The sequence below is a fragment of the Mus musculus genome, chromosome X (assembly GCF_000001635.26).
Source record: "Mus musculus strain C57BL/6J chromosome X, GRCm38.p6 C57BL/6J".
Lineage (NCBI taxonomy): Eukaryota > Metazoa > Chordata > Mammalia > Rodentia > Muridae > Mus > Mus musculus.
In genome coordinates, this window is record NC_000086.7 from 98,979,769 (window position 1) to 99,123,947 (window position 144,179).

Below are 144,179 nucleotides of genomic sequence, written 5' to 3' on the forward strand. Positions count from 1 at the left end.
TGACTATTGTGAAGCGTGTCATTTCCCTAATTTCTTTCTCAGCCTGTTATTCCTTTAAGTAGAGGACTTGTTTGAGTTAATGTTTTATCCAGCCACTTTGCTGAAGTTGTTTATCAGCTATAGGAGTTCTCTGATGGAATTTTTGGGGTCACTTAATTATACTATCCTATCATCTGTAAATAGTGGTATTTGCCTTCTTCTTTCCAATTTGTATCCCTTTGACCTTCTTTTGTATTGCTCTAGCTAGAACTTTAAGTACTACATTGAATAGATAGAGAGAGAGTGGGCAGCCTTGTCTAGTCCCTGATTTTAGTGGGGTTGCTTCAAGTTTCTTTGCATTTAGTTTGATGTTGGCTACTGGTTTGCTTTTTACTTTTACTTATTTTTTTAACATAAAATAGATTAAGTACATACATACTCCGATTTTAAATACATATTTTGATTTTGGTCACCCCCCCCCCAACTTCTTCTAGATCCTACCTACCTCTCCACCCACCCAAATAAACTCCCTTTTCTTTTCTCATTTGAATACACACACACACACACACACACACACACACACACACACATGGAATCTTCTGTATTAGGTTCCTGTATCACCCCTCAAATGACCCTTTTCTCTATTCCTTCCCATATTCCCTCCCTCACCTCCTCCTCCTCCCTGTTTGATCCTCTCATTCCAGCTCCACCCCCATCTATCCAGAACAATCCATTCTATTTCCCCTTCCCAGGATGATCTAATCCACCTGACTAGTCCCTTGCTAAATACCTAACCTCTGTGGTTATATGGATTGTAGCCTGCTTATCAAAGGATGAACAGCTACCATCCACTATTCAAGTACTGGTAACAAATTTTCTCATATCTATTTTGTGTGATATTATTATAGTCACTGCAGCTCTTTTGACTAGTGCTCACATTGTGTACATATTTATATTGCTTTACCCTCAACCCATTTGTGTCTTTGAGTCTAAATGGTCTGCTGTAGCACAGAGCTGCATTATGTTTCTCATCATGGAGACCTGGAGAATGGGATCTGTGAAGAGCTCTGATGAGTCTTTGAGAAGCTAGAAGGTTCTGCTTATGCATACACTGGAAGCATGATGAAGACTTACATCAGAAAGACCTGACGCTAGACCTATCTTCCTGCCATTTATTTCTAAAATCTGTGTAGTTCAACAGTTGCCTCTGAGTCTTTAAAAAAAGCAATGACAAAATAACACCCGTGGATAAGAAAGAAGAAGTGAGACTTTTTTCTCAGACAGGGTCTCTCTATGTAGCCCAGGTTGGCCTTGAACTCAATGTCGTCCTTCCTCTACCTCATAAGTGCTGGGATCGCAGGCATATGCCATCATATGCAACTAGGAGAGAATTGTTTGTTTCTTTATACCTTCTCCTCTATATGAACAATTATTTGAATTATTTTTATTAGCAATCCTGGTAATAGCTGGGAAGGAAACAATGAACATCTTATTTTGCTGAATTTTATTAGTAGTTATAGTGATCTGACAGCTTTTTCCAATGTACTTTATGATTAACTGTAGGAGTTAGAAACACAAACTGTGTCTAGAGTGGCCTCAGACCCTTCTGATCTATGCCGTTGAAGCAGCCCATTGAAGGCTGACTAGCAAAATTGAATTCTTCAAAGTGACTTCCATGTACAACACCGTGTTCATTATGAAAGGATAACTAACAAACACATGGTAATCTGAACCAGGAGAAGGGACCTACACTTTAATTATTCTTGAGATTCAGCCCAGCCTAACCAACAAGTGGGAGCCCCTTTTCAGGAAAAACAAATCCTGCTAATTTGATACTTGTGTGTGCATTAATAAAACACAGCAACGGCTGCAACAATTGTTGTGACTAAGGCTTTACATCTTAGAATAATAGAAGCTTTTATTGCTTAAGGAGTGTTTTTTTTTCATTTAGAATTATCACCATGGGGTAGGCAATATTAAAACTGAGACAGGTTTGTTTGCCAGTGGAGTTTGCACACGGGACACTGGGGATGTAGGCCTACCCGAGACCTAATTATTCTCTTTAAAATTTGCACAGACAAGACACACGGTACTGTTTTCATCCAGGCAAGACAATGCTTACACCTGGGCCCTTGATATACTGTAAAAGAAGCATGAGATGTGCTGAGGAAGTGTTTTCAGGCAAAAGTGAAGGACAGAAAACGGAGAAAGCAGAAGAAAGTTGAGACAAACTTCAGCTGGATCCCTTCAGCCACTCTGGAGCAGAAATTACATTGCAGAGCCAGGGAAAGGGAGAACATAAGCTCTAAGGCCCTCACCTTCACCTAATAGCAGTCCTCTAGAGGTCAGATTCATTCATTCATTCATTCATTCATTCATTCATTCATAGACAGGATTTCATGTAGCCCAATTGGACCCCCAAATTCCTAAGTTACCAAGCACGACCTTGGACACCTGATCCCCCTGCCTCTGCTGGAGAGTTGGGGCCATAGGTGTGTGCTGCCACACTGGCTTTAGGTGATGCTGAGGCTTGAGTCCAGCACTTTGTGCATGTTAGAGAAGCCCTTTATCAACTATACCACATTGCCAGCTCTGAAGGTGAGGTTTTGCAATACTCACAGTGCCAAACGATGAGAATAGCTGGTTAAGGGAAATAGAGGTAGAGGGTAGATATCAGTGAATGAAATCATAGCAGGAAGTAAATGGATGGTGTTTAAATGTATACACACACACACACACACACACACACACACACACACACACACATATACAGAAAAGATGTGACTTAAAGAAATGGAAAAACTATAAATTTGGGAAGTCAGAATGTCATAATGAGGGCTTTGGAAGGCAGAGTTTATAATTTATTAAAGTTCATATGAACTATATCTTTAATATTATATATTATATTATTATTTACTATATGTCCTTTACATTAAAAATTCTTTGAAATATTTGATAATGCCAAGTATTATATAGTGAGATAGAAGTCCCCATACTTCTATTAGTCTTGATATAGCTAGTGGAAACATTTTGAAGAGTACTTTGAAAACATTTGGTGTGTGGCTGACTTTTCCTGGGAAGATGTGACTTAATGTCTATTCACTTTGGGTAGGACACTGGTAATGGAGCAGAAACACAATTCTCTCCATGTGTGCTTATAGGAGTGTGGGTGAGAGGTTAGTCATAGGAGCATGGGTGACTCAAAGGCAGCTGCAGTTCCCAAAGCCCACCCTAACATGGGTAATGGCAATGCACAAAGCCACATCTCTGGAGCACCCTGCAAGGTCACTACTCTACTCTGTTCCGGAAACTGCTTGTTGCTCTATGACCTGTGGCCATGCAGAGAGAGAGACCTTGTCAATCTTGCAAGCTTCTGGGCTTCTTAGGTTCGCCAAGGTTAGCAGGATATCCCCATACAATTACACCGGCTTTGTTCATTTCATATTTGTCAAAAGTATTAGATTAGATTGCCATATGTAAATGTTTGCTGTGCATGCAAAAGACCAGTTCTTGAACCTGGAGGCTTTGCAGACAAAGTGGTCAGAAGCATTCCCTAACCAGCCCAGCACAGCCCTCTCTGGAAGAGAAACTCTGGGGAATTTCCTAAGGCACAACTCTCCCTCTCCCTCTCCCTCTCCCTCTCCCTCTCCCTCTCCCTCTCCCTCTCCCTCTCCCTCTCCCTCTCCCTCTCCCTCTCCCTCTCCCTCTCCCTCTCCCTCCTGAAGGGAGTGTTTCAATTCAAAGGAGATGGATATAAGGCATCCAGTGAAGTTGAAAATACCTATAACTCTAAGACCTAGTGCATCCAATCTTAGGTATATCTCAGAAAATAAATCTGTGTATAAAATTTTTATATGGGAAAATTTTTCATTGTCACAGCATTATTTTTAAGTGAAAATAATAAATAATCCAATTATCTACCAGTATAGGAAATAAGTTGCAATATAATTATACAATGGAGTTTTGATGCCACATTTTTAATTGTGAAACTGGATTTCTCTTCATGGAAGGGAGAAACCAGGAGAAAATGTTTGCTATAATCATGGAGACCATAATTTAGCCATAGTGCAAGCCTAGCTGGCCATAACCATATAATCAAAGTGAAGTCATGACTTCCCCAAAAAGTTAGTTTTAGTCATAATCAAAATGGCAAAATGTAAGTATTGCATTCCTGCCTGAAATGAAACCAATCAGCTGCAATGATAGTGCCGTGTCCTACTTGCCCTGAGGAATGTTACTGTATAATAAGAGGAATATAGGTTAAAAATATATCCTCTTTTATGCCTTATAAAGCGTGCTGGGCTGGTTAGGGAATGCTTCTGACCACTTGTCTGCAAAGCCTCCAGGTTCAGGAACTGGTCTTTTGTATGCCCAGTTAACATTTACATATGGTAATCTAATCTAATACTTTTGACAAATACAAAATGAACAAAGCCAGTGTAATTGTGTGGGGGATATCCTGCTAATATTTATGCAAACATGATCAGACCTCCTAAATGCTATTACTTGATATAGAGATAGAAAAATGTTCCTAGTTCATCTGCCAAGAAAATGATATTTACTAAAGAGCTATCAAGGTGAAGGGGAGAAAATGGGAATAATGCAAAAAATAGCTAAGGAAAATATGGGAAATATTTGTTAACTGTGGGTAACTGGACCTAGACAGTACATTAGTCCCTATCACTGTGTTAAAACATTTCTCAGTTTAACAGCTATTGTTCATATGCGACATGTTACTGCCAATTCCAAAGGCTCTGCATTTCACAGTGGCACTTATAATGTGTACGTTTTTACTCATTTCATGGACAAGGTAATGCTCAGAGAGGTTTCCATGTGTCTGTAGGATGCTCATGATCACTGAGTGATGCTGTGGTTGGTTCTTGTGCTTCCATTTGCAGTGAGAAAGAAATCAGTCCAGAAGCCACTGACATGGCCAAAAGGCATCATATCACAAGGGCATGTGAGGAAAGGACTTCCCAATGCCCAAGTCCTTTCAGGTGACAAGATCCAGGAAGGACTCAGGAAGTTTTCTTTGCATTCTGAAAGGACAAGCCTTTTAAAAGTAGAACAGGGATAGAATGCCCCCTTGCCCTCTAGAAGATACCTCTGCATATGTGCATGCATGCATGCATGCATGCATGCATACATACATACATACACACAAAGCGAAAGTAAAGGTCCATCTCCAGGAAGCCTTTCCACTTACCCTTTTCTGTGGAAGCAAATAGTTACAGGGACATCAACAGGACAATACAAAGTAGAGAAAGAAATTCTTGAGGGATAAATGACCAGAGATGTTCTAATACACAAGCTACCATGCTCCCACATTCCCTCAGGGATCGTTCAAATCCATGGAAAGAAAACCTGATCCTTGGTGGCTTGAGCCTCCCCCCCTCATAAAAGTGGGTTACTGCTTAGACTTGTATGGCATGAAGTAGTCATCGTTCATACAGCAAAGTATTGTTGAGGTGAAGGGTAGGCCGTCCCAGCAGGGTGGATAGAAGGGATGAGAAAGGTATGGGTCCACCCGTGCCTCAGTTGGTGTGCTGTCAAGAGGAGGTAAGGAACAGAAAACACAAAGGCGCCTGTACCCTCACAGCCTAGGGCACCAACATTCATCATCAGTTTGCCCTAGCAGTGGCTCTAAGCCTTCCTAATGCTGCAGTCCTTCAATACAGTTCCTTATGTTGTGGTAACCCTCGACCATAAACTTATTTTCATTGATAATGTCATAACTGAAATTTTGCTTCTGTTACAAATCGTAATGCAAACATCTGATATGCAGGATATCTGATATGGAACCCCGAAGTGGTTGTGCCCCATAGGCTGAGAACCACTGCTCTAGCGTAACAGAACTGATAGAATGAATATGCATTTAAAAATGAGGAAGATGGTCTGAAGCTGCATTACTCCTTAGCTGTTGTGATTGTAAGGAAGCTGTGTGTTGTTTCAGAGCTTTACTTATAAGATGTGAAAGTGGAGTGGGTGAAAGGGACTTGCTTAGGTAAGTATTCAGTGCTCTATGGATACCCTTCTAGTTGGCGTTCTCAGGCCATTCATTTCCTCATTTGTTCACGAATTCATTGGACCATCCATATACTCAGGCTCAGCTTTGTGACAAACCTTGCAAAGAGCACATTCATTTAGAAAAGAATCCTATTTTCTCTCAGCGCTCATGGGGCTCACAGACCCACATATAACTTCCAGTTCAGTACGATTCATTTTATGATAAGTTATTCACAAGATGAAATAGATTCATGAAGTATGTTCACTGTTTCCAGGGTTCAAAACAAAGGCTTCATGGGGGGAAAATTGATACTTCAGATGCGACTTCATGGAAGTGTACTTGTCATGCAGTTCTAAGAGAGGATGTGTCCAGGCAGAAGCAAAAATATGCACAAAGACATTTGCTGGTCTGTTAGGCAAGTGAAGATGCTAGCATAGTGTCTATATTAATTAGTTAGGATGCATTCAACAGCAAGTAAGTGCATGTCCCACTAAAGGAGTTTTGAATAATAATCCGCTCATTGTATCACACAGCAAAAGAAGTCCAAAGGAAAGTGGTCCTCAGACAGTTCCAGTGGCTCAGTAATGGCACGAAATGCCTGAGGCCTTCTTGTTTGTTTCTCAGCTTTATACTATTGTGATGACGTAGCTGTACCTGAGAAAATCAACTTACAGGAGGAGAGATTTATTGTGGATCACAGTTTCAGTTCATGTTTGACTGGAGAGCTCTAACGGAGCCAAGTGGCACAGTGCATGGTAGTCTGGAAGTGGGGAGGGAGGAAGAGAAGTAAGAGGAGGTGGAGAGGGAGGGGGTAGGGAAGCAGAAAGCATATTCTTTAAAGTTCAAAGGCTGGGCTAGATAGCAAGTTCCAGGCCAGGCTAATTTATGTAGTAAGACTCTAAAGCAAAACAAAAGACAACACAAAACAAAAACACAGGGCCGGAGCCATGGCTCAGCAGTTAAGAGCACTGACTGCTCTTCCAGAGGTCCTGAGTTCAAATCCCAGCAAGCACATGGTGGCTCACAACCATCTGTAATGGGATCTGGCGCCCTCTGCTGGCGCACAGGTGTACATGCAGACTGAGGTCCCTTATATGCAAAATAAATAACTTATCTTTTAAAAACCCAACGCCTAGGAATCTCATAAATTCATTCTTTTTAATAGCTGAGTAGTACTCCATCGTGTAAATCTACCACATTTTCTGTATCCATTCCTCTGTTGAGGGGCATCTGGGTTCTTTCCAGCTTCTGGCTATTATAAATAAGGCTGCTATGAACATAGTGGAGCATGTGTCCTTCTTACTGGTTGGAACATCTTCTGGATATATGCCCAGGAGAGGTATTGCAGGATCCTCAAGTAGTACTATGTCCAATTTTCTGAGGAACCACCAGACTGATTTCCAGAGTGGTTGTACAACCTTGCAATCCCACCAACAATGGAGGAGTGTTCTTCTTTCTCCACATCCTCACCAGCATCTGCTGTCACCTGAATTTTTGATCTTAGCCATTCTGACTGGAGTGAGGTGGAATCTCAGGGTTGTTTTGATGTGCATTTTCCTGATGATTAAGGATGCTGAACAGTTTTTCAGTTGCTTCTCAGCCATTCGGTATTCCTCAGGTGAGAATTCTTTGTTCAGCTCTGAGCCCCATTTTTAATGGGGTTATTTGATTTTCTGGGGTCCACCTTCTTGAGTTCTTTATATATATTGGATATTAGTCCCTTATCTGATTTAGGATAGGTAAAGATCCTTTCCCAATCTGTTGGTGGCCTTTTTGTCTTATTGACGGTGTCTTTTGTGAAATTCCTAGGCAAATGGATGGACCTGGAGGGCATCATCCTGAGTGAGGTAACCTAATCACAAAAGAACTCACATGATATGTACTCACTGATAAGTGGATATTAGCCAAGAAACTTAGAATACCCAAGATATAGGATACAATTTGCGAAGCACATGAGACTCAGGAGGAACGACGACCAGGGTGTGGACACTTTGCCCCTTCTTAGAATTGGGAGCGGAACGCCCATGGAGGGAGTTGCAGAGACGAAGTTCGGAACTGAGACAAATGGGTGGACTGTCTAGAGACTGCCAATTCCGGGGATCCATCCCATAATCAGCCTCCAAACGCTGACACCATTGCATACACTAGCAGGATTTTGCTGAAAGGACCCTGATATAGCTGTCTCTTGTGAGACTATGCTGGGGCCTGGCAAACACAGAAGTGGATGCTCACAGTCAGCTATTGGATGGATCACAGGGCCCCCAGTGGAGGAGTTAGAGAAAGTACCCAAAGAGCTGAGGGGATCTGCAATCCTATGGGTGGAACAACAATATGAAATAACCAGTGCCCCCTAGAGCTCGTGTCTCTAGCTGCATATGTATCAGAGGATGGCCTGGTCGGCCATCAGTGGAGAGGCCCATTGTTCGTGCAGACTTTATATGCCTCAGTGCAGGGGAACGCCAGGGCCAAGAAGTGGGAGTGGGTGGGTGGGGGAGTGGGGGGGAGGGTGTGGGGGACTTTTGGGATAGCACTGGAGATGTGAATCAAGGAAGTACCTAATTAAAAAAAAACCAACGCAAACAAACTAAAAACAAACCCCAAATATCTCATTGAAGGGCATATTCCTCAGGACCTACATCCTCCAACTGGGCCCCACTTCCTAAAGTTTTCTATGGCACCATGAGCTGTGAAGTCATAGATGGATTAACCCATTCATGTGACAGAATCCTGCATGAGCCAATCAGCTCCCTGCTGGCCAATGTCTGAATTCTGCTGCCTTGAGAACCAAATGTTCAACACGTAGCTATGAGAACAGTTTAGATCCGAACCTTGTCTTTCTGCTCTGTTAACCATGATCTGTCAATAGTATCTCTCCTCTTGATTGCTACCTAGTTACTGAATCACATGAGGTACAACTACCATGTGGGAATAAGAGGAAGAACACTCTAGTCTATAGTAGGGAGGCAGGCTAGTTGGCCTGTGACCTTCAAGGGGATTCTGTCTCTGTCTTCCATTTCCATATTGCGTTGCATTTTACATAGTTTCTGGGATTTGGAACTCAGGTCCTTTCTTCCATGGCAACACTCTACCTACTGAGCCATCTCTTTAGCCCTGGTTTATTTTGTTTATGCTTCTACATTAAGTCTTTGTCCTCCTGGGGGTGTGGGAAAGCTAAGAGCCCACTTCCCACCTTAGCCCATCATAGTGCAGCTTGGCATCCTCTGTGGACCTCAAGAAAACCCAACGAACTCATTTGCCCTATGTCAATATATGCTCATCTTTGATGCCAAAAGCCTTTATCTTCCAGATAGTCCAGGCTCACTGAAGAATCCCAAATTAGGGATTACAGTAGGATCTACATTGGATAATAATAGCACATTTTCATTGGTGTTTCCCCAATTTACAGAAACCATTTCATTTCCTATTAACTTGTTTTTTTCCTCATTACTAAGAACAGCTGAAGGTCATCAAGACCTGTGTTGCATCGAACGTGGGTGTTTGTATATTTTACCATCATGTGTGACTTTGCATTTAATTTAAACATCTCCCTTGGCAAATGGTTATGTGCAAGCTGAGCTGAATTTTTAGAGTTTTCTTATGACAGAGGTGGGAATGAGTTGACAAGCACAACATTCTCCTTGTCTCAGTTAACTCTCCACGTCCCACACCCAACACCCTGCTCCTCAGACTATGATACAGAGCCTGCTTTTTTCACATCCTTTTTTTTAATCATTTGCTTTTATAAATAACTCTAGGGCAGTGGGTCTCCACCTTCTGTTGTGGTGACCCCAACCATAAAATTATTTCTGTTGCTGCTTCATAACTTTTATTTTGCTACCGTTGTGAATTGTAATGTAAATCTCTTTTCCGATGGTCTTAGATGACCCCCCGTGAAAGGGTCTTTTCTTTTTGCGGGGCAGGGGTGGAATCTGAGGCACAGTGGGTCCTAAAACTCGGTGTAAACTAGCCTCTCTGTCCATTGCCTAGTCTTGCCACTAGGGGTCAGCACAAGAGTGGGATTCGGGGAGAGGAAGTACTGTTCCTAATAGCCATTAAGAAGAGGATGTTGCCTATGGTGGAAACTACTGGGCACATACTCTGTACCCTGGGTTTGCTATGAGATACTGAGACACAGGGATTCTAGTGGAGCTGCTGAAAAATGGGATGGAGGTGAAAGATAAGGTTGGATGCCATGAAAGGAAGCCTGAGCTTGTTGGGTCTCTAGTTCTAGCCCTGGGGCCTTGATGTCTATGTCATCAGACAGACATTTGTTGCCTTCTCAGTATCCCTTCCTGCTACACGGGCCTTGTTAATTCAGAGCAGTGGCTTATAGCCAGTACCGCTTATTAAGATTCGATGAGAAGCTTCCTTCCAAGCACTGGGTGTGCAGACCCCACTCCCAGTCTAAGAAGGCAGAACTTCGGGAGGCAGAATCACAGTTGTGTCTTTGCATATAGCTCCTAGGGCTTTCTGCTGAACTCTGGGGGTTTTATAAAAAGCTAGGCTGGGCCATCACTGGAGCCCTTCCCTGCTTCTCCATGGACAATACCAAGAAGGAAGCTGACGAGCAACCCTAGTTGCCTCTAAGAATCTCTCCTACTCTCTTCCCAGGAGTGGCTTGAGGCTATCTAGGGACCCTCTCAGAGCCCACTCTCTGGCTTTCCTGATTGGAAGGCATGGGGCTCCAGAAGTGGCCACTCCTGCACACTCAGGCCGCTGGCATCTGCTCTGCTTCTTCCTCAGGAAGTGTCGTTTGTGTAAAGGGGAGCTACCAAGCAGAGCTAGCAGGGAAAGCCAAGTCTCCTTGAGGCAGGGGCTGGAAGAAGAGGGGTCTCTGTAGAGACAAATCCACAAAAGGCAGGGCTGGAGGGACTGCTCAGCCGTAAAGAGCACACACTGCTCTTCCAGAGGACCAAGAGTTCGATTCCTAGCACCCACATGGGTCAGTTCACATCAGGTGTTAACTCCGGCATCAGAGACAGCCTACTCCTCTAATTTCTCTGAAAACTCGCTCTCATGCGCACAGCTCCCCCAACCCCCGTGCACAACCCTCCACAATTAAAAAGACATTTTTTTTAAAACAAGCTAAAGGCAAAGGAGGACTTTTGGGCACTAGAGCTAGAAATAAGACTCACCCCTCCCAACTTTCTGTCTCCAGCACTTGATATTCCAGTTTCAACTACAGCAAAGAGAAGCAGGGACCTCAGAGCTAGACTCTGCTTTCCTAAAGTCACCATCCCTGGAACAGGCTACTGGTCTGATATTTTGTTTTGTTTTGTTTTGTTTTAAACGAATTTTTAGATTATTTATTTGTTTTATGCATATTAGTGCTCTATTTGCATGTATGCCTGAATGCTAGAAGAGGGCATCAGATCCCCTTATATAGATGGTTGTGAGCCACCATGTGGTTGCTGGGATTTGAACTCAGGACCTGTGGAAGAGCAGCCAGTGCTTATAACTGCTGAGCCATCTCTCCAGCCCCCTACTAGTCTGGTCATTGTCATAGTCTTCTACAGTGATATCTTGTCTGGACTCTATCATCTGAATTTTTGTTTTTTACTGTATATTTAGTTACTTCTTGTTTATCTTCCCCACTAGAATATAAGCTCTAGGAGGGCAGGACCTGTCCCCCACACCATTTACTGTTGTGTCACTAGTAATTAGAAACGTGATTGAAGTGTGATGATAAATGTTGGCTCCTTGCTTAAATGAAATACACAAATGGGGAACTCAGTAGATGCAAAGAAGAGATTGGTTCTGAATTCTATGCCCAGAGTCCAATGTTTTAGATCACAGGTAGATAGCACTTAGTAGGCCATGGCAGTAGGATCTCAAATTCAGAGCCAACCTGGGCTACATTGTGACATTTTGTAAGAGAGAAAAAGAAGAGGGTTGTGGGAAGAGATATTTGTATTTACTGCTCTAAACAACACTGGGCCCCAAGTGGCTCTTTGCCCTCTCTTATGACAGTAATCTCTGCTCCTCTGGAATCAAGGTTTAACATTATATCACTGAGTGTACACTAGATATCCAGGACACTAGAAGGGACATGTGATATAGTGAACAGGCTCTATACCAACAAGCCAATTGCAATTTCCATAGTCTTAAACTGTCTCCAGAGGAATGTCCTTAGCCACAGACTGTGTCCTCAGGCCTGGCTAAGGCCATTCAGTGGTCTACGGGACTGAAGAAAGTGTGGATTACTATTGGAGATACTCCACTTAACTGAAAATGAGATAGCAGGGGTAGCTGAGGGCTTGAAAAATGACGAATGTTAATTGTATATATTAATATTCACTGTGAAGTTTACATGCATGCATGCAATGTGCACAGATTAAAGTCCTCTATCATCATAATGAGAAGTGATTTTAGATCGGAATCTTGCTTTTCTGGTGTGTTGGGGTATCCAGGACTTGCTATGGTGGGAGAATTGGGTTCTGAGGATACCAAGTAACCTTGCTTTCTGCTGCTTATTTTCTTGTACTTGCCTCCCACCATCTGATTATCTCTAGTGTAGCATGCCTTGGTATATCTGACTGGAGCCTGTCCTTCCCGTGATCCTGGTTGTGGCAGAACTCCTCAGAGTTCAGCTGTCTCTGGGATCCTGTGATCCTGAGATCCTGGGTGTGTCAGAGCTCCTGGGGTTCAAGCTGCCTGTGGAACCCTGAAATCCTGGTGTGACCAAGCTCCTGGGGTCCTGGGATCCTGGGCTTGTTAGAATGCCTGGGAGTGGAGCTTCCTCTGGGTGTTGTGAGACTGGCTGCCTTTTTTGACCCTTCTTGCCAGCAGTTTTTGAAAAGGGGGTAGATATTCTAACTGGGATGAGAGCAAAAAAAGCCAAAGAAGCTTTCAACTGAGCAAAAGGAGACAGTCTAAAGAATGTGGAAGATATTTGCTAACTCTTCGTCTGATAATATCACTGCTATCCAGCATGTATTTGGAGGGGAAACCAGGAAAGGGGATAACATTTGAAATGTAAATAAAGAAAATATCTAATAAAATTTTTAAAAAGAAAACTAAGAAAAGAAAATAAAAGAACTAAAAACCTTATAAACAACCAAATCTGTGAATCATCAAGTTTTATCAAAAGTGGCAAATGATCTGAATGAGGATCTTTCAAAAGAAGTACTACAAGGGGGGTGTTGTTTTCCATTTCTCTTTGAAAAGAACTTCCTTTGCAAAGGGTAACTGAGCATGAAGACGGCTTATGTGGACTCAGAAGCCAGTCTACCAGGATTAGAAGTAACCACATGGATTTGGTACCTTCTTGGAACTCTTGGAACCTCCTTAGGCTTCTCATCCTACATAATCCACAAGATTGGTGTGAGAAGCCCATAAAATCTGTGCAACAATGCCTGGTGTACTGGAAGTGCTCATGTATAGTAGCCACAACTGTGCTTGTTCTTATTCTTATCAGTTTTTTTGCCATCCTTATTATTACTGTTGTCGTCGTCGTTGTTGTTCTTGTTCATGTTGCTTGTTTTTATTCTTCTACAATCCCAGGTATTTTACTTCCCTAAACTCTGTGAATCCTTGGTATTTAGGGCAATAGTGGTACAGAAACCTAAAAGTGCCTTATCCTAAGTCTTATGGACTGTGTGTGAAGGACAGACACAGCTCTGTGGGGCTTGCTTTCATGAAGCTCAAGTCTCTAAGAAGTCTTATTTCTACCTTAGAAAGGATCTGCGTCATCTATGCGAGCTGATTTGTGTCAATCACTGGGAGGCAGGCATCCTGGGCTGGACTTGATTCTATGGGATGCCTAACATCTATCCCTGTAGGACACTCAGACATGCTGCCTCCTCTACCCAATCCCAGCTGAGCCTCTGCTGAGATAGTTGTGTTCCTGAGGAGCTCTCATGGTTAGGGATGGAGCTGGAGGACTCCTGAGGAGTTACAATGGGTTGGTTTAAGGTAGGGGCTCCTGACCCTGGCAAAGAAATGCAGAAAAACTTGATCTTTGTGGGTCTTCTATCTCCTGCTCTGCCTCTATCTTTCAATATATTGAGCTCTTTTACAGCTGAGAATAAAAGCCGCTGGGGCTTGGAAGTGCTGGTCAGCAGCCAACTGTGGCAGAGGGCAGGAACCCTGGAGTATGAAAAAATCTCGTCCCAAGGAAAGGGACATTTTGCAGGAAGGAAATGATTGTCTGCTTCCTAGCTGCTTGAGCTCATCATGCTGGGGACATTAAATATGGTGGCCTCTGGAATCTGGGAAAGAAATAAAAAGGAGTTCCAAAGTCATTGGTGAAAACGTTTGAGGCTTGCTAATGAGTGAACTCAGGGGTCAGAGGGGATTTACCAACTTTATTGCATAAAGGTGTAGTCTGCCTCTTATGCAGTCAAGTCTCAAGTTGGTCACAAAGGACATTTGAACTAGAAGAACTCTTAGGGTCAACTGGCTGTCTGGTTTGTAAACTCATGTATTTATCAGAATCACCAGAGTTAAGCTCTACTCCTTAAGGTTCTCATTAAATATATATGGGGAGTGACTTAGGCACCCATATTAGGAAACTGTTCTGCTCCAAGAGCATACTTAACAAAACCAACTTAAGTAAGGGGCACATGTATCATGGCTTACAGGTCTAGGAGATAAACTTCATCATGGCAGGGAAGGTGCGATGGTAGGAAAGATGACCAGATGGCATCCAGTTAGTGAGCAAAGGGGATGAATAATGTGTACACCATGCTTGCTTTCTTAATTTTATTCAATTTATGACCACATCCCATGGAATGGTGCTGGCCACATTTACAGTGGGGTTCCCCCCCTCAACCTAATTCAGAAATGCCCTCACAGACATGTCCAGAGGCATATCTATTCTGTAGCTCTGGATTCTGTCAAGCTGACAATATTAACTATCACAGCTTGACACCCAAGCATATCATTATTTATAATTCATAACTTTTCACCCCCGTTCCACACATAGGCCCTTTTCCATCTCATAATAAAAAAAATATAATCAGTCTGACTTCAGGAGTCCCTATAGTCTTTAACAGTTCTTAAATGTCCATACTATTAAAAGTCTAAGTCTCACCTGAGACTCAAGACCATTTCTTAACTGTGAGAAACTCTAAAATACAAAATAAGCTACATAGTTCCAATATACAATGGCACAGAATAAACATCCCCAGTTCAAAAGAGAGGAAAGGGGGGCAGCAAGGAAAATTTGGACCAAAGCAAGACCAAAATCTAGCAGGGTAACACCAAATCCTGCATTTCTAGGTCCAGAGTCAGAACTTGTGATGAAATCATCTGGGTTTCAAAGGGTTTGAGTAGCCCCACCCTTCCATCTCTCCTGCCTTAATTGTTGCAATCTCTGTGTGCTGAGCCTAGAGAAACACTTTCCTTGTTTATTTTTTGTTTTCAGGAAAGGTTTCACTATGTAGCTCTGGTTGTCCTAGAACTCACTATGAGGACTAAGCTGCCCTCAAACTCACACAGATCCACCTGCCTCTGCATCCTGAGTGCTGGGATTTGCTGATACCATTGCATACACTAGCAAGATTTCGCTGAAAGGACCCAGTTATAGCTCTCTCTTGTGAGACTATGCCGGGGCCTAGCAAACACAGAAGTGGATGATCACAGTCAGCTATTGGATGGGTCACACGGCCCCTAATGGAGGAGCTAGAGAAATTACCCAAGGAGCTAAAGGGAACTGCAACCCTATAGGTGGAACAACAATATGAACTAACCAGTACCCGGGAGCTCTTGTCTTTAGCTGCATATGTATCAAAAGATGGCCTAGTCGGCCATCACTGCAAAGAGAGGCCCATTGGACTTGCAAACTTTATATGCCCCAGTACAGGGGAACACCAGGGCCAAAAAGGGGGAGTGGGTGGGTAGGGGATTGGGGGGGTGGGTATGGGGGACCTTTGGGATAGCATTGAAAATGTAAATGAGGAAAATACCTAATTAAAAAAAAAGTATGTGCCACTATGCTCAGCTTTAAAAAAAAAAAAAGCAGGAATTCTCAATTTAGACTCTCATTTCAAGTGAATTTGAATTTCCACAAGACAAAGGGCACCTTTCCTATTGTCTCAGTGCCCAGTCCAAGTTTCTCTCTTCTCTTCTCTTCTCTTCTCTTCTCTTCTCTTCTCTTCTCTTCTCTTCTCTTCTCTTCTCTTCTCTTCTCTTCTCTTCTCTTCTCTTCTCTTCTCTTTTCTTCCTTTCTTTCTCCCCTTCTTTCTTTCTAATAGTTATTTACTATTGTGTGGGTTTGTGTATTTGTGTATTCGGGTGTACGTGTCCCAGTGTATACATAGAGATCAGATGACAACTTTGTGAAGTTGATTCTCCCCATCTACGTTTTTATAGTCTGGAGATTGAACACAGGTCTCCAGGCTTGTTTGGCACATGCCTTTATCTGTTGAGCCGCTTCTTTAAGGCATTCTTTTAATAATGCTGATCTCTTTAACAGTTACAGCTTCTTGTGGGTCAGTAAGGGCCTCAGCGGATAAAAGTGCTTGTCTTGCAAGCTTGAAGATCTGAGTTCAATCCCAGTAACTCACAGTAGAAGAAAAGAACCAATTCCCAAAAGTTGTCCTGTAACCTTCATAGACATGCTATGTCAGATATGCATGCATAACACACACACACACACACACACACACACACACACACACCCCAGATGCACAATAATAAAAAATAAAATTAAAAAAATAATTACGGCTTCTTTTGAGCCCGACTCCTTCTCTTCTGAACATCATGAGCTGGGCCTCTGCACAGTGTGAATTTTTCATCATATTCAGGTCTTCTGAATTACCTCCATAATGACCTGTTAGCCTCTGCTTACAGCATCAAGAGTTTTTGTAGCCCAGAGTCCTAAACTCTTCCACATGGCGCTCACAAGCCATTTCCAGAAGCCTAGGAGCACAGTCAAGCTAATTGTAGCAACGATCCCACTCTTCATATCCCTTTTCTCTCTAGTAGCTCTTTTTTTTTTCCATTGCTACAACACAATCCCTGGCAAAATAATTTTTAAAGGCAAAATATTTACATGTTCTGACTAGAAGCCAGGATATGAAAGTCAGGTTAAGAAAGAAAAGAACTTGTTTGGCCTTATGCTTTCCAGGAGTGTACTTCATCATGACAGAAGGGGTCTGGCAGCAGGAGGCAGCTCTCCTTGCTTTGTCTGCAGCGAGGAAGCAGAGAGTGGCGAAGGAATGCCTGTGTTCAGCAAGCTCGCTCCTTTTTTACGCAGTTTGAGACTCCAGCCCACGGAATGGTCTCTCCCACATTTAGAATGGGTTGACCTACCTCAATTAATTTAATCTATATAATCCCTTATGGATTTGCCCAGAGACTTGTCTCTTTTGTGATTCTATATTCTATCAAGTTGGCAATATTAATCATCACAACATGTATATTTTTAAAAGAAATATGCACCACATTTAGGAAGCCTGGATAGAATCTAGTGTTCTCACATTTACAGATGGGGAAAAAAACTGAAGCTCAAGGAGGCATGCATTCGAGGGCAAGCTGGTTACTACTTCACTTGACATTGGAGGCCTACTGTGATCTGTTTCTAAACTAATCTAACCTTATCACACCAGTTATGTACCCTTGGGGTTGGCATAGAAAATATAGGAAACTAGTTAAACTGAATTTCAGATACACTGAGGAAGGATATTTTGCCTTTCTAAAATTCAAATTTAATTGGCAGACCTAGAGTTTTCTTTGTTCAATACAGCTACTTTGTGCACTGTTTGCCACGGTCCATCTGAGTAAAGGTTCTCATATGCAATTCCTGAACTCCTCCTCTTAGACCTTTGAAAATACTATTTCCCCTGTCTGGAATATGTATATCACTATTTCTCCAATTCATCTTTCAACCCACCTTTTCCCATAGGTCTTTTAAATCCCTTGAACAGACCATCACCTAGGCTCTGATAACACCTTTCCCGTATCTCTACTTTTGTCTTTTTGGATTCTATTTTAGATCAAAGCTCTTTGTCTACTTGGCTTCATTCTCCTGTGCAACACGAGCTAGCCCAGTGCTAGGGTAGGGGTCATGTCTGAGCAGAGGGTCAAGTGTAAAAGCATAGGGTTTGGGTTCAGATGGCTTTTATGAGTACTCCAGCCTGTAATTTTTCTATGTGACAATGGATAAGATTTGTCACCATTTTTAATGGTAAACATATTTTTATTTCATCTATGATCCAACAATTCTCCTTTTAGGCACTTACCCATGAGTGATAAAATCATGTTCATAACAGTCTCCTATAAGAACATATGTAATACCTATTCTAGTAGTAAAAGTTGGGAAAAAAAACCTTCATATGTCTACAAGCAAGTGAATGAATTAACTGTGCTGTATTTATAACAAAAAAATATGTCACTTCTCTGAAACTCAGTTTCCTCATCTGTAAAGTGTGAATTCCAAGAATAGTTTCCATATAGATTTGCTTTTAAAACTAAATGGAATAAAGCTTTAATGGTATTTTAGGCCAGAATTAGGATACATGAAGTGCTCAAGAAATATTGAGTATTGTTACAAATTGATGTGAAATGCTGTTGTCTGGGCTTAACAGCTACTATGGATACAATGTTTGTTTGTCTGAGTCTGATTTACTGGGTTTGATATGTTAATCTCTGGTTTCATTCATATTTTTAGGAGCAAACTTTCCTGTATAGTTTTCCTCTCTCCCAATATGCATATCTGCAATTACACACTAGTGTATAAACATATATGTCCATCTATATTTCTATGCATCATATATTTACATGTATTTTTAATTACATAAATGTTTTCACAATAATTTTATTGTTAAAATGTTTTTTGTTTTTATATATAAATCATTTCTATTATTTAATTTTATCTATCTCTACTGTATTTACACCATTTTCTCCCTTCCTTCTAAAGTCCTCCCATTTCCTCTTAAATCTATGGCCTCTTTTTCTTTAATTATTGTTGATATGTATGGTATGATATATATATATATATACATATACACACAATATAAATATGGTATATATGTATATATGTATACCTACATGAGTAAATAGATAAGTACAGCAGCATGCTGCGTCCCTTTAATGTATTATTATGTATATTTTAGGTCTGACTACTCGGTACTAGATAACTAGCTAGGGGCACATCCCTGGGGAAGCCTTCTCTCAACAATCATTAATTGCTTGTAGCTCTTCATCTAGAGGCAGGGCCTTGCTAGTTTTTTTTCCAATCCATATTTGTATGCCAACTGGTGTTATCATCGCTTGTGTTTTGTTTAGGTGACTATATGGTTGGGATTTTATGAGTGCAGCTTCCCTGTAATATATAAGAGGGACACATACCGCAGCAAATGTCTAGCTCATGGTGGTTCTGTCATGGCAACAGAAAAGGAGCTAAACTATTCCCCCATTGCATTCATGTTTCTGTAAGAAAGTCCAGTATACTCATTGGTTCTCCAAGCTAAATTTGGATGGAATGGTTAAGTCTGGGCTGTTGCTGGTATACATCTTTCCAGGAATAGTTCAGGCAACACAAATCCTCATCTCCGTATCTTCAAGGTAAAGATATTACTGACCGTAAAATTCTACCAGATGGATTAACACGTGAATGCATGACTGAAAGCATAAGGGTCGGCATGTAAAATGATGTCTTCTGTTGGTAGAAGGTGCTGGATGCCAGTCTGAGTAGCTTTTCATTGAAGTGCATGTACACTGGAAAGCTGTTCTCTCAGGGGACATTTCTGCCATTGAACACCTGTCTATAATAGCATAGCTATTATATAGCTTCTCTCCAGAGAGGCAAACTGATGTTTGGAGACTATAGCACAAACGTTTCTCTCTTAGGGACATTTGTGTACTTCTATTCTTCCAGCGTTGGTCAGAAGAGAAAGTCAAACTTTTCAAAGTGTCTTCTTTCATATATACCTTGCCTAATACACAGTAGATGTCAAATAAATATTTAGGGCATGAATTACTAGTCAATAAAAGGTAGGGTGTAAATAGATGAATATGCAAATGCTTTGAATGCAATGTGGATTTTGCGTTTCCTTTAGGAAATTTAATCCCACTTATTGATTTGCATGTGTAGTGACTGGAGTGTGCTCAGTGGCACAGCACTGTCACTGGTCACAGGAATTGGTTCTCTCTCCTTCCACCATGTGGAATCTAGATGTAAGATACTAAATCCAGAAATGTAAAACAATGACACTTGGTGGCTTTCTCTTTGTTTTGTAAATATTACTTACATATTTTATAAAATATGCTCTAAGTCGGGCCTGGTGGCGCACACCTTTAATCCCAGCACTTGGGAGGCAGAGGCAGGCGGATTTCTGAGTTCGAGGCCAGCCAGGTCTACAGAGTGAGTTCTAGGACACTGAGGGCTACACAGAGAAACGCTGTCTCGTCTCACCCCCCCCCCCCACACACACAAATATATATATATGCTCTAAAATTTAGCACTTTAAAATTTTCAGTATGTTTTAAAAGTCAGTCAATATTCTTTAAGTATTTCCATCTTGACTCATAATACGATAATACTGCTAGGTGTAAGCCAAATAAATGAAATTCCATGGAGCCCTTCATTTTTAATAGTGCAAAGCAGTCTTGTTTTAGCATTTCTGTTGTATTCTATTCAGCTCATTCCCTGTTACCAGAACTCTATTTGATCAATAGCCTGCACATAGTTACCTTGGAAACAAGACCACTCTACACCTTTGGCCATACTGGGCTTTCCTTCTCTTTTACTTGGGTTTCTTGACATAAAATGTTCATTTGGTCTCTAGACAGGATAGCCCATTGTGGGCAGTGCCGGTGGATGGATGAGAAAATACAGCAGCTGGAAAGGTGAGCGTTGATGAAGCAGCCTCCCTGACTGCCTGTGCACAGCTGTCCAGCCACTACCATTCTACCTTCCTTAATTGTTAACATTCTGCAAATCCCCCACCCTAAGAAAGAACACTAACTGCCCACACTGCTGACCTACACCATGGCAGGCTTTGGTCAGGTCAGAGAAGCCCACTTGGGCTTAGAGACTCTCATGTGTGTGGAGAAAGGAAAGAGAACTGAGATCTTGTGTGTATAGAAGCTCTCACTTCACATCAGGCCCCCTTGTTCCTTCGTTCATAATGACAACACCCCCCCCCCAGGAGATGGTTAATTTCCATGCTCCCAATATAACCAGGAAACCTTAGAGTTCACAACCTATAGTAGCAGGAATCAGATTTGAACTCACATAAGGATGCTGCCAAATCAAGGTTGCCACTGTTCTTCTAGAGGCAAGGAACCAGGAGCATCTCAGACAGAAGAAGGAGGAAGGGACTAACATTTAAAGAGTGCTCAATGGAACCCAAGCACATTGTCTCACTATCTCCTAGCAGCAAGAGTGTGAAGCCACAGCTAGGCTTGGAGAAGGGATGGGGCTGTGATATACTGCTAGAAGATAGACTCACGATTTAAGTCTGCCAGGTTTCAAAGCATCTGCTTCTTCACTAATGGCTAATAAAATTTGTTGAGAAATTAAATTATGCTAGCCACCGTTCTAAATCCTACACCTCATTCAGTTTAACTCTCCCAGTGAAATAGGTGCCCTTATTAGCTCTTGTTGTACAGAAAGGAAAACTAAGGCATTAACAGGCTTAGGCCACCCAGTTAGAGAGTAACAGAACTGGGTTGGAATCTGGGCAGGCTATTTCAGAAGCTCATGGGATTTGACCACTTCAAGGCTACAGTCCTGTGGAAGGTCAGGGTTGAAACGGAAGTCTGTGGCTTTCTAAGGTCAGCGTGGAATGCTGTGCACTATTGCTCGATAAATGAATACATACCCAAAGCCACAGAGGATGTACTTCCTCCCAGTGTCTGAATCTAAAGACAGAGATAAAGTCCAGAAAGCAAGGGATTATGCAGTCATTGGAAGCAGCCACACTCTAGCCCATAGCTGTTGATGCATAGCAGTCCACAGTGAGGGTTCTGGCTGGAGGGACAGGGTACACATTGAAAGGAATGCTTTCTCTCTGCCATGGCTGGCCATGCTATGTAGCAGAGCTTCTTGATCAGCCCTGCACTCAACTGGAGATGGCTGAGGAGGAGCCGCTTGCCTTCCTTAGCTTTTGCTATCTTTCTGACCAGGCCCCACGTAAGGTTAACTCTCAGAATGAGAGCTAGGGGAGAAGTGGGAGGAAAGCTCTGTAGCCTCCTTGGGATGTACATGGGGAAACTGAGGGCACAGGGTAAGTTGTAAGCACATCTAGGAGCAGACTCTCTGAATGAATTGCAAGACAAAACCACTGATGAGGAAAGTCCTTAAAGGCAGACAAAGGTTTGCCCAAAGCAGGCTTGGGACCTTTCAGGATCTCAGAACTTGACCCTTTGCTGCACCAATTTGGCCTCTGAAAGGGAAGTGAGGCCTGGGGAAGTGAGTTATTCTGGGATTCATGATGACAGCCCCCCCCCCCCGCGCCAGAGACCCAAGCCTGGCTCTGTGCCATGGGGTCCCCGGGAGCCTCTGGACAGCAGCCATGGCACCCTGCCTTCTGAGGTCTAGGGAAGGGTGGGCGCCCTGTGGAAGGATCACTGTTTTCTAAATGGCTTCCTGCCCAGAAAGCCTCCAGAGCTGCCCACTGCTCTATTCCTGCTAATAGAACTGACTTCATAACATCCACGGGGTTCAAGTTTAGATTTCAAGACTTGAAGGGCTCTTGGCATAGTGCAGATAAAGGAAGGAAGCCATCAGCTCTTCAGAAGATGTTCATGAAAACATATACGCCCAACCTATGTGAGCTAGGGGAGAGCTGATCTGCCCAGAGGCAGGAGGATGGATGAAATGCCCTTTGCTGTTTGAGGGGTGTGGTCTGACTTTCTGCAGGCTCTCAGGGGCCACCCAGGAATTCTGAGAGACGTACTTGTCCACAACAAGGTTTTCCCAGACTTGCCTTGTACCTAACTCCATAACGGGATTCCGACTCATAACAGAATGAAACCACTAACTAACCCTGCTTCTCACAGGTTGGGAACATGGAGACCCAGAAGACTGTGGCCTCTGCAGGGTGCCAGACTGGGGCAAGATTGATGGCTTTAGAACTGAGCTGGAAAATGAACACCCTGATGCAGAGCTCAGAGTTCCAGTCTGAAGGATGTCCAAGGCCACAGGCTCTCCCACCCCACCCCCTTCCACCCACAGGCTTCACACCTTCCTTGTTTTTCCAGTGCAGGAACTGCTCCTCAGTCCCTTCCCGGCACTACCCACCGCTTCCATGTGGTCTTGGTTGTGCCTGGAGCCCCCAGGGACAGCTTATATGTTGCTTAGAAGGCCAGGAGGCAATCTGGCCAACGAACCAACTCACAGGTAGCAGGATGAGCCTGTGAGCCAAGTAGACAGTCTGGACAACGAGGCTGGGGAAACTAATATTCAGGGAATTTCAATCAGTGTCGCTGTTTGTCCCAGCCAACTGGCTAACGGTGCGGAGTTTGAATCAGTGACCCGCCTCCTGGTCCCTCCTCCTTAGCCAGCCTCTCTCCCTCCCTCCTTCCTTCTTTCCAGTCTTTTCCTCCCTTCACTCTCCAGGAGGGGCCTGCCCTTGAGCTGTTGAGCTGATCAGGCTGCTGCTGCTGCTGCTGTCCGCCTCTCCCCTCCCAGTGCCACTGATGGAGCACAGGGATAGGGCTGGCTCTCATAGAGCCCCGGGTCTCTTCTGGCTTTTCCCCTAGATAGAGGGTTCACGCCTAGCAGAGCCTTGCCGGAGTCCCTCCAGCTTCTCACGCCCCACTATGCCTCTGCTGGATGTCTTCTGGGCTTGCTTCAGGAAAGTGAAGGTAAGTGTCTGCCCAGCTGCAGCCCAGCTAAGGCCCCCCTGTTCACGGGGAAGCAGGCAGCTGAGCCCATTGCATGATGACTGGGAAGGCCTGGTCAGCTTCCGAAACTAGGCTTAACTCTTAGAGCCAGATAAGGCTAGATTCAACCCCTGCCCTTTGTCACTTGACTGAGTCTCCAAACTTTACAAGTAAGCTAGTTGTCTTTGGCTTCCCAAGTCTGCCACAGAGATAAAATACTTGACTTTTTTGAGCTCCAGTTTTCCAGCTTTAGAATGAAGATAGTTAAACTGACCTAGGAGGGTAAGGAGGCTGCTGCTACTGTTTACATAGTAAAATATCTGCAAATATAAAGAGCAAGGGTGTGAGGTTTCTAGCATGATGCCTGTCATGTGACATCCACATAAGTAATGGTGTGTATTATTATTATTATTAATTTTGAAATCCATTAACATGTAGCAAGCATCTACTGTGCACTAGGTACCGGGGAGCTACATAAGACAGAAAGGGTGTGGCTTGTGTCGTTCAAGAGAGAATGAGAGCCATGACAGATGTTCATCAAACCCTCATTCCATGCCAAGCACTATACTATATAGCCAGACAGCCAGGCACTAAATAGTTGTTGAAGGCCTGCTCTATCCTGGTCATGGGAAATGTGGGAACACAGCAGAATCTATGGGAATGTGGAATGAAATTTCTGTTCTCAAGAACCAAGACACTAACATGTATTTAGTATCTGCATGCACCAGACCCGGGTGACCCTTACCACTACCCAGTAATTTCTTTCTTTGATAGTTGTGGAAGAGACACTGTAAATGGCTAAGTGATACTTACAACATCACTCAGCTACGATCAGCACAGTTGGGAGTCTGGACGCTAATGTCTATGCTTTTCTTGATATGATATAGCTCCTCCAAGTACAGGCTCCTGGGAAGACTGGAGCAACTAGGCTGACTATAAGATAGGACAGAAGACTCGCTGGGGCTCTTAGGAAGGGAAGCCCCATTCCATTCACGGAGATGTTACATCTGGGTTGAGCATCAGGGTGGAAGGAAGAGAAGAGTTTGTCAGCCCACAAAGAGGGGCAGGAGATTCTAGACATGCCTGACAGAGGGAACTACATGAGCAAGAACTGGCAGAGGGTTCTGGGTCTGGAAGTTGGTGCATGGTTGATGGGCTGAGGGTAGGGCACATTTCACGGTGACACGTTGGAAGAGAGGGGCCCAGAGAGTAAGAAATGGGACTACCTCTCAGAGGGTTTGAAATTGATCTTGGGGCTAATGGTCTTCTTTTACTGGGGATTTTTTTAGTGAAAAGATTTGCTTATATATGGTAGAATTGAAGAAACGCAAAGACAATGTGCAGGTTTTGTAAATACAATGTAATTCAACTCATTGAACTAGTCTTTAGTTGGAAACTATTGAGTTTAGGGTTCAGATGCTATTTCTTTTATAAAAGAAGACTGAGAAAAGTTTCAATGTCTGTTTTCATCAAATTAAAAACATTTTTTTTAAATCAGTATCCTTACCTGTGAAATCTTGACGTCTAGGAGTCTGGGGAGTCGATTTCAAGAAGGTGGGCATAGAATTAAATGGGTGGGTTCAAGAGAGCACTCCAGCATCCAAAGCAGGTGAGGGTGATGTGGAAGGGGCCAAGTGGACTGAGGGCCCAGAACAGCGAGAGCTGCAATGGCCATGGTGCTGGGTATGGAGAGGGAGGAGTCAGGGGAGAGGTAGGTAGAATGAAGACAATGAAGGAAGGGAACTGAAAGTGACTTTGGTGTTTGATGCCTGAGATGTTTTCCATCTACTATCCCATCAATGGACTATGCTAGGTGCTTGACATGAATTTACATTACATCCCTTCGTACTCATTAGCCCAAGGTGCTCAGCAACCCCCCGGATTCATGACAGTCTCTTAGGAGCCACTGGACTAGAGAAATTAAAGGGAAGGTCAGAAATCTCCATCTCATGCACAAGAAGCATCTATGATTCCATGCGTGGATATGCCCATGAACACAAGACATATATGTGCATTTGTGCACATTTAGCCACACACACACACACACACACACACACACACACACACACACACACACACAGGCATATCATTCAAGTATGAATGCATACAAAAACATATGAATGTAGGTATATACACAGATAACACACATATACAAGTATGTAGGTCAGCAGTTCTCAACCTGTGGGTCACAACTCCTTTGGGGGTTGTCTAATGACCATTTGGGGGAGTCACCTGAGACCATTGGAAAACATAGATATTCACAGTATGATTCATAACAACAGCAAAGTTACAGTTAGGAAATAACAACAAAAATAATTTTATGGTTAGGGGGTCACCACAACATGAGGGACTGAATTAAAGGGTAGCAGTGTTACGGAGGTTGAGAACCACCGATATAGATACACACACAGATAAATGCATACCCTTCCAAGCACATGTATAAAGATATATATATCCAGACATATCCACAAAGTTATGTAGAGTATAAGGTCTCATGTGCACTTGTGTGTGCGTACACACACACACACACACACACACACACACACACACACACACAGAGGGGGTGAGGGTAGGAGAAATGCAGTAGTCCTGTGGTCATATATGATCTTTAAGAGATACAAAGTAATATACCATTAGATGCCGGGGCTAAAAGGCAACCTGTCAGACATATATTTAACTTGGACCTCTTGTCCTTGCCTTCGAACGCTGTCATTTTAAGACCCCAGTTAAAGGCTGAATGCTCTGGACCTGTCAGCCTTCTCAAAGGAAAGTGCTGCTCTGAGTTACCCTCCCTTTCTGAGCCAGGCCTCCCCATGAACAGTTACACAACTGTAGAAAAACAGCCTGAAGGTGGTTAATGGTTGTGCAGAGTCTGTTGTAGCTGAAAAAAAAAAAACAACTATTAGTTATATCATCTAGTTCTGCCTTCTTGGAGCCCTGGTAGGGACCTCATGAGTCAAAGAATGGAGGAGGAAACCAGACAAACTGGGCTTAAGTTCCACCATAAACCTTTGTGCATGCGGTTTAGCTATGCACCTTTGCACATGACCTTTGTGAGCCACAGCCTACAAGCCTATAGAAGTACATTGCCTGTGTTGGCAGCTCAAAGAAACTATGTGGACCCCATGAGCCTGTCCTGCTTAAAGCAGATTTCCAAGCAGCACACTGGGCGTGACTGACGCAAGGGCAGGATTTATTCTGTGTTTGGAGAGTGAGAATGGGAATCTCAGATCTTGTCTAATCCTTTGTCGCCATTATCTCTCGGCTCTCTAGTCTGACCCTGCCTTGGTCTAGGTACAGGAGCGACTAATTCAGTAATTGAGGCTGACAACCCAGGAGCAGAAGATACACAAAGGTGCAAAGAGGCCAGTCTTTAGTTTCTCTAGTTTAGGGATATCCTAAGCAAAGGCATTGGGGTGTGAAATGAGCCCAGTACACAGTTCCTAATGTGTCTTCCCTACAGTCAGATTGGCTGGGAAGGTAGCCATTGGCCACTTCTCTGTACAATCAAGCCTGCAGAAGACCCTCCCTCCATATGGTTATCCTAGTCATTTCCTCGATTCTTTGACATTGACTTTTGGCTCTCTCCCAGAACCTAGCTTGGTACTGTACCCATAAAAAGCATGGCTATGACTCCCCTTCCTGTTACAGTTGAGCATACCAGTTCCTAGAGGATACCCCTCTGACAGGTAGAGTTCCATCTCTGTTGTCACCTCTGGGTAACTTTTGAGAAGGTCACATTTCCTCATTGTCTCTCCTTTTTTTCCCTCTTAAATCTTAAATATATAACTGTGCCTACTCTCAGATATGAAAGGCTCTTAGAAGTCCATTGCATACACTAACAAGATTTTGCTGAAAGGACCCAGATATAGCTGTCTCTTGTGAGACTATGCCGGGGCCTAGCAAACACATAAGTGGATGCTCACAGTCAGCTATTGGATGGATCACAGGGCCCCCAATGGAGGAGCTAGAGAAAGTACTCAAGGAGCTAAAGGGATCTGCAACCCTATAGGTGGAACAACATTATGAACTAACTAGTACCCCGGAGCTCTTAACTCTAGCTGCATATGTATCAAAAGATGGCCTAGTCGGCCATCACTGCAAAGAGCGGCCCATTGGACTTGCAAACTTTATATGCCCCAGTACAGGGGAACGCCAGGGCCAAAAAGGGGGAGTGGGTGGGTAGGGGATTGGGGGGATGGGTATGGGGGGCCTTTGGGATAGCATTGAAAATGTAAACGAGGAAAATACCTAATAATTAAAAAAAGAAGAAGAAGAAAAAAGAAGTCACCCATTTCTCCCTTCCAAATTACTCATGAGGACACCAGGGCCTGGAGAGCAGGGAGGTGCCCAAGGTCATATGAGGAGTCAGGACACTGTATTCTCCCTACTGATTACATTGCAGAATTCAAATGCAGATTAAATATGGTAAAGTCTAACAGCAGTGCTAGGTGGAAGTATCAACAAGATTTCACCCACATGTACCTAGTGCACATGCGTGATGGCAACCCTCACCCACCAGGAAGGAGTCTGCAGTAGTTGAAGGAATCCTGGGTAGAGAAGTCTCTAGTACACCGGGAAGGCTCAGTGAAGTTAACCAGCCTGGCGTCTGTCACATGATGCAGCATGCTTTGCCCCAATCACTATATTCATGTACTGAAGCCGTGCACTGCACTCCTGCACTGAGCGTATGTGTAGAGGGCTCTCCCCAATTCACCTGTGCACTTAGTCTCAAGCACCCTCTCTCGTAAATGCTCTCTTCTAAGTACACATGGGACTTCTACATGGCTACTCTTTTTGTTTTCTCTTTATGTTTGCTAAAGACTGATTTTAAAGACTAGGTCTCACTCTGCAGCCCAGGCTGGCCTTGAATTCAGGACAATTGGCCTGCCTGAGACTTTTAAGTCCTGGGATAGGTTTGTACTCAGCAACCAGCTCCATGTGGCTCTTCAAACATTTGTTTCCGTGACAGTGAGATTTCCCATTCACCACACAGTCTTGCATTCATGCACATAGATACATGCACATGAGGTGAGCATGCATTCTTATATGTGCTTGCTCATATGACCCATGTTAGACTATACCTGGCTGGTTAATGTCTATGAGATTTCCGAGTGTACTAGAGACTTCTCTACCCATGATTCCTTCAACTACCACAGACTCCTTCCTGGTGGGTAAGCGAAGGTTGTCACCACATATAAACATATGCGCACTGTGTATGCATGAATGGAATGTGCATAGGGGCAGGTCTTCTCTGTCCCTATATCAACTCATAGCGTCTCATTCTGTGCAAATTGCCCTGGCAGGATATGAGATGTAAGGGTGACAATGCTTCAGGATTTCTCCTCCGAGCCTCCAGGAAACCCTTGCTTTTTCCATTCCTCTGCCCTTATCTATACAAACAAGATAGCTATCACATGCACTGTGTGTTGGTTGGGAGAGGGGCAAGGAGAATGTGAAGAATTCAAGTATACACAAATGTATACAAACTCCCAGAGCTAGGAAAGGATTTCAGACTTCTGGATCCTATCTCTACATTCCACAGGATAATTAACCAGTTTCTGGTAATGTGTGTATGTGTACATTAGAGCTACGTATATGCAGACCATATATGGAGATGTGGCTACCTCAATTATTGGATCCAAAAAAATTATGACATAGATACCCAGGTCATAAGAAAACTGTTTTAAAAGAGCAGTCTGTCTTACAAATAGAGGATTAAACTCCTGAGCTCTCTGTGCAGAATTCTTCAGCCAAGTCAACAATTACGTTAGCTGACTAGTGAGTGTTGGCTCTCAACTCTTGTGTGAACAATCCATACTGTGGGTTGTAAGTCAACTAGATGCCGACATAAGCCAATGATTTGTGAGTTAAGGGATCATGAGCTGAAGCACGAAAATAGGTGGTGGGGACCTTATTGGTCTAAATGGAGCTCAAGAGGAGCGTGGTTTAGTTTTCAGGTTCTCTGTGAAACTTTCTGGTAAAAATGTTTTAGCATAAAACAGGCCATAGCTGAGTGGGGGTAAAAGCATTGGACAACTGCTGTATTTAGGCCTGGGCCCTTCTTGAGCCAGCCACTTCCTTCATAGAGTTGCCAAGGAACCCATAAATAAGATCCTGGCACATGTATCTAAATCTCAAGTTTTGGTCTATTGATGAAAAGGGCTGAAAAAAAATCTCCAGGGAAACAGAAGAAGAATGAGGTAGAGACTCAGGGTTTTTTTCCTCTGTGTCTCGGGGTTTTGAGTGAATGGTGAGGGAAGGAGTTATTGATACATGAGAACGAGAGTCATTGATAAAGTTGTGTGGTGGTGAGTATGGAATCCAGGGCCTTTCACAGACTAGACAAGTATTCTGCCAATGAGCTAAACCTTCAGCCGGAGACCTTGGAACTTCCACGTGGAAGTTCTACATTGATGTTCCCGATGTAGTCAAAAACGAGCAGGGGTTTAGCGTGAGAAGACATGTCGTTAACGCTTTCACCTCTTTGAGCCCCAGCTTTGCCTTCAGCTTCATTGGTGCTGAAATGTGTGAAGTGTGGATGGCTGTGGAATGGAGTGTGTACCCGACATTAGGCCTGTTGAGGGGAGAAATGGAGGCTGCTATAGACTAAAAACTAAAGAAGGTTCCAACCATTGCTCATTAATATTTATAAAGTACACAGCACGGGGTGCACAGTATTCCACGTCTTTCCTGGCTATTAGCCCAATGTATCAAAGCAATTACCCTGTAAGACACTACTGTCATCTTCATTTACTGAAAGGCAGGAACGTTAGGAAACTTACCCAAGCTATTACGTGGTGACCTTGGACATTTCACTCCAAATAATCTACTTCCCAAGTCTACTGTGGTTATAAGTAATCTAGCCCTGTTTCTCTGCCTACAAAATTTGAAGGATAGGTTGGTTATTGAGTCCTTCCCACTCTGATACATGCACATACCACCATCACCACCATCACCACCACCACCAAATGAGATATAAAATACTGCTCCCAAAATGTCAGTGATTTCCACTCCAGTTCCCTAGGGAGAAAGAAAGGGAGCTAGGGCTCAGGGAAAAGATCCTACATTGGTTACCATTCCTTCCAGCAGGCCCTAGGGCCTGAGAACAGCTGGAGGTCCAGGAAGCTATGGAAGCCAGAGTTTGGCTTATGTTTTCAAATCAGTGGTAAAAATAACAGGGATCAGCGGCCCAGATGGCCTGTTTCCCAGGGGGGTAGGGAAGGGACGTTCTTCAACCCCGTCTCTCTGTCCAGCCGTTTGGTGGTCACCTGTGCTCCTGATGCCAGGATGCATACATGCCAGGCCAGTGGGTAGCTCTGAGGCTGGGGCTGCCAAGGTAAAGCAAGAAGGAAGTCATGCACTTGGAAAATGGAGTTGAGGCCATGGAAATGGTCACAGGTCAACCTTCTCTGGCCTTTCCTGTGCCCCGAGTTGGATCACTCAGAGAGCTAGAGGGGAAAAGTAGCTGTGGTGGGGCAACGAAGTAACTGAAAACAATACACCCCAGCTCCACCTCTGCCTCTTCCTCTGTGCCACAGTTTCCTTGCCTACCCTTCAGGGAAGAACATACACTTTACTTTCTGACTGCAGGAATGGTATATGTGAAAAAGCCTGCCATATAGTAGACGTTCAGTAAACATGGATCAATATGAAGATAGAAGACATACTACTCTGCATGTTCTTGAGCCCATGGCTTGGGCCCTCCTTTGTCTCTCTTGTAAAATAAAGGAAATGTATACACCTGCCATTTCTTTCTGCCCTCTGACTTTGGAAAGCCTATTGCTGAAGGTATCCTGTGGAAGCAAAAGAATAATGGCAAATACCGATGCTATCACCTTGTGTTTCAGGAAGTGAATTGTTTAAACAATCTCCTGGTCTTCTTATCCTCAACTCTCTCCTCCCACCTCTGGTCACACTAGTTCGAAGCCTGGAGATAAGGCTCGCTCTAAGCCTGCTCTGTTCTTCCTAAAAAGATTCCCAAGCTTTTGGCAGGAAGGAGCATCTGTGTTGACTGGTGGGAAAGTCAAATCTTTGGGACAGGACATTCCTGAGATTATCTAGGGAACCCCTGGGGCTTGGAGCTTCTCTTTTACTCTCTTCCCAGCTTGGCTGTTAGCCTGCTAAGGCAATACAGTAGAGGGAGTTAGGAGAACACTTGAGGGGCCTTAGGATGTAACTCAGCTGAGAAAGAAGTGCTTGTCTAGCATACATGAAGCTTTGTATTCTATCCGGAGTGTGATATCTAACCAGATATGGTGACACACACCTGTAATTTCCAGTAGCCAGGAGAGTCTGGAGTCCAATGTCATCCTAAGCTACACAGTGACTTTTAAGCTAGCTATGAAAGGCCCTGTCTTAAATAAAGGGCAGGGTTGTCTCAAAAGGAGCTCTACAAAAGCAATCTAGAAGCATTTCTTCTATTGCTCTCAACCAACTAGGGTTGTTCTTTACCTTTCTGTTATATGTAAGGATAGGAATTGCTAGGAACCTATCATTATAGAGGCAAGTGAAGTCTAGACTGACCGTGTCCTTAAATCCAGCTCTCCACTGCTCTTATATAGAACAGAGAGTTATACATTCCACCATCATCAGACATATATTAAACACTAGTGCATGTTCCCAGGACACTGGCGTAGGGTTTAAAAGTGGAACCATGACAGAAGTGTTCCAATATAGGAATAGTGACAAGCTCAGTCTAGCCCCAGTCAACATGTCATCCTCTACCTATCCAGTTGTTGTCATACTAAACTTCAAGCTTCTCTAAGGACCCAGCCTGTGTCCCAGCTTCTCACATCCACTGAGAGCCTGGACCAATCCATCACCCACTGCAGGCCTAGCAAGTTTACTGAGTATACTAAATAGCATACTCACATACACACTCACGCACACACACACACACACACACACACACACACACACACACATATAGGTTGAGAAATTCATATACCCACCTACCAGCTGAAAGACTTTGGGAACCTGAATATTCAGCTCTAGAGGGGCCAGGGGACCTTGCTTTTCATGGTAACCATGGTCTGTGTTGGCAAAATCTGGGCTGGGCCTGGGGGTGGGTGGTGAAGTCCCAGTGTGAAGAAAGGAGGGCCAGACCATGAATAGGGCTCTGTGTGGCCAAGCTGAGAGGACTGGGGGAGGCTGGAATGTGAGGAACGTGCTCTCATGACTGTGGCCTGAGGCCTGGCTCTACAGCACAGGGTTGATCAGGGGTGACGGGATAGCGGGGCAACAAAGGTGGAGCATGAAGCCAAGAAAACAGGCAAGGAAAGGAGAAATGGCTATCCAAGTCTCCCCTCAGATAGCAGAGCAAGGGCTGTGGAGAGCTTGTAGGCTGGGCAGCAGTGGACTTGGTTTCCACCCATATGAGTGAGAGTTCTGGATCCCATTGCCCCATTGTCTGGACCAAGCCTTGTACTCTGTTTCTGAGTTTTATGCCAGCATCTATCCTGGCAGGTCAGATACCTAGATGTCATCCAGAAATCTTTTTTTTTCTCATCTTCTGGCTTCTACCATGTGAATAGCCTTTTTGTTTATTGGTTCTCCGTTCCTATTCCAAAGGTCTCTGCCCAATCCTGAGCCTTACTACTTCTCTGATCTCTCAGTCTGGTTTTGCTTGATGTCCTACCCACCCCTCATGCAATATCTAGAGCAGAGGACCTCAACCTTCCCAGTGCTGCAGCCTTTTAATACAATTCCTCATGGTGTAGTGACCCCCAACCATAACATTATTTTTGTTGCCACTTCACAACTGTAATTTTGCTACTGTTATGAACCATAGTGTAAGTATCAGATATGCAGGATATCTGATATGTGACCCCTTCATATGTTGAGAAGCACGGATCTAGGATAACATTCTGAAACACAAATCTATGGGCTGGGGAGTAATTCACACTTGCCAAGCATGCATGAGGCCCTAGGGTCAATCCCCAGCATACAAACCAACGAATACAAGAGAACTCAAAACTGTGAACAGCCCATAGTTGTTCTTGTCTGTAATTTCAGCATTTAGATCATTGAAGCAAGAGGATTGGCTTATGTTTGAGGCTAACTTGAACCATATAGTGAGTTCTAGGACAGTCTGGGCCATGAAGTAACACCCCAATTAAGACTACAGAAACACCCAAGGACAAACCAAACTGACCAAACAAACAAACAGCAGCTCAACACCGCCACCACCAAAACCAGACCAAACCAACCAAATAACAACAGCAAATTACAGCTTGAATCTGTTTGTGTTCATTCTTTGTTTAGGCCCTTTTAATGGTCTTCCAGGCTGACATAGCCCTTCATAATCTGGGGCTGATCTGGTTGCTATCTGATACTCTACTCTCCAGCCAGACTACTGGCAGTTCCAGTTTCTCAAAGAACCTGATTGGACCCCTTCTTCCCCTTCTCGATGCTCTACCCTTTGATTGTCATGCTTTCTTGCCCCTTTGTCTGCCTTCAAGACTTGATCCAAGTGCTTTGAGAAGGGCCTCGTAGCAAAGTATCCTCCTACTCCCCCCAACTCCCAAATGACTTCCTCTGCTCAGTCCAGAAAGCTTTCTGCAGTGGGGTTGGTAAGAGTTGAACATATGACACCTTCCACATGTAGCTTGAATTCACAGACAGGGAATTCTGTCTGATTTGTCTCAGTTCCAGAGTTCCTAGCATAGGGCCTACTCCTGAGGGGATATCTAGGAAATGAATTAGGGAATGAATAAACATAAATAAAAATCACTACTAATCTTGGCTTTTTTTTTTTGCTTTAGGGTCTTTCTGTATACCCAGGCTGGCCTTAAGCTTGCAATTCTTATGCCTCAATCTCTAGATTGCTGGAGTTCCAGGTGTCCACCACCACTTCCAGCTCAGAGTGACTGTCTTCTTGATTTTGCCCTTATGGCTCTTGGGTTCAGAACTCCCAGATCTTGCAGCAATATGTTCAACAAGCAGGAGACAAGAAGGACCACTGTACCAGCATGCAGGTGGTCACACTCCATCTTATACTATGAGGCTTTCAGCTAGCTACCAGATAAACATCAATCAGGACTGACAGCAAAATTAAAGTGGGAGTAGATGTGGCAATTCCTTAGTGAAGGTAGAATCCTTGAGTTTGAATGAAGCCTGGATTACATGAGACCGAGTAGGGGAGATGGACAGGAGGGGGTGGGAGGGAGAACACTGGATCCCAAACCCTCCTTTGCAACTTTTTTATTTTGGGAAAGGGTCTCGCTACATAGCTCAGGTTAGCATTGAATTCACTCTGTAGCACAGGCAGACACTGGATTTGTCTTGGCCTCTTGAATATCTACTTTCATAGGCCTATACCACCAGGCTCTCCTCTACTTATCTTGTGAACAAGCTTGAATTTTATCATACTCATGATGAATTAATTGGGCCAGTAGTAGGATAGGGTATGAGGGGCTTCATGAGACTAGAAGAGGACTGCAGAGTAGCTGTCTGTCCCAACTGTTAGCCCACTTCCTAATTTCCCAGAATTGACCTCATGGGCCCCTTCTTTGTCCCTTCTTCCACCCATTTGTCCTTCTCATTCTTATCTCCCCTTTATCCACCATTGACAATTATATTGTCTTGCTCACTTATAGCTCCACCTTGTAGCTTTTTCAGAGAACTTTCATATCTGTCTCTTTCTGAGCACGCTTCTCTGATGCTTGAACTTTCTGTCTATCTCACAAACATTTTTAAGAGGTGATAAATGAACAATAAACTGAATATGCTTCCAATCCCTTCTTTTTCATGTGGTCAAATGTGTTCTTTGAGCAGAGACTTGGCTTGTAGCTCTTCTACGGTGATCTAGGTTGGAGACAAGTATTCCTAAGATTAGGTGTCATTGGGACTAAGTGCCTGTATCAGGCGTGGTCATCATTGTCCTGAGGGTAAGAGACCTGGTACCTTTTCAGCCAACCCCTTTGCTGATAACATTTTGGTTGATTTCAAGTTGTAAGCAAGCAAGAAGATGCTATCTCTGAAAAATCATCTTTCCTTCCTTCCTTCCTTCCTTCCTTCCTTCCTTCCTTCCTTCCTTCCTTCCTTCCTTTTTTACTTTTTTCTTCCTCTAACAGCTTGATCACTATCATTTCAGTAAAGCTTCTGACATTGTTTGTCTGAAAACACACACAAGCCTTCTGATAGGTATCTCTGCTTCCATTACAGCGTTGCACAGCAGCCCAAATGACCCTTGTAAGGTTGAAATCCCATCTTATTCTGGACCTCTTTGCTGAGAAGCCAAGATCCTCTTGCTGACTTCCAAAGCCCTGCAGACTTTTGGCTGTCACCCATCCCCTCTTGCTTCAGGTTTTTCCTGGAAGGTCATGCATCAGATCTTCCTATAGATCTCTCCTTCTTATCTTCGCTGAACAGGTTGCTGTTCAAAGTTCAGTTCCTGGGAGAGGCTCACCGTGTCCACTTCCTAGTCACTCTTCCCTGCCACTTTGTAACTCAAAGTGTCTCCTTGGGTCTTGTGATGCCTGACATGTTATTGTTTCTTTGTTTATTGATTGTCACTTCCCACTAAGAAGTGTCTGCCATAAGGACCTTATTTGTCTAGGGGGTTGTTATACTCTTAACATCTAGCATGGGGTTTTGTAGATATTTGCTGAACAAATTCATAAAGTATTTTTAAGATACTGAAAACCATTGTTATAGACATTTTTTTTACAAAGCCTGTGAGGTCAGGATTTTTATATTCCTACTCCTAAATATACAGAAACCAAGACTCAAGTGATTATGAGTGTTATTCAGTGTTACATATAATCAGAAAAGGAAGGCTGCCCTCAACTTGGACTTTCCAGTTTTAAATACTGTTATTTCCACTAAAGAACCTTACTTCTAGCCTGTGCAGAGCTGAACATCTGTGCCACTAGATGCTTATTAATTCTCTGACAGTCTGTATTGTCAGGCATTGAAACTGTAGTATTGTGGGCTACTTGGGGGCACTCTTTTCTGTAAGACAAAAGTGAATCAGAAGTAGCCAGTTGAATAGGGGGAAGTAGTATAAAGTAGGTAGCTAGGAGTCTTGGACTATAGGCTCCACTTTTCTCCTTATTTAATCCTCTTCTAAGGGCCTCAATATGCCCTTCCATGAAATGGGTAGATTAAACTTGCTAGCTTTAAGGATTCTTTTTAAATTTTAATATATGTTTATTTCTAGTGTGGATATAGTGTGTGCTTGCCATGGCACAGATATGAAGATCAGAGGACAATTTGCAGGAATTAGGTCTCTCCTTCTACCATGAAGGTTCTGGGAATTAAACTCAGGTTGACAGGCTTGGTAAACAAGTACCTTTACCAGCTTAGCTCTTTTACTGACCCCTTTTCAATTCTGATACGTTCTTCCTGTGGTGCCATTATTTTTTCTCTGTTTTCTTTGCAGTGCTTCCCGTTGCTGCCAGGGAGAAAGAATGTCGGTAAGTATGCAAGACGCACCTCACAAATGACTTCCAAGGAGATAAAGCCTCCCTGTGATCTGTATGGACTAGCTGATCATCTCAGGGAATGGAGGCAGTGGCCGAGTGGCAAAGCTAGTGACAGTTCCGTCTGCCACGCAGGCACATCCTGCCTCCTTCCCACCGTGCTTTTTGGCTCTCGCTTATGGGCAGTGCCTCTTCATTTCTCTGAGAGGAGGGTCTGGTTCTTGTCTGTGAGCCAGGGGAGGATTTCCCTCCAGAGCTATCAGCACGTGGCAGCCACCCATGTGCTTCCCTTGTTCCCAGCTGCCTTCTTCCCACTGGTGCGTGGACTATGGTCGGGCAAGGCATCAGGAAAGGGGTGTGGGGAAATGGAGGGAAAAGGGAGGCTTGATAGTTTGGGTTCATGTCCATGACATGCCAATCCTTGCTGTGTGTGAAGGGATTCCAAGATGAGAGATAGGCTCCAGGACTAGTTAGATTAGGGGACAGATGTAGTTAAATAAGTCCCTCTGCTCTTTGAGAAGATTCTTTGAGTCTGACCTCCTATCTTCCTTCTGTCTCCTGGTGTTGACTTGGATGTGACTCAGCCTTGGTAGTCTGCAAGCATCTTCACTGTGCTGGAGAGAGTGAAGCTGACTAGAGACGCTACTTTCAAAAAACGAGACAAAGTAGGTTGCTAGGCAGGAAAGGGTTTGCAGTCAGTACCAGAACTTAGAGCCTAGGTCAGGCTTTGCTGAGATCACAGGGTTGTAGCCATTGTCATTCACTTATCTTTTTTTGTCAGGAGGAGCCCATGACTTGAATGAGCAGCATTCCCAGGCGGTGCTTAGGGGTGGTGGTCCCTGAAAACAGGGAGTCATCAGTGAGGTGAAAGGCGTGGTGAGGCCTCCGGTGAAAGCCTTAGAAGGGACAATAGGAACCCAGCTGTCAGGGACCTCCCAAGACCGCTGGAGCTGCTTTAGGTGCAGTCTTACTGGAAGCCAGGGGGCATTTGGTGACTTCCCAGGGACCTTTTCCACTTGAGGAAGCCAAGTTCTTGGGTGGTGGCTTCTAAAAAGGAGAACTGCGGGGCGAGGTGTTTATCCGCATTGCTATGACAGCAGATGAGAGGGACCTATTTTGAAGAAGCATTGCTTTAACAAGCACACAGCATGCATCTGCTTCTCAAGAGCGCATCATCATTCCAGGACTTCTTGCTGAGCACAGTTCCTTCTCTGTCGCAGAGACCTCTGGGAGCACAAGTTCTGGGTGCTGCCCATACTAGGAGAATGACCAACTTCTCCATTTCTCAGACACCAGCTGCATGGGCTAAAAGAAACCCCTCGGGCCCTGAAATAGTGACCTCCCCCCCATTCCAGACAAATGCACTTACAGCTGCCAAGTGGTCTCATTAGGAATATCTGTGCTGGGGAGCCAGAGATAAAAGCTCGGTTGGTAGACTACTTACCAAACATGCAGGAAACTCTGGGTTCAATATGTAGGGCAGCAAAAATGAGGTGTGGTAGGGGAGACCAGATGGTAAGGGGATCAGAGGTCAAGGTCATCCGGGTGTTCATACTATGCTATAAAAAGAATATCTGTGCAAAACTGGCATGTTTGTGCTAAGCCCTGGGAGGATGGGTTCTTTGTGGCCTCCAGAGGAGAGACGAATATTTTTTTAGAGGGTGGCAGGCGAAGGCAACCTCTCCTGCCACCATCTAGGAAATGGAGATGGGACTACTTTTCTTTCTATTGGTTTGGGTTCAAGTTTGAAAAAAAAATGTCTATTGGAGAGTATGTTCTCAGGAAGACAAGTCAGCAGCAATTAGGAGTTTGAATTAATGTGGTAGTTGCAGCATCAAGGCACTAGATAAGATGTCACTCCACATCTCATCGGCTGAGTCCCAGGTAGTCTCTTCCTTTCTGGAGTGCTAGCCACATCAGTGGGATGGCACTTCTCCCTCAAGACTCACGTGGATCACAAGGAAGAGTGCACTGCCAACGTTCAAGTTGTTCTGACCAGCAGCGGATAGATATGCTAAAAGTGGAGTGAGCCAGAGCAAATGAGCACGGTCTTTGCACAAGGATTAGACACAGGAACAGTAAAATGCATGTGGCTCACACCTGCGACCCCAGCATTCAGGAAGCAGAGGCAAAGGCCCAAGGATGATGGTTTCCAGGCTGCCATAGTTACATAGTGAGAGCCTGTATTTAAAAAAAAAAAGTGTCAAAGTAGTGAACGAAGTGATTATTTCTGATATTTCACTGCTAGTATGAGCAGAAAATCTTGTTTTACTTTATAACTTTTGTCGAATAGGCAGTGTGTTTGTGTTTCAAAATTCAGGAGTTTTACAAAACCAAAATGTCTTCTCGCTCCTGCCTCTCAATTGCTGAACAGACCTCTTGGAGGTGGCCAATGTTACCAGCTTTTAGGTTCCTTGATGAGTTGAGATGGTCTGAAGACAGAGAGCTGCCTGATACAGTGGGGGGTGGGGAGAGGGGCATGCGGAAAGGGTGTCAGAGGAAGAACTGTGGGGGCAGGAAATGTGGGGTGGTAGAGTCAGCATTTGTTTGGGAGTTAGTCTGGACTCTGGCCCCTCTGCTGGAACTACCCTTAAGAAAGAATCCTTCCCTTCTAGGAATCTCAGTGCAGCCACGTGCCCATGGAATGCTAGCATTGCAGAACAGAGGGGCGCAGGAGAGGACCAGCCAGAGAACTTTTAGGGGCAAAAAACCCAAAATCAACTACAACAACAACAACAACAAAAACCCAGCCAAGATAGTTCCTAAAATCTAGCAGTTGCTTGCTTATTAAGACAAGTTAACCAAAGATTTCTGAGATAGTTTTATTTCTCTCTGTTCTGTGGACAGAGGAAAATGTGATATGAGAGTTCATGGGGTCTCTTGTTATGATCTTACCTTAGCAAAGAGCGAGAGGAATGTCCCTCTCACTTCAACTCAGGTGGACCCTCCAGAGCCCCTGCTATCAGGGTCCCTTTCTGCTCCCTTCAGGTCTTCCCACCATGCTCTTGAAGCATGTATTGTTTCCGTGATGGATAGACTTCTGGAACCTGACAGAAACCCACTTCCTCTAAATAAAACCATAATTCAAACCATTCTCTAATACTTGATTGTAGCTGGGTTAGGGTTGGGGGAGTGTTGGTGGCTAGCAGAAGATCTCTATTTTGGCTTTCTTTGCCCTTTGCCAGTTGTGTGACTTTAGACTTCTTCCTTCTCCTCTCTGGGTCTAAGTGTTCCTAGCTATGCAATGTATTCCTCTTCACTCAAGTACCAGTAAGTTATATGTTTCTCTGAAACTCAGTCACTCCACTGCAGACTCCACATTTCTATGGAAGCCATTAGCTCCCCTGTCTAGTAGCCTGCAGAGATGAGGGGGGCCCGGGCCTTTCTTCCTACCACTCCGTGCCAAATCCTCTCTGAGGCCCCTTGCTCCTGCTGCACAAAGCTTCTTTGTTGCCCAAAGCTATTCAGAGCCACTCTCCAGGCTGCTGCCGAAATGGTTGCAGCAACCTGGGGGGTAATACTTTGCCTGTAACCAGAGCTCCCACTCCCAACCTGACTGGCTCCAGTCTGGCTGCAAGCTTGTCTTCTGTACTGGACTCGGCCTATCAACTGAGTCTACCAATTCTTGGGGTGGGGCAGGGGCATAGGATGGCCAATGTAAAAGGTAGAAAATAGAAACAGATTTCTTCATTTAAATACATGAATCCAAGATACTATTGGATGTCACCTCCCAAACTCAGGAGGGCAGGAGACTAAAATATGAAGCATATGAAAACCATCATCTCCGTCAGAGCCCAGGCCACTTCCTTCATTTGAAAAGAACTAAATCATTCTTATAACTGATTCTTGATAGATTCAACCACTCCGCATTTGCTCTTTTGCAAAGAATATTTGCAGACCATGACTTGCTTATCATTCGACATATTTTCTCCAGCAACTTCAAAGATCATAAACATCTACTTAGTTGGAAGCGTATCTGGAATGGATTATCATTTAAGACAGGAAATCTTTCAGCCATAATCAAAAGTAAATACAGCTAAGGCAGCCACACTGGCTTTGAGCTGAGAAGACGGAGCATCTAGTCCCATCTCTGCCATCAACACCTTCTCCGTTGGTTGCTTTTATTGAACCTTAGTTTCATCATCTATCCAGTGAGAAGTTCGAACCAAAAAAATCATCATGGTCTCCTGCACTTTGACTCTGTATTCTCTGTCTCACCCCTATACTATCCTGCATTATGCCAGGAGTCAAACTAAGATGTAGGATTGGTGGAAAGTGCAAATTCAGGATTTTGGGGGAGGGATTTCCAGAACTGTGTAGACCCCCTAAGTACTCCCTTTGAGGTCAAAGGTGCTGTGAAGCCTAGCCTCCCAGTTCTTGTTTTCAACACGACATATCAGAGGTCATCTCAGGCTTATAGACACAAGTCAGAAGAATGCATGGAGGCACAGTGTATACTTACAAACTCTCATAGCTCAAGCCAACCCAGAAGATCAGACTATAGAATGGAGTAGGGATTGCAGGTAATGTGTCAGAGAAGAATCTGGAAGGTGCTATCGGACACTGCCACAAAAGGGCATGTGGTCCCTTCAAACTCACCACCAGAGACCACAGTTTTCAGCCTGCCTCAGGAAACCCCCTCATCCTGGACTCCCTTTCTTGGTTAATGCATCAATAGCCACTCAGCCACTCAAGCAAGAATTATGGGTGTCCCCTGGACTCTGTCATCCTTCTTATTTGCTAACATTCGGCCACTAAGTCATATACAAGAGATCTCTTTGTAATGCTTCCTCCTAAATTTGCCCCTTCTTTGCCACCCACACTATCACAGCCCTCCATCTGGACCTACAGGAGCACAGGCACGGATGGATTCTACTGTTACATAACTTCTGTCTACCACCAAGCTTTTTGTACACTTTCCCTCCTCCTTCTCCTCCTCCTCCTCCTCCTCTTCCTCTTCCTCCTCCTCTTCCTCCTCCTCTTCCTCCTTCTCCTCCTTCTTCTCCTCCTCTTCCTCCTCCTCCTTCTTCTCCTCCTCTTTCTCCTCCTTTTCCTCCTTCTCCTCTTCTTCCCCTCCTCCTTCTTGTCCTCCCCTCCTCCTCCTCCCCTCTTCCTCTTCCTCTTCCTCTTCCTCCTCCTCCTCCTCCTCCTCCTCCTTTTCCTCTCCCCCTCCTTATCTCTTTTCCTCATTTTACTTATAGTACCAAGAATCAAACCCATGGCCACATGTGTTAGGAAACTTCTCTTTCACTGAACTTCCTTTGCTTTGCCAGGTTGTCAAGCCACAATCTAGACATCATTTCCATTTTGCCTCTGTTTCTATTATAACACATTACCTGGTCCGATATTCTTTTCTCTCATCTATTTAGTAGACCATGAGCTCTGATATATTATCTACATGCCTGACCCCTGTATCCCCACAACTAAGCTGAGGACTTCACACAAACAGTGAATCTGTCATGGACTGTCTTTAATTTTCTGATGGTAGAGCCAAAGAACTTCTGGCAATAGGATTGGTGAATTATTATACTTTCTTCCCTGTCATTTCAGCTCTGAATCCATCTATTACAAATCAACAGAAAGCCTCACTGGTTTCAGATGGCAAAATGTCTCAGCTCCCCTTTTTTATACCATTCCTGCTATCTGACTAGTTTGGCTCTGTCCAAACTCTCTAGGAATTGTGAAGCCTTTGATATTTATACTCAGTTCAAAGTCTCCATCCTCCCCTTCCTCCTCCTGTGCTGCTTTGAGACAGTCTCACTATGTAGTCCAGGAGAGCTTCATGCTTGCAGCTCTCTGCAAAATTCCCATGTCTCACCTTTCTGGATGTTATGATTTCAAGTACCCACCTCTATGCCTAGTGAACATTACTAATATCAAGTCCTAATTGGGTGTAAACCAATTTCTGCTTATTGGTCCAGTGTTTGCCCCTTGGAGATTCATGAGAGTGAATTCATGAGAAAGGGAAGATTTCTTCTTCCCCGTGACTACTGGCATTTGCACTTTTCTGGTGTTTGAGGCAGAAGGAATCTTATTGCTCGTGTAGACCAATGTGTGCATTAAAGTTGGGAACTTAAAACTGAGTGCAAGGAAGTGACTACAGAAGAACATATAGATAGCTAGATGAGTGACAAACTGGAGACAAGTTCCTACTCTTCTCAAGGTTCTCGTCAGACTGTCCTTTCCCAGAGCGAATAACCTTGGCTCTAAGATCTTCTCCCCCAGCCCCAGGTAGCCTCCTGATGGCCAGGGAGATGAAGTACTGTGCTGTTGATTGCTTCATGACAGCTTCTATCTGCTGTGTAGGGCAAACTGGTGTCTGAAGCAGACTTGAGTCTTGTCCCAACCTGAATGCTGCTTCTCATTCCACCCTTCTTCTCAAAGGTCTGCATCCACTCAAACAGCCCCCTCCCCCTCGCCAGTGCAGGACAGCCTGGGGCCAGCTTTCCCAGTCCCTTTCTGAACTGTTTGCTGGAGGTTCCTGCTGTGTGACCTTCCACATCCCAAATCCAGAAACAGGAAGAGTTGATTTCATTTGCATTTTTGAGAAGAAAAATGAAAACATAGGAAATGGGGTTCCTGGGAACACAGGCTTCCAATCCTGTGTGCCATTTGTCCCTGGAACAGGATAGTTCTGGGCATACATTCCACAGAGGAAGGGAATGGCCTTCCATATTAAAAACAAAACAGGGAGCCCTTCAAGGTTTGGAAAGAGAAAAGGGCCAAAGGGAGACTTTTAAGCAGGGGAAGGGCAGTAGGTTGAAACTCTCCATCCCATTCTCACTGACAACTGTCATTCTTTGATCCCACCACTGTTATCGACACATCTGACCCCTGGCAATGTCCTGCTTCGAGTTGTGCTATGGCTAAAGGAAGAGTTGGCCTTCTCTGAGGATACCCAAAGGACACTCGCTCATAACCTTCCATTAAAGCCCAGAGGGAACAGACATTAATTGCGCGCGCGCGCGCGCACACACACACACACACACACACACACACACACACACACACACACACACAGAGAGAGAGAGAGAGAGAGAGAGAGAGAGAGAGAGAGAGAGAGAGAGAACACAGCGCCCAGGCTTTGCAGAATACAAGCTTCTTGTTTTTAGAAACCCAGTGAAGAGCAGTGCCTTGCCTTACCCCAGCTGTTTCCTGGGATAACCACTTTAGCACTACTGACAAGCTGCTGTGAGTGTGCTTGGCTTTGCTGTCTCAGCTCTCTACCACTGAGAAGTAGGGACCATCATGTGACCCTGCCTATGAAAATACTAGGAGGGTCAATGCAAAAGGGTAAGTTAGAAAAAACAGAAGAAGTGCCCAATATTCCTGGATTTCTAGATCTTTTACAGTTCTGGTTTCTGGGCTGACAAGCATGAATAGTTGGCAGCTAGCTTCCAGGGTAAAAGTGTAGTTGTGCCTTTGGGCTTCAGAGAAATATAAAATATAGCCCTGCAAGAAAATCAGCTCTGCCCACCCCTGAAGTTTCTATAGATGTACACGTCACATAGGAAATGCTGGATCCTTGATTTTGCTGCAGAAAGTAATTGCAGGACTAGGTAGTGTAGCGAGTGAGGGGATCTTCACTGGCAACAAAACGTAATGATCCTGCTTGTGTGGTTCCCAGGAAGTATCCAGAGGAGTAAGGCCGGGCTCCAGGTTATACATGCATTAAGCAAAGTGTCTTGCTAATTTTACATTTTCATTTGAGAATTATACATAATTCTGTATAAGAGAAATATTGTCTCTATGTGGTCCCTGTTCACAGCAAATGTTAATTGTGCCAGAATTCCTTGTTCTCACCTGACCAATATCAACCAGACTCCAGAGGGAGAGATTCCTTTCTCTTCCTGTGTCGTCCCAGTTTTTCTCTCCTCCCTTTCAAAGACCTATCCATCCTTGACACCAATCAAGCAAAAGAAAGGAAGGGAGGGAGGAAAGGAGGAGGGAGGGAGGGAGGGAGGGAAAAGGAAAAAAGAAAGGAACTCTAGAGCGGCAAGAGAATTCAGAGTTGAGTCTGAATTGTGACTGTCATGGCTGTAATACCTCTCCGAGACTCGGCTTTCTCTCTTTTTTTGTTCATGGTCCAGGCTGATCTGGAACTCATTATGTGGTTCAGGATGGTCTTGAACTAGTGATTTTTGTGTTTTATAGCCTTCTGAGCACCCTGATGAAGGCATGCACCACTAGCCCTGGCATTTCTCTACATTTGAAAACGGGGATCCCAATACACTGCTTTCAGACTGCAGGATCTAAGTGTGAGGACGGAATGAGAGTGTTCAGACAAGACATAGATGTTAATTACCGAATGGTGGCTCTATTACCACGGTCACTAACTCAGGCAGCAGAGTGGCTTTAAGGAGAGAGTTTTCCTTCCATCCAGAAATCTGACGTGAGATCACAAAAGCATCGGCTGAGGCTCAAGGAATAAATCCCCAGGCCTCTGGAATAGAGACTGCTTATGTTGAATCAGGATTCCAGAGCCCCCAGTCCCCCACTCCAGGGAGGTCAGAGCATGCAGGCCAGAGAGGAATTGCTGATAGATGGATGGCAGGATCAGAAATGCCTGGTGACCAGGTCTCTAAAGAGCAAGATGTGCTTTCTGTCTCAGGTCTGCCAATAAGCATCTTTGAAAAGGCTTCATTCCTGGGGACTAAAGTACAACTAGGCAGGATGTGTTGGCTTCGCTCCTAACAGACCCTCTGACCTTTGGCAATCCTTGTTCTCTCTGGGTCCTCTTTTCCTCATAATTAAGATGAGAGAATTGGAGTCTGTGGCTTTTTGTTTGGTTGTTGTTGGAGGTGGTCGTTTGTTGTTGTTGTTTTGTGCCTACATTGTTTCTATGATCCTCAGTTGGAAAGGGATTTGTCCTTGTCTTACCAAAAATGTAATCAGTTCCTGACCATCAGGTAGTATGACGCAAAATCCTGGGTTCTGGTAGAAAATGGCAAAAAGCAGTTGGAAGAACGGCCTTGCTTGGCCCCTATAATCCCTTCTGCCTGTGTCCTAACTGAACTGGTTCAGTTCGAGCTGTCCAGGGAAAACTGAGGGGCACATGGAGCAAGCAGGGGCTTCCCAAGCCTGGGGCTCTGTCCCAGGTACCACAATATAACATGCACTAGGGAAAGGGAATAGGAAATCCTACGAGTGTATGCACCTAGTCGTTCAGGAAGAATTCCTTTGTGGCAGGCCTGCTATCTCAGAAGTCAGCAACTGCCGAGGTGGGAGAATGGCAAACTCTGCAGTCTCACTTTGCAGACTCTAGTCTGTTTAGACCTTTGTCATCCTTGGAAGCCCAGTGCAAATATTGTCTCCTTCCTCTTCCAAATCCCCAGAACACTGTGTATCTGCTGTATCACATGGCTCATGTTCTGCCTGTTTGAGCTATTTCCTTTTATATATAGAATAAGTAAAATGCATGTTCCCGGTTAGAAAAAAAATTCTTTTTAACCATTGAGTCATTTCTCCAGCCCAACTCCAGGTCAAAATTTAAACCTGGATCTGCCTATCAAATCGAAGATAGTTTAAATTCCACAACCCACTACTGGAATTAGCCACTGTTAGAGTCAGTTTTCCCCCACCCCATCCATGATGTGTGTGTGTGTGTGTGTGTGTGTGTGTGTGTGTGTGTGTGATGTTTTATAGTTTGCCAGGAATTAATATCAGGGTTATTACAAATATAAAAGTTGTCCAGTGAGATTGCTCAGCAGGTAAAGAGCCCAGTAACCTAAGTTCCACCTTGAGAACTTACATAGCGGAAGGAGAGGACCAAGAACTGCAAGTCATACTCTGACCTCCACACATGCACGATAGTACTTGTTCATGCATGTAAGCATATAGGTACATGTGTGCATACACCACACATGCATACACACACACACACACACACACACACACACACACACTGGAGGCAGCAGGATTGTAAGTTTAAGGCTACCCTAAGCAATTTAATATGACCCCGACTCAAAGTGAAAACTGCCCCCCAAAAATAAATAAATAAACAAAACGAAGAAGAAAAAGGGAAAAAGAGAAAAGACTGAGCATATAGCTCTGCAGTACCTTGCTTGCCTAGCATGTATGAAACTCTTGGTTCTGTCTCCATTAGCTTAAAATAAATAAAAGCAGGGGCATGAGGGTTTTGAATGAGCGACTCCAGTGCTGGCTCTGGAGTCAAAACACTCTGGGTTAAGGTCTGGCTAGCCCCTTGCTGTCAAACCAACTTGAGTGAATTCTGTCTCCTCTTTGATCTGTAAATGGGCTAACCTTCCTATCTCGCTATCTCACAGGGTTGCTGTAAAAGCAAACCAGATGAAAGCAGCTAGGGAACTGCAAGGGGCTCTCTATTAATCTCCATGTTGTCTCTGCACCTTTGAAATAGAAACCTCAGCCCATCGGGAGCTCTGTCCCCAGTGCCCCTGGCTCCCGGTGTCTTGTGCAGAGCAGGCAGCTGGTGATGCTGGGCAGTGTGGGACGACAGCACCTCTGGGTTATGTGCTACACACCTAGAGCTGCTGATGCTTTGCTACTGCCGATTTCCAGGCTCACCGTCCCCTTGACCTTTCTTTGAAGCTAAACCTAGCTGAGGGAACCAGTTTTCTAAAATTGCTTGGCTTGTAAAATATTGTTGCTTCACCAAGTGGGCACTGGCCTGGCCTTGTCCCCGAGTACTTTCAATCTCTTTGAAATTTCTGCAAGCCTTGTTTCCGCTTTCTGCCTCTCTTAGCATCCAGTTCCTCAGATTCTGTTTTCAATGGATTCTTTCAGAGTTGCCTGCCAAAAAAAGAAATGTGTATTCATATAAAAGAAGCAGAAAGATACAGAGAAGAATAGTTAGCGTCCAAGTGAAGCAGATATAAAACTTTTGGCAATGAGAGGTGAAGAGAGCTGCAGAATGTCAGGCATTCCAAACTCCGATTGGTCCCTTTAAACAGTTGACAAACAGATGGGAAAACTGAGAGACCTGGAAAAGATAAGGGTCTTGTCAAGACAGTGGAGCAGCTTGGAAGGCTAGGTGAAGTGGGAAGGGGCAAGCCTCTGCAATGTATCTGTAAGCTGCAAGGCTAAAGTGGAGGGACCGAGCCTGGGGGAGGTAGGTGGAGCCAGAATAGAGATGAATGTGGCCACTGCAAAGAGAGTATCAATCAGGAGAAGCAGGCAGACCAGCTGCAAAATCCCCCACCCCCCAAAGTGGGAATAGCAGGAGGGTTGTGGTTTAGCAAGTTATGAATTTTACTGAGCAAGGGGAGGGAGAAGAGAGGAAGAGAAAGGTAGAGGAGCCAGAAAAAAAAAAAGAGTGGAATGAGAAGGAACTGGGAGAGTGGGGGTGATCTGGATTAACAAGGTCAGTAAAAACTGAAAATCTGTAAAGTCCTTCTGTGTGGGTATCCAACTCTCTTAGAAGACCCTACCACACCTGTTGTTGTTGCTTGGTTCCTTTTAAACTCTGAAAATGTCAACTGGTCCTTGTTTTTTGTTTTTTGGGGTTTTTTTTGTTTGTTTTTTATTTTACACAAACAGTGTTTCACTACTGCTGACTATTGCTGGCTATTTGGAGAAATGGTCCAAGACTTAGGCTTTGTCTCAGCAAATCTGACACACCATTGGGAGCGCATCAGGTAGCCTCCCTTGGCTTCCAGAACAAGCCCTAGGTTACCCGCAATCACTGTGTCTGAGTACCTTTACACTGAGTAGCCTTGGACAAACTGCCAAGGATCTCATTGCCTCAGTGGCTGAATTTACACAAAAACCAGGCTGTAAAGGATCAAAGAAGTGGGTCCTGGGTTAGCATTTGAAAAGTGCCTGGGACATTGTTAGTGCTCAGAAATGTTAAGTGGGCCAGTGGTACAGCTCTGTGGGTAAAAGCACTTGCTGCCTAGCTTGACAAGTTCAGTCCCCAGAACTCAGATAATCACATGATGGAAGGGGAGAACCTATAGTAAGTTGTCCTCTGACTGCCACTCGGGCACAGCACTCCATACATAAGTAAGTAAGTAAGTAAATAAATAAGTAGTAAATAACTGTAATTCTGGAAATGGTAAAAATCCCTGTGACATGCCGGCTTCAATAGGAAGTCAGTAGACAGCTGAGGCTCAAGCGCAGGAACAATACGCCTAAGCTAGGCATGGGGATGCAGGGCTATAATTCCAGCAGCCCAGAGTCTGGGGCAGGAGGATGCCGAGTCTGAGGCCACTCTAAGCTACGTAGTGAGACCCTATTTTAAAAATGAACCAGGGCTGGTGAGATGGCTCAGTGGGTAAGAGCACCCGACTGCTCTTCCGAAGGTCTGGAGTTCAAATCCCAGCAACCACATGGTGGCTCACAACCATCCGTAACGAGATCTGACTCCCTCTTCTAGAGTGTCTGAAGACAGCTACAATGTACTTACATATAATAAATAAATAAGTCTTTTTAAAAAATGAACCAATGTTCTTCTTGGTACAAGGAATAATGCCAGCTAAATGCCAGTGAACGTCCTTCTCTCTTTTTCTATGAAATGTACAAACCTCTGGGTCTGATGGGGGCAGTGGTGTCTCTTGTCACCTTCTATAAAGACGTGAACACTTTCATCAATACTGTCATCATCTGTTAATGATTGCAGGATATTTTCTCAGTCTGCTTAGTTAAAATTATATGGAATGACATGACTAATAAACCATAAAGTCTGAACTGCAAGAAGATGAAAAAAAAACTTCAAACAGAGAGAGACACACACACACACAAAGAGAGAGAGAGTGCTTTAAACCACTCAGCCATCTTTCCAGCACCCTGCCCCCTTCAAGACAGGGTTTCACCATGTAGTTCTACCTAAACTGGAACTCACTATTGCAGACCAGGCTGGTCTTCAAGTCACAGAGCTCCTCCCGCCTCTTTCTCCATAGTGGTGGAATTAAAAGCATACATCACCATGTCTGTTGACGTTAACGTTTCCTTTGATGCTGACTCTCCCTGCCCTTGTCTGACTGAGTACTAAATAACTCCATCTATCTAGTTTTTATGGAAACAAGGTGGAATAGCACGGGGTTCAGCTTTCCCTAGTTCTCCCCTCATCCATTTCCTCCATGGCCATCCTTATGCAGAGATGAAGCTATTATAATCCAGGGAAGGCAAGCCACGAGACCAGAGTCTATAGCAAGTGGTGGGCAGAGTGGGATCTAGGGGCTTGGAGGACAATAAATCAGACAAGGAGAAGTGCATCCTTGGGTAAGCTAAAATATAGAAGAGCCACCCCGAGGCATGGGTGGAGTAAAGGCAGGGGAAAGGGCGAGCAGGACAGGAGGTGAGTGCCTGAGTGTCATCCTTTCTGGGTAGGTTTATCTTTCTGGGCCACCTCAAACTTGAAGACAACAAGTCAAGGACCTCTCCTTGTTCCCATTATGTTGCGACAAGGGCTGTAGTCTCCTTACCCTTGGCTTTGCTGTCTGAGGGACACAGGCAAGCTGAGTCCGAGTCCTACCTCCAGATCTTCTAATTAGGCTCTTGGCCCAAGCTGACCTTCTCACAAGGCTCCTCCTCCAGGTTCTAGAAGTTTGAAAGGCTGGCTTCCAACCCATACTTGTAGAGGGAGTTCAGGGGTTGAGGGAGAGCCTGGTGTTCATTCCACCCTTTCTGCGGCTGGGCCTCTAGCTGGCCAGGGTGCTCTACCGCCCATGCTGTTTATCTAAGAACCTGGGAGCTTCGGATTTTTTTATTTCCAGGACTTGAACATGAGGTACCTGGAGACACCGCCCTGAAGATAAATTGTGGAGTAAAGTTTCCCGGTAAACTTTAGAGTTTCTGTGGAATTAGTTCTTCCTGGCAGATCTCTGGAGCCACTGAGGTGTGGTGAGAAACCCAGAACACAGAATTGGGTGGAGGGGGTGGGGGTGGGGATAGGGGGATAGGGGGTGGGGTGGGGGGAGGGGGTGGGGAGTTGGGGGGAGAGAAGGCAGACAAGGCAAAGGCACATCCTGGCTACAAGGCAGTGAATGGCTTGTTTCTCTACCCATGGGCCTCAGAACTTCCCTGTGGACCAGGAGACATGGATCTGCTGCTCACTAATGATTCCAACTCTAGGGTAGCCTGCTGTGCAGGCCCTGAACCCCCACTGGCCACTGACGCATTGGCTTTGAAGCCCAGAAGAGCATATGACAGGATTAGCTTCCAAGAAGGTCCTCATGGTTAAAGAAGGGTGGAAGGTAGATTTTTGAGTCTCAGGCTGAAAAAAAAAAATCAAGAGATTTTGTTCATGGCCAGGCTTCTTGCTCAGGATAGACAGGGCCTAGAAACCTGAGCCAGATTTCATGGCGTGTTTTACTTGTATATTGGTGCTACACCCTGTCAAGCGAGGCGCTGAAGACAAGGGGCTTCTCCAAGTTTTGACTGAGGTACTTAGTATGCGGTACTAAGTACGTGGTACCTAGGCCAGGGAGTGTAGCTAGGGATCAGAGTCCCCTGTGAGTACATGATGGCACTACGTCCTAGATGAATGCAGAAAGAATTAGTGGGCACCGTGCTCAGTGTAGATCCAAGAAGAAAGCAACGAGGTGGGGCTAGGGCTGTGCTTCCTGTTGACATCCACATCTGACCGATGCTCTCGGGTTAGATGTACTTGGCAGATCAGGAAGGTAGGTGTTCATTAGCCCCACCGTCCCACCCACTTCTTCTTCTCTTGCAGCTGTACAGCTGGACTCAGGCCTCAGTGCTTGCTAGTTGATCTGTAGGCTACCACTGACTACTAAGCTACAGCCCGGGTTATATTTCCCGTATTGAACAAGGAAGGCTCCGAGGAGTGACATGACATAGTATCTGTTGAAACTAGTGTCTGCCTCCCAGGCTTCTTGAGAGTTTCAGTCCTTAGCACTTTCTCCAGCACTGGGGGAGTTGCGGGGAGTGGGGTGGGGAAGCAGTATACCCACATGCCCAGTGGCTGCCTAGCCAATAACCACCTCAGACAGTAGTTCTCAGTCTTCCTCATGCCTTGACCCTTTATTACATCTTCTCATGTCGTGGTGACCCCCCAACCCTAAAAGTACCTCATTGCTACTTCATAACTGTAATGTTGCTACTGTCATGAATTTTAATGTAAAGATCTGATATACACAATATCTGATATGCAACACACACACACACATCCCAGGGGTTTCAACACACAACCCACAGGTTGAGAATCGTATCGGAGGTTTGACTGCAGAGACTTTCTTTTTACTTCAGGCCAGCCAAGTTACTGAATGTCTAGGATTGGGTCATAGATATTCTGGGCAAGTGTGTGGAAGGCCTGAGACTCACCTTTGGGAGGGTACAGCACACCACTGGTAGGGTTACCAAGCCTGCGAGTTTATCTGCGTCAGGTCATTTTCCACTCAAAATGCTCGCCTGCCCACCTGTTCTCTCAAGGCTTAAGGCCCGGAGAAAAAGAAATCCACTTTCTGGGTGAAGAATCTTAGGTTTAGTGATTTGCCAGAGGTTATATAACTACTGTGTGGCATAGCCAGGACTCAAGCCAGAGTTGTGCCCAAACTCCTGTTTCCTTTTCCACAAAGTGTGTTTGGCCAGCCAGGAGAGAACAGGGTAAGGTCACGACTGAAAGCGTAGTACTTCGGACCAAAACCAACAAACCCCGACACCCTGGGGTTTCAATCACTTCCATATGAACTGAAGTGTGGAGGCGACCATGGGGCCTTTTGAGAGGGCACTAGAGAAGCTAACAGTTTCCAGAGTAGCCCAGGACTGCCGGCCTTTGTGACCAGCTAGATACCTCCGCAGCTAGAGTGACACTGAGACTATGGCCCTGGTTTTGGTGCGATCACAGGAATGAATGTCTTCTTTACTACCACCTGCCATTGTAATCCCTGCTTGGTTATTCAGGTTTTTTTTACGCCCCCTTCATTTCAAACACTAGGGAAAGACCATCCTGAAGCTTTCTGCCATTTGTTAAGGCTGCTTTCAGGCTTGTTACTTACCTGCCCAGGCACTCCTCCAATCACCGCTCACTCAAGCCTTCAACAAATGTTCCCTAAGTACCAACTCTGTGCCAAGTACCAACTTCCTGAGCAATGGATATGCTATAAATGATAAAATGCAGTCCCTACCCTCAGACAGTTCACTCTTACTCGACAGAAAGATACATAGATAATCGAGTTCCATTTGGAACCACTGTTTATGTTGCTGAGCTGTCGAATCAAGAAAGGGAGGAGTGGGGCTAGAGAGATGGCTCAGTGGTTAAGATAGCTTACTGCTTTTACAGAAGACCGGGGTTCAGTTCCAGTCATGGCACCTGACATGGCGCTTACAACCACCTTTTACTATAATTTCAGAGAATCAGACCCTCTCTTTTGGCCTCTGTAGGCTCTTGCACACATGTGGTGCACATGTGGTACATATACTCTTGCAGGTTCACACACCTACACATAATTTTTTAAAAGAGAGGTAATAACTTATACTTTCCATATGAGATCCTTAAAAGAGTTGTGAGACTTTTCCAGATGCAGTACACAGGGCAACTACTTCAGCATCATTGCAGCTCAGTTTCTTCACCTGTAAAATGGGATGATAGCAACACTTGCAGGGGCTGGGCAATGGTAGCACATGCCTTTAGTCCCAGCACTTGGGAGGCAAAGGCAGATGGATCTCTGAGTTTGAGGCCAACCTGGTACATTCCAAGTAGGCTACGAGTACACAGAGAAATTCTGACTCAAAAAAAAAAAAAAAGTACCTGCAGGGTTTCAGACACCTTGGAATTTACCATGTAAATGTTTGTGGTATAAGAAGGAAATCAGATGAACATTCCTGAGAGAGAGATGGTCCCATGGAACACATTGGGAGAGTTAATGCAGGACAGTGTGTTCTGGGAAGGCTGTATGAGCTTAGGCAACACTTTGCATGCCAACCTTAGAACCAAGGACTTGTTCCTGTAGGTGATGGGCAGCATTTCTGAAGCTAGGGTTTTGCACGGAGACTGGCAGAGGACGTGAGTGAGTGTGTGTGTGTGTGTATGTGTGTGTGTGTGTGTGTGTGTGTGTGTGTGTGTGTGTGTGTGTGTGTGTGTGCAAAGCTAGTGCTGTAACCATCAGACAACAAATGAGGCCTGAAATAGTTGCCAAGTGTTAATGAGGAACAGCCACGTATATATCATCTAACCCTTGGGATAGGGAGAATAAACCACATTGCTACCTCTAAGGATCTGCCCACTTGAATGGGATATGTTTAATGCTTGTCAATGATCAAATCAACTGTCCGTGGAAAGAGTGGTGGAAGGGAGTACCCCTCCCCCACCTCCACAAGAAAAGCTCTTGTGTGGCCTGAGAGCCAGGATGTATAGTAGTTAATAGCCAGAGTTGACAGTCCAAATTGTGACCTTGGGCAAACTACTACAAAATTTGCTGTGCGGCACTTTTCTCATAAGTAGAACCAGGTACAGAAGCGAGCCTCTGTAAACCCAGGAGATTGTAGCAGGAGGCTTGCCATGTGTTTGAGATAAGCCTGGGTTATGCAGTAAGTTCCAGCCCAGCTTGGGCTAAAATGTGAGATCTAGTCTCAAAGACAAGCAAGCAAACAAATAAATAATCACTATATGAATTATAAAGATTATATGAAAAATAATGCCCAGAATGTTGGTTCCCTACCATAAGCGCTCCACAAATGTTAGCTATTCTGGTTGCCTGAGGGCCTATCCTACTTCCAGTGTCTGGAATTCCTAGGATACAAAGCGGTGGTATGGGAGCATCAGAATCCGTGAGACCAAAGTTAGTCATCTTCCTCTGGTGCTAAACCAATTTAAAGGCGTAAAGAAGAAAACACCAACAAGGATGTATACTGATGTCAACTGGAAAATTCTAAAGGATGTTTAAGATAAGAGCAGGGACTTCAAAGGCATTCCCTACTTCGAATAGAAGCTTCAGGTTACATCTTCAGCATTCTTCCCTTCCACCCCTAGGGTTAGATGAATGCAAAAAGTTACAGCAACTCAGAAGTGTGAGCCTCACCATTACGTAGGTGAAAATAGCAATCCGGCTTCGACTTCTGTTGTTGCTGCTTACCGACTGGATGTGAGAGTTCAGTCTCTGTCGTTTCCTCATGGGCAAGGTGAGGGTGATGTTGAGGATGATAAATACTAAAATATGTACATGAGTGTGTCTTTGTAAACATTAAATATTACTTTGAATGCACCTGAACAATGACCAGTACAGAGCTGGTGCTGGCTATACTTTAGCTTTTATTAAATCTTTTCTTGCCAAGTGTGGTAGCTCCCACCTGTAATCCTAGTACTCAGGACTCTGAAGCAGGAGAATTGCTGCTAGTTCAAGGCCAACCTAGGGTCCATATAAAGATCCTGTCTCAAAACAACAATCCTATTTCTTTGTTTGTTGTTTGTTTGTTTTTGTATAGCAATTCACAGTGACATTGTTGGCAATGTGTCCATTTTGTGGGCAGGATGCTTTGACACTGTAAGGGGCTAGATAAGATACTTTCTTGATGCAAATGCTGGCAGTCCTTTCGTAGGGAGGGAACAAATTACCTCAGTGGTCTTTCTAGCCCAAAGTTCTGGGTTTTGAAGCAAATCTTTGGAGTCCTTTCTTTTTACTGTTCTGGCCCATGGTGGCAGCAGAACTCGGGAAGTAGGGGAGGGACAGATAGGGAGGCAGATGCCTTTGCGAGATAGGAAGTGGTTGCTGCTGCCCTTCCTCCTAAGTTGCTGCCACCCAGGGGCTGTGTTACACACTCCTGCCTAAGCAGAGAGCAAAAAGGATACTCCTGGGGTTGAAGGAAGTTGACTGGGGCCTTCCTTTCCTCCAGAGGATCTTGTCCCTGTGTTAGGGTCAGGACAGGGGCTGCTGGAAACTCAGAAGTCCCAATGTCTAGTTGGCACAGAAGTGCCATCCCAATAGCTAACTGTCCTAGTCAAGAGTACATTTGATGATGGATCAGAAGGTAAGGAAAGAAGAGAACTGACTCCTCGTTGATTTATGATCATTTGGGAAAGGGACACAGACACACACACACACACACACACACACACACACACACACACAATCTGTACTGTAGAATGGCTGAATGGAAGATGACACAAAGTCAGATTTCTTAGTTGTGAAATAGGCTCAATATGTGACCTTGAGCAAATCCTCACCCCCACTTGTAGAATACACTCATTTGCTCAGTAAATAGTTTGTCAAAAAGCCTATTGCATGCTTCCATTTCCCCAGGGAGGAGAGATAAAAAACAAAAACAAACAAAAAATGTGACCCTCTCATTCCTTTTCAGTGCTGGCAGCCTCCTCACGAGATAGCACAGATCTCAGCAACCGCCAACTGCAGACTTGCTCTGGCTAGCTTATACTCACAAATAGAACTGATTCCCCTAAATTAAAGGACAAGGTGTGGAGTGTGTGTGTGTGTGTGTGTGTGTGTGTGAGAGAGAGAGAGAGAGAGAGAGAGAGAGAGAGAGAGAGAGACCTGTGTTACAATGGGAATATGGAACCTGCTTTGTAAGTAGTAAGCTACACAAACAATGTTCTGTTTACAAACTGCTTTGACTATTCCCATTGTTATTTTACAAACAAGGAAGCTGAAGCTTGGAGCTATGGCCCAGGTTATGCCACCGTTCTCAAAGAGCCAGAATGAGAATCTTGGCCCCTTGGTTGGCCATCAAGAGAACTAGAATAGAAGTGACAAAGTCTGAGAGCTGACAATTTTCTTGTCTTCATTTGAAAACCACTAAATTAGGCCCACTACCATCTCTTGAAGAAAACAAGTTTGCTTGTAGCGAGTGGAGGCTGTTATGTCTCTCAGTGAGGCCTGGAGAAGTCAATCCTTCTTTACGGAGCCTGGACTCCATCCCAGGTGCCATGTTCAAAGCTTTTCCAGATCCTCAGATTGTCCTGCAACATTAAGATATTGTCCTTTCTTTAAGGATGGCCAAGTCATTTGTATTGTTGGCCCTTAGTTTTTCATTTGTAGTATAGGTGAGTCTCTAAAGACTGCCTCAACTCCAGGAGATTCTTGGTACTAGGATTCCACCATGGCCTTGTTGATATTAATGGCTTCATTGCATCCTGAGTAGCTAGTGTGAAAACAGAGTACAGGTGGAGGATGCTGAGTCAGAGAGTTTACTCCGATGTGCAGAGCCACCACCATTACTATCTGCGTCTATCTGTTGTACAAAGTCTCCTCTCATGCCACTACTGGGATGGTGTGATGTAAGACACATAGGAAGCGGAGGGGCTGATTTGTGACTAACGAACGAGGCCCCCTCAAGCTTTGCTTAGCCAGGAGCCAGAGCCAGCGGTAGTAGTGAATTGCTTCTTAAATAGGAGGTCAGGCACAAAAGGCCAACTAGGAGAGACATTTCAGTGGTGATGGGGTGACTTGAGTGGTGGGGTAGATGTACCCAAAGAAGGCCCAGGAGTTATAGAAGATGAAATTCCTGAGCAAAGTAGGGCCGTGGAACTTTCCAGTCCTCACCAATGGCTAGTTGGGCAGAACAAACACAGTCTGGTTGTCCCTCCATTTCCAGAACTCATCCTGCACTCTTACAGGTCTCCTCGGAGCTTCTTGGTGAGACAGGGTGCCCAAGGACTTACAGCAGAGGCACAGAGCTGGCAGCCCCAGAAGGAAGCCTAGAATGTGAATGCTCTAGGGTGGGAAGGGCACCAGGTGGGACTTGTCACACTGGAAACCAGGTGGACAGAGGGGCCAACAGACCTGGACAGAGGGAGTGTCAGCACCAGGTTTCCTCCCTGAAGGCTCTGAAAGTTCTGTGCACTTTCCTCTTTTAGCTCTGGGTCCCTTTGATCTAAAACTCAATCCCTGGCTGAGAGTCCCTTTTCCAGGTCTTCCACTCTTCATTCCTGCTTCTTCTAACTCCTAACCAGCTTTTGCTTAATCTCATAGGTGTCCCATCCTCCCATCCAGACTGTCCATCAGGCCTGGTCTCTAAGGACTCCACTACCAGCATCTGCTCAATGATCTGTCCACAGACACACAGTTGACATTTGTAAAGAGTATGTCCTTTACCATCGCTTCCTTTGAGACTTTGCCTCTGGCGTCAAACAGTGCACTATCCTACCTGCCTTCCTGTCCCTCTGTATGACTAACCCTAGGTGGTGTTTTTCCTATACCATTCCCTTGTCAGTCTGTCCTTTTATCCTTCCGTTTTCTTTTCGGAATCCATATCTCTTGATCTTAACATCTAGATAGTAGTTCTGACATCCTCTGTAATTTCAAAGGTTAGCCTCTCCCTTCTCATTCAGTGTCTTAGATGCTATCTTGCCGCCCACCACCCCAAGACAGCACCTTTTTAGCTGACATTGGTCAATTGAAAACTTCATCCCAAGCTCTCTTTGGAACCCCCAGGGGTATGCTAAGGTGTCTGGCATTCGTCCCTTTAAACACTGAAAAATATTTCTGTGGGGATTTAAAATTTCCACTCAATACCTGTTTTTTCCCCCTAGAATTCCCTCCTGTTCTCCTTCAAATTATAGGGAGAAAATAGGCAGCTTTGTCAGGTTTCTTGCTGTAGCTGTATCATGGAACTTGAAGTGCTGAATCATAGGGTTCTCTGAGATCCTCAGACAGACTTCGACTGAATATATGGAGACGGTAACATCCAGAGACAGCAGGGCGGTCTGTCAGGTCTCACAGCTTCTCCACCAAAGGTCAGAGTTAAGGATTCCTGGCATCTGATCCAGATGTCTTTTGTGTGTGTGTGTGTGTGTGTGTGTGTGTGTGTGTGTGTGTTATGAACTAGTTTCCTGGGGTGATCTGTTGATTCAGAGATATAAACCATCCCTGAGCCTGTTGCCCCTTCCTCTACATTCTCTGGGACCTGGCCTTGGGCTACCCACCTGTTTGGATTAGGCATTCTTGTGTGAGGACTGGTCCCTGCCTCCCTGTAGTGATATGGTGGCTCCAGAAAGGCAAGGTTGATGATAGTCTCTGGAAAGCCTCAGCCCTGGCTGAAGGCCAGGTCAGGATGTTAATGGTGGGGAGTTGGGGGGGGGGGGCAAAGAGGGGAATGTGAGTCTGTGTCTGTCTTTCTTTCTCTGTGTGTCTCTGTGTGTTGGTTGGTTAAGGGGGTAGTGTTAGATGTAGGCCTGTCTTTGTTCATCTCCTCTCTGTAAACTGTGACCAGCAGGGCAAATGTGGACATGATAGCTAGGTAGACATCCTGTTCTAGATACCTGTGACAGGTTCACCAAGCATCGGGAACCCAGTCGAAGATAACCTACCTATTGGTTTGGGGTAGGTGGCAGTCCCTTAAGAGATGGAAGAATATGTATGCTCCATCTGTCCACAGCAGCTAGACTCTGGCTCCTTTAAAATGGGCCAGTAAGCCCAGGACAGGGGTCATGTTTGCTGGAGAATGGGGCCTGTTCTAATGCCAGGAGTCAGCCACAAGCTACTTGGCACGGGCAGTTGAGGAAATGAGGACTTTTGTGTCCTTGAGTACAGGCAAGGTTCAGAAGCCCCTGACATCCCTCCTGACCTGAGCTTGTCTTGCTGGAGCCTGAGCCTTCCTCTCCAGTATCCAAGAATTCTTGGTCAGCATGGAGTCCCTCCTTTCAGTATGCTCTAGAGTGGCAATGTGGGAATAGGTATACTGGTACCCTGGGCTGTGCATCTACAGGGGTCTTTGTGCTCTCAGGATTCAGATTTCTGTTCTATATCCCCAGTTGGCAGAACAGAAAAAAAATAATGAGGCACATGTGTACCTTCCCTTTCACATCCCTCCCACTGCTGCCTCTGCTTAGTCTACAACCATTGACATGAGCCTTCGTGATGGTTATCTATATGACCCATGACTATTTCATGTTCTGCAAACTTGAGCAATAGGCCCCTTTCATGAAGCTTGGTGGGCTCCCACCAAGTCCACTAAGAATCCGGTTTTTCTTGTGGGCTTGAATGAGGCATGCAGGGATGTGTGGAAGCCCTGTGTGAGAGGCATGTGCTGGGTGTAGCAAGTTGGAGTATAACCTATTTCCCTCTCAAGGATCCATTTCTCTCTTTGTACAATACCATGGCAAGTTCCCTGCAACCTTATGAGAGTCTGGTCCTGTGAAAAGGCACCATTTCCCCCATCCTTTCTGGGTACCATTATGGAATCTCCATCTTGCTCAGGATGGACTGAGGCTGGAAGAAGAGGCTGGCACTGTTGGAAGTGCTGTCGAACCACCTCGTCCCCTGTGAAGGGGTTAAACACTCATATCTTTCAGAAGGTCTCAAGACAAAACAGGGAGATTTATTTTTAAAAGACCCCCCCCAAATAACCATTGAACTATTTCAAAGTGACATGACTATGCATTATAAATATTAGGTCTAAAGTTTCCCTTAATTATCGTGTTCACTCATTCAGCAACATTTTGTTGGTGTTTATTAAGAAAAATATTTTATCACGTAGTTAAGTGCAGGCATTAGGAAAGAGAGAGGCACGCAAAGAAAAAGGACAGTACATACCAAAAATGTGGGTGTGGCCTTCTCAAGGCAGAGTGTGTTGCAACAACACACTATGTTTTCACTATGCTTGTCAGGCACTGCAGAACGGGGGCTGTATTTATTTACATCAGTTTCTAGATTTTGTAGTTTTTCATGCTGTTTTAGATTTTTTTGTTACTTTTTGTGCTTTGACCCTTTGCAGTTTTTTTGGTTTTATTGCATTAAAAAAAAAAGAGGGGTTGGGAAAATGATTTAGTTGGTAATAGGCAGAAGGACCAGTGTTCTATTCTAGAACCCATATAAAAACTGCTGTGCATGGTAGTGGGTTTATAATCCCAACACCGGGGAAGGGAAGATCAGTGGAGTCCCCAGGGCTTGCTGCTTAGCCTGTTTACTTTAGCCAGCCAGCCGCAGACCACTGAAAGACCCTGTCTGAAAATAAAGTGGGTGGCACCTGAGGAATGGAGTGACACCGGAAGTTATTCACTAGTCTCCACGTACCTGTGCACACTTGTATATAACCACTCACACATGTGCACCTGGAGACACACACACACACACACACACTGGTATTTCAGAACCAAAACTATCTTAATCCAATTAGAACAATCTACAAAATTACAGGTGGTGGCACAAACCTGTAACATTTAGGAGATTGAGGCTTTTGTTTTTTTTTTACTTTGATGGTAACCTGGGTTCATATAGAGATCTTGTCTAAAAAATAACATCTATTAAATGTTAAATTGGGGTTTGCATTATTCATATGCTTAAAAATTCTTCATGGTTATCCCTTAGTGACCTTTAACATTTTGTCACCCACTAGTGAACCAGCTCTGACATGGTTTTCTGTCCTTAGGAATAGATAGGGTCATGGCAGGTTTTCTACTTCTAAGTCTTTCTAACATTGTGTATAAGCAATATACATTCGGCTAAAAACTCAGCCCCTGAAGCATGCTGGCAATATTATATTCAGCCCTGCCTCAGGAAAGAGGCTTCCTACCTACTATCAAAAGTAGTACAGCCTCCTGGTGGATTTTGGCTTGTGGAGTGAGTTCAGGTGCACAGGCTGCTGCAACCACATTTAAGATTTGTGGTGAAATGGCTCACTTTGGAAAAAAAATTGTCACAGGCTATCAGTCGCTGTCCTTCTGTTGAGAAGAGCAGAGAGTTCATACTAGGAGTTGCCTCGCTTCCATGACACTCCATTGCTTCTTGTGAGGAAGGGAGGTGGGAACATTTGTTTAGCCTGGTAGAGCGGAGGCAGGATGCTTGGTTCTGTCACCACCTCTAGTGACCTTTAAGAAACTGCTGTGTTGGCTACTTTAGCAATCCAATGAGATGGATGTTGTCCCTGTAGTCTAAAGACCTTAGCTCCATGCCATTCATCTACTAGGTATGGAGAAAATAACCAGTATACAAGTCTTGGCCTGCCGTGGATTTGCTGAGTAGCCCAGAGTAAGACGCCTCTCTTCACTTTCTGTCATTGTAAGCATAGTTGCAGTGCCTTGAGAACTTACATACTCCTTCCTAGCCCTGGCTAAATACGAGTACTCAATTCAACAATGAAATGAAGATTGTCAACTTATGCTGAAAACTTCACAGGCAAGGTGAGGAAGAAACCAATTAACACCATTTCTTACTGAATTTGAACAGACTTTCTGGGGGTACTTGGTTTCGGAACTCCTGGAAGCCTTCTCCTGCTAGAATTAACTTTGGTGCCCTAAGTTCCATGTGTTTCTATATGGAAATAGAGTTTAGACTGCAGTGGACAGAGGTACTAGGGAGGTTGCAGAGTGCTGGTGCCTGATTAACGTGGGAATGACAACTTCCTGGAAATTTATGGAGTTCCTTCCGACTACTAACTATGTATCTCACAGAAGCAGTCTCCTGGACTTACTATAAATTATCCTGGACAAGTCACTTAAACCCTCTTGTGCACGTAGCATTTAGATTTGAAGCCTGCATGCAGTGCCAGACACATTCAGAACTCAATAAATACAGGTCAGCGTGGCCATCTCACTGTTTCAAGCTCTGCTCTTTCAAAGCTCTGCCCTGGGCCCTGGGTTTTTGCCTCCAGCTGAGTGACCTGAGGGAAAGGCAGAGGCTCAGGGCATTGGAGGAGCTGGCTGGCAGAGCCCCGCCCACCCCATTTGGACCGCTTTTGGGGAGGAGGCGGGTTGGGGAGGGACGGGACTATGCCCTCATTGGTCTGGGGACCTGTAGGTGGGCGGAGCACCACTACGGCTTACTCGCGAATGCTCCCTCTCTCCGAACCTGCGCGGCGAGCATAGTCTAGTTGACAACGGCTAAGCAGCTACTATAGCTGCAATTCTGGCTCGCACCTTTACCCCTGGCTCCACGCGTGTCTTCTTCGAGCAGCCCTGCCCGCGCTTGCCTCCTATCCCTTTGCCGCTGTGTGGACGCGGCTGCCAAGTAAGAGTTGGGGCGACGTCAGGGGGACACCCAGGCAGACTGGGGCCCTGACCTCCAGTATCCCGCTTAGCCGCTGTGGCGCTCCAGCCCTTCTGCTCTCCTGGCAGTTCCGCTGGGCTGAGGACGCGAGAGACAGGAAGGAAAGTAGCCCGGGCTGCCTCTGCTTATGGGCGGGGTTCAGAGTTATAGAAACTTAGAGACCCCTGATTGTGCCGGCTGCACACTCCCATAGGAGCCCCGCAAACGGCTGGTCTGGTGGCCTGAGGACCCCTGGCGTAACTGGCGCGGCGGCCTTCCCAGGGACTCAGTGGGCGGCGGGCGCTGGGCGGGGGTGCCCAGTCTGCCCTCCTTCTACTTCGGGGGACATTTCCAGGAAGGCTTCAGCCCCATGGACTTTTCCGTCGGCCCCTGCCTCACTGCCTTCCCACCTGGACAACTCCGGAGAGTGAGCTGTTCTCAGGGTAGCTGTGCAGAGCGAGTTAATCAATACTTCTGAATAAGTCGCTGGGACTCAGTTTGCCAGGAGGTCTCACAGAAGTTTAGATTAGAAAAGCTCAGACGAAAGGCTATTAGATGGAAGTTTGGGGGAGCTCTAACTTGGGTAGTCTCAATGTCTCTTCCAACACTTGCTCAAGTTCAGCACTGAATTACCACTCAGGAAACCGGGGTTCCGCCAGTCCTTATGACCTCAGGCGGGTCATGCTTTCCTGAGTGACAAGTGTTTTCAATGGCATCTCAATTGGCAGCTAGATTTCTGTATCAGAAGGACCCCGGTTTCTTCAGCTCTGATACTGGCTAACTTGGTGCCTGGGCCCAGTCTTTTAAACCAGTAAGTAAAGAAAGATGGTCTCTGAGACACTTGGGTGACTGGAGGTAGGCAGTCAGCGGCTCCTATGATGGTTATGCAGCTAGATTAGCTGGAAAACTACTGTGGGGTAGATGGCAAACTGAATGTGAGGAGGGGCAGGACTTTTTTTTCCCCAGACACCAGGTTTCTCACTTTGGGGACCCCAGAGATTGCACTTAGACATGGTATTCAGGCAAAGGACTGACTGGTGTCCTAGTTTGCTTGGGTCTCACTCAGCGCACCCAGTAATCCTGGGAGAAGAGGGTAATGAATCACCCAGGGCTATTTTCAAACCTTGACTCCTGCTGCAGTTCTAGCGCCCACGCCCACTCGGAGGGTTTCAGTCCCTGCCTGTGCCATCAGTATTCTTGCTGTCTGGGTTTCCTCTAGCCTTCCCTTCTTGGAATGAAAGGGAGACATTTCTTTCTTGGGGGACTGGAGGTGAGCAGCCCAAGGCACAAGTGGTGTCTAGGTGAGTGGTCGAGTGGGAGAGGTGGAGATAAAGTTTTTATCCTGAAGTTGTAGCTGCCATTTCGCTGGGTAGCTGGTGTTGGTCCTTACTTCAGAGTGTTGGTCTTTCTTTTCGCCCAGGTTCCCGACTTGGAATTTCTGTTCCTTGAACCTCTATAGTTATTGCTGAGAGATGCCATACTGAACAGAGGCTGTTTGCCCCTGGTCGCTTACCCTCATTCCACAGTGCTAAGGGATCTTTGAAGAATGCCAGGCCTCTGTGTACGTCTGAGCTTCTGCCTTCAGGAGAGGCTGCCAGGAGATGATATCTGAAGATGTAAAGATGGCACAGTGGCTATGCACCTTGTGTGGATGCAAAGGAAGGGACAACGAGTCTTGTAAAGATGATGGCCTTAATATGTTCAAGGCTGGAGCAGAGGAGCAAAAGAAAGGGGGTTACCAAGAGGGCCAAACTGGCCTTCAGTCTTATCTTTATTAATTTTTAGTTAATGAGCAAAATAATGAATGCCACTATAGTATTTCCATACATGCATGCTGTTGTACTTTGCTCATAATCACTCCTCTGCCACCTCTTGCTCCCCCCATATGTATTGACATTTTAAAAAAAAATCCATTTTGGAGACTACAGATTGGAATGGGAGCACAGGACATCTGCAGCCAGGTATAAGCATAGCAGCAGGATACACCGGCAAGACAGTCACAGGGGAAGGAGGGGCAGTCTCGGGTTGGGATGCCGCTTTGCCTTTTGTTAGCTAACTTCTGCAGCATCCTTGTTCCAGCCCTGGATAATGTGTGTTCCGTGAATGGCAAGTTCTTGGGGAAGGATGGAAAAGAGGGTCCTCATCTGAAAGAAGGGGTTACTTTATTCTTGAGTTAAAAAGATAACTTTTTTCTTTTCTCTTTCCTCCCCCCCCCCTTTTCCCCAATTTGGGTAGGATCAAACCTTAGGCCACTTGGCTGCCCAGTGTGGAGTTGTCAGAGATTTCAGGGCTTGGAATAGGAGACCTATCTATGTGCATCAATGTGTTAAAGTCTTCGAGGACCTGGGGCTGGGGGGTTGTTTTCTTTTGTTGTTGGGATGTGGGGATGGAACCCTTGGTCTGATGCATTCTAAGCTAGTACTGAGATCCACCCCTAACCATTGGTAAGTTTTATAGTCCCTCTCACCCCACAACCCCAGGTGAGATGTTTGAGCACTGTGCTGGTCATGCAGTTGTTGGTGACAAAGGTTTATTAATGCTTTCCTAATTTGTGACTCGGGGGCTTGGAGTGTGCATGTGCGTGTGCTTTTATGTACATGGGTCCTTGTCGGAATGAGTCAGTGCAGTAGAGGTCTCCAGTCTGCGCCATAGTCACAAGTCTGAAATGCTGAGTTTGTGTATTGAGTTTCCTCTGGTGTGGTCCTCCATAGTGGGGACTTGCACGCTGAGCACTTGCTGTTCCGGTTTATCCCAGCCACAAGCAGGGATTTCAGAATCCACTGTTAAGTGCCTTAGCAGTCCAGGGTGTCCCAGAACAAAGAACAAGGGATTGGAGGTCTAAATCCAGTCTCTGTTGTTCTCTCCACACTGTCACCCCTCGGGTGGCTTTCTTCTTTGTACTTCACCGGATTAAACAAGGGGATCAATAGCTAAGTGCTTTGTAAGCTACAAAAGGCTAGGGCTAGCTAGTTCTCAGGAAGGACCCATGGTTCTGACACCCACTATTGGGAAATCCGCCATCCAGTTGAGGGGTTTAGTGGCCTGAGACACTCCTCATTGAGGACTTAAAAATATTATTAAAAAATTAAGCATATTTTTAAAAGGGAAGCAATCAGTGTAATTAGGGCTCAAGAACCATATAGTCCCACCTACTGCTTTTCTTGTTACTTTGAAACAAATCTCAGACTTGTGTGTTATCAAATTGAACTAAAAATAGACCAGTGTATCTTTCTAAAAGAGAAAGGACTTGCAGCAAAATAACCACAGTGTCAGCTATCACACCAAACCTAGTCCCCTAGTGTCACCCGAAGTGTGGTTAGTAGTCACATTTCCAGTTGTTTTGCCCTGGAGTTCAGACCAGGGGGAATTGCTGAGGAGGAGGTGACTGACAAGTAGGAGACATTTGATCTGGGCTGCAGAACACAGGCTAGAGGGATTATAGAGCTCGGGCCTCTTCATTTTCCAGATGCCACATTGCCAGTAGCAGATGTGAGCTGCTCTGGGGCTCCTGATCCCGCGGCTGACTTGTAGAAGCTTCTTGCAGAAACTTCAGAAACTCCTGGCCTTCATTCCTGAAGTAGCAAAAGAGAGATTGAATTCCCACTTGACTCCTGTGCTAGGGGCCACCCAAGAGTTTGAGGTCAACAGGCCTGGGAGAATTCCTAGGAGGTTGCTCTCTTTCTCCAGGCCCCTCCCCGGCTCCAGGACCCCGAGGCCAATTTGAAGCAAAACAGGATGCATCCAGGATGAGCGCCTTTTCCAGCTTGTCATCTAATCACCAAGGCCCAGCTTGGAGCTTCCTCTTTCATTTATGATAAAAAAAACAAAACAAAACAAAAAACCCTTTGCTGTCTCTCTCTTTTCCCTCCTTCCTCATTGAGGGTAGCTGACTTCCTTCATTTCCGGGGCCAGCCCTCCTCTAGCCCCATGTGGGCAGGGTGGCCTGCCTCTGCCTCACCTACCCCACTGTTGCTTTGTCAAGGAGATAAAGACCCCAGGAATGTCCTGTCTGAAGACAGCTTCTTGCTCTTGGGCTGTCCTTGGGAGAGGAGTGGCCCCTTTCCAACAAGCCTGGGGTCCTGCCACTGCTTGGTTAATGATTGAGCCACATACTAACCACCTTGCAAAGTCACCTCTACAGAATGGCCATTAACTAACTCCCTGGCTACTCCAAGCCTTAAAGGGACCCCATCCTAAACCTTTCCCTCCTCCCAGAGGGATACCGACTAATACCAAATCATGAGAACTTCTGGAGCCAATTAAAATTCTGCTCCTCTAGTCTATGTTTAAGCAAACAGAAGCAGTTATTCCCGTTGTTTGAAGTATGTATACTTATACTTGGAATAGATGTCAATGGGGTTTTTGTTGCTGTTGGTGGTGGTGGTGTTTTTGGTTGGTTTTGGTTTTGGTTTTGGTTTTCTGTTGGTTTGTTTGGCATTAGAGTAAGAAAGAGGTTTGGGTATCTCTAGCAGCTTAAAAGAACAAGAACTAAGCCTGGTAGTACAAGCTTGTAACCCTAGCTACTCAGAAAGCTGCATCAGAAGGGTCCTAAGTTCAATACATGTCTTACTACAGAGTAAATTTAAAGGACATCCAGACAACCTAGCAAGACCCTGCCTCAAAATGAGAGGGGGGGAGACGGAGAGGTGGAGGGAGACGGAGACAGAGAGGGAGGGAGGGAGGGAGAGAGAGAGAGAGAGAGAGAGAGAGAGAGAGAGAGAGAGAGAGGTCTCAGCTCCCATCCCAGGTCTCAGTGTCCCATCCCAGGCGCTGCTGCTATGGGGAGCTGGGAGCCAGTGAGCCAAGAGGGAAGAGCTTCGGGCGTGAAAGAAAAGAGTCTTTTTAACCAAGAACCTGTATCTAGACAGGTAGTGAGAAGAGTCCAACTGGAACCCAGAAACAATTTAGAAAGTTCTAGGCCACATGCACTTCTCTATAGTCCCAGAAGGAACAGAGGAATCAACATTTCACGAACTCTGTGTGTCTACCGGAGCCAGGAACTTGGCCTCCGTTTCTGTTTCTGAGTGACTTCAGGAAAAGGCATGTGTACCTGAGGGGTCTTGGGGCCTCAATTTCTCCATCTGTAAATTGGGTGGGGCAGGTACACTGACTCAGAATTTCCTAGCTCCCTTTCCAGCTATGCGAGCCTGTGTTCCCACGTAATACCTTTTGCTTATCCACAGTGTGATACAGGTTCAGGGTGATACAGATTCAACCAGGTCCAGGCACTAATCTCCACAGCCTGTGTCTGGTTGAGCTGTCTGAGTCCTGGAGTTTCCTCAAAGGCATGTGTAATCTGGTCCCTAGCCCCTCTCCATGTAGGTATCTGCCTTAGGAGGTCTCCTTCTGATCCATTCAGACTCAAGTTAATGAGTGACTTTTTCCTCGGGGGGGGGGGGGGAATATAAGCCCAAGGTGTCCCTGGGATCTCAGGACTCTGGGGATCAGGGAGGGCTTGGCCTGTTTCTCTTTTTCTCCCCACTCACCATCTCCCCTAGTGGTAGGTATGCAAACGGAGTCAGGGGGAGAAGGACATGTAGAGGACACGAGGGCCCCACCCCTTCTGAAGCTAGACTCTCTCCCCTGTCATTGCACAGTCACTATTTACCTGGCTTCAGCATCCTGGAACAATAGAAGTTACAAGACGTTGTTTCCCATCAATGGGATTACTGCAAGTTAGTGTCCTGTTACACACAGAATAGTATCTCCTTGAGGCATCGAAGCCTGACACCCAGTTCTGCCCCTTGGAGCTACCTAGAATCGCCTTTTTGCCTCTGACTTTCTGACGTCTGAAGACTGAGCACAGATCCCTCCGTTTTCTCCAGCCTACACAGCTCAGCTCCTGCAAAGATTCCTTCTAGACATGGGTCGACCCCTGCCCTCCTCAGCCTCATCATTGTCCCCTGGATGTGCTATTGCGTGTGGCCCTTTTAACAGTGCGGTATGCCCCATTCTCTGAACTTTTCAGGATGACCATCTCAGTCATCCCTCTCTAATGATCACAACAGGCAGGCGCTAAGCCCCAGGATCTTGAGCCGAGACATTTTATACAACCCTATCCCGGTCCAACCAGATCTCTGACTTGGGGAACCTTTGTTGCGAGGCCTTTCTGGTATCCTCTTCCTTGACAGATAACGAGACTGTTGAGGGTAGGTATTCAGCTGATTATAATGTCGCCTGGGTAGGGGGGCTTGAACACTGTGCTTTTCTGCCGTGTGTTTTCAGCAACTGGTATGGTGGGAGGAAGGGGGTATTTTAGGGACTACTGAAGCCAGAAATGAGGATGAGCTAGGCCCACAGTGGGGACTATGAGAGTGAATCAGACCAGAGAGAAATACCAACTCAGTCACTCCTTCCTGTGGCAAGTGATGAGGAGAGCAACCAGGCCCATTTCTTTCGTTTCCAGGACCCTGTGTGCTCTCAGAGTAGTCTGACCAAGTAGCTCCCCCAGCCCCATCCCTCTGCTGTGATCCTCAGGAGAGGAAGGGAACGGTTTGCAACGAGGCAAGATTTGGGACCCAGGTCTCCTGACACTCAGCTCTGCCTGTTTTCCACAAACCACACCCAGCAGCCAGGGCAGCTGGGGCTGACGAGGCAGCTTCCTCACCACAGAGGAAGCTCTGCCTGAGCGGCAGCTCTGTTCCTGCAGTAGATGGAGCAACCTCCAGGGGAGCTGGCCTGGGATTTCCTGTCCTTTATCTAGGCTGGCCAAAGACTGGCTTGTCTGAGGTATGGACTTGTATCCCACCATTTTGCTCCAGGCTGAGGTCAAATCAGGCCGGGCAGGGTCAGAGACTTTTTGTAGGAAGGGCTTGGCTCTAAACAACTGGCTCACATAGCCTGTACCCCAGCACGACCTTCTCAATGGGCAAAAAACAGAGAGGCTAAGGATGAAGCACCTTTGATAATATACTTGCCTAGCATTGCAAGAAGTCCTGGGTTTTAGGGATTACTGAAAGAACTACGGGGTACTGAATTCCCTATGCCCCATAAACGGGATGTGGTGGTCATGAACACCTGATCCTAGCACTTAGGAGGTAGAGCGGATGAATCAGAAAGTGAAGGTCTGTCCTCAGCTACCTAGCAATTGTGATACCAGCTTGAGACATATAGGACCCTGGCAAAAAGAAAGAAAGATAAGGAGAGAGCGCGGCGTGGGGAAAAGGGCAAGAGTCGAGCCTATGTCAAAAGCAAGAGTGTGCTGTGAAGAATAGGATCTCTGCTTTGATAGTCTCCTACAAAGCCTTGGGTGGCTTCACCTCTCTGAACGGGGCATCTGCCAACAACGAGGAGACATGTACCTACCTCTCAGGGTTGCTAAGCATTCATTCTGACTATATAAACAAAATCCTTGTGTGAGTGTCACTAAGTAGTACTTGGGGGAGCCTGGTTCTTTTGCTGCTTTCACTGACCTGGGGTTCTACAGGGCTTCAGCGCACCACCTCCATGCATTGAGTCTGGACTTTCCTGTGACTTCAGGTTCTGTTCCATCTAGGAAATTTCTCTTGTTGTCCTTATAGGGCTCCTTCCTCTGGTCATCTTTGGTGACATTTGTAACACTGCAACAGGCTGTGCTAATGATGTCAATAGCAATAATGGTGCCCTATTCTAAATTCTTGACAATTTTTTTTTTACCATACTTAGACCCCGTGACAATTCCTTAAGGCAGTTAGAGCTATTATCTTCCCTGCCTTACGTATAATGAAGATGAGTAAGGAGAGATTTTTTTAAAATGCCCAAGGTCAGGCGATTGAGGAGCGATAAAAAGACCACCCAGGTAGTCTGACTATACCTCCTATAAGCTGCATAGCTGACTCTCTTTCTTGACCCTTGACCTGGAGGAAAAGGCACAGGTTTGGACCTCTCTTTTCCCTCCAAGTGCACATCAAATCCAGAAGCAATTAATCTTTCTGGCCAGTCAGTCTCCCAGATCGCTTGCCTCCTTGCACCCCCACCCCACCCCACCCCCAAGGTAAGAGGAGGAAAAACATGAAGTAGTGGGATAAAGACTCCAAAATAGAGTCTCAGCAGGGTTGAGGAGGGCCTGAAGGAGGGACCGGGGGTGGTTCTGGCATGGGCACGGAGAGTCGGGAGCAGGGTGCTGGGTGTCACTGGGGAAGAAGAGACATTTTAATGTGCTGTCTTGACAACGGGTTGCATTATTTAGAACGTGTGGGTGGGTAGGGGTGGGCAGAAGATGGGGTAGATTAGCGCTTAGGAGATCCCGTCAGCTCCTGTAGCCCATGCTTGTATTGGGATTATGTGGGTGGGGAAGTTGACCAGAAAGAACATCTAGCCTCCCTCACCCCCTTCAAGTTTACCCATTTCAGACTCTTTGGGGGCTGCAAGCTTCCTTCCTTAGACTGTGCTAGCTGCCAGCTCCCCTGCTTTGGAGCTTGTTCCCTGTTATCTTGTCCTCAAAGGATAGTTTGTCCCAGTCTCTGCCCTTCCTGAGTAGGATGGGCCAGATAACACCTCTGGCCAAAACACTGGGAGAGCTTTTGTTGTGTTTTCGGACCTTGGTGTCCACCCAGCACAGGGCCTGCTACTAAGTAAATGCTGGAGTACTGTGACTTGAGGCCACTCACAGTTCACAAGGAATGGTTTTGGAGGGGAAATTCAAGAGAGGCTGACATGGGAACTCACGAATAGGAGGGGTTCTGGCACTTGGCAGGTTTCTGGCCCCATCTGTACTCCAGCAGAAGAGACCTGATCTCTCACAACATTCCGTTCTATGTTTGTGCAATGGGCGTTACTTGCTTTGCACTGGGTTGCTGTGACCACCAGGTGGACTGTGAGGTGATCCAGTGCTTCTCCCATGGATGGGAGTTACTTCACGCTAAGCCTTCAAACTGTGCTCCCAAGGACTCGCATGCAGGCCTGGGGGTTGAGAGGGTGGGCAGGTTGGGGACAGTGAGATCAGTGGAGGGCCAGTGGTTAGCCCTGTTTTGAGATCTTCAAATAGCCATGCGCACACCATCCACCACACACACAGGATAACTGGGCTGCTATCTCATTTGATCTTTACAAACAACACGTTGGTTCTGAGATTACAACCCCATTTTAGAGATAAGGACACTGAGGCCCAGGGAAATTATTAAGCTTAAGGAACACCATCTGTGCAGTCCTTGGAAACACACTAACTCTTTAGTAACTGTACTGCCTGTGATAGTATACTATCTGTATTCGTTGTTGTTCAATTTGGTATCATACATTTTGCCACTAATGAGCAGAGCCCATCAACAAGCAGCAAGCCCAGGACTGTCTTGAGGCTCGTAGCCTCTCTTTTCCCACCTTATCCCACGATGCTGTTCCTGTAGGTCTTACACATCTGGCAGGTCACCATTGGAACTCTCCATCTGATGGTCCTATCATGACCAAAGCACTCGAACTGTCAGTCCATGTGCACACCACAGCCCTCTCTCTGGCTGGTGGCAGGGCTCAGGGGAGGGGTTGTGTCAGCTCGCTTCTTGAAGAGGCCACTTCTTTCAGACCCATTTCCTTTCTGTCAGAGACAGTTTTTTTTTTTCTGGATCCCAGGGTGGGGCCAGGCTACTTTAAGGCATTTCCTGCCCAGAGTTTATATTTGGCTTCAGCAAAAGGAAAGGGAAATAGGCAAAGGGAGTAGGACTAAAAGGTGGTGGCGCGGGGTCAAAATAAGTGAACACCGAAGCTTGGCAGGCCGAGAGGGAAGTGGGAGGTAATGAGTGCTCCTGAACAGCTCAGGTGAACTTCCTTGCCCATACTTAAGCTCAAGTGCAAGAGCTAATAGCTCCCCCAGGGCGGAATGCCTCCACCCTTAGGCAGAGTTCATTCTCAGTTCTCATACCTGGATAGTCCCGACCCTTTGCTTTCTGCCCCAGGGCATGATGTTCTGCTGAGCAGTGCTGCCTGAAGTACAGCAGCTGCGAGCCTCAGGTAGGATGCTTGCTTCAGAAGAGGAGCTAGAGCCAGATGTGCATACACTGTTAAGTTGGGAAGCAGAGCTTCCTGTCCAGGCATTGCCAGAACATTCAGTATCCCTTAGCACACTGCATTGAGAGCACCAAGACAACAGGACCCAGTGCAATGGAGCAATCAGTCAAACTGGGAAGACAGCTTCGCATGCCGGTGAATGGTGAGAGGCCAGGAGGGAGGCTTCATGGGTTGGAATGCTCGATCTAGTCTGTAGCTTGGGTGTCTGTTTAGAAGTAGGCCAATTTCTGCCCTAGGCTTTGGGCAAGGTTGGGTTTTTGGGGGCCAGTTAGGTTTCAGAACCGGAAGCGTAACCAGATTAGGGCTGGGGTCTTTGGGAGAAGAAGGCTGGTAGGGTAGCCTGTTGAGAGGAGAGACTGGAGACTAGAAAAAGAGAGGGCTGAGGTGCTCTAGGCATGAGAACCTAGAACATAATTGTATGGAAAAGCTGACCATTTAGTGGGAGAAGTTGTTAGAAGCTGAGATGACTCAATGTGTAGGAGGAGACAGGAGGACAAGGTGGTGGATGGTTTTTGAGGCAAGAACATCAGCAGAATTCTTCCCTCCCATTTCCTCCTTGAGGACCTAAGCCCAAATGCATCTTCCTCCACAATCAAGGACAACTCCTTTGCCGAACCACCAACTGCCCTTGCCAGCTCAGACTCCAGGGCTTGGGGAATAGCCACTAGAAGATGAGAAACTCGGTTCATACAGAAATAGTGGCTTCCCAAAGGTTACACACGAGTTAGTAAGGGAGCTGAAGCTATAAGGTGGCTTGCCTGACCTTCAGCCCAAAAGTTTGAACCCATATTGCAGTGGAGAGAGCGGTTACTCCTGGTCTAGCATCTGCCTTAGACTAGTTTCGTTGGCATCTCATTCCTCTAGGCTGGAGACTGGAAGGAGTGAAATAGCACATGGCTTATTAAAACAAATATCTTTCCTTGTCACTGGTCACCTTGTCAGAGCACCTAGGACTGAGTTGGAGACAGTAACCCCTAGGGGCAAGAAAGCTAAGAGAGCAACTTCAGCAGAGCAGGTGGCAGCTTTGACCTTCACTGTCACAGGGAAGCTCTGGACTGGGTAAGAATGTCAGCTGTCTGCTTTGGCCCCACTGTGTCAGTTACTAGCCTTGGAGACCACAGGCCTGGCTGTGTCTGGACCCAGATTCTCAAACAGCCCGAGTGAACCAGGATTTACCTCAGAGCTCATGTGAATCTTATTATTTACAGCCACCAGTACTTTGGGGAGTTGGAGAGGAGACACTGTTCTAGTGTCTTTTGGGGGGTCTTGAATAATTTCCATATATGTAGAACTTCATACCAGAGCTGCCACCTCTCTAGCTCACCCGTAAAGTCTAGGGACCACCACTGACAAACGTATGTATTCTTTACTTCATCACCAGGACATCTCCCAAAATAGATATGGCTGCCTTAAGGCATCTGAGGCCCCCTTGGCAAGATTGAAGTTAACACTTCAGAGACCCCCCTCCCCCCAACCCTGCATCTAGGTAGGATGGCCAAAAATGTCTCCAGACATTGTCAAATGGCAAGGGAATTTGTCCCTGGATGGGAATCCATTCATTAGAGACTCCAAGTTTTACCCTGTGAGCAGGTACAGACATGAAGTGTCAGAGGAGAGGCACATTACAGGGTCTGCACAAGTAGCCAAAAACTTCAGTTGTTTGATGGCTCGCTACCGCCCGCTCCCAGACAGCCTCCCTGTATGTAGGCTGTTTGCTTTGTGGGTACTTCATTTGTGACAGGAAGACTCCAAAAGTATTGCTCACATGGGCCCAGGAGCTTGGCATCCAGCTGCAGTTCCGGCAGAGACTCGGGCTGGCATCTGAACAGGTGCAGCCGGGCCCCTAGTCCTGCCCTACGACCTAGCAAGCAGGAGGCCAGCCAGTGTCTTGTACTGCCAAAGTAGGCTGGCTGAAATACAGCGGCCCTTGCTGTGGTGCCCCTCCAGTGGGGTTCGGAATGTGGGATGGGAGCTATTTTGGTCTTGTCTCCCTTCCTCCCTGTGCCTCCCTCCCCTGCCAGAATTGAATTAGAGTGGCAATTCCAGCTAGGAGCAGCAATAGCAGAAAGTGCCTGTGGATGTGCCGGGCCTTCTAGTAGGCAGGAAATCATCTACTCTCTTCCACTTCATGGTCAAGAAGGGACGTTTCAGTGGCCCCAGAATACCTGCTAGTTGAGTAAAGACCCTTTCTCTTTGTCCTGGAGAGGTAGGGAAATCAACTAGTTACCTGTTACAGCGTCTCTCACCCAGGACTGCTGTCAACATGCACAAACTGCAGTGAGGCTATACCTGTAAGAGTCCCATTCCTGTGCCAGACTCAAAGGCTATGTGGACAAGGTGTGTCCATATGCTAGACATGAAAGGAACTGGTCATAAGCAAGGATGGTAGCTTCTAAGATAGAAAGTTCCCTCCCAAGGCCATTCTGTCTTGAAAAGGCTCCTTTCCAGGGGTTCGGAGGGAAAACAGGAAATGGACCTTAGATCAGCCAAGAAGAATGAACTAAGAAACTTTTTGGCAGAGCTAGTTGCAGTGGCAGGGTCGGTACTGGTATGTAGCTCCACTGTCTGCCTCCCTCTCCTAGCCCAACAACACAGGGGCTCACCTTAGCTTCATAGAGCCCACCCTGAGAACTTACATTGACCCATAGACAGTGGTATCCCAGTACCCTTGGGATGCTAGCGTTTCCTCCGGTTCATGCTAAAAGTGAAAGAGAGCAGTGTTGATACCAGACCCTGCTTGTGAGGCATCCAACCTATGACAAGGGCCACAGGGAAGATGCCTTTCCAAACAGGAGGCTAATCATTAAGATAAAGGAGATCACCATGTTTGCCGAAAGATAGGAAGTCAACTAATGATTTAACTGACCTCTGCAAGTACCTGAGACTCCTTCCCCTTTCCCTACCATATGCACCCATATCAGTGTTGCTTGTATTCTCTTGTCTATACCCTCAAGGCCTGGAGCAAACTTCAGCCCGTGGCTTAGAACAGGCTTGATTCTGGGCTCTAGAGAACATCTTTTCAGGACTCTCTCTCTCTCTCTCTCTCTCTCTCTCTCTCTCTCTCTCTCTCTCTCTCTGTGTGTGTGTGTGTGTGTGTGTGTGTGTGTGTGTGTGTGTTTCATTGCCAAGACTGTTAGGGCACTAGTTATCTTTTTGTTCTTTATAATCACTTGTAGAACTCACAGAAGCAAAGAAACAAATGAAAACCAACTTTATCCCAAGAGATTCTAATTTAATTAGTCATGGGCAGAGCCAGGGCACTGGCACATTTCAAATCTCCCCAGGAGTTAATGTGCACCTAGTATAAGCTGAGGGAGAAATGGCATACCCAAGAGCAGTAATTAACAAGAGACATTTTCTTGTCAGCCCTTGTGACATCTGTTCATTCCTTCTTTTGGGCCCTTTGTCTTACCTGGTACACAAAAAAGATGGGCTTTTTTTTTTTTTTTTTTTTTTTGGTGGAGAAAAAGAACGATGAACCTGGAGCCTGGGCAGCACTTTCACAGATCACTGAGTATCTATAGACAGAAGGACCCTAATTTAAGGCCCTTAATCACATGTGAAGAGGGGTACCCATCCCTGGACTAAGGTTCAAGCGGCTGGCTGAGTGAAGCCTTACTTACCTCCTGCAACATCGTTCTCTCTCTCTCTCTCTCTCTCTCTCTCTCTCTCTCTCTCTCTGTGTGTGTGTGTGTGTGTGTGTGTGTGTGTGTGTGTGTGTGTGTGTGTCTCCATCTCCCCCATATTAAAACAGGATCTCCATGTGTCTTAAAGTCTCACGAAGTTACAAAGTTCAGATAGCCTTAAGCAAACTAGCCCCCTGTAATGACAACTTTTGTCATATTTCAAACCGATGAAGGAAGACTGTGGGTGTACGGCTCAACTGCAGAGTGCTTGCCTAGCCTGGACAAATGGGGCCTTAGAGTCTATCTCCAGTGCAGAAATAAACAGGAAGAGGAGGGGAGGAAGAAGAGGGGGAGAAGAATGAAGAGGGGGAGAACTGGGGAGGAGGAAGAGGAGCAGTCGTACAGCTAAAGGTTACCACCTGTATGGTAACCTAGGAACTCAGAAGAGAATCTTCTTTTTTTTTTCTTCTATTGATAGTAGAATCTTTCCTTATATGTCCTGATTATAGTCCCTCCCCTACGCCTCCCAGTTCCTTCCACTTCTCCTCTACTCCGGATCCACTTAATTTCCTTCTTTCATTAGAAAAGAATAGGCCTCAAAGATATAACATCCAAAAAAAAAATGACCAAATAACATATAAGAAGAGGAAGCAAAAACTATCAGATCGAAGAAAAAAAAAAAAAGTAAGAGTCCCAAGAGCAGGCACAGGAGTCAGAGACCCACTTGTTCATTCAGGAGTCCCATAAAAGCACTGAACTGAAAGCTACAGCAAAAATGCAGGGGACCCAGTGTGGGCCCTGAGCTTGCTGCTTCAGCATCTGTGAGTTCATCTATGCCTTGCTTAGTTGATTCAGAGGGCTTTGTTCTAGCAGGAGCGTCTTTAATCCTCACTGTATAAATGTGGGAACCGTAGTTTAGAGAATGAAGTGAGGTACCCAGGGAACCTGGCTCAATTCGAATTTTTTTCTCAATTTACTTATTATTAGGCATTATCCTCTTAGACAGATACTGCTGCTTTTTTTTTTCTGAGTGTATGAAATGTTCCCATGTTCATAGAATGTGAGCTATAGGACCCCTGGTTTTCACCTTGGTCCCTCCTCTGCAAAACAAACAAACAAACAAAAATTTAAAAATATCTATGCTAAGAAGATCTATGGTATTTGACTTGTATACCTGCAGGTACGTATATTGTCATTGACTTCTGAAACCTTGTGACAGCTCTGTATACCAGTATCCTTTTTCTGACATTCTTTACAGGAGAATTGTGGGTAAAACTGTGAGGCCTAACTCCTGTCAGGAGCTTACTATTACCCTAGGCCCTGTATCAGTTAGGCACTTCCCCTGAGGAGATTGAGCTTTAATATAGATGGAATCCAGTTTGTACCAGCTAAATGCTGTTACTGACCTGTCCTGGCTTTGACCAGAGCACTAGCTGCAGAGTACAACACTTGAAACTACTGGCAGTCGTGCTCTGGAATTTGCACATCTGGACACAGAGGTTACGGCCAGGGGCTACAGACATTCCTACCCCACTCGCCTCAGCCTGCCCTGTGTCACTCTTCCTGCTGGGCACATAAGCCAGTGCTCAGTCTGGGCTGTGCTAGTTCCAGCCTCAGGTGAGTTGACTCTGAAGGAGGGGGGGGCGGGGTCACTTCTGGCCTTGCCAGACAGGCTGGGGCATGTTGGATGAATGGAACAAAGTACTTTAGCTCACCCCTTAATCACCAAGACATATGTCCCTGACTGCTCCATCTGAGAAGGAGCCTCAGGGCCTCCAGGTCTTCCTGAAATGCTGGATTGTCGAAGTCAGTGTCCCTGACATCCTGCTCTGTAATAACCCATTACATTCTCTGGATTCCTGCTATGGAGAACTGCTGAGGAATTCAGTCCTGAGACCTACCCCAAACTCCTTTGTCTTGCAGCCCTTCCAAAGTCCCTGCTTCTTAACCTCCCTTCCCTGGGCCATTTAGCTCCAATTCTGAGAGTGATGGGACTCGTTGCTCAGACACAGAGGCACATGTCAGCCAGGCCACTCTCCAGTTCCCCCCTTTTATTCAGGACTTTCAAAACCAGATCTGAGAGGGAGCACAGTTAGTGTGGGCTTGGCATAAGATGCCAATAGTTTTTCCCTTTTTATTGTTTTGCTTAATGCTCTTTTTAGTGGAGGCAATAGAGAGATTATATAGCTTGCTCACTGTCAAAGAGTTGGTGCCTGGAAATATCAGGATTTGAGCACAGGCTTGTGATTTCTCAGAACTTAGAATTGGTTCTTTGCTTGTATGGAATCTGAGGGCTGGTAGTGTAATGTCCTGGAAAAGAATACTGAACATGGAATTAAATGTTTAGGTTTAGAGCTTCAGTTATGATACTTACTTCTGGGGGATACTAGAGAGTTACTTTAAAAAATTATTTTTGGGTGTGAGTGTCCTCATGCATTATAGATTTAAAAATATTGATACAGGGCTGGAGAGATGGTGAGATCGCATGTGTGCATACATGTGTGCACACACAAACAAACAAATACATTTAAAAAAAACACATGAAATGTCCCTGGCATGCAGAGGATTAGTGAGCATACCAGTTTCGTTACCTTTTTACCTTTTAGAGGTCTCGTTGCCTTTTCACACCTCTCTGGAAAGTCTGACCAGCTCCATTCTTTAGATTTTTTTATCCTAGTAAGAGGACAGCAAAAGCGGGTTGCCGTGCTGTGGGTGCTGAGATATTAGAAATGCCTTCTGTTGGGGCTATGATGGAAACAGAGGACAAGGGAGTGACTGTGGACAGCAGCTTAGTTGTCCTTGTGGCCCAACCATATGCTTCAGATGCTCTCTCCTCGTGCAATTCCACTTTTCCCTTCTATTAACCCTGAACGACTGGCCCGGGGACATGCATCTTTCATTTAGACCTGCATTGCCCCCTGCCAGATGAGCTGAGGTACTGCTAGTAGGGCTCTGACCCTAAGAAGCCTCACAGAAGGCCCCTTCTCCTGCTCTGCTCTCTCTTGTGTACTTGAGTGTTTTAAGAGTCCTTCTTCTCATCAATCCTGGCTGCCAGGATCTCCTCCTAGACTTCCTCGTCTGGGCACTAAGATTATAGAGCTCTTTCTGTCTTTGAAGAAACCCTGCAGTCTCCCTAGAGTTCTTTGGTCAGCAGGGCCACCACACAGAGAGGAAACGTTGAGGGCAAGACTCCATGGTCAGGGGAACTCTTTGGAGACCAGCAGCTTTCCCCTGCCAAGCCCATAGTGCCACAGTCCACGGTGGCAGGATCCTCCGGGGCAGTGCCTTGGCTACACCTGCGTGGGGAACAGGTAGCTACTGCTGGATAGTTCCAGAGCACTGCTGCTAGTGTTTTTGTGTCTTTGGTGGCCAGTAGAGCCTCTTCTGTAGCTTTGGTTGTGCGCTGTGTCCAGTTCTGTGCTAGGCCCTCCCAGAACAGAAGAGATAGACCAGTCCAGCTATTCCCCCCCCCCAAAGCCAGCACTGTGACAGCCTAAAGTTCAGCACTAGAGTGTTCCACAAATAGGCTGAGCCCATAAGGACAGGTAGACCTGTCCTGGGAAGCCACCTGGGGAAGGTGGACTGCACATTAATGAGTAGGGAGAGAGGGGAAAAACTAGGGAAGCTGGTATGCTAAGGGCTGGAAGACCAGAAAAGAGTCAGACTTATCTAGGACTCTGGTCCCAGCATAGGTAAATCTCCTCTCCCGTTCTTTCCACTTCCCTCCTTTCCTCTCAGTTTCTCAAGCCCAGGCTGGCCTTGAACTCACACCTCCCACCTCCACCACCTAAGTGCTGGGATTATCGGTATGTCTTATGTCTGGCTTGAGTCATTCTCTTTCCGAGTTTGTCTCTATGGCTGTTGTCCTGAGAAGAAGAGCTTTCTCTTACAGGCAATGCGGTGTTAAATGAGACTTACCCTTTCAGTGGGTTGGATGATGGTAAGTATGTTAATGAGAAAGGAAGTAGTAAGAGTTGTTGGACATTTTGCATCCCCAAGCTGAACTAGGAGACTCTGACTAGGACCTGGAAGATTGACAATCCTAGAAGCCACTGGGGGTATTGTGTTCTGGTCTAGGTCATGGGTTGGGAGAGTGGGAAGGATTTGGGACAGGCAGGGAATGAGATTCAAGAAAGCTGAGTGATACAGTAAATGGAGCTCAGGGAGCAGAGGGTGCCCTCATTGGCCAGTCACCTTGTGCCTTCCTTGTCACCAGAACTAGACATGCTTGCCTACTGGGTGTGAGGCAGTACTCAGCCAACAATTTGCTAATCCCATTACTCTGCCTGTTTCTTTTCCTCTGTTCTCTTTTAGAAGCGGAGGCCAAAAAAGCATGTGAATGGCTCCGGGCCACAGGATTCTCTCAGTATGCTCAGCTTTTTGAAGGTAAAGTCACTCAATTGCTCTCCCTTCCCTGTTCCAAAACCTGCTTTCTCCGGCAGCTTTTCATCTGCAGAATGGGAAAAACACATGCCTACTGCAGCCACACAAAAACTCCTGTGCATCCTGATCATCTTTGTGCAGGGAATTTATTCCGGGTGCTCAGAACTCTCTACCTCTTAGTTCCAGACAAGTTTTAAAGGACTCCAACCCACCCCCGACCCCACCCCCCACCCCCGGCATCCTGCTTATCCTCCTGTTGTGTCCTTCCTGGTGGCTCAGTCTTGGACCCCACTTCGCCCATGGCAATGGCCTCACATCTGTTTTCCTTCTCTTCTCTGTATTTTTCTGGGTTCTGTTCTTAGAGTTCCAGCCCTCACCTTACTCTTCTCTCTCAATAGTATTTGGTGCGAGTAGCCACTCCCTTTTGTCTTCTGAAATACCTCTTCATCTCTGCCTGCTGCCCTCAGTCTGCTTGCTGCCTCTGCTTCTTCTAACTGGCATTCAAACATTAGGGTATCCCAGGGCTCAGCCTTTTGCTTTCCCACATTTCTTTGCTATGAGATCCTCGTTGATCTCCAGTGACAGCTCCTGGAGGGGTCTGTCCAGGCCTCATTTCAAAGCTTCTGATTTCCTCTAGTGAGCCACCAATTTAATGTCTTTACTCTGAGACCTTTAGGTGCCTTTGAGATTTTTCTAAGCCAGGAAAAAAAAAACCAACAACAACCTCCTAAAGACATAGCCATCCACCCTATTCCATATCCAGGAATTATTCTGAATTCCCTTCTTCCCCATGGCCAAACATCCTGCAAGCTTTTTCTTCTGGAATGAATTCATTTCTTAACGCCTCCGCTGCCAGGTCTGTTGTGATCCACCACCGCTCACTCAGACTAGGGTACCAGGGTCCTTCTTGACCTCCATGCTTCTATTTCACTTCCCCAGACCTGCCCTTGTCAGTGACTGACCATGCGACTCAGATACTTTGATAAGTGGAATGCGTGCCAGTACTACACTCTGGCTAGCTACTGTTCTCCTTTGCTCACTACACCCTTGCTCTTTCCTACTTGCTCTAACCCAGGCTCTCCCTCATCATAATCTTAGTCATTTTATTTCTTCTGGACAAAATACTCTTTCCAATTTCTCTGCTTAGCCACCTTTTTCTCAGTCTTCAAGTCTTGCTGTCTCTGTCTCCGTCTCTGTCTCCCTCCCCCTCCTTCTTCCCGCCCCCCTCTCTGAAACTGCCCCTAGAAAGGCCTGGGCTACCTCTATCTCATTAAGTAGTCACACTGCCACAGCCAGCCACCAGCCTCTCTTTGCCCTGTCAACCTGCTTAGGCTTTTCATGGCCTTTGTGTTGTTCATCTAGGTTTTGCACATTGTTTCTTGCCTGTTTCCTATGAGAGCGTAAGCTCCCTGAAGGCAAGGACCTGTTTCTGTGTTGTTCACCACTACTTTGTGCCGTGCTCAGTGACTGGATGTGTGATGGGTTTTTTTTCTCTCTCTCCCTTTTCTCCTGATGTCTTGGTTTTTCCTCTCCTTTCCCTGAGTCCTGAGAAGATGGCTCCCACTGCTCTGGAAAGACATTGTATGGCTACATGCGGGCCGCTCTGTCCTTGTTCCCTCCCTCCATCCCATTATTTGCCTTGGGCTGGCAGGAGGTCCCCTATCTGAAAGCTCAGAATTCGAATGAAAGAGAACACAAGATGGCTCTTGGCAGCCATGGAGAGTCTCAAGCTTGTTGTCTGGACCTAGGCCTGCTTGACTTGTTTCTTCATTTCATCTCAGGCTCCCAGGACATTCTTGAGATTCTCCCTCAACTACCAACTCCCTGGGTCTTCTCTGCCTCATTAACTTTCGTTCCCCGTGACACAATACCTGAGACAAACAACTGGAAAGGAGGGACAATTTACTTGGCCTCGGGGTTTCCATCCATGGTTGTTTGGTCATGTTGCTTTGGGCCTGTGGCCAGGCAGAGCATCACAGTGGAAAGTGGACTGGAGGAAAGTTCCATGTCTCAGGGTAGGCTAAAGAGGAAGGGTCCGTAGGAATAGAGTGGACAGGGATGCAATTCTGATACCCATTCAATGACTCAACTCTTTCTACTGGGCTCAACTTCCTAAAGGCTCCACCACCTTCTAGGCACCTGCAGTTGGGGACATAAGCTTCCATCCCATGCCTTACACTCTGCAGCATGGTTCTCAAGTTCTAAATGCTTCTCACCCTTCCTAATGTTGCAACCCTTTAATACAGTTCCTCACATTTTCCTAACCCCAACCATAAAATTATCTTGTTGCTACTTCATAACTGTAATTTGCTACTGCTATGAATTGTCATGTAAGTATCTAATATGCAGGATATCTGATAGGGAACCCCATGGGGCGAAGGTCTAAGGCTTAGAGAGACTTTAAGAACCAAACCCTACCACCTCTATTGTATTCCCAGGCTCTCTGTGTGCTATGGCCCCTGCCTTCTTGCTTCCTGTCTTCCTTGCTCCAACCCCTGCAGGTCAAGTGTAGCTGGGGCCATTTCTGATCCCCTACTAGACTCATCGTTGCTTCTTTCCACCACACAGAAGGTGTATTCCCCCTGGATATTGGCTCTGTGAAGAAGGACTACAGTTTTCTGGACCAGGACTCTCTGGGGGCCCTGTGCAGGTAGGGGGCTGAGGGCCAGACCTAGGAAGCCTTGAGCCCAATTTTGTGCTTCTTTGTAGAAAAGACAACCGCCTTGTACCTTCTATTAGAAGGGAGCATAATTTATGAATGAGGCTCATTTTCTGCAGTCACATTGCTCATTATAGTTACTGTATCTATGATCCCCAACTCTACCCCTATCACTGTAGCTAGAAGATCCAGATCTGGTCTTGATTCAAATTCCTCAGAGCATGCCTTGCACTCAGTCTCTTTCAACTGAAACCAGTTCTGCTGTTTCCTAAGGTTAAACCACTATTTCTCCTTGAGTTTATTAAAGTTGCCTCAGTGGCTAGCCCCTGTTTTCTGCTCCTCCTTCCCAACAAAGCCATCTTCTCTACAGCCACCAGAATCACCATTTTAAAACCCCAGGTAGGCACCCTCTCCTGTTTAAAAATATGCCACTGCCTCTATGCAAAAATACAAAACCATCTCAGCATGACACCTTTGGCACCCTTCTTTTGACCTCCCTCAGCTTTAAGCACACTCTCTCCTGCTAGCTTCTTTGTTGACTGACTGTGGCCTTCCTTCTTTACCTTGTCACAGGCTCCCACAGAAGTCTGGAATAGCTATTCCTGTGTCTTTTATCCTCAGTACCCCATCTCTGCTTTCCAGGAAGCCTTCTGAGACTGTACCCCATCTCTTCCTGAAAGTTCCTGGTCTCATCCTTGGTGTGTCTGCTGTCCCTCTGCATGCTCTGTTCTTGATTTCTATATCTCTCAGTACCCAGAAGACAGAGAGGCTCTAATCTTCCCAGCATCATACTTAAGACATCATGGACATTAATCTTGGAAGAGTTTTGACCACTTGACCATGGGAAATGGTGGATGGCATCTTGCAAGTGTCTTGGTAGGCTATCTCAGGCTCTGGGGAATTGAGGACCTTGGGTGAACACATCCTTTGTGTTGCAGGAGGCTGATGACCCTGAACAATTGTGCTTCGATGAAGCTTGAGGTTCATTTTCAATGCAAGCAGGTGAATCCTGGCAAGGGGTGAGGTCACGGTACCTGGCACAGTGCTGGAACACGCACTTGCGAACAAGCTCTAGCGTGGGGGTGGAGATGCAGGGACCTCCTGTACTGCAGGTCCTATGAGATCGCTTAGGCTTTTGGTGAGCATCACCTATAGGGACATGTGCGAGCAAGTACCCTGGCTCATGCCTGACTCTACTCCGTACTCAATCCACCTCTCCCATTTGTTTATGTCAATAACTTGATGTAATGATGGCCTTCCTCAGAGAAAACCATTTACCTCCACTGCTTGGTTTGTCATAGCTAAAATTCCTTGAACAGGAGAAGGGACGGGACAGTGTAGCAGAAAGGTCATTGGCTCGATGGTATTAGAAGTCAGGATCACCATAGCCTTACCTCCATAAGATCTTCCTCCCTTGGCCCCTAGCCTCATTTTTCCCATCACTAAAATGAGTCAGGCGACTGGACTGATAACTGTCTAAGGCCCTCCCGTAAGGCCTCTTTGTATACAGCCTCAAAAATGAGCCTTATGGCCTCATTGTTTCTGCAGGACAAATTTTGCTGGTTTCCTCTGGAGCTTTCCCTACCAGAGGCCTGCAGTCAGGTAGGGTAGCCAAACTGACAAAGCACTGCCTGGGGACACTTCGGTCACTGACAACTAAAAGTGCCCTTTGTCAAGCTTCAACTCCTGTCTGGATGTTTCCTCCCCTTGCCAAGGAGAAAATGAATTAGAAAACCTAAAATCCTCTCCAGCTCTTAGATGCCATAATTTTAATTTAAAGCTATGGCCAATGAACATTTAATAATCTCTTTCATTGACGTAACCATGACAACAAATGATGTTGGGCAAATGTCTCCTGATTTGAGTCACATTCCCTATCTGTGAATTGGGGACAGTAGATTAATTAGATGACGGTCACTATACATCTAGATTCCATCTACGATTACTAGTGAGAGACAGCTTTCTGTTCCTACTCCATGTCCTCTACCAGAAGGCAAAGTTCCTCACCCTGCCCTACCCCAAAGCACTTGGCAGCAGAGTAGGGCACAAGCAGGTACTTGTCTGTTGGGCTTCTGTGACCCCTTCCTATGATGCCTCCCCAGGATGACGACTCAGAAGAGGAGGAGCAATGCACCATTAGCAGCCACTGGGCCTTTGAGCAGGAAAGCAAGTGTGGGTCTCTCATGGGCTCTTCTGCCCTGCTGGCCCCACCAAGCCCTAGCCTCCTGGGGACCTCAAGCTGCGAAAGCGTCCTCACTGAGCTTAGCGCTGCCTCCCTGCCAGCCATCTCCGCGAGCCTTTCACCAGAGTCAGCAGACCAGCCCTTGTTAGGTCTTGTCCCCAGCCCAAGTAACCAACCCTTCCTTAGTCCCCCCCAAGGCCAGGAGGGTTCCCAAGACAAAGTAAAGAAGCATTATTCTCGAAGCTTCCTCAAGCACCTTGAATCTCTGAGGAGGAAAGAAAAGGGTGACAGCCGGCAGACAGAACCCGAGCAATGCCTTGCCACCTCGGAAAAGGCCACCAAAGCTTCATCTTTCCGCACTTGCCGTGGCTTCCTCTCAGCTGGATTTCACAGGGCCAAGAACAGGGTCACCACTTCAGCCAGGGTCAGAGATGGTGAGACTCAGAAAGCCTGGGAGGCTTGGCCTGTAGCCACATTCCGGCATCCTCAGCCTATACGCAGGCGTGACTATCTGGTGCATGTGCCTGGGGACCATAAGCCAGGCACGTTCCCTCGTTCTCTGTCCATTGAGAGCCTTTGTCCAGATGAAGGTCGTCACCTGGCAGATTGGCAGTCAAGTAGGTGCTGGGGCTATGAAGGGCGCCGGGGCTCCTGTGGTTCCACAGGCAGCCATGCCAGCACTTACGACAACTTGCCTGAGCTGTACCCAGCTGAGCCTATACAGGCTGAAGCTGAGGCTGAAGCTGAGGAGGGTGAAGGCAGCTATGCCCATCTAGATGACATCCTGGAGCATGTGTGGGGGCTACAGCAACGGGTAGAGCTGTGGTCTCAGACCATGTACCCAGACCTGAGGCCTGGAGATAAGGAGGAAGAGGAGGAGGAGGAGGAGGAAGAGGAGGAAGCTACTTCATCAGTGGAAGTAGCCACAGTGGAGGTGGAAGGCCAGGATGAAGATCTAGCTCAGGCAGAGTCTCAAGCCCACAGAGGGTTCCCAACCCAAGTCAAGGAGGAAGTCCCACTGATTGTTCTGGATCAGGCCCCAAATGTGGTCGAACCATTGGTACAGGCTGAGGCTGAGGCTCCAGCTCAGGCCCAGGATCTTGAGCAAGAAGCTAACTCGACTGCAGAGCCAATTTCTGCCTCCAGCCTGTCTGTGGAGGAAGGGCATTCCATTTCTGACACAGCGGTTTCCTCCAGTGAGCTTGACAGTAGTGGCAACTCCATGAATGAGGCTGATGCTGCAGACGCCCCTGCAGGACTGCAAGCATCAGTACCCCGTGAACGTCGTGACTCAGGTGTCGGGGCCTCGCTTACCAGACCATGCAGGTAGGAGTTTGGAGTAGGGATGGGGGTGGGACTCCTTCTCAGCCTGTGCCTTCTTTCTCATCTGCTTTCCTAGTTGTAAAGCCCAGGGGAAAGTTCTTGGGGGCCAGGAGATCATTTCCAGGCAGCCAGTCCCAAGAGAAAAGGAGGCCAAGTTCAAGAATCCAGAGTTCTAAGTGTTCAGTACAAGCTCTAAGCCTGGTGTGGCCTTGAGAAAGTGTTGCCTCTTCTGGACTTGGTTTCCTCATCTTAGCAGCAAGGGTGTTAGAGATGGCCACTGCTTCTCAGCTTTGATCATGACAGTTGCTTGCCATGGTAGCCTTAGAATGGGGTCGAGACTGGCACTGTCTCTTGGGACTAAATGGGTCTGAGAACTTGGTGCCACCCTCCATGGGAGCTTCTTGAACCTTGGGTGACCCAAAGGTTGAAGTCAATCATTTGCTACCCCAAAGCATCGTAGTAGCAATCATCGCGTCCCCACTTCCCCATTTCCCCATACTTCCTTTCTGGGCAGGGATAGGATGGGGCTATATATTTAAAAAAAAAAAAAAAAGGACCAGAAGGAGATGGCCTTCTCTAAGGCCTAGAAAACCGGTGTCTCAGGTACTCTCTGCCCCTCTCCCTTCAGGAAACTTCGTTGGCACAGCTTCCAGAATTCCCACCGACCTAGCCTCAACTCAGAGTCACTGGAGATCAACAGGCAGTTTGCAGGCCAGATCAACTTGCTTCACAAGGGCTCACTGCTGCGGCTCACTGGCTTCATGGAGAAGTACACTGTACCCCACAAACAGGCCTGGGTATGGTGAGTGCCTCTTGAGCCATACAGGACGGGAGCTGTGGGCTTTCTTAGATTTTATGCCCTGGGAGCACAGCCCAGAGGCAGGACAGACAGGCAGGCTGAGCCCACAGGCCAGTGGAGTGGTACTGTTCCAGGAGGCTGGGCGTTGGGGGGGAAGGGGCGGGCCGGGGGATACTGAGTTAGAATAGACATGTTCTGGAAATCCCCAGGTCCACCAGCTGTCCTTTCTCCTTCCCACCCTCCCTACTGCCACCAGTGAGATTGTCCTAAAGTACACTTCGGTTGTCGTGTATTGAGTAAATAAACAGCCTTGTGGCTTCCCGTTGTCCAGATTCCTTTCTGTCCTGATCCTCTCATGTAGCCCCATCCCTCTGGCCCTTTAGTCACCCGTTCTCAAGCAATGTCATCTGACAGCCTGTGGGACTAGTTGACCTTCTCTCTGTGCCTTTGTTCATGCTGTCCTTTCTACCTGGAGTGCCTTTGCCTTAGTCCTCCTATGGGACAAGAGTGCTCTGTCCTGCAGTGAGTGGTCTGCGGAGTTACCACCTCCACTCTGTAGGCCTCTCTAACTTAGTAGGTGGACTTCTCCTTCCTAATGGCTCTTCTTCTAAGTTCAAGACCTACTGCGGGCCACATGAATTACGATGAGGGCTCCTATGTTCCTATGGCTTTTGCCAGCTGAGGCTAAAGCAGGCGCTCACTGAATGTGCTTCCTGAGGGCATAACATGATCCCTGGCTCTCACTTCTGGACAAGAGACAGTCTTCAAGCCGAGTTCTCTTTTCCTGATTTCTTGTTAACCCCTCCACACACAGGTCAATGCCCAAGTTTATGAAAAGAAACAAGACCCCAGACTACCGGGGACACCATGTATTTGGGGTGCCACCCCTCATTCATGTGCAGCGCACAGGCCAGCCTCTGCCTCAGAGCATCCAGCAAGCTATGCGATACCTACGAAGCCAGTGCCTAGACCAGGTGAGTCCGCCTCAGGGAGCCCGCATGGAAGGTGGAAGGGATGCTGGGAAGTGAGGAAGGCCCAAGGCTGACTGCTGTCCCCTTTCTCTTGGGTTCGGCTACTCACTAGAAACCTTTCCTCTCTTTGCAAGGCTCAGCAAGATTGATGCCAAAGTTCCTTTCCTTTCTTTATAGCTGGAGCCTTCTGCCCACTTTGGGGGCAGCTTCTTTCTGTCCCAGGCTATGTAGTCTTCCTCGCCTCAGAGACTGCCTTAGCCTAAGGCCACCTGTTCACCCTCGCCTCCATGACAGCCATCTTTCTCTTTGGCACCAGGCTGTAAAGCAGCATCCCTCTGGACTTGCTGAGCCAATCAGGAAGCCTAGCAGGCTTCCCAGTCTCCCAGGGGACCTATGTTCCCTACACTCCAGTCCTGGCCTCAGAGTCTCCCTTCTCTTCTTTCCCTCAATTGGTTAGGTGGGCATCTTTCGCAAGTCTGGGGTCAAGTCCAGGATTCAGAGCCTACGCCAAATGAATGAGAACTCCCCTGACAATGTCTGCTATGAGGGCCAGTCGGCCTATGATGTGGCTGATTTACTGAAGCAGTATTTCAGAGACCTGCCTGAGCCCATTTTTACCAGCAAGCTCACCACTACTTTCCTACAAATCTATCAGCGTAAGTCACCCGGACCCCTCCTTAGTAACCTACCTGATCCTGGGGGCTTGTGGGAAATGAACCTGGCAGCTGGCCACATGGGCTCATGGGAACTTTTACTCCCTGGATTTGAAAAGGCCCTCGGAGAGGGGCCACACCCTACGACTGACTCCCTCAGACCTAGTTTTGGTAAGGTAGGCTGAGGCCCCGAGGAAAGAGCTTTCCCAAAGGCTGCCCTGAGATTAGAGCAGTGCCAGAGGTTGCCGGCAGCTACATCACAGAACCCATCTGACCCTTTCCTTTGGAGACTCTGTCAGGCCTTGTGCATTCTGGTGCTTTGGGGGAAATAAAGAAGGCCCTTGTGCCTTTCTCGCCCTACAGTCCTCCCCAAAGAACAGTGGCTGGCAGCGGCGCAAGCTGCCACCTTGCTGCTCCCTGATGAGAACCGAGAAGTGCTGCAGACCCTGCTCTACTTCCTAAGTGACATCGCCTCTGCCGAGGAAAACCAGATGACAGCTGGCAACCTGGCGGTGTGCCTGGCACCTTCCATCTTCCACCTCAATGTCTCCAAGAAGGACAGCTCCTCACCCAGGTGAAGCTGGTAGCGCATGCTAGGACCAGTCCAGGAGAATTTGGCTCCATGGGCTTTTGGGCCTTGGGGAGTTACCAGTGCTCTTCCTGCCTTCACCCGAAGGGGTTTTAGCCTTAGCCTCTGTGGAGCAGGCCTCTCCTAAAAGAGGCCAGATGATTTTATGGTCAAGACAGGCAAGCTGGCTTCCCAAGAACTAAGAGGCACCTGTCACCCATCTTGTCCTATGCCTTCTTGCCATCATCATCTGTCCCTATCTCCTTCCAGGATCAAGAGCAAACGCAGCCTGGTTGGCCGGCCAGGCCCCAGGGACCTGAGTGAGAACATGGCTGCCACCCAAGGCCTATCACACATGATCAGTGACTGCAAGAAACTTTTCCAGGTAAGCCAGGAAAGGCTGTGGTACCTTTGGACTCTGTATCCTGGGTCTCTAGAGCAGTGGTTCTCAACCTGTGGGTTGCGACCCCTCTAGCAAATTTCTATCTCCCAAAATACTGACATTACAATTCATAGCAGTAATAAGATTACAGTTATGAAGTAGCAACAAAAATGATGTTATGGCTGGGGGGGGGGGGTCACCACAACATGAGGAACTGCATTAAAGGACCATATCATAAGAAAGGTTGAAAACCAGTGCCCTAGATGAACATAATTGATAGAATGAATATATGTGTGTGTATATAGAGATTTATTCGAATGGCTTTCAAGGCTGTGAGCTGAGTAGTCCAACAATGGTTGTCTCCCAATAGAAAGGCCAAGAATCCGCTTCAGTCCATGAGGCTGGGCTTTGATCCTGAAATAGGTTGTTCTAAGGCCAGTGAAGAAGGGCCTCGGCAGCAGGAGAGAGAAACTTGCCAGCAGGAGTGAGGGAGCACAGGAGAAATGCAAAAAGCTTCTTTTTCACGTGTCTTCTCATGTGGGCTGCCATAAGAAGGGGTGGCCCAGACTTTGGGTGGGTCTTCTAACCTCAAATGGCCCAGATTTTGGGTGGGTCTTCCCACCTCAAAGGAGCCAACAAGGAAAATCCCCCAAAGTGTGCCCAGCTGCTTGGGTTTTCATTGACTACAGTTTTAGTCCAGCTGTCAACCAAGATTAGGCAGCCCAGACTCCAAGTCAGGCAAGCAGCCCAGCCCCACACATACTCCTCAGACTCTTCATTTGTGAAACTTCTCCCTCAGTTTCTGATCTGCCTCACTGTGGTGCAGTAGCCGCGTGTCTCCATTTACTCTTAACACTGACATTTGTGGGGTACCCTACTCCCCCACAGCACCCACTCAGTGTGTGTGTATGTGTGTGTGTGTGTGTGCGCGCCCTCCCAGGTGCCCCAGGACATGGTGGTGCAGCTATGTGGTTCATACAGCGCAGCTGAGCTCAGCCCTCCTGGCCCAGCCCTGGCTGAGCTGAGGCAGGCCCAGGCGGCTGGGGTGAGTCTAAGCCTTTACATGGAGGAGAGTGTGCAGGAGCTGCTTCGGGATGCTGCAGAACGCTTCAAGGGCTGGACCAATGTGCCGGGGCCCCAGCACACAGAGCTGGCTTGTAGGAAGGTGAGCATCACACTCTCCATTTTGTTGTAGGCTGTGAGAGAACACTAGGCCTGTCCCATAGACTTGCTCTGTCAGCCTACTTGGGCTCCTGCTTGGTACTTGTGGGCATAACAGTCAGCTAGCTGAGTAAGTGTCTGAAGGAGTTAGGAACCGTATGAGGCCAAGGCATCTTTCTGGGGCCACCTTCCTGAGTTCTCTTCTACAGCTCTACTTCAGACTCACTGTCACCATGATGTAGTTCACCGAAATGCCTGGGTCTTCTTTGGTCCTGGGAAGGCAAAGCTCCTTGTAACACCCCCTCTGGGTTTCTGTTTCTGTTGTCCTGCTACCTGGACTGATATGCCTCCAAGTTAGAGCCTCTCCCAGACAGCGTTTAGATGCCACATTATAGAGCTTTCTCTATCCAGTGCCTTCGGTCCCGACTAGGACTGGAGGTGACTCCTAACACTGCCCCTGTGTTAGGAAGGAGCCTTGCTACCTCTGGGATGACCGCTTTGAGTGGCATTGTAAGCCAGACATTTTCTGTTTAGAGAATGAAGATGATTAACCTTCCCATGGGGTTAAGGTAGGAAACTGGCAAAGAACCCGGCTCATGCAAAACACATTGATGGCAAATCCATTAAGGGTAATCACCCCCTTGTCTTCCCCCCTCCAGAAATACCACACGTTATGCCCACATTGTCCATAGGCCCTGTAAGCATCTGAATATGTGGGATTCGTCTTTGCTTTGTGCTCTAGAGCAGACTAAGAAGCAGGCATATAGGAAGGACAGAGAAGTATGGGTACCTGCCAGATTGTCTGGGTCCAGGTCTGGTCAGCCAAGGAGCCCAGTAGCCATAAGAAGGGAGTGCCAGGCCCTGCAGTCTGATGACTGGCATGAATTTAGAGTGCTCTCACTTTGATAGTCTTCCTATCCCTACCCATTTGGCTTGTAGGCACCAGATGGGCACCCGCTTCGAATGTGGAAGGCATCCACAGAAGTGGCTGCCCCTCCAGCCGTGGTGCTGCATCGTGTCCTTCGGGAGCGGGCCTTGTGGGATGAGGACCTCCTGCGGGCCCAGGTGCTGGAAGCCCTGATGCCAGGTGTGGAGCTGTACCACTATGTCACTGACAGCATGGCACCTCATCCTTGCCGTGATTTTGTGGTGCTCAGGTGAGGCATTCCTGTCACCTTCCTGCTGTCCGGGGCCAGAAAGGTGGGCCAAGGGTCAGCGGTAGGGACCTAAACATGGGCTCTTGCCCTTTCATGTTCCAGGATGTGGCGCTCGGACCTGCCTCGTGGTGGGTGCCTCCTTGTCTCTCAGTCCCTGGATCCTGAGCAACCCGTGCCAGAGTCTGGAGTACGCGCCCTCATGCTCACTTCCCAGTACCTCATGGAACCCTGTGGCCTGGGCCGCTCTCGCCTCACTCATATTTGCCGCGCTGACCTCAGGTACCAGGCCTGGGATGCCTGCCTCACCCCCTTGGCCCTGAGCCCATCCATTGCACTTACCCTATGTCAGTGATACCCAGTGTGGGAAAGACTTCCTTTCTCTCTTGGACGGAAACCCCATTTCTCATATCTGCCTGCCTCTTCCTCCCCAGGGGCCGTTCTCCTGACTGGTACAACAAAGTCTTTGGGCACTTGTGTGCCATGGAAGTGGCAAAGATCCGAGACTCTTTCCCAACCCTTCAGGCAGCTGGCCCGGAAACAAAGCTCTGAGTCTTAGGCTGACATTGCCAGGTGTCTGCCACCAAAGAAATGAGTGGGAATATGAACTGAGAAGCCTTTAGAGACACAGCCAGGCCTCGGTGGCCCAGCTACCTATCCTCTTGTATCCTAATGCTACTCTGCACACACACAAGAGAAGAGGGCGTAGGTATCCTACCTCCACCCACCTTCATCCCCGATACTGCATTCTGATCTCACAAGCGAAGAGAATCTTGTTAGTGGCAAGAAGATCATTGCTGTCCATCTGACCAAGAAGACGCTGCTGTATCTGGAGGCCCAGCAGGGGAAGAAGGTGGAGAGCCTTGGACAGCCTGGGCTCTCTGCCATACCAAGTAGGCAGGCCATCTTATTTGGTGCTAGGGTTCTTTTGAGTTTGAATATGAGGTCTGATCCTGCCTTTGGGGCCAACATTGATCCTGAATACAGGTCTGGAACACCAGATCGGGTAAGCACGGGGGACACAATGACCACCACAATCCATTTTATATGTGAACATGATGCTGAACTTTCTGAAGATTGACAGTGGCCCTATGGGCCCTTAGTAGGTAACATGACAAACTGGGATAACTTGGGATCTGAGGTTAGAGGACCTTTCTTCCTCAAGCCCAAGAAACCAATGAACCATCCTCCCCTACTTTGACCCACACTTTATCCATTACTCTCTAGAGTTGTGGGCAGCCTTTGGCCACTCATGGCCATAGATACAAGTGAAATAGCTCATTCCCATGACACAGGCCAGGCCAAAGCTGACAGTGGCAGCAAGAAATACAAATGTATCCTCATGCCTTTTGCCTACAGTGGTGGTCTATAAGAACAGTCCTTTTGGCTGGAGAGGTGGCATAGTGGTTAAGAGCAGTGGCTGCTCTTCCAGAGGACCTAAAAGTTCAATTCCCAGCAATCGCAGGGTGGTTCACAACCATCTGTAATGAGATCTGATGCCCTCTTCTGTAGTGTTTGAAGACAGCTACAGTGTACTGATATACATAATAAATAAATAGATAAATAAATCTTTTATAAAAAGCAAAACCAAGTGTCCTTAAAAAGAAAAAGAAAAGTCCATTCCTAGAGTAGACACCCTAGAAAAACACAAAGAAGGGCGTACCTTAGCCATCCTGGCTGATACCAGCCTGATCTATCCCATCTAGTGGTTATGTTTGTTCAGATAGAAACCGAGCAGCCATTCAGAGGCCAAGTGGTGCTTTCTTTGTCTTTGGCTGAGTAAACTGGATTGTGGTGGTTTGTAGCCATCGTTGTGATGTTAATCCTGTTTTGTCTGTGCCTATAAATACTGTACAGCCATAATATATATGTGTATGTGTATATATATACATATGTATATACCTATACATATACACACATATTTGCATGCACACACAGCTACTCCCTCTTGAGTGCGTTATAATCTCTGGATGGGAGCAGGGTCTGGACTAACACACTTCTGTTCTAACGAGAGAGGAGAGGTGAAGGGCAGGCCGCAGCAGTTCCCTCTGCAGAATAATAAAGCAGGACTGGAGATGCACACTGGCTCTGGAGAGTTTGTTTTGCTGAGACAATGGGCTGGGAGCTTGGGTTGCAACTCATATCCATAGGTCACAGATTGTGAGCTTGGACCTTACCTTCTGCAGACTCCCCAGCAAATGGTGTCAGGACTTGGGGTAACACCCTAGGGAAAAGCAAAGACCTTTGGTCTTGGGAAGGTGATTGTGAAGGCAGGCAGAGTTTGGAGAAGCCAAGCCTCAGACAAAAACTTCAACCTTCATTCCATGACTAGGCTAGGGTCCTGGATTTGAGCGTCAGTTTCCATCGTGACCTCAGGAGTCCATAACAGTTCTAAGAAGGGTTGTGCCTGCCTCAGAGCTTTCTTTCCACTCCTACACAGCCCAGGCAGAGCAAAAGTAGTAGGGGTACAGGCCTCAGGTTTGGGGGGTTCTATACCACATACACAACACTTAAAAGAAGGCTGCCTGCCTTGAGGCAGCAAAGTATTGGGATCTCTAAGCCAGGTTCTATTTGATCTCCCCCAAAGGAAAGACCTTTACCAGTTTGCTGTGGCCATAAAACTTCTAAGCTCTAGGCCATGGCCTGACTCATCGAAGCTGCTGTCATTTTGGACATTCTGTGAGAACTCTTCCCTGCTACTCTCAGTGAATGGCAGACACCCGGAGATGCCCCAGGGCTGCTGCAGAGGGCCCCTGACGTAGTAGGGTGGGCCCGGGAGATCATTCTAAGATTAAGGGGCATGGGGTTGTTTCAGGGGTGGAGCTTCAGGACTAGATCTCCTCGTACCTAATGCTGGTAGATGGAAGAGCATATTGGTTTCCTTAAGATAGGCGAGCGTTCGGTAGTTGATGATTTTTCATCTGACTCTTAGGTAGTAGAAGTTATCTCTCCAGTTTACAAGTTTGATCCTGCCCGAGTTGATATCACTTAAAAAAGAAAAAGGGAGAGAGAGAGAGAGAGAGAGAGAGAGAGAGAGAGAGAGAGAGAGAGAGAGAGAGAGAAAGACATATGAATTGCATCAAAACAATAAAAGTGGGCGTACTACCCCATCCTCTCCAAATGACATCTTCAGGTTCACCTTCTCACATTATTAGAATGGAATCACAGAACTGGACAGACAAACCCAATAGTTAGGATGATTGTTTTCCCATTATTGAAATCTGTGCTTCTGCTCAAAGTCTTCCACACAAGGGTTCCTGGCATAAGGCAGGAGATAGAATCAAGAATGAGTATGGTGAATTCCAACACGAACTGCCTGGTTCTGAGTTCATGAAAAGACTCTTCAAACATTAGGCAAGTTTAGCAGCAGCAATGACGGGAGCAGCAAAAACAAGCAAAAGTGGGGCAAGCAAAGAGGAGGTTGTCAGGATCTAAGTTGCTGTTCCAGAAACAAGGCAGCACGGTGTGGCATTCAAGTCTTGATACAACATGCTGTGAAGCCACTATGGTAAACTGAGTCATCCTGAAAGTTGATCTTATACAACTGTTGACTATATTAACTATATATAACTGTTCAACACATTTTGTACTTGGTACACAAGGAAACCCAGCTTTTATACCCTGCCTCTATGAGGTCAACACTGATGCCACTGAAAAATGACATTAGTAAATTATATGAGGTACTGGTATACATTGTGTATATTAAAAGAACTGTCAATCCAGGAAAAACAAAGCAAAGCAAAGCAAAGCAAAAGGAAACTAAAGAAAAAAACATCTAAGCTCCAGGGCAAAGGTCAAAAGAAAGTAGTCATAAAACTTAGATTTCTGAGCAATGCATGTATAGTCATTTTCGGAAGAATCACTGAGTGTGCTTAGGAAAATCAATCAGAGCTATGACATCACTCGGGGACAGAATCAGATCAGATTAATCAGTGTGCAGCTTATTTCTGGGGAGAAGGCTTAAATGGCACACCACCGAGCAGACTTTGGACTCCTGAAAGCATCTGCACTCACCAGGGAGTATTATTAGCCTAGGTGCAAAAGGCCTGCTGCCTGTCACAGCTCACCTTCATCAGAGCTCCAGTAGAGGACCTATGAATCATGCTCTGTCACATTCCTGGCTCCAGGAGCGTTCAGGTGGGAATCCTTCAACAGATATCACAACCAGCCACAGCCAAAACAGACTGGTCACCTCTATCATGACCTTCCCTAGTCTTGCTTCTACTCGCCAGGGCCTATCTTTGACTTTTCATCATCAGTGATGCTTGGGACTTTGGAAGAGAATCAGATGGGCAGAAAAACACTCAGCCTCCAGCTTTGGGGGGCAAAAAGGTAGCTTTGGGGTAGGGGGAAGCATAGCAGGGGTGGGCTTCCAGGACACATGGCTTGATTGTCAATAAGACAAATAAGATGGGGAAGATTTCTGGAAGAACAACATTCATCCAGCATTCTCTCCAGGGCCTCTGGTGCCCTGAGCTGGCTGCCAGGGTAGAGGGAGCCCCAGGCAGGCCATGTTGAATCAAAAGAACATGAGGTGGAAAAGGAGGCTGGCAGCTCAGGCTGCAGTTCCACATCAGGACCCCTCCCTCTCTGGTTTGAGGCCTTCTTCACAGGTACTCATGGTCCAAGTAACCCAGCAGGGTCTGTACAGCTGCACAGCCAGCCTGCATCATGCCTATCTGTGTGCTGCTGGTAATCCTTCCAGAGACACACCTCCCATTTCCCAAGCACCAACACTTCCTGTACGGCTTGGGACCCCCATGGAGCACCGAGCCTGAGAACTGCCATGCCAGGTGGTGCCAGGCTGCTGGTTCTCGGTCTCACTCAGTGCTCTCAGATCTATGAGCCCTGGAGGTTAAGGCGAACGACACATGTCCCCGATCAAGTGAATCCAAAGCAGATGGCTGAACTCCCTCTGAGGGTCACACACAGCCTCTGAGGTTCAGGAAGTGGGTGTTGGGAACCTCAAAATCATTCTTTCTTTCTAGCCCTGTGTCTTGCTTGCCTCACTCTCAGAGTCCTGATTCTCTCTTCTATGGATGGAGAGGACACCACCAGATGCAGAGGTCAGACCAGTCAACCACTGCTCGCTGGCACCACCCCGGGTTCTGTCTCTCGCTGCTGATTGGTCTTGCTGACACTGCCTCGATCCTCCTTTCTTAGACTGCTTAGGTTGTGAACTGATCAGTGGAGGGAAGGAGGACTCTAGAAGAGGAAGAAGGGGCTCCTGGGTGCCTCACAGCTAGCCCAGACTGTATCACTCCTTCATTCAATCACCGTGCAGGGGCCCTCCCTGCTCTGGCCTTCCTTGGTAGCCACTTTCCTAAGGCTGGCCATCCCTTCCTTTCTAGGAGAAATTAAATCTGTCAATTAAATCCAAAGTTAAATCCCTACCCGACTCTGGAGGGTAGCATGGGAGAGAGCACAGGCTGGCAAAGGACCGGGCTGCTGGGCAGTGCATTGCCACCAAGGGGGACAAAGCTTACTCCCTCCCCACCTCTCATGCCCGGGTGGGAACTCAGGTCCAGATGGAGAAAATCACAGCTCTCAGGTTTCTCTGGGAATCTAGCCTTCCACTTCCTGACGTGGGATCTACTTACTATTAAAGGGTTCAGTTAATTAGTTAAATGTAAGTTCAGCACAACAGGCTAGTCAGGCAGGCAAGCATGTTTGCAGCAGACCTGCATGCCCACCAGGCTGCACTTCCAGCCATTGTAGCTCTGTTGCCCAAGGGTGTGGCCATCCTCTAGAGTCAGGGCAAGGCACTCCCTACCTCTTGGGCCCGGGCCTGCCTGGCGTCCATAGCCACTCCGTGTTGCCCATAGTCCACAGCACTACAGGTGCTGGCATTGGCCTCTGACCTTGGATACCCACGAAGCAGATGTGCACACGCACTGTGGGAAGAGGTCTAGGGGGGTGTCACAGGCACTGCACAGACACTGATGGGAAGCCTTGGACTCAAAAAGGAGGGCACACTTTCTGGGTTGTGCTTGCTGCTGCCCCTGGTGACAGGAGCTGCTCAGCAAGCTGAACCAAGCAAGCCTGTGAGTACTGGGTGGCAGGGAAGCTGCAGCCTGGAGCCATCCCCGGTATCGGCCACCAGAGGGCAGTGGTACTCCATGGGGAATGAGGGCCACAGGAGCTAGGAAGCTACTGCCAGTAAAACCCACCCACAGCTCCTGCTTCACAGGCTGTTCAGGGTCCTCTGGTTTCTAGGCCTTTCCCTGCCCAGGGTGAACCTGACCTGGTACCTTCCCTGGCTCCTCAGTTACCCGAAATCCCTTGAAATAAGGAGGCTCTTTTCCATGGAGGGGCAGTGATTGTCCAACAAATATTTACTGTGCATTTAATACGAGGTAGCCCCTGTTGTTACACCAGGCCTAGGCCAGGACTGACGTCAGCAAAACCCCCGTCCTTGCTGAACAAGCATTCTAGATGAGGAGCAAATAGCGTCAGTCATCTAGATAGTGAGCGTGTTTGAAAGTGACCACTGCTTTGGCAAACCACAAAACTTGAGAGAGGCAGGCCGCAAAGACTATATTTTGCTTCCACTGGCTTATGTATATTTTACTTCCACTGGTTTATCCATCCATCCACACATCCATATTCCATCTGTCCATCCATCCATTCACCCACCCAAGCACTCAGTCTTCCACTCACCCCACTGTACATTCATCTAACCTGTCAATTGTCCATCTATCCACTTAGTCATCTACCTACCTGTGCTGGCTAGTCTTATGTCAACTTGACACAAGTTACAGTTATCTGAAAGGAAGGAACCTCAACTAAGAAAGTGTTTTTATAAGATGCGGTTGTTGGACCTTTTATTAATAGGTGGAGGCCCAGCCCATTCTTGGAGGTAGCATCCCTGGGCTGGCGGTCATGGATTTTATAACAAAGCATGTTGATCAAAACACAGTGAGCAGGTCAGTAAGCATCCCCTCTCCATGGCCTCTGCATCAGCTTCTGCCTCCTGGTTCCTGCCCAGTTTGAAATCCTGCCCTTACTTCCTTCTGTAATAGACAGTGATACACAGAAGTATAAACCAAACAAACTCCTCCCCACTTTGATTTTTGGTCATGGTATTTCATCACAGAAATAGAAATGCTACCTAAGACATCACCCATTCAATCATCCATTTATCCATCCATCTATCTATCCATCCACCCATCTATTCACTTTCCCACCCACCCATCCATCCACCCATCTATTCTGTAGCTCATATGCCAACCACCCATCCACTCAGCCCCTCAATCACCCACCTGTCTACCCACCTGCCCACCCACTTGACTGTCCATCTAATGACCCATCTATCCCACATGTGTACCCACCTGTCTGTACATGCATCAGGTTACCTATTGATCCCTCTTTCTTCCACAGATCAAGGGAAGCAAGGCGAAGAGCAGGTAGCAAGCTCAGTAGGGCTGCTGATGAGATGAGCCCTCAAGGGTCCAGGTTCAGTCCTGCTTCCCCCTCTTCATGGCTCCTCCTGTCTCCATCCCCTGTTCTCCATGTCAGTGGCTCCATACTTTATCCTATGTCTTCTTTCCTTCTCGATTTCGGAGACACTCCCTCTTCTGTCCATACCCACCTGTACTGTTTCCACTGAGTCTGTTTAATGCTCAGAGTTGTCTCAGGCATTTCTGCCCCCCCCTCAAACCATCATTTCCTCCACCTTCTGTCAACTGACCACTAAACAGTCAGCCAGGTCTCCATAGGGCAGCCCTTCCTGCCCAGTGTAACCAGCCTTTCCATGTTCACTCCTTACTCATTTCCCATGCAGGAGGCAAAGTCTGCACAGATGGAGGTGGGACCTGCCTTGAATTCAGAAGACACTGTATTTGACATTTTTTAATCTACAGAACAAATTATTTAAACTTTCAGATCCTCAGATTATCCAGGTAGTAAGGAAGGCTCATAAGTAAGTTGAACAATATATAGTGTTTATTGCAGAATGCTACCATGCTGTCCAATGGTAACTAATCATCTAAATATATTTTAAAGGCAATACTTACCTGTTTTAGTTATTTTTTGAGACAAGTCCAACATTTGGAATCCCTGGAAGTCCATTTAATTATGTATAGGATGACCTTTAACATCTTCATGCTACAATTACGAACATATAGTATGCCATGCTTGGTTTTATGTGGTTAGGTGGTGCAGGGGATCAAACCCTGACTCTAATGTAGATGAGGCAATCATTCTACTAACCAATCAAAACCGGAAATTCAGAAGTCACTGAATCTTAAGACCCTCCCCAAAACTCAGCCACCAGGTGACACTCAGCTCAAACGTGCCATCCTTTAAACTTCAGACGATTTGTCTGATCCATCCTTCCTCGGTATGACCGCAGTAACCTGCATCTTTATCCATGTCTCCATCTTCCTTGTGTATTTGCTCCCTCTTAGGATTCTTGAGGTATCAGTGCTCTGATCACAGGTACTCAGTCATCTGAATTTATAACATTCACTGGCATTCGACTCATTTGCACTGCATCTCTCTCTTTAGTTTCAAACATTTTCTTTCCTTTCTGTGTCAAAAGTTTTTTTTGTGGGTGCAGCAAACTTTATTGATGGTATTCAAAGAGTAGGGAGGGCTCCCTAGGCCCCTTCTGTTATTATGGGGGTCTGGGATGGAAATTATGAGGGAGATGCTCAGTGTTGGGGGCTGAGTTGGGATAGGGACTCCTCAACAACCAAGAGCCTCTCTCTTGCTCTCAGTGTCCTTGCTGGGGTGGCTGGTCTAGGGCTTCTTAATCCTTGGAGGCCATTCTGGCCATGACACTGTTGCTGTAGCCATATTCATTGTCATACCAGGAAATGAACTTCACAAAGTTGTCATTGAGAGCAATTCTGGCTCCAGCACCAAAGGTGGAAAAGTGGGATTTGCTGTTGAAGTCACAGGAGACAACCTGGTCCTCAGTGTAGCCCAGGATGCCCTTTAGTGGGCCCTTGGATGCCTGCTTCACTACCTTCTTGATGTCATCATACTTGGCAGGTTTCTCCAGGCAGCATGTCAGATCCACAATGGACACATTGGGGGTAGTAGCATGGAAGGCCATGCCAGTGAGCTTCCCCTTCAGCTCTGGGATGACCTTGCTCACAGTGGGCATACTGGCAGCACCAGTGGATGAGGGATAATGTTCTGGGAAGCCCCTTGCACATCACGCCACAGCTTTCCAGAGGGGCCATCCACAGTCTTCTGAGTGGCAGTGATGGCATGGAACATGGTCATGAGCCCTTCCACAATGCTAGAGTTGTCATGGATGACCTTGGCCAGGGGCTAAGCAGCTGGTGGTGCAGGATGCACTGCTGACAATTTTCAGTTAGTTGTCATATTTCTTGTGGTTCACACCCATCACAAACATGGGGACATCGACAGACGGGGGTGGAGATGATGACCCTTTTGGCTCCACCCTTCAATTGGGCCCCGGCCTTCTCCATGGTGGTGAAGACACTAGTAGACTCCACGACATCCTCAGCCCTGGCATCACCCCATTTGATGTTAGCGGGGTCTCGCTCCTGGAAGATGGTGATGGGCTTCCCGTTGATGACAAGCTTCCCATTCTCGGCCTTGACTGTGCCATTTAATTTGCCATGGGTGGAGTCATACTGGAACACGTAGACCATGTAGTTGATGTCAATGAAAGAGTCATTGATGGCAACAACCTACACTTTGCCATGTGGAGAGCAGATGGCAGCACAGTAACCAGGTGACCAATACGGCCAAATCTGTTCACACCAACCTTCACCATTTTGTCTATGGGACAAGGCTGGCACTGCACAAGATGTGGCTGTCTCTGGAACAGGGAGGAGCAGAGAGCCAAAAGTTTTTTTTTTTTAATAACAAACAAATATAACAGTGAAAAACATACCCACGTCCATTAAACAGTCAGTAATCCAGACCCTATTCAATGGCAACCATTTAAGCAGTGTCTGTCTCTAGAATTTGCCTGTTCTAGGTATTTCAAAGAATTCACACAATATGAGATTATGCTTGTCCTCTTTCACTGAACTTAATGTTTTTGTGCTTTACCCATGTAATAGCATATATTTATGTATTGATCTACCGCTGCCTTTTGTCTCTCTCCTGTGAATAACGCCACTACACACATTGTAACCTCAACTTTATTTTTCTCTTTGGTTGTTCTCTCTGTGTCTGTCTCTCTCTGTTTCTCTCTGTATCTGTCTCATTCTCTCTGTGTGTCTCTCTGTCACTCTCTCTGTCTCTCTCTTTCTCTCTCCCTCTCTCTTCTATGCCCCTGCTTTTCTTATTCTGCTTCCTATATTCCCAGTCCTCTGCAGTTCTCCCCTCTTTCAGAGATAGCCCTGGCCAGGTCCAGTCTGCTGCTCATGTTCACGCTACTTCTTTCTCTTTGTGCTCTGGACTCTTCCAGATATCTCTGGCTATTCTCTCTGTCTGTCTGTCTGTCTGTCTGTCTCTGTGTGTGTCTCTCTCTCTGTCTCTCTCTGTGTGTCTCTGTCTCTCTGTGTCTCTCTCTGTCTCTCTGTCTCTCTCTGTCTCTGTCTCTCTCTCTCTCTCTCTCTCTCTCTCTCTCTCTCTCTCTCTCTCTCATCTACAATTTAAAAAGCCTTCCCCTTAACCATACCATGGAGTGGTCAAGACATCAGTCTATACAATTGTAAGTTCTTGTTTGTATCTGGAGTAAGGTAGTGATTCCATTTCTTTCTCTGCATGTGGTCATTGTGTTCCTGAAACATTTGCTGAAGAAAGACTTGTGATTTATTAGTGCATCAAGGCCGCTTGGAGTTTACATGTGCTATTCATGTTTTAGCTCTGTGGCCTCAGATACTGTTTGCCACCTGTTTAAATCTCAGCTGCCTCAGCTGCAGAGTGCAGTTGCCAGCAGTGTGTCTTCCTCATTGCTGTGAGGTTCTGGGGGCTGGAGAAGCCCTGAAATAATCTCCTCCATCACTTTTGTTAGCTATAAACAGAACTTCGTTTCTTGTTTCTTGAGAAACCGAGGAACAAACTCAAGGGATCATTAACATAACTATTTTTGTATTCATTCTGTCTGTGACTCCCTTCCCTCCTAGAGTTAAGGGAGCAAATTAAATGTACAGGCTTCATGCTGTCCCTTTCCGAGGGGTTAGAGACATTGTCAGCAGTGAACAGTTGTGTTCTCACAGAAACAAGCCTTTCAGGCTCTTCTGATGCTTTGTTTAGACCTTCATGGGGCATTGTGCCAGCCCGTGGCTAAGGTGCTCTTCACAGTAAATGCTAGAACTCTGCAAGGGGTTAACACTGTCAATTATTATCTTCCCAGTTCATGCATCATTGAACCTCTTATAGCTTGAAGGTTTCACAGTGAGATGGCTCAGCAGATAAAGGTACTTTCCTCACAAACCTGCAAATAGAAGTTGGATCCTCTGAATGTAGTAATAGAGGAAGGAGAGAATTGACTCCATGAAGTTGTCCTCTGACTTTTATATGCCTCTGATAATACACATACACACAAAATAAGAATTAAAAATATATTGTTGAGAAAAATAGACTTTATGGCTCTGACTGTTGAATATATATACAACAATATGTTATTCATATAATTATATTTTATTTATATAAATTTACATATTAACATATAATACAATATATCAACATAGCATATGATAAATATAAATAAATTTATATTTATATTTTATATATAGAATGAATATATATGTATATGTATATTATATGGATATGGATATATACCACCTTAAGGACTTCATCTGAAGGAAAGCTTAAAGGCCACTGGTCCAGTGTTTCCCTGACTTCACTGATGGCTCCAATTGCCTGTGCTCTGCCTCATGTCCACCAGCTCACTAGCTTGGACAGCTGTATGTTTGATAATATATTAGAATATGTGTATGTGAAGGAATATATACACATATGTGTGTGTGTGTGTGTGTGTGTGTGTGTGTGTGTGTGTGTGTGTGTATGTGTGTGTGTGAATGAATCTAAGCTAGCTGCCACAGAATTAACTACCTCAATAAATACCTACCTGGAGATCTTTGTTTATTGTGAGTTATTCACAATATTTAAGATAAAGAAGCCAATATCATATACATGTGTTTGTGTGTGTGTGTGTTTGTGTGTGTGTGTGTGTGTGAGAGAGAGAGAGAGAGAGAGAGAGAGAGAGAGAGAGAGAGAGAGAGAGAGCTTTATTCTCTAAAAGACATAATCACTCCACTTTACCGGGAAAATGGATGAGATTAGAGATCATAATATAAACAAAATACTCCAGACTTGGAAAAGACAAATACCTCATGTTTTCTTTTATATGCAGAATCTAGGTTTTGAAAAGAGAATTGAACATACAACAAGACTATTGGTAGGAGGAAGGAAGGAAGGAAGAAAGACCAATGGAAAGGTGTGGGAAGAGTAATGAGGGGGCAATATTATCAGTGTGCACTATGAAAATGTCCCAATGAATCCCATGAATTTGTACAATTCACTTAAGCTAAAAACAGCTTGGTGGGTGTAGAGAAGAGAGGTGATATAGGCAAACTCATGGTACTAGCATGTAGGAAATAAAACTGGAGACCAGTTGGCTCTAATACTCATGCAGCTTTCTCTCCAATACTGCCTTCTTCAAGAGGCCTTCCTATTTCAGCTGCTGGTTCCCTCTCCTGCTCATCAGCAATAATCTCTCTATCTAAGGATTTAGAGGAGTAACTCATTCCTGCCTGAACAATGGAATCCCTTGGAACTTTCTTCCTTCTTCCCTCCATCCCTCCTTCCCTCCATCCCTTTCTCCTTCCCTCCCTTTCTCTCTTTATTGTGTTTCTAAGACAGGTACTCAATAATGTATCTCAAGTTGGTCCTGAATACATGATCCTCCTGTTTCAACCTCTCTAATGATGGATGAGTCCTTTTTTAATATAGATGTTTGGGTGTCACCCCAGAAACTGAGGTCATTGAACACAGTTCCAAAGCTCCTAGGCTGATTCTGATATGGTACTAGGCTTAAGGACCACTGATTCAGTGTTTCCCTGACTTCACTGATGGTTGCAGTTACCCGTGTTCTGCCTCCTGCTCACCAGCTCACTAGCTTGGACAGCTGAAGTTTGCTAGACATCCAGAGGGCTGTTGAGATCAAAGGCTTTCGTCATATGCATCTTCTGCCAGCTTCGCCATAATAACCTGGGAAGAGACAGGTCACAGCTTAGGAGTTTTATTTGTCTTCTGAAGCTTTGGGAGTATAGAGATTTATCCACAGATATCTGATGAGTGGAAGAGCTAGGGCCAGAACTCAGAGCTCCTGACTGACATCCCAAGTGTCCTGAACTAGTCTTCATTAGGCCAGTCTGGGCACTGAAGGACTGATTTCCCCCTTCAGTCTTGTGAACTGAATCTCAGAGAAATGCTGACCTTCAAGGAAACCCCGGTTCTTTCTTTCATACTTCCTGATCTCAAGAGCTTCGAATTCTTCACCTTTCAGGACACACAGATGGCCTATTAACAGACAAGGGCAGGAGAGTTAGTTCTTCCTTTCTTCCTCCTTCATTCTTTCTCCTTTTTCTTTCTCCCCTTTCTTCTTCATCTTCTCCTTCTTCCTCCTCCTCCTCGTCCTCCTCCTCCTTCTCCTCTTCTTCTTCTTCTTCTTCATCATCATCCTCATCATCATTTTTTCCTACATTATTGAGTAGATGTAAATAGGAAAGTTGAAGTTTAGGATGGGAAAGGCCTATTCTGGTGAAGAGGATTTTCAGACACTCTTGGGAAGTTTTAATGGTAAAATACTCACTTTATTTTAAAAAAATATACATCATGAGATTGCATTTACTGCTTAAAATATCAACATAGCCAAAGGATTAAGTCTACCCCATATACACTGTAGGCAGTGCAAATAAGAGGCCATATTTAGCACTGTCAGCATATATTCTGCATTGTAAAGCATCTCTAGCAACTTAACACAGTATTTATTTATTGGTTTATTGTCTGTCTCTCTGCACGAGACCACATGCCATTAGGGCAGCAATTTTGTCTTATATGCAGTAGGGATTCGCTCCTTTGTTGGTATGTCTTACCACACTGCATCACGTACCAGGTGTATGATTTGGGAAAGTATTGAAGCAGCCACACTCTGGAACCATCACATCTGGGTGCCTGTCCTGGTTATACTGTCTTATAGATAAAGGGTCTCAGGCAAATTTCAGTAACTTTCTGTGTCTTGGTTTTTCCATCTCTAAAATGAATGTAATCCTAGTTCCAAGCATACTGCAAAGCAGAACAAGAAACTGAACATAGCTACCTCCCTTAGATAGGACCAGGGGCTTCTATGGCCTGGGACTTGTGTCGATAGGTCATCTGTCACTTCTCACACCAACCACAGAGAAGAGCACTAGTGGTTATGAAAGGGACATAGAATCTCAGGGGGCCTTGGAGCCTGTGAACACTTTTATATTTTTTTAGCTTTATGATCCTCGGGGAATACATTTCTGCTGAGTTCAGTGGCCTAAATGAAAGCCTTGTTGAGCAGCCTTGAGAAACAAATATAATACCCTTCGTCTTCCCACGCTCTTTGATCCCCTTGAACAGATCTTAGGACCAGACTCTTCCCGTTCTTCATCATTGGCTAACCCAGACACTCTAGGAGCTTCTGGTGGCCACTCTGCTCCATGCATACCAACATAGCTAGCTTCTGGCTTTAAAACCACAGCCCCTCATTTAGCTTCGTGGCCCTTTGCCTATGGACTGAAAGATCTACCCCTATTCTCTCCAGCACAGGCGAGCTCCTCAGTCCTCACTGCAGAAGCGGTCTCTGCAGGAACGCAGCGGAGCTGTGCATTTCCAGATTCTTGGTCAACGGTTATCCAGTTTGTGTGGGAGGGTAGTTTCGGATGAGATTAGTATGTGTTAGTAAACTGGATAACACAGACCACCCGCTTCCAATCAGGAGAAAGCCTAAATAAGACACTAGGCTCCTGAGACAAAGAAAAGGCTTCCCGCTGGATTGTGGAGTCGGGCCATTAGTCTCCTCCGCCATTGAACTTGAATGGAAATTTAAGCTCTTTTCCCTTTTTATTTTCTGGCAGAGAAAAAAAAAAGCCTTGAAGGGGCCAGCAACACTAACATCTTGGCCCTCCTCCTGGCTTAGTTGGTGGCTGTGGACTAGGGATTTTTGTCCTCAGGGTCTCAGTTTCCCGTGACTACAATAAGGAGTGTGGCCTAACAGAATTGGTCCACAGAATCATCTTCCAAGAATTTGGTCCAGATGACTTCAAGCTACAGCTCCCAGGAGTGGTTCAAGTTTGAGTCTGGCAGGTGGTTATTACACCTTTTATTCAAATCAAATACATCTAGCACCCTCATCCCATCAGAAAGCAGATTTGCTAGGTTGTAAATGTGCCGGATACTCCAGCTCTCTGACTCACAACCCCATGTGTGGAAACTATTTTCTAGACAGTTTACTTTCTTACCCTTTCCAAGATTGCTGTTTTCTTCTAATTTACAAGATTTCTTTCTTGGGTGTTTCACACTAAAGAAATTCAGTTTGTTTAACACACAGCAAGGTTTATGGGTCCCCTTCATCTTCTTGCACCTTTGCCCTGAGTTATTCGTCTGCCCTTTGTAAGATACCAAAGTATATGATGTCTTCAACAATAGGGTCCTAACATCTAGTGTGACTGGACAACCAAGAGGAATGACAATAGTCTGGATTGTTTGGGGGGTATGCCTCTGGAACTTTCCAGCTCTTACCTTAAAGCTATTCTCCTTATCTAGGGGCCAACACAGACATCTCGTTTACTTATTGGTGTTTACTTAACCCTACCATCTCTCCTCAAGGCTCCCACAGGTAGAGCTTGACTTAATGTGTACTGGAGATGAAGATGACAGTAAGGAATTCTTCACAGACGTGCAATGATCACATGGAGGCTTTGGTTAAGATGTCCGGATAAATGTCCTGATAGAGTTGTAAAAGACAAATGGGAACCAATCTGCCTGAGGATATCTCTGTCTGTCTGTCTGTCTCTCTCTCTCTCTCTCTCTCTCTCTCTCTCTCTCTCTCTCTCTCTCTCTCTGTGTCTATCTCTGTCTCTGTCTCTCTGTCTCTCTCTCTCTCCTTTCTCCATTTTGGAAACTTACTAATCTGATGAATTGCCTTCAGCTATGTGGCACTGGTAATTTTCAGTAGTGGCAGGGAGGATGCCTGGGAGTTACCCTCTCTTTGTGCAGTCCTGTGACCTCAAAGAGCTATGACTTTCCCACTCTGGTTGCAAAACTGGGGACATATTCATGGTAGCTCCATCCAGTGCCTCAGAACTGCCCCTGCAGGTTTCAAATAGTAAGGTAGTTCCGTGAGAACCTGGGCCCTGCATAGTCATGGACAGTGGCAGATGGCTGGGTAGAACGGAGCCCCCAACACCTCTAAGGAGATGAAATTCAGGAAATCATTGTCAATCAGGAATTGAAAAGGACCATCAGCAAGGAGTCCAGGGCAGTGTTACACTCCCCTGAGAATGAGAGAAGGTTCCATTTGGACCACTACAATGTTTTCATGTGTGTATCAAGATGCAAAGAAGGAAGAAATGATGCACTCTATTAGACTCATTTCCCCAGCTGCAGGGCCAGCTTAGCCTGTGTGTCCTGAGTGCCTGTAAAGAAAAGGAGATATGGGAGGGTCTTGAGCTCAGTAGAACAAGTACCCTCGCCACATATCTAGCCAGCCTATTCTGAATAAGGAGAGAATGGCCGCCCCATCCCCAGGCCCTGTGTTCCTGTTTAGAAGACAGGTTTGGATTATTACCTTATTGCTGTCTGGGAAATGCTGTCCTCCTGTTTCCTCCAGCTCCTTTTTTTTTATTTTTTTATTAGGTATTTTCCTCATTTACATTTCCAATACTATTCAAAAAGTCCCCCATACCCTCCCCCCCCCCACTCCCCTACCCACCCACTCCCACTTCTTGGCCCTGGCGTTCCCCTGTACTGGGGCATATAAAGTTTGCAAGTCCAATGGGCCTCTCTTTCCAGTGATGGCCAACTAGGCCATCTTTTGATACATATGCAGCTAGAGTCAAGAGCTCCGGGGTACTGGTAAGTTCATATTGTTGTTCCACCTATAGGATTGCAGACCCCTTTAGCTCCTTGGGTATTTTCTCTAGCTCCTCCATTGGGGGCCCTGTGATCCATCCAATAGCTGACTGTGAGCATCCACTTCTGTGTTTGCTAGGCCCCGGCATAGTCTCACAAGAGACAGCTATATCTGGGTTCTTCAGCAGCCAACACCCTGCAGATTTGAGCTCAGAGCCAAGCCTCCTACCTGGAGGTCTCTCACCCCAACAGGCTACCTCTTATAGGGAAAGTACCTAAGGAAAGGCAGTACCAGGACCCTGCAACAGATATGCAGATCAGGCCCCAGGGCTCATTACCTTACCATATATATATATATATATATATATATATATATATATATATATATGCCCCTTTGTTCCTATTTGTGATGCTGTTCACACGTGTGATTCAGCCCTGGCTGCAGAGTGATGAGTGGCTGGGCCTGGAAGTTGCAGTACCAGCTCTTCTTCCTGCATTTGGGTTCTGAGCACAGTCAGCCCCAGGACCACTCTGGACCACCTTCCTGCTGCATGTGATGCTGCAGGGTGCCCTGACCCCATGATCTGTGTCCTCCTCTCAGCTTGACTCCAGCACAGGCTGAGTCTTCACAGTTCCCACACACCAAAGTCATTCTACCAGTCAATCAGATGGTGAAGGGCTGTGGGCCTGTGTGTCCATGTAGGCACATGCTTGTCTCAGTGCCAGGAGATTTTCTGTGCTGCTGCATGGACACATGCTGGTGTGGCCTGCATAGCCTTGTATAACCATACTGTAACACATTGCGACTCCAAGAACACTTTGGGAACCATTCTTCCAACAACACTGAACACTCACCAGATGGTCTTATTTTTATTGTAAGGTGATGTGCTCCTCTGGCAGCCCCCCAAAGTCCTACTGATTTCTACATTCCTCTACCAAACCCCACCAGGACTAAGGTCAGAAACAGAGTGAGGTTAAGTGGCAAGATGGAAATGTCCTTTTCTAATGGCACTGGATAATAATGCTTGTTTTTAAGCTGAAAGCTTAATGGTTTAATTTTAGACCTTATAAAACTCTCTTTGTGTGAAAGCCATCTCATCAAAGCAGTCAGAACACAGTGTTTCTTGTGTCTAAATGGATGCATCAAAGCAGTCAGGTCAAAATGCCATGCTCTTGTGTGTGTGTGGTATGTATGTATGTGTGGTGTGTGTATGTGTGTGTGTGTGAGTGTGTGTATGTGTGTATATGTGTGCACATGGAACTGTGGCCTCCCTTTTTGAAGATTTGGAACAGTCCAGATCTCTGTCTGTCTGTAGGATTTGTGCAGCTTGCACCATGTGTATATGTGGAGAGAGGTATCTATCTGCCAGTCTCGCCTATAGGAACAGTCTGGCAGAGAGGGGTGTTGCCCTATAACTTGTCTTTACAGTTCATTGTGGCAAGGAAACAAGGCCAACACACTAGAACAAGAACCTCTATTTTCCTTTCATTCTAGTCCAGACACCTCCTCCCATCGATTCATTTCAGTGGTGCCCTGTAACCAGCAAGTCTTCCCAGCAAATCCCTCTAATGGGAGGCCATCAAATGCTTCATAAAAGAGAAGGCTTGAAGCCCTATTAGGAAGAAATTAATTGTCGATTGGGTTTCATGGGACCCCATCCTTTTAAGGTTTCAGGCTGGAGAGAGGCCAGACACACAGCTTCCTCCAGTGCCACTACACAGTTGTCTTAGGAAGCCTGGAAGGGATCAAGCGAGGAGACTGGATCAGGACTGCTTGGTGCAGAGACCAAGCCCAGGGTGGAATTGGGTGGGATAAGGAACCTCGGGACCAGGATGTGGGCAGGATAGATGGTATATTGACTGGACCCATTTCAAAGATAACACAGGTTCTACCCCTGCTTCCACCTCTCATGTACTATTGCTGTGGGTAGGACTTCTGTTTCTCTTGTCTGTACATTGCCAGTCATCTCTCCTGATTACCCTGTTGCTCTCCTTTCCCTTCCTCATCCCCATCCCACATTGGTCCAAAGAGAGTCTTCTGAAACACTTAGTACCCAATACCTAAAACCCTTTGCTGGGTTCCTGGGGGCAAACTGTCATATGTTATCTGAGATGGGTCACTGTGATGTAAAGTCAAAAATGGCAAATAAAGTAGGAAGATTCTTGACACCCCCTGCTTACCAAAATAATCAAACATTGTGATTACAGAACAAATCAATGTCTTAGCTATGTTAAGATGTCCTGAGGCTTCAACAAGAAGAGGGAAGCCTGTTGCCCCACTTTTTGACATACGTCTCCTTTCCACGCCATCCTTCCATTAGAACACGGCATCCAGAGAATGTAGTTTGAGAGCCAGCATCTGCTAGACTCTCCAGCCTGTCATGTTCGCCCATGCTGCCCACAACTGGAATCTCTGCCTTGCCTCTCTATTGCCTCACTAAGGATGGCAGGACTCTCAGGCTGTGCTTCCTCCAAGAAACCCATACACTATCCACCCTCCACATTCCAGGTAGGACTGCAGTACTGCAGTACGTTTGCCTTATACTCTGCCTCTGACTTGTAAGTTATGTCTGTGTTTTAAACTCTTTCCATAAGTACCTGATAGACTTAGTATAAAGTACGTCTATTGCAGAATACCCAAGGCCCCCATACCACAGCAAGGAAGCACAGTAGGCCAGGGTACTCATTTGGGAATGCTCACTAAACAAACTCAGGAGGACCCACCCCAGGAAGATGACTCCTATTCAGGCCTTAAGAAACATGTAGAGTAATCAGACCCCATCTTTGAGCTACCATCAGTGCCTCTTTGGGAGTAGAAGGGAGTAAACTGGATGAGTCTTGGAGCTCATCCAGTCCCACATGAATCAGGGGTGTATCCTAGCCCCTGCTGATGCACCTCTCATCTCTGGATATGCTTCCTCCTCTGGCTCTGACACATAGAGTTTTGCAGCAAGATACACAGAATAATTCATTCAGCATTTAGTCACTGAGTATATGCTCTGTGTTTTAGATGCTAAAGATACAGCAAAGGCTTAACCCTTCAGAAACCCCTCCTAGGACTTTGGCTGTACCTGGGTGGAGAGAGAAGAAACATACATATGTAAATTAAGCATTATGTCAGCCAGTGGCAATGTAGGGAAATAACACACTTACACAATCATTGGGTCAGCAAAGGAGCTGCACGCTGCAGTCACACAAGACAGGCTACACCAGAGTGGAAGTAAGAGTCTCTAAGGAGGAGGAAGCAAGCCCTGAAGACATCAGGGGAGCTCGGCAGGGGAAGGAAGCTAAGACAGGGATGCTGTTGGCATGCTCAAAAATCAGAGAAGAGGCCAGTGTGGTCAGAGCAGGTGGCATGGGTGGAGGGGAGTCACAGTAGATGCAGTCAGAATTGGGGTGAATGCTGAAGCTGACAGGTTCTTGTAGACAGTGACAGGTACTTGAGAGCAATCACAAGTCAGTGGAGTTTTGAGCAGAGATCAGATCTAGATGTTTCTAGAGTCCTTGTTCAGAATGGTTTATCAGAGGCTAGAGTGGAAAAGCTAGGTCAGTCAATAGGCTTCTGGAGGGATAATAATGACGACGATGAGGAATGCTGTGGCTCTCTCTCTCTCTCTCTCTCTCTCTCTCTCTCTCTCTCTCTCTCCCTCTCTCCCTCCCTCTCTCTCTCTCTCTCTCTCTCTCTCTCTCTCTCTCTCTCTCTCTCTCTGTGTGTGTGTGTGTGTGTGTGTGTGTGCGCGCGCGCTTTGAATATAAATGGTTTGAACTGGATGGCTCCCAGGTCTTCCCTGCACAACTGGAAGAGTGGCACTGCCATTCACTGCTAGTCACAATAAGCAATGCACCCAAGCTGTAAGGACAGAGTGAGGGCCAATCAAGTTCTAGAAGTGCTCATTAACTCCCTGCAGGCTCAGGGCAGGCCTGCTGCCAGCACAGGTCCTAGCCGACTTAGAGAAGCACACACATGAGGCACACTTCTGACAGGCCCTGATAGAAACCAGAAAGGACCAATGGTGGCAGGTACTACTTTAGGGATCTTGGTTTTCTATGGACATGACAGCACAGTGCCTTTGATTGTCTCATCTTCTTTTAGACAGCTCAGTTTCATCCACTGCTCCCATACTTTCAGAAGCCTGTCAGACCTGAGACAGATCTGAGGGCAAGTTTATCCAATGGAGCCCAAGGCTGGTGGTCTGGGAGTAGGAATGAGGATAAGATTTTCTTGTTAGACTATGCCGGGGTCTAGCAAACACAGAAGTGGATGCTCACAGTCAGCTATTGGATGGATCACAGGGCCCCCAATGGAGGAGCTAGAGAAAGTACCCAAGGAGCTGAAGGGATCTGCAACCCTATAGGTGGAACAACAATATGAACTACCCAGTACCCCCGGAGCTCATGTCTCTAGCTGCATATGTATCAGAAGATGGCCTAGCTGGCCATCACTGGAAAGAGAGGCCCATTGGACTTGCAAACTTTATATGCCCCAGTACAGGGGAACGCCAGGGCCAAAAAGGGGGAGTGGGTGGGTAGGGGATTGGGGGATTTAGGATAGCATTTGAAATGTAAATGAAGAAAATACCTAATTTTTTAAAAAGGGGGAAAAAGACTTTTACAATTAGAAAAAACTTGGATTTCCCAGCATTATAGATGGTAAGAGGTTCGTTCATATGTGGACTATTTATAAAAGACCCAACAGCCATTGAATCTCAGAGAGTAACTCTCATTTGAAGGGGCCTTGGTGCTTCTGTAGGAAAACTTGCAAACCTCCTGGTCACTGGCTATCACCCTTAGGTAGGGAATATTCAGCTCCCACTTAAAAATAGTGGGAGTGCAAAGATAGTGCAGGGATCACTGGTCAAGTGCAGAGAGATATCACATCCCTTGCCCCAGATCTTCCTAAGACCTTCCTTAATAAAGGTGCCTAACGCTTCAGTCCCAACTCTTGGCTAAGGAACACAACTGCTCACCCCCCAGCAATGGGCAAAGAGACGCCTTGTTGGTGGTGTTCTTATATCAGTCCTGGGCAAAGCACAGGACAGTTATATGTTCATCTTAACTTGATGCCTGGCTCAGTGGTCAAAGCTGTTTTATGCCTGGGACTCATAAAAATCAAATGAAATCAAATCAAATTAAATCTAGGTAGTACAACATGGTAGAAGGGAGCCAGAGATCTGCAGACTGCCACGATCCCCACAGACCTGCTCTCAAGCGCACAGCACGGGTGGGCCATAGACATCTGCTTGCCATCAGGCTGTGTAGCATGAATGGAGGATGACCCCCAAGGGCCTACCAGCTGCACAGCTACCCTGCAGTGGGAGCCACCACAATGTGTGAGTATGTGGTGGTCAGATGGGGGAAAGAGAGGTGAGCATTGTGAAGAGAGATGGAACTGGAGACTCAAGGGTGGAGAGGAATAGCCTGTTCTGAGTGGCCAGCCCTGACGCCTGGGGCCATGGTGAGGTCCCAGCCTGAGCTACCACTGAGGGCCCTGTCTGAGTCTGTGGCTACTCAGAGGCTGGACTTCGTGTGGATGACCATGGCTCATAGTACTACTAGAGAACACAGAGATGCCCCAGGTTGGGGCAGCCACCAGGACCCACGGGGATGTCCATGGGCTGTGCAGAACTGGCTCCACCCCTCACTGGATGTGCCTCTCTAGAGCTCTGGCCTGTCTCTCCCCAGTGACAGCACTTTGGAGATCAGGTCCTGCACCTTATCCAGGCAGTACAGTGGAGCTGGCCCTGGTGGCTGTGTTGTGGGTGAGCTGGTCCTGAGGGTGTGAATGTGGAATGTCTGACACTGCCACTAGTCTGTCATGGGATGGTAGGGGCACAGAGGTGATGCCCCACCCCCTGCCCTTTGCCACCTCCATCAGTTGGGAAAGCTGCCCACAGGGTCATCAGTTGAGAGCTAATGCAGTCTATCACCAGCTGCAGCACTCCGAAAGCAGGCCCTGCACCTTGCCTGGACAGCATAGCAGAGCCGATCCTACTGGCAGGGGTGCAGGTGAGCCAGTTCCCTGGGTGAGAGACCAGGAGAGCTGCCCCCCACACCATTCATCTGGTCTAAGTGCCAGGGTGAGGCACCCTCTAAGCACCTGCAGTAGCCAGGGGGAGCTGGCCCTTGGGGGCATGGGAGCAGGAGAGCTAGCATTGCTCTCTCACTGGCCTTGTACTCGGGAGAGTGAGTCCTGCACTTGGCCTGAGCAACACAGTGGAGCCACCCTAAGAGTGTGAGAACTTGGAGGGGTGACCCAGTCCCTCACAAGCTGCAGGAGAGCTCACCTTGGTGGTGCAGATGAGGAAAAGCCAGCAGGCTGATCACCAGCTCAGTTACCACCCAGACCCAGATCCAGGGTTTTGAGTAGAATCACCCCCAAATCTGCAAGCAGTTGTGATACACAAAAGGGCCAGTCCTGCTGTTCTAAAGCTGCAGGATCTCCACGACACAGGGTAACAACAGGTTAACTGGAAGGAGGCCTGTGGGGATCTAATATTGATGGTATCATAGAAGCCAGAGATCTCAAGCCAGACCAATGCAATGAACATTTGCAAGTGGAGATGTGTAGACAGAGGGCTCTACTGTGTCATACTACAGTGTCATACTACAGCTTCCTCAATGAGACATTTTCTATGCTTTGTTTTTGTTGTTGTTGTTCGTGTGTGTGTGTGTGTGTGTATGTGTTTTATTTTGTGGGGGAGGTTGTAAGAGAGAAGGGCAGATATGAGGGGACAGAGAGATGAGTGGAACTGTGGTGTGTGATGTGAAACTCACAAAGAATCAGTAAGAAGTCAAAATAAAGAACAGAGCTGAGCTACATCTCTAGCAAAATAATGTGCTGCACAAAACACTCTCATACCTGCTGGGATGGCAACTCTGGCCTTGGTGAGCTGGCTGCCCTGTTTGGAGGTGTTATGTAAGAAAAGAATGGGAACATTTACAATAGTTGGAACCTTGAAGAAAGCTCACATTTTGTGGTACAATTCACCAGAATAATAGGTCTATGCCTTTCATCACAACTAAAAATTTTTCTAATATTTCTCCATTTTAATTAATTATTTTTGCATTGTGTATATGTATATGAATGGGTAATGTCTAGATGTTTTTGCCTGTGTATCCATGGATGTATATACATGAACATGTATGTAATTGGAGCTAGCTTACATTTTCATAGGACTCAGAAGCTTATTCTGTTATCGTCATGGCGGGAAGCATGGCAGAGTGCAAACAGACATGGTGCTAGAGGAGCTGAGAGTTCTACATTTTGATCCACAGGCAGCAGAAGGAGACTGTGTGTCTCACTGGACCTCAAAGCCTGCCTTCAGTGACATACTTCCTCCAACAAGGCCACACCTACTTCAAGAGGCCACACCTCCCAATAGTACCACTCTCTATGGCCAGGCATTTAAACACATGACTCTATGGGGGCCATTCCTATCAAACCAACACAAAATTCATGCCTGACACTCTTTGGGTGACCAGGAACCTGAGACTAGCCCACAGACCTAGAGTAAACTCAAATATGACTGTTCTTTGAAAACAAAACAAAATACCAATAAAATGACTCCTAATATCATCCTGCAGAGATCAGTGCCTTGCTCAGCCATCATCAGAAAGGCACCCTCCTTCAGCAGATGGGAACAAACGCAGAGACCCACAACCATACATTATATAGAAAGTGAGAAATCTTGGAACACACAGCCCTGAATGGGGATTTGTCTCATTCAAATCCCTCCTCTCAGCCCAGGGAATCCAGCGGAAGAGGAGGCAGAAAGAGTGGAAGAGGCACAGGGAATGGAGGACACCGAGAAAAGAACTTAATCAAAACACACATGAACTCACTGGGGCAGCATGAACACAGCTGGCGCAGATCTGCACCACATCCTCTGTGTGTATATGTTATGGCTTCCACTTTAGTGTTTTTATGGGATTCCTGAGTGTGCAGATGAGTGCATTTCTGTGTCTTATGCCTTTTCTTGGACTCTTGTCCTTCTATTTTGTTTTGTCCCATTCTGAGGTGTTAGTTTTTGTTTTGTCTTATTTATTTTATTTTATTTTATTTTATTTTATTTTATTTTATTTTTATGATCCCTTGGGAGCCTGTTTGCTTTCCAATGAGAAACACAAAGGGAGTGGATCAGGAAGGGAGGGAAGGGGTGGGGGAAGGGAAGGGGAGGAAGAGGCATAGAGGGAGGGGAACCACAATTAAGACATGTTATGTGAGAAAAAATCTATTTTTAATAAAAAGGAAAAATAATTTTTAAAATTTTCTGAACACATTCATATCATGGATTGTATAGTATCTCATTAAATTGAATAATAAGAATACAAATAATAAAATTTATTGAAGAGAAAGACTCAGCAAGTTTCTGTGGTACTGTAACAAAATACCCCAGGGTGAATAACTCACAAGTAATAGAAATTCATTTCTCACAGTTCTGAAGATTTGGAAGGTCAAGGTCAATGTGTCCTCAGGATCAGTACCTGGTCAGAACTGATCTATAATTCCTGGAAACCACCTGCTTGCTTCATCCTCTAGACCCGTGTCTTCAAGTAGCAGAAAAGGCAGAGAGGCAAAAGAACATTTCTCCCTTATTTGAATTCTGCCCCTTTTTATATAGATGCCAGTCCCATTCATGAGGATAGGGCCCTTAACACTCTTAGTATTTCTGCATTGAGGATGAAGTTTCAGCCTGAATTCTGGAGGGAACAACTCTCAGCCATATTAGTATTGGACTGTGGTCTTGAAAATCTCATTAGAGGGAATAAACTTTATCTTACAGGGAGATACAGCACCATCACAGCCTGGGAGAAGTTTGTCATCTAGTGAGGGGATGTCTTTCCCCATCCTAGGCCACTGATAGCGTTAAGAATGAGTATCAGTTGCTACAGCTGTCTTCATTCCTAGCTCCATATGGCAAAGGTACATCTGCTTTCTTCATCTTATGGCCCACCTAGTAGGTACCATGAGTTGAACATCAAGTTATTAGTCAGCAAAATGATAGTTTTTACTATGGAATTTCTTACATATGTATCATTATATTTCATACAACATATATATTATAGCCAAGGGTTTATCCCTAAAGAACATGCAAAGATACTCAGTATAAGTAAAAAGTTTTGTTTGTCTTGTGGGGAGAAATAATTGTTCAAATCATATATCTATTTTAAAATACAGGATATTTGGTGAAGTTGCTATTGAGTGATGCAAGTTTAAAATATTTTCTCTCTGTTCAATTTTATTTTGGTCATTTGTGGTAGTACCATATGAAGTTTAGGGTTGTTTTTGGAAATTTCTATATTTTGGTTGTATATGTAGCTTTTAATGGCTGAGCCATCTCTCATACTCTGTTTTTCAGAAATATTTGTAAAATATTCCACCTACATATTTTAACTGTTTTTTTATTTTTATTCTGTGTACATTGGTGTTTTGCCTATATCTATGTTTTGGTGAGAGTGTCTTATCTTGGACTTACATACAGTTATGAGCGACCATGTGGGTGCTGGGAATTGAACCTGAGTCCTCTGAAAGAGCATTCAGTGCTCTTAATCACTAAGGCATCTCTCCAGTCCCCCACCCAGATCTTGATTGGGATATAAATGAATCTGTAGATTGCTTTTTTAAAAGGATTTCTTTCTTTCCTTATTTGTTTGTTTGTTTATTGTGGATTATGCACAAGTGTGGACACACATTCCTGTTTGCATATGCAGAGATCAGAAGAGGGTAGTAGGCTTCCTCTATCAATGTCTGTCAGCTCTTTGAGGCAAGGTGTCTCCCTGAAGCTGGAGTTCATGTTTTCTAGGATAGGCTGAAAATCAGCAAGCTCAGCGGTCCTCCTGTCTCAGTCCTCCTTAGCTCTATGGTTTACAGGTACTTTTTCTGGATGCTGGATTGTTAGTTGGGTGTTAGGAACTAAATTCTGACCCTTATAATTGTATAGCAAGTTATTTTTTAATGTGAAGCCATCCCTTCAGGCCTCCATTGATGGCTTTGGTTAGTAATCTAACAACAGTGAGTCATCCCACTCTTGAGCATGGAGTATCTTTCCACTTGTGTTTTATCTGACTTCCCTCATCAGTTTAGTGCAATTTTCAGTGGAGGCAGTATTTTGACTCCTTGTTTATTTCCAAATGCTTTGATATATTTGATGGTACTTTAAATAAGATTTTCCTTATTAACTTTTTTGATAGCTCATTGTTAATCTACAGAAATAAAAATGACTCCTGGGTGTTGACACTTTCTTCTGAAAATTCATTTGTTATCAGTTCTAGTATTTTGTTTTGGTTTGAGGGAGTTGGTTTTTTTTTTTATGTTTTCTATATTAAGATCATGTCATGTATGAACAGGAATGATTTTACTTCTTCCTTTCCAATTTGAATGTAATTTCTTTTGTTTGGTTACCTAATTATTCTGGCTATTATAACTGCCAGTACTATGTTGACTAGAAGTCATGAGGGTGCATGTTTTAGAGTTTAGAGACAGCTTTCCGTTTTCACTGACTATGACAGCTGTGGGCTTGTATGTGACCTTCGTTATAAAGAGGTACATTTTATTCCAAACCTTTTGAGAAATTTCACCAGTTAAAGAAATTGAATGTTGGCATGAAAGTTATTTATTTTTTTAAATTAAAATATAATTACATCATTTCTTCCCTTCCCTTTCTTCTCTCTAATTTCTCCCAAGTCTTTGACTCCCTCTCAAATTCATGGCCTCTTTTCTTTGTGATCTGTGTGCAGATGTGTGTGAGTGTGTATACATAAACATATATATGCATAAACATATAATCACAACTTCCTCAGTCTGTGTGATGTCACTTGTATGTATGCATATGGTCTCAGGAATGACCAGTTGCTATTGAACAACTGGGAGAGGCTCATCCTTGGGGAAGACTATTTCTCCCACTCTCATCAAGGTTCCTCAGTAGCATGTGGTTCTTTCCGGTAGGGTTGAGGAGACCCCTGGAGATTCCCCCTTCCATGTTAGTATGTCTACTGGTGCTGTACTTCTTTAGTATCATTGATCTTTTTTACTATTGTTTTTCTAATAAGTGTGTGTGTGTGTGTGTGTGTGTGTGTGTGTGTGTGTGTTTGTGTGTGTGTGTGTGTGTGTGTTTTGCTGGGGATCAACCTAGGGGCTGATGTATGCTAGGTAAATAATCTACCACAGAGTTACACTCCCAGACCAAAATTGTGTCCGTCATTGTGGCAGATACTTGGGAGCTTGAGGAAGGAGGACTACATGTTCTGGGAGGGAGGGAGGGAGGGAGGGAGGGAGGGAGGGAGGGAGGGAGGGAGGGAGGGAGGGATTGGAAAAGGGGGAGGGGAGCGTAGGGGAGAGGAAGATGGAGATGTAGAGGGACAAGGAGGGAAGGAAGGACAAATCATTGTCTTACTACTGCATTTCTCATTTTACTGTGTCCCATAAGTTTGGCTCGTTGTATTTTCTTTTTTCATTTCAATTTTCCTAGTTCCTCTTTTGTGATTTTTACTTTAGCCCGCTGATTATTCCAGAGTATGGGCTTAGAAGTAGATGTTTTAGCAGTAGAAGCACTTGCTGTCTGATGATACAAACCTTATTGATTTGAGCCTGAGCCCCAGAACACACATATAGGCGGAAGAAGAGAACTGACCCCACAAAGGTGTCCTCTGACCCCCACGTGCACACTCGCAGCATGAGTGCCACCCTCTCTTATGTATGCGCAAAAATAGTAATTCATTTTACAAAGATTATGAGGTGAAGTCTCACATAACTGGATTTTTCTAACTTTCCTTCTGCTGTTGATGTCTAGTTTCAATCTATTGTGGTAAGAAGAGGAGGAGGAGAAGGAGGAGGAGAAAAGCAGAAACAATCTGGTATCACTAGTTCAATTTGTCAACAGTTATCTTGTGACCTACCATGCAACCTATCATCTGGTCAGTGGTCCATGTTCACTGGTGGGGAATGAGCATTCTGTCACTGAGCAAGGTGCTCTGAGCATGTTTGTTAACTTCACTTATTCTATAGTATTGTAGGACAAGGTTCTCTTACTGGTCTATTTTTGTTACTGGAAGTGGCTGTTGGAATCTACTCTTATTTCTTCCTGTTTCTCCCCCAAGTTTTCCAAGTTTGCTTCCTATATCTCAGTGCCATGATGTTCAATGAAAACAACTCTCATATATGCTTGGAGAATTAACTCCTTTAGCATCACATCATGTCCTTTGTTTCTTGTGGCCATTTTTACTTAGCCTTTTTTTTTTTTACTTAAAGTAAACCCACCCTTGCTTATTCCTAACCATGTTCATGAAATAACTTATTCCATAATTGACTGTCAGATTGTCTGCATCCTTAAATCAAAATGAGTTCCTTGTAAGTAGCCTATAGTTAGGTATTGATTTGTTTCATCAATTAACATTCCAATTTCGTTGATTAGGGAGTTTGGTGCATTTACACTTAAGACAGTGACTATAGTAAAAGACTTAGTATTGATGGTTACTGTTTCCCTGTTATAGTTCTTCCCTAATCTTTGCCTCTTCTACTGCATTCTTGTATTATTGATGTCACAATTTATATCCTTTGTATCGCATACTCATTAATATGAGTATAGTTGTGTATTCCTTGATGGCTTTCTTTGTTTCATTTTGTTTCCTTTCATTCTGAAGTTGCGAATAACTTACACTGTTCCAGCTCCACAGCCTGCTGTGCTTGTCTCTATGTCGCTCTCTATGCAGTTTGACAGTTGTAAGCACTTTCCTTTTGCTCTTTAGCAACTTCTTTTAACTTCAAAGACTCACTTTAGCACCTCTTGTAAATCTGGCCCAGAGCAGACAATCTCCCTTAGTTTTTGCTGATGAGGGAATATCCTTATCATTCGCTTCTTTTGAAAGAACCGTTTTGCTGGTTCTAGAGCTTTGGGTTGGTCTTTTCCTTTCCTTTCCTTTCCTTTCCTTTCCTTTCCTTTCCTTTCCTTTCCTTTCCTTTCCTTTCCTTTCCTTTCCTTTCCTTTCCTTCCCTTCCCTTCCCTTCCCTTCCCTTCCCTTCCCTTCCCTTCCCTTCCCTTCCCTTCCCTTCCCTTTCCTTCCCTTCCCTCTCTCTCTGTCTGTCTCTTTCTTTTTTTTCACATCAGTATTCTGTATCATCCTGATCCTTTCCAGCCTGAAAGATGTCTACCAAGAAATCTTAACATACAGACTTAGCCAGGCTCCTTTGCACATGATTAGTCAGTCTTCTCTTCCTGCTTTGGAATCCTTTATTTGTCTTTGAGCTTTGAAAACAAAAGGAAAAGGACAGGAAAGTGGTAGGGGCATTTGTTGAGGAGTGGCAGGAGTGGGAAGGGCAAAGGAGAGTATGAACAGAATGTATTGTATGCATGTATGAAATTGCCAAATAAGTTTAAGGATCTATCTACACAAGGAAGATTTGAGCTTACTGTATCTAAATGTAAACCTTTGTGTTTCACCTTATTTGACTTCATGAATCTGGGTGTCTACTTTACTTTGCACATTTGGCAAGGTTTGAGTATTCCTTGTAATATAATTAATATATATATATTAATATAATATTTCTGCCTCCTTTTCATTCCTGAATTTCTATGAGGTGTTCACTTTATGCTATCCCATAAACCCTGTAGAATCCCATCCATTATGGACGATTTCCAGGTTCTCTGTTCTCTCTCTTCTGCTTTATCAAGTTTGATGTGTAAGTGCTGTCTAACTTTTTCACCTCAGTTATTCTGTAGGACAAGAATTTGTTTTTTCATAGTGTCAATCACTTTGTTAATTTTCACATTCTATTCAAGCATCCTTTCCTGTTTGAATCTAGTTGGCTATCTGTGTGTTCCTGGAACTTGTGGCACTGCTTTCAGATGATTATTTGGAATTTTTTCTATGAGACAATTCCTAGATTTCCATTTGCTTCTTTTTCTCAGCACTGGAGCTCAGATTCAGGCCCCCATACACACTAGAAAGTATCCTGTCACTGAGCTAAACTCCTTGACACAACTTTCTGTTTCATTAAGGATAGTTGCTGGAAATGGATCTTTCTTTTACGAAGTTATACTATCTTCTTCGGTTCCTTCAAATGATGCTCTCAGTGACTTACTGTGGCCTAGGCACCAAAGAACTAAAGTCAAAGTCTCCTTCTGAGCATGTAGGATCTCTCTCCAGGCTCTGTTTGTTTCTCTGTGTGTCTCCACTGTACTGTTCGGACACATGGTTCCTCAAGGTCACCAGGTCAAATCATTGCTTTGCTTTGGTTCTCTCTCATCTCCACAAGACTGATTCTGTGCTTTGCAGTTTCTCTCATTCTTCTAGCTCAGTGTTCCCTTGAAGTAGCACCTCCTCTCTGCCAGCTCTTTGGGTAAATTCCTGTTGTCCTCTAAACATGCTTACTCCCTGGCATATCTACTATGCTTGGACTATTATTGGTATTTTTATAACCATAGCCAATTTTCTGCTGTACATCCCCACTGTTTTCAATGCTCACCACCCTGCATAATCCCACCTTTTCCTTTGGATGTTGGAGTTTACCAGACCAGTCATCAAATGTGGGCTTCCTCATTTGCTACCACTGTGACTGACCTAAAGAGGACTTCTCTCTGGGTTTCAGTTTTTCTCATCTACAAAACAAGGTCATTAGTAACAGAGCTACTATATTTTTTAAGTAGATCAGCCAATGTGGATTAGGTTCATAAGTGCCTAGCATCATAAGATAAAGTTTGTACAATGTGTAGGTAATGATTAGCATACTATAGAAACTAAATGTTAGTTGCTTTGATGATACCCACCTTTTGGAACAAGTCAGGTATACTTAACAAGTAGTACAGAAATTACTCTGAGTCCCAAGATGAGCGAAGACAGGAGAAGAGGCACTTCTGTCTCACATGCCTTCCATCGTCCTTCTACTGATATCCAACGTACCCAATACTTTGAAGTCACCCAGACATTATTTGTTCAAATACAGCTTCACTACTAACTAAATATACCTAAGTATAATGGGCGATCTTTGGTCTTCCATTGTCTCTAGAGCCTGATTCTAAGATGAAGATTAAAAGGGTTTGCAGTTGCCTAATGACAAAACAGGTGAGGCTAGCCGGGCGTGGTGGCGCACGCCTTTAATCCCAGCACTTGGGAGGCAGAGACAGGTGGATTTCTGAGTTCGAGGCCAGCCTGGTCTACAAAGCCCAAGACTATACAGAGAAACCCTGTCTCGAAAAACCAAAAAAAAAAAAAAAAACAGGTGAGGCTGTTGTGTTAATCATTCTGGAGAATGGGTTTTGTGTGGTTTTCCTTTTTCCATTCCTGAGATGGCTCTCTCTTTTGCTGAGCCGTGAAACATGTGTCCCTTGTGAGTACCACACTGTCCTGACTTCTATCTCACACTCTCCCATCTCTCCTGCTTTCCCTTCTCATAAAGCTGTCGTGGGCCAGGACACAGTCATTTCCTGTACTTGCTTATGTTGCTGGGGTTTTTTCACTGACCTGGACAATGTGTCCCTGACCATGGACATCCTGAAACCATCACTGATTCAGATGTCCCCTGGCCCTGGAGATGATTGGAAGAAGACCAGCCTCAAGTTGGGTGCAACTCTTCCCTAACCCCTAGGCAGGGAGAAAGCTGGGACCCATGGGGTTCTCTCTTAAGTTTCCTTGTGCCTTGCTTCACCCCTTCCCACTCATGTCCACACATTGCTCTCAGCTGACAGCGAGAAGCTTGCCTGAGACCACTGGGGCCAGGGAAGCCCTGATGGGTATCTGTTCTCACTGACTCTGGACTAGAGCTGAGAGATGAGAAACATGCTCTGAGAATGCCTGCTCTTGTCTAATCTTGGAAACCAAACAGAGTGGGGTCTGGTTAAGACTTTGAAGGGAGAAATGAAGAGATTCCATACTCTAGCGAGGAACCCAAGAAATGCTGAGAGAGCCCACATGCTTGCTGTCTTCTGAGTATGGAGAGAGATGTGCAGCTGTCTAGCTATACATATTTCTGTCCCCTGAGCAGCTATGTCTTACTCTTTTATAGCCTCTGGGTTGACTTTGTCAGGCAAAGTAACCACTCAATCCAATCTAGCACAAAAAAAAATGTTGTAGTATTCATTTATTTGAACACTAGAGAAAATTAAGGTACTAATAATCAATACAGAATGATGACTAGAGACTGGATGGCACCTTTGTATCAATGCAGTTATAAAATGCAACAGTAATATTATTGATGAATGAAGAGGCCTGTGAAAGTAAAATAATCCAAGGTCTGAGACCTGCTGGGCTGTGCCACAATCCCAGGCCCATTGTGTTCTGTCTGTTATTGAGGTGTTCCAGCAGCTCCAGGCCACTTTAGGGCCCTTGTGGATGACAGCTAGAATCCAAGGGACAAGATAGAGAAAGTCATCTCCAGAAAGCTATTGGGGTAGCCTGAGAAGGACTGCAGCCTCTATGACACAGAGCAAGGGCATGCAGCAGCCCGGTCCTGACTCTGTGCTATCTCTAGTTCCTTCAGCCAGCAACCTGCTGAGACCATCAGTAAATACAGTTCCTTACTGTTCAGCATCTCTCATGGACCACTTTTTGTTCACTTGCTCCTGCCTCCTCCCACCCCTTCCCCCAGTTCAGTAGGCGATCAGAGACTTCTCACCCTTTGCACTGTAGTGCCATAGAAAGAAAGCGAGCGGGCTTGCTGGGTGGGTTCCAGTTCTCCGCTGCCATACTCTTAGATAACCATCAGCAAGGGAGGACTAACACTTCACAAACAAACTTTTGGATTGATAGGGCATTCCTAGTAGAAAAGATCATGGCGGGGTGCCTGGTATATGGCAGTATACAGGGTCCATTTATTCATATGCAACAGAAGAGTGGAGGCCATCCTCACCCAACAGTCCCTAGGCTTGGTTCAGCCTTGGTTTCTGCTTCCAAACTACAGCCCCTAGATCCTGTTCTTTAACAATTCTCTGCCTCTCCTGAGTCTAAATGCATGAAAGCTGCCTCAGTCTCCCTGAGCTGCAATTTCTCTACACCAGACCTTGTGCTGGTCACTCCCATATAAGATAACACTCCCCTATGCCTATCCTTGATGCTCATAGCCCAAGATAGGACATGCTATTAGAGTAATAAGAGATCAGGGATGAGTTAACTAAGGAAGGCTGTCTGAGTCTTAAAGTGTGAGGATCCCACTGTGTCCCATATGACTGAGACTTTAAAGCACAAGTTCCTACAGTGAATTATGCAGCACAATAAACAGGTTAAATGCATACTTTATGACAGGATTATACTGGGCAAACTGTTATAGGTGCCTCTGCGCTTCATGGAGTCTTGTTGGCACCCTAAAATTCAGGCACACCTCTGCCCATTTAAAGATGTGAGAACTGAGCTTCTCAGAGTCATGTGGTTTGGACGAGTTCCACCTGGTAAGAAGTGGCAGAAGCGGAGCTGAAGCACATCTCAAAGGTGGCTCCAAATGCAGCGGGTGGGCTTCTTGCCTCGCTGCATTCGACATGGCAGAAGACTCAGCGAGGAACACTAACTGCATCGGATTCCAGATTCCTCAGGCTAATAAGAACTGTGACTCTTGTAGTTAGGGTTTCCTTTGCTATGAAGAGACACCATGACCAAAGCAACTCTTATAAAGGCAAACATTTAATTGGAATTGGCTTACAGGTTCCGAGGTTCAGTCCATTGTCATCATGGTGGGAACATCCAGGCAGCATCCAGGCCGACATGTTGCTGGAGAAGGAGCTGACAATTCAATATCTTTTTCCAAAGGCACTCAGGAGAAGACCATCTCTTCTGCACTAGACAGAGCTTCAAGGCCCACCCCCACAGTGATGAACTTCCTCCAAAAATGTCACACCTTCTAATAGGGCCAAGCATATTCAAACCACCACAGTGGCAATGTGTTGTGTAGTGTTTTTCCCAGCATTGAAAATTAAGTGGTTGGGGGCTGGTGAGATGGCTCAGTGGGTAAGAGCACCCGACTGCTCTTCCGAAGGTCAGGAGTTCAAATCCCAGCAACCACATGGTGGCTCACAACCATCTGTAACAAGATCTGACGCCCTCTTCTGGAGTTCTGAAGACAGCTACAGTGTACTTACATATAATAAATAAATAAATCTTTAAAAAAAAAAAGAAAATTAAGTGGCCACATGCTCCACTATGTTCATAGCATCCTTATTTATAATAGCCAGAAGCTGGAAAGAACCCAGATGACCCTCAACAGAGGAATGGATACAGAAAATGTGGTTCATTTACACAATGGAGTACTACTCAGCTATTAATAACAATAAATGTATGAAATTTGTAGGCAAATGGATGGATCTGGAGGATATCATCCTGAGTGAGATAACCCAATCACAAAAGAAGTCATTAGATATGCACTCACTAATAAGTGGATATTAGCCAAGAAACTTAGAATACCCAAGATACAATTTGCAAAACACATGAAACTCAAGAAGGAAGACCAAAGTGTGGATACTTCGTTCCTTCTTAGAAGGGGGAACAAAATACCCATGGAAGGAGTTACAGAGACAAAGTGTGGAGCAGAGACTGAAGGAATGACCATCCAGAGACTGCCCCACCTGGGGATCCATTCCATATACAATCACCAAACCCAGACACTATTGCAGATGTCAGCAAGTGCTTGCTTACAGGAGCCTGATATAGCTGTCTCCTGAGGTGCTCTACCAGTGCCTGACAAATAGAGGTGGATGCTCACAGCCCACCATTGGACTGAGCACAGGGTCCCCAGTGAAGGAGCTAGAGAAAGGACCCAAGGAGCTGAAGGGGTTTGCAACCCCATAAGAGGAACAACAATATGAATTAACCAGTACCCCCAGGACTCCCAGGGACTAAACTACCAACCAAAGAGTACACATGGTGGGACTCATAGCTCCAGCTGCATATTGTAGCAGAGGATGGCCTAGTCAGTCATCAATAGGAGAAGAGGCCCTTGGTCCTGTGAAGGCTCCTTGGCACAGTGTAGGAGAATGGCAGGGCCAGGAAGCAGGAGTGGGTTGATGAGCAGGGGGAAGGGGGATGGGATAGGGGGTTTTAGAGGGGAAACCAGGAAAGGGGATAACATTTGAAATGTAAATAAAGAAAATATCTAATATAAAAGAAAATTAAGTGGCTTCTTAAGACTCAGGAAATAGTTGGAACCTACAAGGCTCAGTTAGTAAAACAAACTCCACTGGTCTCAGGAAGTTCTAGAAAGGTTCAAAATTCACAAGGTCCCCTCCAAAGTTTATATAAGCAAAAATAATTGCTGGGGAGAAGAGAGGCACTGACCAAGGCTCCCTGTGAAGTAGTGTAGGAGGCCCAAGGAGTATAGCTTTTGGAGCATGGGTGATTGTTGATTTCTGACAATGCAGAACCTTCTGAGTACAACTCACCCATACTCTTATAAGTAACCAGTAACTCCGTGCTGACTAACCTGCGTACAGAACTGATACTTTGGTCTGTTGTCAGTGTTCTATCTGGACTGAGTAGATGTTTGCTCCTGTCTTCCTAGGAAAGTCACACATTGGTAGCTATCTCAAGTACCTTAAGTTGGTGGGGGAGGGGGCAGCAAGGCATAAGCAAGCTGGAGGCCTGATGAAATACAAAAATAGTTACAGCCATTTGTAGAAACCAGGAATCATATCTTTCTAGAAGCCTCAGTGATGGCTTCAAGGTGAAGAAACGTTTGAGTTCAATATTATCAGAAGGATGTAGCTTCAGGAGGCTCTAAAATATAGTAACCTCTGGACATTGAGAACATTATGTAATAAACAGCATACATTGCTAAGTAATAGATGTATATTGCAAGCCTTCTTTAATTCCTGGGGAAATCAACTCTCCAAAGGTTAATTTTTTCAGAGCTCTGTAGATTAAAAAATGTCAAATACAGTGTCTTCTGAATTCAAGGCAGGTCCCACCTCCATCTGTGCAGACTTTGCCTCCTGCATGGGAAATGAGTAAGGAGTGAACATGGGAAGGCTGGTTACAGTGGGCAGGAAGGGCTGTCCTATGGAGACCTGGCTGACTGTTTAGTGGTCAGTTGACAGAAGGTGGAGGAAATGATGGTTTGAGGGGGGGGCAGAAATGCCTGAGACAACTCTGAGCATTAAACAGACTCAGTGGAAACAGTACAGGTGGGTATGGACAGAAGAGGGAATGTCGCCCAAATCGAGAAGGAAAGAAGACATAGGATAAAGTGTGGAGCCACCAACATGGAGAACAGGGGATGGAGACAGGAGGAGCCATGAAGAGGGAGAAGCAGGACTGAACCCGGACCCTTGAGGGCTCATCTCATCAGCAGCCCTACTGAGCTTGCTACCTGCTCTTCGCCTTGCTTCCCTTGATCTGTGGAAAGAAGAGGGATCAATAGGTAACCTGATGCATGTACAGACAGGTGGGTACACATGTGGGATAGATGGGTCATTAGATGGACAGTCAAGTGGGTGGGCAGGTGGGTAGACAGGTGGGTGATTGAGGGGCTGAGTGGATGGGTGGTTGGCATATGAGCTACAGAATAGATGGGTGGATGGATGGGTGGGTGGGAAAGTGAATGGATGGATGGATGGATGGATGGATGGATGGATAAATGGATGATTGAATGTGTGGTGTCTTAGGTAGCATTTCTATTGCTGTGATGAAATACTATGACCAAAAATCAAGTTGGGGAAGAGTTTATTTGGTTTACACTTCTGTGTATCACTGTCTATTATAGAAGGAAGTAAGAGCAGGAATTCAAATTGGGCGGGCACCAGGAGGCAGAAGCTGATGCAGAGGCCATGGAGAGGGGATGTTTACTGACTGACGTGCTCACTGTGTTTTGATCAACATGCTTTGTTATAAAATCCATGACTGCCAGCCCAGGGATGGTACCTCTAAGAATGGCTGGGCCTCCACCTATCAATAAAAGGTCCAACAACCGCATCTTATAAAAACACTTTCTTAGTTGAGGTTCCTTCCTTTCAGATAACTGTAACTTGTGTCCAGTTGACATAAGACTAGCCAGCACAGGTAGGTAGATGACTAAGTGGATAGATGGACAATTGACAGGTTAGATGAATGTACAGTGGGGTGAGTGGAAGACTGAGTGCTTGGGTGGGTGAATGGATGGATGGACAGATGGAATATGGATGTGTGGATGGATGGATAAACCAGTGGAAGTAAAATATACATAAGCCAGTGGAAGCAAAATATAGTCTTTGCGGCCTGCCTCTCTCAAGTTTTGTGGTTTGCCAAAGCAGTGGTCACTTTCAAACACGCTCACTATCTAGATGACTGACGCTATTTGCTCCTCATCTAGAATGCTTGTTCAGCAAGGACGGGGGTTTTGCTGACGTCAGTCCTGGCCTAGGCCTGGTATAACAACAGGGGCTACCTCGTATTAAATGCACAGTAAATATTTGTTGGACAATCACTGCCCCTCCATGGAAAAGAGCCTCCTTATTTCAAGGGATTTCGGGTAACTGAGGAGCCAGGGAAGGTACCAGGTCAGGTTCACCCTGGGCAGGGAAAGGCCTAGAAACCAGAGGACCCTGAACAGCCTGTGAAGCAGGAGCTGTGGGTGGGTTTTACTGGCAGTAGCTTCCTAGCTCCTGTGGCCCTCATTCCCCATGGAGTACCACTGCCCTCTGGTGGCCGATACCGGGGATGGCTCCAGGCTGCAGCTTCCCTGCCACCCAGTACTCACAGGCTTGCTTGGTTCAGCTTGCTGAGCAGCTCCTGTCACCAGGGGCAGCAGCAAGCACAACCCAGAAAGTGTGCCCTCCTTTTTGAGTCCAAGGCTTCCCATCAGTGTCTGCGCAGTGCCTGTGACACCCCCTAGACCTCTTCCCATAGTGCGTGCGCACATCTGCTTCGTGGGTATCCAAGGTCAGAGGCCAATGCCAGCATCTGTAGTGCTGTGGACTATGGGCAACACGGAGTGGCTATGGACGCCAGGCAGGCCCGGGCCCAAGAGGTAGGGAGTGCCTTGCCCTGACTCTAGAGGATGGCCACACCCTTGGGCAACAGAGCTACAATGACTGGAAGTGCAGCCTGGTGGGCATGCAGGTCTGCTGCAAACATGCTTGCCTGCCTGACTAGCCTGTTGTGCTGAACTTACATTTAACTAATTAACTGAACCCTTTAACAGTAAGTAGATCCCACGTCAGGAAGTGGAAGGCTAGATCCCCAGAGAAACCTGAGAGCTGTGATTTTCTCCATCTGGACCTGAGTTCCCACCAGGGCATGAGAGGTGGGGAGGGAGTAAGCTTTGTCCCCCTTGGTGGCAATGCACTGCCCAGCAGCCTGGTCCTTTGCCAGCCTGTGCTCTCTTCCATGCTACCCTCCAGAGTCGGGTAGGGATTTAACTTTGGATTTAATTGACAGATTTAATTTCTCCTAGAAAGGAAGGGATGGCCAGCCTTAGGAAAGTGGCTACCAAGGAAGGCCAGAGCAGGGAGGGTCCCTGCACGGTGACTGAATGAAGGAGTGATACAGTCTGGGCTAGCTGTGAGGCACCCAGGAGCCCCTTCTTCCTCTTCTAGAGTCCTCCTTCCCTCCACTGATCAGTTCACAACCTAAGCAGTCTAAGAAAGGAGGATCGAGGCAGTGTCAGCAAGACCAATCAGCAGCGAGAGAAAGAACCCGGGGTGGTGCCAGCGAGCAGTGGTTGACTGGTCTGACCTCTGCATCTGGTGGTGTCCTCTCCATCCATAGAAGAGAGAATCAGGACTCTGAGAATTAGGCAAGCAAGACACAGGGCTAGAAAGAAAGAATGATTTTGAGGTTCCCAACACCCACTTCCTGAACCTCAGAGGCTGTGTGTGACCCTCAGAGGGAGTTCAGCCATCTGCTTTGGATTCACTTGATCGGGGACATGTGTCGTTCGCCTTAACCTCCAGGGCTCATAGATCTGAGAGCACTGAGTGAGACCGAGAACCAGCAGCCTGGCACCACCTGGCATGGCAGTTCTCAGGCTCGGTGCTCCATGGGGGTCCCAAGCCGTACAGGAAGTGTTGGTGCTTGGGAAATGGGAGGTGTGTCTCTGGAAGGATTACCAGCAGCACACAGATAGGCAGGATGCAGGCTGGCTGTGCAGCTGTACAGACCCTGCTGGGTTACTTGGACCATGAGTACCTGTGAAGAAGGCCTCAAACCAGAGAGGGAGGGGTCCTGATGTGGAACTGCAGCGTGAACTGCCAGCCTCCCTCTCCACCTCATGCTCTCTTGATTCCACAGGGCCTGCCTGAGGCTTCCTCTACCCTGGCAGCCAGCTCAGGGCACCAGAGGCCCTGGAGAGAATGTTGGAGGATTGTTGGTTTTTCCAGAAGCCTGCCCCCATCTTCCTTCTCTGTGTTCCTTAACCTATTGGCATCTTCTCTTTTGCTTTCCCCTGGGCCATCACCATAGTGCCCCACATCAAGGCATTGAGGGAAAATCCTGTGCAAAAGACCCATCATGCCCGTGTCTCCAACCCTACACTGGCAACTGGCACACTGTATTCTGAACACCTACCCCTGCTCATGTTACCTTCCAACTTAAAGCTCCTCTCTTGTTCCCCCTAAAGCCAGAGGCTGAGTGCTTTTCTGCCCACCTGTTTCTCTTCCAGTATTGTCCAGGAACAGCCAAATGCAATGGGTGATGAATAGAAGCAAATGGACAGTGGATGGAGATGATGGAAGCCTGGGAGTTTTTGAACATTCCAGTCTGTTTTGGCTGTGCTTGGAAGTGATGTGAGCTGAAGTAGTCCCCAGTGAACACTCAGAGAGCCAGATTCACCAGGAATCTTGATTGATAGGTTTCTATTGGGACCTTGAATAGACTGGGACTTCGGAGTTTACATTATGTCATTTCCAACAGCTTCTCTGCTCTGTTGACTCTGCCCTGCATGAGGGTATAGGAGGCGGGACTCCAGCACAACAGGATTGCCAGGGAGGTAAGTGGACCATGAGCGTGAAGACCTCATCAATGGGTTGGTGTCACTATTTCAGGAGTAGTTTGTTATTGAAAGAGTGACATACAAAATTAACCTACTCTGTTTCCATTCTCTCTCACGCTGGCTCATTCTCAGCTTTTCTCCTGCCTCTTTGTGGTTGATTGATTCCATTCAATTCATCATTCCTTTGGCTTTCTCAGCCTCTAGTATCCTCAGCAAGCCTCTCTCATTGCACGAGACCCCCCCCACCATAAAGAAATAAATAAAACGAGAATTCATCATTTAAAGATGGCTGTGCCTGAGTTTTGGATGGTTTGGAAGTTGTAGCACCGTTGGGGCAAATGAAACAGAAACTCCACCCCTGCATGTCCAGCTCCTAGGACAGCACATTCCAGAGCAGATGTTTTGGGTTCTCAAGTTGCCATTGCTTTCACTCAATCCAGTTCACAAGCACAAAATGTTCCCATTGTATTCAGAGATCAAAGCCATGTCAGAATTCTTTGACCTCTGTAGGAGACTCTCTATTAGGCCTCTGCTAATCTGAGCTCTGTAGAGCACATCTGGGGCTTGAGACACTCCTAGGTTTGCACATCACCACTGCTCTCCTCCCTCCTCAGGAAAGAATTCAGGAAACACCCAAGATAACGACCTGCATCCTTGACTTGCTTTTCTGACCTCTAGGAAGAAGTACTCATTGATGGACACTGTTTTAGGAGCTGTACCTGTATGTCCTCATTAGACTCTCCTAACAGTTCTGTAAGGGAGTTTCTATAACCACCTCCATTTTGCAGATGAAAAAACTGAGGCCTGAAAAGTTAAGAAAAACTGTCCATAGTGACATAAAAGCAGTAAGGGTTAGAGCTGTAGCATTCATTTCTGTCTGGTGCTCCCCTTGGGGCTGGCCCGTGGCACCCATCTTTGCATTGCCTTTTCTGCTTTACTTTCCATTGTCATGCCTAATTGAAATTTTGTCCCCTCATCTTCAAAGTCAATAAGCCCTGGTGTCCTGCTGAACCTTGTCCCGATCAACCCTTTTCATACAGCTTCAAACAAAGCAGTTCCATGGGCCCCCAACTCAGTTGTGTCAGTCGTGTGACATCGTGACCCAAGCCTGGCCTTCCAAGACACAGACTTGTTGCAAGAGCTGTCTCCAGCACTTTCTGGCCATGAAACCTTGCACCAGTCACCTCACCTTACTCATGATGATGTCTCATCCATGATGTTAGAGTTGAGATGACATCTTCTTCCAAGGCACATGGAAACTTTCAGTGAGGCAGTGAATTAAATGGAAGCCTTCTACACTGGGAGCAGAATGGCTTCACAAAAGCTAGCTTAGATGTGCTGGTTCCAACTACTGTTCTTCCCTCTTTAAAAAGGTGGGAGATAGCAAGGCCAAGGCCCTTGGACATATTCTGCCTCTAAAGTAGGGAAAGGAAGTGGTCAAGTACTGGAGGCCACACACACACCCCCCCCACCATGTACACGCAGCCCTGGATTTTCCTCATCTGTCTCTCTGTCTCTGTCTCTGTCTCTGTCTCTCTCATGAACACACACACACACACACACACACACACACACTTCTCTCTCTCCTCTCCCCCTCCTCTTTTCCCTCCACATCCCTTCTCTCCTTCCCTCTCTCCTTTCCTTCCTCCTCTCCCTCCTCTTCTTTCTTCTTCCTTCCAATTCTCATCTTTTCCCCTCTTCTACCCTCTTCACTATTTTTCTTGCGACAGGATCTCACACCTCAGTCCAAGCTGGCCTGAAACTCATTAAGTAACTCAGACTCACCTCCAAGTTGTGACAATCCTCCTACCTCAGTCTCCCAAATGCTGAGATCACAGGTATAAGCTACCATGCCTAACTAGACAGTTTTCACCATGCCTGACTGAATAGCTTCTTGTTAGTGACTTGTAGATACTCTATGGGGCGGTGACATTATCCCCATATCATAGCTGAGGACTCCAAAGCCTTGATAATAGAAGTGAAGGTAGAGGAGAGAGGCCAGACTGAGACTCAGCACCCTATGTCCCTTGCATCCTAGAGAAAGGGCTCGGGGCATCTTGGGAGAAGTCTCCATATCCACAAAGGAACCCGATACCTCTTCCCAGTTTGGGTCTAGATGAGGCATTATTTCCCGTAGTGGGTACTGCTATGATGGTGGCCTTATCCAAAGCCTGTATGCGGCTTCGAAGCATCCCCTAGAGTTTGGCCACTTCATAACATTGGGCAGGGCCTCCCATAGTGTCACTGAAGTTCTTTATGCAGACAAATACACAAAACTATACAAGATGTTGCACAGTGATCTATACTGGAACCATATGTCCTGATCTGGAGAATTGGGGCTGAACCTGAATATAGGTGGATGGCTTTTTGAGGTAATGACACTGGACAGTGTGTTCTGGCATCTGTACACATATGCATATGTGTTTCTGAACACATACATACATGAACATGCATGCATGCAGGTACACATGCTTGTCATAGAAGCTAGTCAGGTCGGCAGGCACTTTATTATGTATTCATCTTTCTGGCTCTATCTATATAATTCATTGAATATACATGTATAAAATAAATGTAATATATAATATTATTCTATACAATTTGTGTGTTTACCCCTTCCCAGAACTGCAGCCCCATGCCAGCCTGTGGCTGCCACAAATAAGAACAGCTGAGGGAGGGAAGAACCAAGGAAGGAAAGGGGATTGCTACTTGTTATCTGATTTCTTGCAGATCCTAAATGTGTGGCCTTGTGCTTGTTTGCATAGCTGGAATATTTTCCTCTGCTTACCAGCCCCTCTTCCAGCACACTGGATTCTTCAGTGTGTCTCTCTTATCTTCTGGAAAGCTTCATGTCGCCTGGGCACTTTGAAATAAAGCAGAGTGATAAAACTACTGATTTTAAAAATAATGACCACCAGAGTTTATATAAGATTTTGTGTATATATATTATAATATGCATTATATGTAACATATATAATTGTGTATATGTGTATATAATCTCTACTCCCCTCCCAAGAATCAAGCAGTTGGAAGTGTTTTCCCATAACTTGTTCCTGATTCCCTACCCCAGAGTCCGATCATACTGTTCTGAATCTGCCTACTTGTCAAATGACAGACAAACATGTGTTCAGAAGTCACACACAGGACAGAGCTGGTTGTGGAGTACACACTGGATGGGCATGTAGGAGTTCTGGGAATGAGAGCTGGCTCTGGGCCTGTGAGCAGTAGACATGCGAGTGTCCTGGATGGTCATGTAGGAGTCTTGGGAATAACTGCTGTTTCTGGGCCCGTGAGCAGTAGACACGGGAGCGTGCAGACCTCTGTCCTTATCTGTGGAATTTGGCTCCAAGAAGGACGCCTGCTGCTGCCAGGAAGATGGGAGCCATAGGACAGCCTCTTTCTGCATTCTCTCTCCCACACTGTTGTGCTCCTTCTTGCCTGTCTTCCTCATGCTTACCTTTCCTTATTGAAAAATTATACAGTGAAAACTACAATCAAAAATTTCAGTGCATTCTCTCAGATTCTAAATGCAGCACATATTTTAAATTTTAGATTCATTGGCCTTTTAAAAATAATAAGTTTATTGATATATAATTCACGTACCATATGATGTAACCTTTGTAAATTGAAAGTATTCTGTTTAATGGTTTTTTTTTTTATTATATTTGCAGAGTTCCGTACACATCACAATTTTCCTAGTTGGGTTCCTATTGCTCTGATAAAGGCGATCAAAAGCACCTTGGAAAGACAAGAGTTTACATATCCTGAATTAGAGGCCATTAAGAGAAGACAGGGAAGGAACTCAAGCAGGCCAGGAACCTGAAAGCAGGAACTTCAACAGAAGCCATGGAGAAGAGGTGCTTACTGGTTTGCTCAGCCTGATCTCTTGTAGTACCCAGGAAAATAGCCCTGCATTCTGAGGGAAGAGCCCTCCCACATCAATCATTAATCAAGAAAATGGCCCAGAGATCTGTCCATGAGCTAATCTTATGGGGGCATTGTCTTAGTTACAAAGCACCACCAGCAAAGCAACTTATACATGAAAAAGCTTCATTTGGGGCTCATGGTTGTAAAGAGTCACGACTATCGTGGTAAGGGAGCATGGCAGTAGGCAGGCAAGGCTGGCACTGGTGCAGTAGCTGAGAGCTTATATCTGATTCATAATCATAAGGCAGATAGTGAGACAGAGAGAGACAGAGTCAGAGAGAGAGAGAGAGAGAGAGAGAGAGAGAGAGAGAGAGAGAGAGAGAGAGAGAACTAAGGTTCACAGAGCATTTGACCATTTTGCCTTATCTAACTTTGGCTTAGGCTTACTCGGAGAGACAGACATTAGGCAAACAATTCTTCAGAATGAGCCCTAAATATAAACTGTAATGACTGCTCTGAAAAAACACACACATGCATGCACGCATGCATGCACATGCACACACATACACACATGCACGCACTCACATGTGTGCACACAGGAGGAGGAATAGGTTTTGACGGAGACTAATGAGAGGACTCCTTCAGAGTGGGGGGACTTGGGCATGCCAAGGAACTTTTCTACAAAGAACTGGCCCTGGACAGCATACAATAAGGGAGACTTATGCAAATCAAGGGTGAAGAGTCTTCATGGTCTGTTCCACACTAGAGCTTCGGGGTGGAGTCATTAGAGGGTCTAGAGAAATGAAAGGATGCTGGAAGGTTACCAGGCACTGCACAGGACCTGCTCCTTCTTAATCTCTCTCTAGGACATCAGACGTCAGCAGCCTGATGCCCCACTTGAAGCAGTTCAATGTGAGTCTCTGCTAAGGAAAGCACAGAGTTCAAAGCTTCTCCATCATGGACCCCAACTTTGACAGTCATTGAAGAGCCCACCATGATCTGGGAATGCAGCACCGATTCTTAAAGCTGCAGCTCCCTCTGCCTTCTTTTTTAAAAATCTATTCTAGTTTCCTCACTACCTCCAAATGTGTTCTGAGTGCCTGCTCTACGCCTGCCTTGTGTTAGGAGCTGAGGATACAGAGGCGGGTTTTACTGCCTCTTTTTTCAGTAAGCTCACAGTCCAAAGGAACAGACAATCATAAAGGAAAAACATGTTTGCTTGTTTTTCAGAGAAGATAGAAATATTACCAACAAGCCCATGAAAAGGTGTTTAAGATCATTAGTCCTTGGGGTAATTCAAACACTAGCTATAGAGCGATCACTTCATTCCCTCTAGACTATCATAATTTGAAAAACCCAAACCAGCAAAAGCTGCACTGGGAAGATGGCTTGGTCAGCAAAAGGATTTGCTTGGCAAGCACAAGGACCTGGGTTTGATCCCTAGAACACACGTGGAAAAATGCCAAGTGTGCTGGGGTAGCCTTGCAATCCCAGTTCCCAGTGCAAGGCATGTGAAGATAAGCAAATTCTTGGGCCTGGCTGGCCACCTACTCAAAGCTACTTGATAAATCCCAGGCCAGTGAAAGACTCTGTCTCCAAAACTAAATAAACAAATAAAGTGGATGGCTTTATAGAGGAATGGCCCTGGAATTTGTCATATTCCATTTACATACACAGATGCATCTGTCAATGGACAAGGACAAAGAAGTACACACACACACACACACACACACACACACACACACACACACACGGAGGGGTGGGGAACTGGTGAAGACATGAAGACATGGAACTACTGGGACCTATCTGGTAGCTGCAACATAAAATGAAGTAGCCTGGAAGCCATTGGCAGCTACTTTGTAAGTTCAACCTAGAATTACTATTTGACCTAGAAATCCCACTTCTTATGTTCCTCAGGGAAGTAAGACCCATGTTCAGACGTTTTTATACAAATATTTGTAACATCATTATTCATGGTAGCAAAAAATAGAAATGACCACTAGAGAATGGATGAACAAAATATTGCATATTCGTATAGAATACTACTCTCTGGCCATGACCTGTGTGGTGATGCTTACACTCTTTGAAGCTAGGAAGATAGGAAGGTCTTACACTAGAGGCCTGCCTGAGCCACACTGAAAAGTTCTAGGCCAGTCTGGACTATATATTGAGATCATCTGTGAAAACAAAGCAAAACACACCACCACCACAACAAAAAAGCTGTTAACGCGTAGATTTTAACCGAAAAGGGAAGTTCTAGGGAAACAGAACACCGTGTAAGATCTAGAAATGGTTGTGTAATATACATCCATGTTATGAAAGGGTTACAGTCTATACCCTCAACCCTGCAGTTACAGTTGCTTTTCAATTTTTAAAAATGTATTTATTTCACATGCATGAGTGTTTTGCCTGAATGTATGCACGTGCACCACATGGGTACCTGGTGCTCACAGAAGTCAGAAGACACTGTCAGATCCCCTGGAACTGGAGATGGTTGTGAGCCACAACGTGGGTGCTGGGAATTGAACCCTGGTCCTCCGGTCACTTGCAAGAGCAACAGGCAATCTTAACCACTGAGTCATATATTCAGCTCCTTCTTTTTAACTTTTAAACTCAACCTAAAGAAAAGCCATGGGTGATTTAGCTATGCTTGCCTAGTACACCAGGCTGCCTAGTATTCTTATCTCAGAGAACGGAGGAGTCAAGGCATACTGTCTAGGATTGACAAAACAAGAAACATAGGCCTGAGTACACTATATGAAGCTATACATAAAACCAGCAAAGGACCTAAGGAGAAGGTACACACTGAGAAGATAGCAGTAGTAGAGGTCAGAGCATCAATTGACACATTAAGAGACAGCAGCGAAAGCATATGAGTAGAAATAAATAAAGAGACTCCTTACCAAGAGAAGCAGCTGAAAGAAGGGCAGGTTTGACTGGAGAAATAACAGGGCAAAGGAGACTGTCGATTGTCACCATAAACATGTTTGTTCTTGGATTTTTAACCATACACATGTTACTTTTGTTTAAAAGGTGTCATACATTCAGCAAAGCCAGCAATGTCGCTCCTGGCCATATTCTTCCTAAAGCTAAACAGATTGTGTTGTGACTTCTTCATGAACCACTTGGATGCCTTTGCAACATCATCTCACCTTACACTGCCAATGTCCTAGCTGGCTCTTTCTGAAAGTACTTGGGACTCTGGCCATGCCAATCTATTTGTAGCATCTTGGAAAGCATTCTCCTTGGTCCTCCATGCTTTCACAAGTCTTCATTGCGGGTGTTGTTTTATTTGAGACAGAGGCTCATTGTGCAGTCTTGGCTGACCTAGAACTTACGATGTAAACCAGACTGGCCTTAAACCCACAGAGAGCCACCTGCCTCTGCCTCCCGAATGCTGGAATTAAATATGTGTGCTACCACATGTAGTTTTCAATCTTCCTGCCTCTACCTGATGTCCATCTTCCCTCCTCCATCTCTTCGATAAGCCCACACTCACCCTACCAGGCTAAGTTTGTGTCCCCTTTTTTTCGGAAGCTCTCAGGAAATTTGGCTCTCTTTTCCCTTTGTGTTTTCTCACCGATTGGCCTACCTCTCTATGATAACTCAGGTCACATGGAATTTAACCAGCTGTGTCTAGTTTCCCTCTGTACTGTATGACACATTTGTATTCTGATTTCTATGCCCAAGGCTTAAAACATGCATCATCGAGCTAATGTAATTTTTGAGAGGATGATTTAAAAAAAACAGTTCTTACCAAGAAACCAGCGGAACAGCAGAATGTTCCAGGAAGCTCGTGCAGTGAACTGTATCATAGCATCACCAGCACCATGAAGAAAGAGGCTGTTTTGCTGTCCTCCAAAATATTAAACACAAGTGCCCTATGACGTTGAAATTCCGCTCCTAATAGGAACGAAAATACATGGTGGTACAAAAGTTTAAGCACAAACATTCACAGCAGGACTATTCATAACAACAAGGAGAAAACATTCCAAATGTCGGTCTACTGAAAAAAAATGAGTTCATGGAATGTGGTATATCCCTACAACAGGATATTATATTTGACTGTGAGGAAAAATGAAGTGCTGATATATGCCACAACACGGAGGAGCCTTGAACTCTTTTTAGTGAAGCCAGACACAAAAGGTATGACTCCGTTTATATTCAATACTCAGAATAGGCGAATTGAGAGAGGCAGAAAGCAGACGATGCATGGCTATGTAGGGCTGAGACTGGAAGAGAAGCAAGTGGAAGTGGCTGCTAATGGATACAAGATTTCCTTTTGGGGTGATAAAATACTGTAAATCTCGATAGTGATGATGATCATACACCTTTGTGAATGTAGTAATCCACCACCTCATTGCACACTTTAAGAAGTGAGCTTTAGGGTATATAAAGTAAAGCTAAATAAGGCCCTTTTCAGGGGAAAAGAGAAAAGAGAAACAGAGAGAGACCCTTGGTAGGAAATGCAAAAAAGGGTGGAGATGTGGTCAGTTTGGGCCTACAGGAGTCAGTGAGTGGGACTGTCATTCAACTTCACAATGCAGTCCATATTTTCTATGATAGATATACATCATCAAAAACAAACAAACAAATTGTTAGTGTTTTGAAACATTGGCAAAGATGGGAAAGAAGAGAAGTACACATTCTTAGTACCTACTACGTACTAGCAAGTTATCTTGATCTGCTCTCTGCTGCAGTGACAGATTACTTCACACTGGAACAAACCATTAACAAGAGAAGTTAATTTTGCTCACAGTGATGGAGGCGGCAAGGTTCAAGATTGAAGATTTATGTGCCTGTCTTCTAGCACGTGGGAGATGGAGCTAGGAGGATCAAGAGTTGGTCAACCTGAGCTATATAGTGAATTTGAGACCAGCCTGGGCTATATGAGACTCTGTCTCAAAAAACCAAGACCAGGGCTGGAGAGATGGCTCAGTGGTTGAGTATTAGCTACTCTTCCAGAGGTCCTGAGTTTGGATCCCAGCAACCATATTATGGTTCGCAACAGTCTCTAAAGGGATCTGATTCCCCTTTCTGGGATGCGGGTACACACAGAGACACAAAAATTACAGACATAAAGAAACCTTTGAGGGGAAAAAAAAAGACGAAACAAATTGTCCCAGTTTGGTTTCTTTAATGCTGTGATAAACACCATAGCTGCTCTAGTTTGGTTGCTGTGATCATGACTAAAGTTAAATTGATGGTGAAGCTTATACCTTTTGAGTCTTGTCCATCACTGAAGGAACTCAGGACCGGTACTCAAGCAAGGCAGGAAGGGAAGCAGGGACTGTGCAGGGCTGCTTTGCTGCCTTACGTCCCATGGATTGCTCATCAGGTTGGTCAGGGGCAGCCCAGGCCCTAGTAGGCTCAGCACTCTTACCATCAGTGATGAATCAATAAAACATACCACAGGCTTGCCTGTCAGCCAATCTGGTGGGGGAGAGTTTCTGAATCGAAGTTTCCTCTTCCAAAAGTGACCCTAGCTTGTGTAAAGTTGACAAACCTAACAAAGAAAACTAATGAACACAGTAATCAAAAGCAACTTGGGGAAGAAAGAGTTAATTTGCTTTATATGTCTACATCAGAGTCCGTCACTGGGGTGGCTTTCAGTGAGACAGTTCTCCATAGGCTCATGCACTATGAGAACACATTCTCTGTCTCTCTGTCTCTCTGTCTCTTTGTCTCTCTGTCACTCTCTCTCTCTCTCTCTCTCTCTCTCTCTCTCTCTCTCTCACACACACACTCACTCACACACACGCGCACACACACACACACACACACACACACACACACACACACACCCCATCCCACCCTATTGGTGGCACTGGAGAAATCTAGGAGGTGTGGCCCTGCTAGAGGAAGTACATCGTTGGCATTGGGTCCTGAGGTTTCTAAACCTCACACCATTTCCAGTGCCCTCTTTCTCTCTCTGCTTCATTCCTATTTTTAAGGGCATTTAAAAAAAAAGATTTATTTGTTTGTTTATTTATTTATTTATTTATTTAATGTATATGAGTACACTGTAGCTGTACAGATGGTTGTGAGCCTTCATGTGGTTGCTGGGAATTGAACTCAGGACCTCTGCTCCCTTCGGCCCTGCTCGCTCCAGTCCAAGGATTTATTTATTGTTATATGTAAGTACACTGTAGCTGTCTTCAGACACACCAGAAGAGGGCGTCAGATCTCATTACGAATGGTTGTGAGCCACCATGTGGTTGTGGGAACTGAACTCTGGAAGAGCAACCAGTGCTCTTACCCGCTGAGCCATCTCGCCAGCCCTCTCTGCTTCATTCTTGCAGTTCAAGATGTGAGCTCTTTGCTTGATGCTTCAGTTGTCTATTGCCATTATGGATTCTAACCCCCTGAAACTGTAAATCCAAATAAAGGCTTTCTTTTATAAATTGTCTTGGCCATGGTATTTTATCACAGTAACAGAAAAGTAATTAATGCACTCACTGAGGGAAGTCAGGGCAGGAACTCAAGGTAGCTGGAAGCAGGAACTGAAGGAGAGATAAGG

The 144,179-nt window shown here is 45.9% G+C and overlaps 1 protein-coding gene, 1 non-coding gene and 1 pseudogene across 10 annotated transcripts; 2 read left to right on the top strand and 1 right to left on the bottom strand.

Annotated features, from left to right (window-relative positions):
• The first annotated feature begins 23,164 nt into the window (after window positions 1–23,164).
• Stard8 (START domain containing 8) lies at window positions 23,165–94,960 on the top strand. Of its 9 annotated transcripts, XM_006527998.2 has the most exons (15): window positions 23,165–23,743; window positions 37,149–37,182; window positions 80,960–81,031; window positions 83,597–83,678; window positions 84,626–84,689; window positions 85,790–87,195; window positions 87,821–87,994; window positions 88,806–88,965; window positions 89,420–89,618; window positions 89,979–90,189; window positions 90,454–90,568; window positions 91,506–91,730; window positions 92,666–92,883; window positions 92,986–93,162; window positions 93,315–94,960. In XM_006527998.2, the coding sequence occupies exons 1-15, from the start codon at window positions 23,699–23,701 to the stop codon at window positions 93,430–93,432; spliced, it is 3,300 nt and encodes a 1,099-aa protein (XP_006528061.1). In that variant the 5' UTR covers window positions 23,165–23,698; the 3' UTR covers window positions 93,433–94,960. The 9 variants fall into 9 exon arrangements, with proteins under 9 accessions (XP_006528061.1, XP_006528065.1, NP_950183.1 ...); NM_199018.2 differs by lacking the exons at window positions 23,165–23,743; window positions 37,149–37,182 and adding an exon at window positions 62,813–63,026; XM_006527999.4 differs by lacking the exons at window positions 23,165–23,743; window positions 37,149–37,182 and adding an exon at window positions 64,240–64,345 and having other exon boundaries at window positions 93,315–94,743.
• On the bottom strand, window positions 101,423–102,652 carry Gm5760 (predicted gene 5760; annotated as a pseudogene).
• On the top strand, window positions 114,884–115,023 carry LOC115489230. Its single transcript, XR_003953192.1, has one exon. It is a non-coding gene; the product is annotated as a small nucleolar RNA SNORA48 (small nucleolar RNA).
• Window positions 115,024–144,179: the final 29,156 nt, after the last annotated feature.

Excerpts from the sequence above, each read along its gene's own strand:
- Stard8 (XM_006527998.2), top strand. The coding sequence starts at position 23,699 with ATGCCTCTGCTGGATGTCTTCTGGGCTTGCTTCAGGAAAGTGAAG. Across the intron at positions 37,183-80,959 it reads GCCAGGGAGAAAGAATGTCG|AAGCGGAGGCCAAAAAAGCA; the intron begins GTAAGTATGCAA and ends GTTCTCTTTTAG. Across the intron at positions 91,731-92,665 it reads CAGAGCTGGCTTGTAGGAAG|GCACCAGATGGGCACCCGCT; the intron begins GTGAGCATCACA and ends TTTGGCTTGTAG.